Here is a 127,174-nt window from a genome sequence, read left to right as displayed (position 1 = left end):
ATGGCAAATCACAAACCATGTGCTTGAATTAGACACAAACACTCAGCCAATGAGCAAGCTCATAAACCGCGTGTTTACACAAGACAGCACGCAGCCAATAAAAATTAAGCTTATCACAAGACAAAAATAGAACAAGAAAGCACACAGCTGATAACTTGAGCTGTGTGCAACAATACAAGAAAACACATTGAGACCGCACAATACCACAATAAAACAAGTGTGCGAGTGTCCCTGTCCCCGACACGAAACCGAAACTCAGCAAAACATGAGTGCCGGGATCCGAACACCACGCTCCAACAAGAAACAGGAAACACAGACAAGAGTGCACGGCTCGAGCAGTCTCGAAGCCGCGCGCTCACATGAAAACAAAGACATGAGGAGAGTATCAGGGCTATGTCACAAAACCATGAGAGCATGTTTATTGAAAAAAGTGTTTTAAAGTTACTCACAAATTATGAAAAGAAAGGTAAGATTTGAGGACAAAATAGTTTTTTTTTTTCTTTATGGGGTTTCTTCTTTTTGCTCTTTTCATTATCCCAACTAAAATGATAACCTCATCTTCTACTGCTTCTATTTCAGATTAATGTGTCTTATGTTCTCTTTATGACCTTAATAGTATTTAAATGTGAAAATTAATACATTGTTACTTTTTTTTAAATAATTGATTTATTTGTGAAAATTATTATGTTTAGGTTTTGGTCTGATATGAAACTCAATAGTTGTAATCAAACCCAGGTGTGTTTGCAGTCATCTAACGTAATCGCAAACGCACACGGAAAATTTATTGAGAACACAACTCGACTGAGCGTACTTGTAATTTTTTGTTATTTTGGAGCTATTATGCACAGCATAGTGTATGACAACTGCGTTTATGTTGCCTAGTGCCGCATTCTGGAGGTGGAGGCCCAGCCCCACATCACACTTTAGCCAGACTGACCCAGCCCTTAGAGCCAATCCTTATCCGGAAGGGCTTCCGCACCACCGCCCTTGATATCCCTTGATACCTTTTTCTTGCTGTTGACAGCCGGATATAGGCATGACGCTCCAGTGCCATCCATTTTTAGGTGAGTTTTACACACTCCTTAGCGGATCCCAACTTCCATGGCCACCGACCTGCTGTCTATATCAACCAACACCTTTTCTGGGGTCTGATGAGGATCGGCATTGGGCTCCTTAACCGGTGGTCAGTTCATTCCCCAGTGCCAGTTCTGCTTACCAAAAGTGGCCCACTAGGTGTCTTGCATTCCACGCCCAGGCTCCAAGCCAGAGAGCTGGGCTTCTTACCCTTTTAAAGTTTGAGAATAGGTTGAGATCATTTTGGCCCCAAGGCCTCTAGTCATTCATTTTACCGGATAAAGCACCAGCTACCTTGAGGGAAATTTTGGAGGGAACCAGTTACTAGATGGTTTGATTAGTCTTTCGCCCCTATACCCAGGTCAGACAACCAATGTATACATCAGGACCGCTGCGGGCCTCCACCAGGGTTTTCCCATGGCTTTGCTCTGCCCATGCATAGATCACCATCTTATGGGTACCATCGCACATACTCTAGCTCCACCTGCCCAGCGGTGCGGATAAGACGGGCCGGTGGGTGCCATCCTTCAGCTTCATTGTGCTGTGTGGGCTCGGGGGTACCGAAGGCTCTGGACCCTTGGAGCCTTCACTCTCATCGAGAACCGGCATCACATTACTCTCATGCCAAGAGAGTGAGACCACCTTGACCAAGCATTGCTCTATCGTAATCGAATCGTAATCGTAGAAGGCAGAGAATCATACACAGATAGGCAGTCCAATCCCAACAAGACAGTGGGCAAATCCAAAGGCAGAGACGAGGAAACCAGGCAAAGATCATACACAATAAGGCAAACTATGGCAATGGGAAAAACACTTGGTAAGGCAGACAGGTTGGCAATACTTCGCAACGTGACAGTGGTTGAGGCCATGCTTATATATATATCACAAACAGGAAGTACAGGGGAAGCAGAGTGAGCGGAACACAGTCAGTACTCGGGAGAGGGCTCCCTCTGCTGGCGTGGCGTTACAGAATCCCCCCCCCCCACGAGCGCCTCCTGGCGCTCTACGAGGACGTCCCCGTGGTCGCGGTGCTGGACGATCGGGTCTGGCTCGATGAAATTCCTGAATTAACAAGGGATCCAGTATATCGTGGGCGGCCACCCAAGATCTCTCCTCTGGACTGTATCCCTCCCAGTCCACCAAGTATTGAAGCTGACCCCCTCTTCGTCTGGAGTCCAACAACTCCTTTACCGCATAAGCCGGAGTTCCATCAATGTCCAGCGGTGGAGGTGGCTCCCGGTTCTCAACATTGGGGTCAGTATTCGGGTGGAACGGTTTCAGGAGGGAAACATGAAAGGAGTGAGAGATACGGTAGTTAACAGGCAGCTCCAGTTCATAAGTGACTGCATTAATCTGTCTCAAGATTTTAAATGGGCCTACGTACCGTGGGCTGAGTTTCTTGCTATTCTTACTGCCAGGGCGGTAAGTCACTACGAATTGGAACCTGGCAAAGAACAGGGACCAGCAAGCCTGGTGAGGATTTAACCTTTTAGCACTTTTTATATATTCGAGGTTCTTATGATCAGTGATTACCTGGAAGGGGTGAGCGGAACCCTCCAACCAGTGCCTCCATTCTACAATGGCTGCCTTCATAGCCAGTAGTTCCTTGTTTCCGACATCATAGTTTCGCTTATCATCCGTGAGTTTCCTGGAAAAGTAAGCACAGGGGAAGAGCTTGCCTGGTTGTCCATGACGTTGAGAGAGTACTGCACCGATCCCACAATCGGAGGCATCGACCTCCAGTATAAATGGCAAACTGGGGTCAGGGTGTTTCAGGATAGGTGCAGTGGAAAAACTGTTCTTGAGGTTAGCGAATGCCTGCGTAGCTTGATCAGATCCATTTCAACTTGGATGGCTTACCCTTCAATTATGATGTCAAAGGTGTGGCTGTGATACTGTAGTTCCTTATGAAACGTTGGTAGAAATGTGCAAATCCTAGAAAGCGTTGCAGCTCTTTCACGGTGGTGGGTCGTGGCCATTCAGTGACTGCCTTGATCTTGGATTGATCCACTTCCACACCTTGATGGTTGACGTTGTAGCCTAGAAAAGAGGTTCTTGAGACATGGAACTCACATTTCTCTGCCTTGACATAGAGTTGATTCTCTAATAGCCTGGTGAGTACTGTTCTAACATGACCCTTGTGTTCCTCTTCGGATTTGGAATAGATCAGGATATCATCTATGTAGACTATCACAAATTTGTTCAAGAGGTCCTTGAAAATCTCATTCATAAAAGACTGGAATACCGCAGGTGCATTGGCTAGCCCATACGGCATAACATGGTACTCATAGTGCCCCCTAGTGGTCAGAAATGCAGTCTTCCATTCGTCACCCGCCCCGATCCTAATGAGGTTATAGGCACTTCTCAAGTCCAGTTTAGTGTAAATCTTTGCTTCTCTAAGTTGTTCAAGTGCTGCTGGAACTAGTGGCAGTGGATAACGGAACTTGACAGTAATATTGTTCAAACCTCTATAATCGATGCAGGGGCGTAGTCCTCCATCCTTTTTCTTCACGAAGAAGAATCCTGCTGCAGCTGGGCAACTGGATGGACAAATAAATCCAGAACTGATTTTAAACAGGGATATCCAAGGATAATTTTGTGGCATGGTGAGTCAATGACATAGAACATAATAGTCTCTTGGTGAAATAGGCCTATCTGCATCTTCATGGGTTGTGTTTATTGAGTTATTCCACTTCCAATGAGCTTGTTATTCACGGCTTTTACCTGGATAGGTGGGTCACATGGTAGTATGGGGATGGGATATGTTTTAGCAAGGTCCCGATGAATGAGGTTTAATGCTGAACCGGAGTCAATCAGCGCTGTGAACTCAAATGAATAGTTTTCAGTAGTCAACTGGATCATGGTAGTGAGATTGTTAATATTGCGCTTGGGATCACTCACACGACCGCTATCCGTGTAGTCCCTCCGGGCTTTGAGTGGACACATTGCGTTGTGATGTGCTGCACTACCATAGTAGAAACATAATTTATGGGTGACTCTTCTTGATCTCTCTTCTGATGACAGCCTGGTAACTCCTAGTTGCATGGGCTCAGAATTGGCATGAACATTGATATGACCTGATTCAGACATCTGTGTATTTAGAGAGATAGGCATGACTTTCATAGACTTCGATTGAGGGCGGTGAGTGCGGATGAGGTTATCGATCCTGATAGCCAACGTGACATAATCAGAAAAGGAATAGTCCTCACCTTTGCAAGCGAGCTCTGCCTGTAGCTCCAAACTTAAACTGTGACGAAACATGGCTTTAAGTGCTACGTCGTTCCACCCACTCTGAGCAGCAATCGTTCTGAACTCGGTAGCGTGGTCAGCGGCCGATTTACGGCCTTGATTGAGTTGCATTTGGCGAGTGGAAACATCCTTGCCCCCTGCTGGGTATTCAAACACATCTCTGAGTTGTTTAATGAAATATTGAAAAGATGTTTGTAATATGCGGTCGGTTTCCCAAACTGCTGCGGCCCACTCGATCGCTTTGCCCGTTAACAATGACATGAGGAACGCACACTTCTTTTCCTCAGAGTTAAAGCTCTCCTCTTGATACATGAAAAAGATCTCAACTTGCCGAATGAAACCTTTACATTGTTCTGCAGAACCGTTGAATTTATCAGGAAGAGCAAAATGTACCTTTATGGGCTTGGGTGGTAGTAGCGATCGCAGATACTGTATGAGATAGTCGTCAGCCACTTGAGCTTTAGCCAGTTGGTCGCGGTACTCCATGAGAACGTTGTTCTGAGAAGCCAACGCGGTCTGTAGATCTGTTACTTCTGCTGAATTCTTCGGAGGCAAAGTATTATGTAATGATGCGGAGGTGGCGTTAGAATCCATGTGCAGTTTAATAACATCCACAGCAGACAAATCCAAACAGTAGGCAGAGAATCGTAATCGTAGAAGGCAGAGAATCATACACAGATAGGCAGTCCAATCCAGACAAGACAGTGGGTAAATCCAAAGGCAGAGACGAGGAAACCAGGCAAAGATCATACACAATAAGGCAAACTATGGCAATGGGAAAAACACTCTGTAAGGCAGACAGGCTGGCAATACTTCGCAACGTGACAGTGGTTGCGGCCATGCTTATATATATCACAAACAGGAAGTACAGGTGAAGCAGAGGGAGCGGAACACAGTCAGTACTCGGGAGAGGGCTCCCTCTGCTGGCGTGGCATTACAGCTATATAAATAAACGTGACTTTACTTGACTGTATTAAAACAGCCCTTTCACAGACAAGTTACAGAGCAGTGTGGAATAAAGATAAATTATATGAAAAATAATGTTTTTTTTTTTTTAAATGAAGCACTAACACATATAAAAATGCACCCCATTGAAAGTAATTAAATTATTTCCATATGAAATTAAATATTTGTGAAGCCAACCATTCAGGAACTCTCGCAATCCAAATGCCATTCCACAAAACAAAGGGCTTTGATCTCTTTGTGAAGCCAAACTCTTGCTATATTTACTCTTTTTGGCCTCTTCACTCATCCTTCCCCCCCTGGGTACATGGTCCAGGTCACTAAGAAACTGAATTTGCTATGCTCACATAAATCATATCTTCAGGATTCATGATCATAAACTTTTCATGTTTGGTATCATTTTAAAGTTCTCTGTACGATTGGCGAAATGGTCTCAATTTAGCAGTAGTCTTTTATATTACGAGAAAGATCAAACACTTTTGTAGAATTGTGTTCACCCTTTTGGGGTCTTTAAGAATTTTTATCTCTAGCCAGGTTTGACCCTGATGTGATCACGGGAACCTAAGGAACCAAAAGGACTTGGCTTTAATATTTCTTTGTTGTCTGCTCTGAGTATAAAAGGGAAGTGAAAAGACATTGCGGGGTGGAGGGGATTCTGTAAACAGAAAAATCCCATGCCGTGTGTGAAACAGAGCTCTGCACCAGAACTCTCGCTGCTGTGTGTCTCTCTGCTGTCAGGTATGATTTAAAAATGTAACCGTTTAAAACACATTGTGCCCATATAACACACTGTATAGTTGTTTTTGCTACTACATGTGCACATTGGCTAGTTAAGTGTATTCTTATAAAACACCCGAGTGCTTTGCTATGAATTTTAGACCGTGTGTCTTAAATTATGATAACTGGTACATGTGTGACTATGTTACATTTTTCCGTCTCCTGCATGGAACTCTTGGCTGTTTCACTTTTTGGGCAGATGGGTGGATCCTTACACCATAAACTATTTAGCGACCAAAATCTGGAATAACCTACCTAACATTGTTTGTGAGGCAGACACACTCTTGCAGTTTAAATCTACATCAAAGACCCATCTCTTTAACCAGGCTTACAAATAACACATTAACACATTTCTAATATTCAAATCCATTAAAAGATTTTTAGGCTGCATTAATTATGTAAACCGGAACCAGGAACACTTCCCATAACACCCTATGTACATGCTACATCATTAGAAGAATGGCATCTACGCTAATATTAGTCTGTTTCTCTCTTATTCCGAGGTCACCGTAGCCACCAGATCCAGTCTGTATCCAGATCAGAGGGTCACTTCAGTCGCCCGGATCCAGTACATATCCAGACCAGATGGTGGATCAGCAACTAGAAAGGACCTCTACATCCCTGAGTGTCAGTGGAAGACCAGGACAACTAGATGAGCTCCAGAGACAGATCCACAGTCAAGAACTTGCCTCCTAGACAGCCACCAGGACAATACCACAGGAACCAGTTGTGTCCTTTGCCAAATGTGACTTTGCTGAAGCCTGGAATTGAACTGCTGCCCTTACGAAAAATAAGTTTATTCAAGTATGCTATTAGTATACTTCTTTTAAACAAAAAATAGGAAAGTATGCTTTGGTTATGTACTCCTCATAAATATACTTAAAATTACATTTAAGTATTGTTGACTTATACTAACAAAAATTCTAAATATATTTGAGCTATTCCTAGAATCTGTGTTTTCATTATTATATGGTAGATGGCGCTAAAACACATCTTCTGCACAAAAAAAAAAAAAAAAAAAAAACATAAGTGAAGAAAAAAAAGAGACACCAGTTACTAAAACGAACTACAAAGTATTTAATTAGTAAACTGTGAGTATACTGTACCTGTAAGTTCACTTTTAGTATAATTGCAGCACAAACTACAAACATAGAGGTAAACTACTTTGTGTACTTGTGTTCAAGTGGTGCCACTCACAACAATAACAACAAAAAATCCTAGCCTGTCCTCCAACAAAAGCGACCATATAGGTCGTTTGTGCAAGCATTTATCACGACGACCTATATTTAAGTTTTAAAGTTAAGCATGGGATCGAACCCATGATAGCATGATTACATATCAAGGTATAACGCAATAATCTACTAACTGGGGTACACGAAACGCAAACAAGAGGGCAAACAAAAGAGTACAAAACATTAATATGAAAATGACCTTTTGCCGATAGGGGCGCAATTGTAGGATACGCTCTGATGGTCCGTATTTCAGGGATTTGGACAAATGACCTATACAAGCGTATTGGTTGGAGGACAGGTTGAAAAATCCCCATTGAAAATGGTAAAAAAAAAAAAATCTATTTTTGTAAAATTAATTTTCATTTAATGCAGTATTTCAGATTAAAATATCCTCCCCTTTCTTTTTTCTCTGTCTTTTCTATTTCATTAGGGCTGGAGTTGTCATAAGCACTATTCATACATGATTAGTATTATCTTGGGACCTTTGAAATATAGTCTTGTGCGCTGTGTCATTTACATTTCACCAGGTTAAAATAATGTCAAGCTTTATGTTTGATTTATTTGTAACACATTAACCTCAAAACCTTTTCAGCTTTCTCTGTCTGCAAATCGTATGGTGTAGTGATATGACAGCACCCAAAATACTATCAAACAGTACAGCGCAGCTGCTTTCTTTGGGAAAGATGGATAAAAAGGTGCACAGGAAATAAAACCTTGAAAAATGATATACGACCTGCCAAATCCTGGCCAAATCACAGAGATGCCGATTCGCACGGGACTAATATTATCACAGAACCTCTGTGTTTGGTGAAAAATGGTAGGCCATTTGCGGGGGAATTTTTACTTTACAAATTTCAGACATGGCCGATTCGCATGGGATTAAAATCACAGACATCCTCCGCAATTATTACAAATGACTGGAGGTCACCAGGTAATACTAATCCCATGTGAATAGTGCTTAATTCTGTCAATCATCAAAGAAAATGCTAAATGACGACAACGCGCAGATTCACTAATGAGGGCATGCTATTTTATTAAAGACTGCACCTGACCCGGAAGCAGGAGTTCTCTCACATTTTAGAGCACTCATTCGGTTGCGACAGCATTTGTGTTCTTGGTTTGTTTTTGTCCTGTACTATCTGTTGTTTGGATACTACTTGTGTGGTAGTTTGGATACTACCGAATGGACAGAACATCTGAAACTCCTTTGAACAGTGTTCAAACATTTGGAGAAAGCTTTGTTAACTCCCAATCTATTTAAATATGTATTTGGTAAGGCAAGTGTAACTTGTCCAGGAAAAGAAGTGGGAGAAGGCTTGGTAAACCCTGTAGAAGCTAAAGTGGCTGCTATTGCATATTTTCCTTTGCCTACTTCTAGGTGAGAGTTGAGACGTTTTCTGGGTATGGCAGGCTACTACAATAGTTTTGGTTGCACTTTATTTTACAGTACGTGTACTAACATGTACTTGTATTGTACTTGCAGTGTATCTAAGAAAGTTCTGGTAATACAAGGTAACTACATGGGGTAGGGTTAGGTTTAGGGGTAGGTTCAGGGTTAGTACCTAGTTATTACATAGTTATTGTAATTACTATAATAAGTAAATAGTATGTACATGAGGAACAGGACTGTAAAATAAAGTGCTACCATAGTTTTTGTAAAAGCTTTTCCATGGTAGTTATCCCCTTGAAAAGTCTATGTAGCCCTGCTAATTCTTTTTTCTGGACTGAGGATTGCCAAAATGCATTTATGGAAGTAAAAGCTATGTTATATAGTGCTCCTATCTTGACTGCCCCAAATTTTGAATGGTCTTTAAACGGGGGGGTGAAATGCTTTTTACCCGGACATCGCATGTTGTTTACCTGATGTGCTTACGCGCCGATAGCTAAGTTAACAACACAGAGATATTTGAAGCAGTTTTACTCACCGCCTGCGGTTCCAACACACGATTGTGACCCTTTTTCGTTGGGACTGCATTATCCTTAAGAAATAAACTATGTGCAAATCCGGCGTCAAACTGGGCCTTATTTGTAAAACAAGCATCTTCGAAATGCAGGGAACAAACAAAAACACTTGCACAGCCCCGTTGATGCTCTGTAAAAATAAACTCCATCCACTGGTCACTTAATTTTTTTTTTTGGTAATCTTTGCAGGGTTGTCTTGCCCTGGCAACCAAAAACACACTTCTTTTGTGACATTTCGCTCTCGCTCTGATCAGTGATTGTCTCTGCTTTCAGTGCTCTGCTATACTGGAACGCACGCTCTTCTGGGAGAAATGCCCTTAGGACCCATATAAGGAAATTCCGCTCCATCTAACGTCACACAGACCCATACTCGGAAAAAAACTTTCCGAAACTTGTGACAAACCGGAAGAGGTATTTTTGGAACCAAAATACTCCTTCAAACGTACAACTTAATTTTTGAAACTTTGTCCATGTTTATCATGGGAATCCAACTCTTTAACAGTTTGAAAAACTCAGTATGCATGAAATAGCATTCCACCCCCCCCCCCTTTAAAATTGGAGATGAGGGATGTAGGAGCTGGTGCAATGCTTTTGCAACAGGATGATTTGGGAGTAGGTCATCCTGTTTGTTGCTATTTGAAGAAGTTTAATAAACATCAACAGAATTATTCTGTTATTGAAAAAGAGACTTTGGCTTTGTTCCTCGCTCTGCAGTTCTTTGAAGTGTATCTGGGTTCTTCAAGTGTCCCTATAGTTGTTTATATGGACCATAACCCTCTGGTTTTCCTAACATGAATGTATAATATGGATATATATGAATAATAATTATTCATGGATACAACCTTGAAATTAAGCATAAAAAAGGCTCTGAGAATGTGTTTGCTGATGCTCTGTTTAGAGTGTATCTTTGCTCATCGGGCCTATCTTAAACCCAGATTTACTTCATGTGCTTATTAAATTCCGCCTTCACAAAGTCGTCTTCATAGCTGATATTGCAAAAGCTTTTCTGCAGATAGGATTGAAAGAGAGGGATAGAGATGTTGTGAGGTTCTTATGGACTTATGATCCCTCATCACAGAATTCTGAAAATGAGTTTGGAGTTGCATCTAGCCCCTTTCTGTAAGCAGTGACCATTAGAACCCATCTCAACCAATATGAGTCTGAACAGCCTAAAACTGTAGTAGGGCTGCTCGATCATGGCAAAAATCATAATCACGATTATTTTGGTCAATATTGTATTCACGATTATTTAACACGATTATGACAGGGCCATATGACCAAAACTTTATATGAGTGATTTAAAGATAGTGATACATATCAAATATGTATTTCCTGTAAATAAGGTTGCTACAATCATTATATCTGTACTATCTGTTGACCTCACTGGTTTGCACTCTGTCTGCCATGTGCCTTGTGCTGCTTTACTTATCTTTCTTTTTACATGACCTATTTGTATATTTGTATAGTTGTACTTTATATTTTATTATCTGTATTTAATGTCCTATTGTTTAGTGTTATCTGCTAAACACTAGGACATTAAATACACCAAGGATCTGAGAGTAACGCAATTTCAATTATCTGTATGTATGTGCTGTACATGTGGAAGAATTGACAAAGCGGACTTGACTTGCCATGATATCTCCATTATAAAGACCAGCGGAATTTCAAACAAACAAAAAGTCCTCAAAATTATTGAAAATAATTTGTGGAGGCGGAGGCGTGGTTTAGCGAAGCCTGCAGCGGGAGAGAGAGTCGGGAGACGAATGGTAAGTGAGCGGGTTGAACGGAAATAATCAACACCTGTCTCTTGCCGATAGGCGCACACCTTGAGCTAAAAGATGTCCGTGTTCTGTTCATCTCTGAGTGCTTTTATCTTCCTGAGGAGCAGCAAGTTCTCTTTCATGCTTTTAAAAACATGAATAAATATACTTTGATAATGCAAGCACGTCCCATGTTGCAAATGTCACGTTACATGATTTTACTGATTTGCACGGGAAATTTGGCTTTTATAGAGGAACAAAAGTGCAGTGCTGCAAAAGGGAGGGAATGGGGCACAATAATTGTTTTATCTCGATTATTGGATATTCATAATCATTGGAGGCCAAAATCGAATAGTTTTTTTTTTATTATTAATTGCACAGCCCTAAACTGTAGCAGTACTCCGGGAATCACTATATGTGGATGATCTCATTGCAAGCTTGCCAGATGTGGATGAAGCTTGTTTTATTACATTCAAGTCAAGTCAAGTCACCTTTATTTATATAGCGCTTTAAACAAAATACATTGCGTCAAAGCAAATGAACAACATTCATTAGGAAAACACTGTGTCAATAATGCAAAATGATAGTTAAAGGCAGTTCATCATTGAATTCAGTGATGTCATCTCTGTTCAGTTAAATAGTGTCTTTGCATTTATTTGCAATCAAGTCAACGATATCGCTGTAGATGAAGTGACCCTAACTAAGCAAGCCAGAGGCGACAGCGGCAAGGAACCGAAACTCCATCGGTGACAGAATGGAGAAAAAAACCTTGGGAGAAACCAGGCTCAGTTGGGGGTCAGTTCTCCTCTGACCAGACGAAACCAGTAGTTCAATTCCAGGCTGCAGCAAAGTCAGATTGTGCAGAAGAATCATCTGTTTCCTGTGGTCTTGTCCTGGTGCTCCTCTGACACAAGGTCTTTACAGGGGATCTGTATCTGGGGCTCTAGTTGACCTGGTCTCCGTTGTCTTTCAGGGCAATAGAGGTCCTTTCTACGTGCTGATCCACCATGTGGTTTACAGCACAAGCAAAAGCTATCTTATCTGCTGCAGGAATGGACCTGCGTAAATTGACGATCAACTCCTCAGGTAGAGAGTACAGCAGATTCAGAGACACACAGCATTGCATTGAAAGTGTTGGGATTGATATGGAGGCAAGACCATGATGACTTTGAGTTTGACTTGCACAAGGTGCTAGATGTTTTGAAGAGAAAAGAGAGTACTAAGCGTGCTTCGGATTTCATCACATATCTTTGATCCAATAGGTTTTATAATACCCTATACCATCCATGCAAAATGCCTGTTCCAGGAAATGTGGGAGCGAGGTCTCAAGTGGGATGAGGAACTGCTCCCAGATTTAGCCCACAAACGGCGGAAGTGGTGTGATGAGTTGCCACAGTTACATGATTTAGCCATACCTAGATGGTATCAAATCTTGACAAATCAGCAAGGCGAGACTGTCAGACTCCATGTTTTTTTTCGATGCGAGTGAAAGAGCTTACTGTACAGTTGGATATCTGCAAGGCAGAGACTGCAGAAATGATCTCAGAGTTGATGGGAGCCTTTATAGGTGCCAGGCTAGGCCATAATCTATTAACGGCTCTTAAGATTGGAGAAAACCAGCTCAGCATTTGGACAGACTCAATGATCGTCTTGAGTTGGATGCACAGTTCAGCACAAAAATGGAAGCCCTTTGTGGCAAACCGAGTAACTGAGATTCAAAGCCTCACTAAATCAGAGTTGTGGTCACACTGTGACGGAAATCACAATCCGGCCAACCTTCCTTTAAGAGGACAATCTGTTGACAGTTTGATTGATAATCCATTGTGGTGGAATGGACCTGATTTTCTTCTGTCAATGAATCCAGTGGTCTCAGCTAATGTAGATTTTTCAGTGGAAGAGGTAAAGGTAGAGCTCAGATCTAAATTTGAAGTTGCAATGCAGTTAATCGGCACAGACAAAGGTGAGCTTCTGATCTAAGCAAATACAGCAAACTCAGTACTGTTCTCAGAGTAACAGCTTGGATACAGAGATTTCTCAACAATAGACACTCAAGTGTAAAGAAGCATGGAGAGCTTTCAGCTGAAGAGTTAGTGATAGCTGAAGTGTATTGGAACAGAATGAATCAGACATTTGGAAGAGAGATGAATTTGCTCAGGGAAGGACAGTGTGTACATAAAGACTCAAAGATCAATCAACTTAAACCATTCCTTGATGAGCAAGGCTTGATTCGTGTGGGAAGAAGACTCCAGCAATCTGATCTCACCTTAAGAGAGCAGCACCCATGGATATTACCTGATAAACACAGGTATTGTGAACTTTTGATTCAAAACTGTCATCAGAAGAGTTTGCACTCTGGTACAAGAGATACACTTATGCAAGTCGGAGACAGATTTTGGATTCAAAAGGGTAGACCGCTTGTTAAGCAGCAAGATGTTTTTAAAGCCAAGCCAGCACGGCAGGCTACTGCCCCTTTACCGAGGGATAGAGTCATTGAATCTCCTCCTTTTGAAAATACTGGTGTGGATTTTGCTGGGCCGCTCATGGTAAGACCAGTAATGGTACGAGGAAAGCCTACATAGCACTTTTCACTTGCGCTGTCAATAGGGCCATTAATTTGGAAACAGTCTCAAGTCAAAGCACAGGGAACTTCCTTTTAGTGCTAAAGTGGTTCATAGCCAGGAGGGGACTTTGTAAAGTCATATACTCAGATAATGTGAAGACCTTTGACCAAACAAGCTGATCGAGATCTGAAGGAGCTATGGAAGTCAATCAAAGAGCCTGAGCTCAGAATTTTCTTTGCTGAAAGGGGGATAACATGGAAGTACATAGCCTAGAGAGCAGCTTGGTGGGGCGATTTCTGGTAACGTCTTGTAAGGTCAACAAAGTCATGCCTTAAGAGGATCTTGGGTAAAGTCTCATTGAATTTTGAAGAGTTAACCATCATCTTAAATGAAGCAGGGGCTGTGTTAAACTCAAGACCCCTCACTTATGTTCACGATGAATTGAATGAACCTCAGCCACTGACACCTGCAAATTTTCTGGTCGGTAACCTACTTACATCTTTACCATGGCATGTAACACTCAGCCAGCTGCTCAGAGTCGAGAAACCTTGATAAAGAGATTACAGTCAGAGCCTGCTAAATTAAATTTCGACTTATTGGCACAGGGACTACTCAATGAATTTAAGATCCGCTCACCAATGTGTAAACATGAAAGCCAAGGAACTGAATGTGGGAGATGTCATCCTCATAGGAGAGGAGAGATGGATTAATACACGCATGTTACGTGCGCAATTCACCTCGAACGGTGTTGAGCAGACAGTACAGTTACTGTATCCTTTGGAAGTTAATGAGTAGTGATGAACTATGGTCAAGCAATTTATAAGTTGTTAATTATAACCAAGGTTAAATTATTATAATTGTTGATAGCCTTTACAATATATTCAAACAAACTAGCAGAGGTGCTGTTTTGATATGCTTTCAACATGATTTGTTTGTCATTAAAATTGCTTGTTTCAGTAATGTTTCCTGCAAGCTGAGATGATGCCTCTATTTCACAGTTTAAGCTTTGATCCCGAGTTCATGGAGCAAAACACAAGATATTGTAAGAGTTAAAAATTAAACAATTTTACTTTTGTGTTAGAAGTGCCCCATGTTGTTATGAGGACTTTTATTCTGATGGGGAGCAAGGCTGAAAAAGAGAAGAGAGGTAGTATGTCAATAGAGAATAAAGCACTCAAGCAAGCATTACAATATTGTATACCCTACCTTCACCTCTTCATTTTTAAGAATAAACCTGAATTCATTCTGCTGAGACACACAGACACGCTCAGTCAAAAAGTATTTTCTAAAGTAACTTCATATTTAAAATAAATACAATCTTTAAGCATAAGAGAGAAGCAGCCACATAATGATACAAAAATTCTCAAAACATACAAAATATATAATATGATACCCTTATTGACCCCTCACAAAATTAAACTGACAGAAATAAATTATGCCGTTACTGAATAACACAAAAGTACATTTTGAAACATTAAAAACAGCAGTTCTAACTCTAAGCCCTTAACCAAATACCACCTACAGGAATCACACTGATTTATCCACCTGGAGAAATACAGTCCATCTACACTTCACAGCACAATAATATGTTAATGAAAGATTGAATGAACTATTCATCTAACATAATCTGTAAAAAAAAAACCAAAAAAAAAACCATGTATTTAACCTTAACAACTGGAAACAGGAAAATAATAGAAATAAACATTCAGGCATTCACATGTTCTTTACTCTTCATAAGTTGTGCAGATGAAGTTGAGTTTGTGAGTCTCAGGAAGGCTGATCCAGCGGTGATCTCCTCCAGACTGAACTGCTCCAGATCTCACTGTGTGTTCACAGTCCTCCTCTGATGTGCCGTTCCCTGGAGCCCAGTTCTGATAGCACACCGTATCTCCACTCACCCAGTACCAGATGCCCAAAATGTGAGAGTAACGTAAACCCAACCACACCTCCGCAGTAGACGCACGTTTAACCACGTTCATCACACGACGCTGCATCTCTTCTGAATGAACCGAGACCAGATCCACATGATTCTGTCTGCAGTATCTCAGAGCTTCAGACCACGTCACATTCTCTCTGATCACAATCAGCTCAGGATCTGCAGATAAACCAAGCACAAGCAGAAACTAGAGAGTGACTGATCAAAAACAACATGCAGAACAAACACTGGGGATGAATTTGTCATGTCAGACATGTAGAATGAACTTTAAGAGATCTGGAGGTGATGGAGTGTGTGTGTTTAGTGAAAATCTACTCACCTTCATAACACACAAAAGGATATCGATTGGTGCAAGAGACGTCATGCCATTGTCCCTGAGCATTCAGTTCAACAGCTGTACAGTTTTCACCAGCACTCTGATCTGACCACTGCCATGAGCCTCTGAACAGACCGATCCAGATCCGTGATCCTGATAAATGATTATCACTAATGATCTGCTGAACCTGTTGATTCTCGCTCTGGTTCCTCACACTGACCAGATCAATGTGATTCTTTCTGCAGTAACTCTGAGCGTCTCTCCATTTCATCGCCTGATTGACTAAGACAAGTTCTGTGTTTGCTTTAAGAAAAACAGATGTTATTATTATTACTTGTTGCCAAGCCAACTTACTGTTATGCTATTTAAACTTATTTTTCTTCTGAGAATTATTCTTCTGAGAAAAATTCCAAACGCTACTCCTCCTAGGGCTTTAAAACCACAAGCCCCAAACTCGGCAGAAACCTGCGGGATAGAGCGGTGGTGTGTGCTATATCTTTTCAGACTGATCAGACTTAAAGTTTTTTTTTAATTAATTTTTTTATGTACAAATATATTACCCATAGACTTACATTGTCTGAGAAAAATTGCGCCCCCCTGTTGCAATACCCTGTTTACTTTCACTTTTAAATCGGTTAAAAATACAAGTAAATAATACAATTTCCTTCAAACTGACAAGCTAAACCAACATATCTGATTAGTACAGGGGTTAGGGCTCATTAATAATTGATTTCTGGGCAGAGAGCAGTCAGAAAGACGAGAGAAGAATCACAACTGGTTATGCAGGCATTGTCTACACGGAGCTCACAACGAGCAAATTTATTCTTATTTAAGACCTTTTCAAATTAAATTATATCGGCGATTGCATGCAATCTACCCGTTAGAACACACCAAGAGCTAAATTCAGATGTTTCTGAACTGTTTAAAGTAATAACATGATATATTCGCGGCAGCCAAATGTCCGCGAGCTCGCGATGTATTTCTCTGAACACTTGAAGTCAACATAGAGATTACAGCCTTTCACATTAAAACACTGCAGCGAAACGGCACAAAACAATTAGAAGAATATATTATACACATGAAAATGAGTGTTTATATGTGCTTGTGAGATTTTCTCTGTCAGGCTGAACGTCACATAGATTGATCAGCGCTGCACAGCATGGTAAAGTCATTTATATATATATATATATATATATATATATATTTAAGAGCTTCTTAAAATACAATATGACTCCAAATGCACACAATCCACCCATTAGAACACAACAAGAGCAAAATACAGGGTTTTTGAGCCGTGTATGTGTGCAAAATGCAATATTTGACATCGCGAAGGAGAAAAAAAGTCACTTGACAGCTGCGTTTCTGGGCGAGATCGGATAAATAAATACACATTTCATTCACACTGACAAGCTAAACCAACATATGTTATTATTACCGGGTCAGATCTCATTAATAAATTATATGTCTCTGACCAAAGAACAGAGAGAAAGACGAGAGAGAAATGAGCGCTTCATCAGCATTTTTTAAGAGCTTCTAAAAATAATGTCACAGTGAATGCACTAATCCACCCTTTAGAACACAACAAGAGCAGAATACAGGTGTTTTTGAGCTGTTTATGTGTGCAAAATGAAATATAATTTGACAGTGTGATACAGCTTATTATGAATAGCCTACAGGAAGGAAAAAAATTCACGACAGCCTTTTAACTCTGGAGTCCATTAACGCATATATGCGTTTTGAGTCATTTTCTCCTGATAACCCCGAAAAATACTTAAATCACACTTTCATTTTTAATCGTACAGATAAGAGCAATACATCAATCGAATCTGTAAAGGGTCTACTTTTTTTTGGATACAAACATAATAACAACAAAACTTTGTGCACTTATAAAATAAAGATAACAAACAAGGTGTGCTGTCTGCAGCCTTTGTGTGCGCTGATCGTCATGTACAAACACGTCATTAAAATGAAGTGTAACTCCATGAATACTCAACGAAGAGACATGAGAGAGATATCTATAGAAAGCTTGACATGTCTAATTTAAACTAAACAAGTGCTGCCGAACAAATATTCTGTGATAAAGTAATCCATATCAAAACAACACAATGTCCTTTTTCCACGTCTCCCTTCATTATATTTAATGTGTATGGAAGGCCAAAAGGGTCAAATACACGTGAATTTTAACACGTCAACAACACGTTAAATAAGTATATTTCACTCGTAGACAACACGTATTTATCTTGGGTCCTTTTTTCACGTCTAATGTGTATGGAAGGCCAAGAGGGTCAAATACATGTGAATTTTAACGTGTCTCTGTAAAGGGTCTACTTTTTTTGGATACAAACATAATAACAACAAAACTTTGGGCACTTATAAATTAATGATAACAAACAAGGTGTGCTGTCTGCAGCCTTGGTCTGCGGTGATCTTCATTTGCAAACATGTCATTAAAATGAACTGTAACTCCATGAATACTCAACGAAGAGACATCCCAGACAGCACATGTACGTCTGGCCGACGTCGGCCCAATATCAAAACGTCGGCCTCTATACCTAAAACATATATAAAACATTGGCCTGGCGGAGGCCGATATAATTTGGTCAGTGCTCTGTTCTCCAGCTCATCAATCGTCGGCCCTGAGTTGGTTCAGGACCGCGGGCCGATGCCGCGCTTATCTGTGTGCGCATGCCCAGTTATTCATCTCTTTCAGCCACCCAAAAAGAGAGAAGAGGATAATCCCAGCGACATCTGTGGCTCTCAGGTAACTTTACGATTTCACTTCAGCTCAATTAGACAAAAAATACTACTTTGTTAATTCTGTGACACTGAAAAGGTACTAGTAAGGCACACGGTGTGTTTTATACAGTCTATGGGCAGCTGAAGATACTGGCTAATTTTCAAATACTGTTACCGTTAACTAGCGATTTTTTTTTAAATTAATGTTAACGCCTTAATGCGTTTTCAGAAGTTTATCGGAGGGAAAATGTAAAAGCGGATTATTAAAGAGAAGTCCTGACTGCTTTTTCACCATGTTTTTCACTCTTTTACAGGCTTCCAGAAATAATCCGGTGAAATAATATGGTGAGCTATTGTTGCTGTTGCTTCTGAACTACAAAATGATTTTTAAATTAATTATTGAATGAGACTGTACATTATAAATGTAACGCTTTAACTCTAGATGTTTGTTTGTGTAAATGCTGTGTGTGCGTTGAGTCCTGCGCGAGCGGGGAGCAGAGTTGCCATGGAAACGGGGCGTCAACACAAAAACCGTTACAGGCAAACAGTAATCTCCGTCTCTCGCTGCAGTTTACACTGTTTTATGTAAGTTTAGTCGCTAAAATCACACAAATATTACATACAAATGTTCCTGACACGTTTCTTGCTTGTTATTGACATGTTTCAATTAACGGTTTAGCATCTTCGGAAAAGTCCGTTAGCATTTTAGCAGTTTTCAGGTAGGCTAGCTGTGTGTATGAGATATTTTGATGGCTCTGTGAATGTTTTGCTGGTGATTTGTCAGTATGTTATTGGAAAAGGCTGATTTACTGAATCGATGACGTCACTTACAGTGAGAATGTAATCGGCTGAAATCAAGTTCACATGAGTTTTGATATTTCATGATAAACAGATATTAATACAAATTGTTCTGTGATTTCAGGAGGACAACTCTACAGAACAGAAGTGAAGCTCCAAGATTTCAACATTTTTGAAGGGAGATACTGACTTAGAAATACAGGTGACCTGAAGAAGCTCATGAAATACATTAATATGCCTTTTTTCTGAATATATTTCACCAATTTTAAGAAGTCCCTGACATCATAACGTAAGTCACACTCAACCTAAAACTAAAAATATAGATTGTGTTATTTTAAGATTATACTATTAGTAGTAGAATATGTATATTACATATGTTATTATAATTGTTATATATTATTCTGTCTTTTATCTCCATTTCACCTCTACTCTAGCTTGTTTCCTTCTAATGAACCTGGAACTGCAGAGTAGATATTGTTGTCTCTGTGTCAGATGGCTTGTTTTGTTCCTGGATTCTTCAGTGATGACGATCAGAGTCTGAGTGAACCTGCTGTCAGACAGTGAGTACTGTTCAGTCAGGGCCTTCAGTAAACAACTGTTAGATACCTGTACACAGCTTACAAATCTCTGTTACAGCTAACGCAGCCGTATGTGTAATGCACTTATTATGCCCCACACAGTCTCTCAACAACAATGACGGCTGATCAACAACTTCAGCAGTAGGCTAGATTAGTGTGGGTTAAAGGGATAGTTCACCCCAAAATGAAAATTTGCTGTTAATTTACTTTCCCTCAGGTCTTCCAAGGTGTGGGTGACTTTTTGGTAACACTTTATAATAAAGTTCAGTTGTAAGTCACTTTTAAGTGATTAGTTAATGATGAACTAATCATTTACAAAACATTCATAAGCGCTTAATAAGTGATATACTAATAATTTGTGTACTTTTTGTAAATTAATTTTAAAAGTCATTTACAAGTAATTAGATTATGATTAACTAATTATTTACAAAACATGACTATGTGTTCATAGAAATAAATGATGTTAATATTTTTATCTATGTTCTGTAGATTAAGTTATAAATAATTTACAAGTGACATGAATATACATTCACTAATGATTAAGTAATATGCTATGATTTACACATCTTTCATAAGCAATCTTTAAAAAAATAACATAATGAAAAAAATCAAACAGATCCTTAATGGTTAATAGTTACTAGTGTATATATTATGAATCACTTATAAATCATTGAAATGTCAACATTGTACTATTATCTCAATAAACATTATAAATAATTTACAAAGCTTTCTGCACCCCCCAATCTAAAGTGTAAACTACTCATCAGTTGTAAATGTTTTACAAACTTTGTGGTTTCCAGTTGTGTGTGCGTATATATATATATATATATATATATATATATATATATATATACAGATATATATATATATATATATATATATATATATATATATATATATATATATATATATATATATATATAATATTATATATGTATATATGTAAATATATATATATATATATATATATATATATATATATATATATACACACACACATATATATATACACACATATATATATACACATATATACATACATATATATACATATGTCCAATGTCTGGACTCCTTTATTAATGGAGTAGGCTAAATAAACAGACGTTTCAATATACTGGTATTAAATGCATTTTCTGAGAATTTATATTTCACTTTTTTACTGCAAATGTTGAAATACGTGCTCTTTGGTCCATCAGTCACTGATCACATTAGAATAAAATATCTCATAATAAAATACAAAATTGACTGATTTATGAATGTATATGCATAGTTCTCATCAGTCGGAAATACAGATAAACGCTTTAATTTGTTGTATTTTTGATCCTGAAAGAAAACAGAACAACAATAGAGCGAATCATACCACCGTCTGAGGTTGTGCTTCAAGTCGAACGCACCCATTTATTAATCCTTCACAGCTGAGCATCGCGAGAGGCGGATCTGTGCCAGAGCACATATGTAAATGAGCTGCACAAAGTAAAAAAAAACAACAACCCTGGATAGCCTAGATTAGGCCCATATTCACAAATGTGTTAGCTATGGAATGTAATATCTGATATTCCGATTGTCAAATACATGCAAGTGGAAGTGTATTGTTGTTTAAACTCTTTTATAACGATCGCGTTATGCGCAATATAATTTTATGACACAAATTTTTAAATAGGCTTAAATCAAACACATTTTAATTCAGATTCTGTATATAGCTATATATATATGAACGGAAAACAAAAACAACAGAAAAAAAAAAAACAGCTGGCTGATCTTAACTTATCTTAGTGTCTGTTAACTATGACTCATGAAGCCGTTCGCGCCTTGGTGATAAAAAAAAAAAAAGTTGAACGTAGGCCTATTTTTTGACTGTTTTGAATCCGTGTTTAGACCCCTGTTTCCCTGTGTCCGACCCGACCCGCACCCGTATCCGACACAGTTGGATATTTTTCACCCGTTTCAGCCCGCGGGTACCCGAACCCGTGCAGGAATCTAGTCTGCGGTCGCGCTGTGGGTTCCCGGGTTTGTGTCCGTTTTCGAACCATTCCATTAGTGATGGCCGATTCGTGAACGAATCGTTCAATTTAACCGGTTCTTCTAAGTGAACTGGTTGAACCAGTTCACCAAATCGAACTGAATCGTTTGAAACGGTTCACGTCTCCAATAAGCATAAATCCACAAATTACTTAAACTCTTAACTTTTTTAACGTGACTGACACTCCCTCTTAGTCAGAATAAACCAATATCCCGGGGTAATCCATTTACTCAAACAGTACACTGAATGAAATGCTGTGAAGACCGAACTGAAGATGAACACCGAGCCGAGCCAGATGAACAAACACGCCCACTGCTGGAGCAGCTCTCGTTCTCGAGTCAAGAACCGGTTGCTTCGGTTTTCGGATCATCAGTACACTCAACCGAGAATCGTTTCTGTCAGACGCGTCCGAATTGAGAACCGATGAACTGATGATATTGCGCATGCGTGTTATTTTGTAAGTATTTTGTTAAACATCGGAAAGTGTGATAAAATAACTATATTTTATTTTGATTTTTTTTATTATTATTTTTTTAGATTAATGTTTCCAATCTGTATATTGTATATAATGTATAGGCCAAATGGGTTTTCAGGGAAGTTGGACAATAATTAAGACTCTAAAGACTCTTATGTTTAATAGGAATAAGGGATGATTTATGAGATATCTGTACTGTATTTATAGTTAATGATGACACATTCACAAATTGAGTTTGTAGTAAACAGAACATGAACACGAGTAGAGCAGCTGATGACACTGAACTGCAGCACATGCCGGTTAGAGCGATTCTCGTTCTCGAGTCAAGAACCGGTTGCATCGGTTTTCGGATCATCAGTACACTCAACCGAGAATCATTTCTGTCGGACGCGTCCGAATTGAGAACCGATGAACTGATGATACTGCGCATGCGCGATTCAGCGTGAAGCCAACTGACTCACAGCATGTCTGAACCGAAGGGATTCTTTTGGTGATTGATTCTGATTCTGTACTAGTAATGTTATGAGCGCGGGTATTTCGAGGGCTTGGATGAAGGGCAATCTGGCGAAACGTAAGTTCATTTAATAAAAAATACATCGCAATGGATTATGTTTAGTAAGTGGATCATGGTTTCTGCGCTGATGACACCTAATTTATTTACTTTATATCTTCAAGACTTTTTTTCAACCGGTTTATTGAATCGAACCGTCCGAAAGAACCGGTTCGTGGAAAAGAATCGAACTTCCCATCACTACATTCCATGTATTTCCACTGTAGAAAAGGTTATTCGTAGCCGAAACTGACTTCTTTCATATTTGTCGACCAATGTACAGAAAAATACATCAGTATGTCATCATAAACACAAACTTTTTTGTCTTACATGAATGTAAACAGTTGAACAGATGAGAAAGAAAACACACACATACAGTATTTTTGTTTAAAGAGACAACGGCCTAATAAACGTGCTGTCTGTCATTAATGTTAATCAAAGAACAAAAGAAAATCATTCACTGATCTCGACTGAATATATTTAATAACTTTAATTGATTAATCTTTATTTTATTTATAAAAAGAAAACTATGCAGTGTTTTTAAACTTTTAATTACAGTTTCTGTACCTGAAATTTTGTTTTGTTGTATTTATGATATTGCTAATTGATTTGTTTGTTCATATCTTACTATTGACTGGTTACTTGTCTTTAACACTTTAATATTTTTATTAATTAATTGTTTTTGCTATGGTATGTTTTTTTTTTTTAAGCACAGGCAAAATTCTTCTTGCAGTGTTTTGTAAGCTGCTGATTTTTGCTCATGTTATTCAGCTGCAACAGAATGCTTTGTAAAAAGACAGAAACATGTTTGACATCTAAATGTTTGACTTAATTTTTATATACTGGATTTTTTATCTTATTGGAATCGAAACTAGGAATCGATAAGCAGAATCGGAATTGGAATCGATAAAATTCAAACGATACCAAACCCTACACACCGGACGCATCATATTTTATTTGCTGCTATTTTAAAACACTGCATGATTATCTAATCATGCACAGTGTCTTTGAGAAGTCACAGTTATCACAGACACCGGATGCGTCATATTCAATTCAAGCAGCGGTCTAAAACTGTTTATTTAATCACCAAACGGACATAAGTTTGCTTCAGGAATGAACAATGTGGCATATGTGTTTAAAGTTCAGTGTTAAAAAAAAAAGAGCAAACGGAAAGAAAACGCGCAATCTGTATAACAACTTTCTATATGAGGCATACAGACTGTATTAGAGCCACAGAAAGACCAACGTTTTGCTGTAAAATGCACAATACATAATTTATAGCCTTGGGTGAAGTCATTATGTAAATTTACAATGATTTGAGATTAATATAATGTTATTTAATAGAAAACTATGTGAACGGCTGCATTTAAATTCGCATTTGAAGTTTCCCACTCTGTGCAGCGCACAGTGTCACAAGGCAAAACAAACACAACACGGAAAAATATCTCCATGGATTTTGGCGATAACTGATAGTTCTAAAAATCAACTATCGGTGCCGATTAACCAGCAAAACCAATGAATCGGTCGACCTCTGTTATAACAATGTGCATGATACAATACTCATCAAATAATAAAGAACTCATTTCATGTCCCTTGACTCAGATTAAAAAGTAATCACGGCCAACAAAATAACTTGTGCTTGGTGTTAACTGTTAGCCACTCATAGCACTCGTAGTTGCAATCTTTGAAATGGTGCATAAAAATGTTGCTGGCCTTCAATTTAGGTGTAGGTCTTCCTTTCTCAGTTGTAGGTCTTCATTTCTCAGTTATTCTCTTTTTTCTGCAAAAGAGCTCCTTAAAAAAGCATTTTAGTAGATTGGCAACCAGATCTATAGGCTGTATTTTCTTTTCATTGAATTTCACTTTCGTACTTTGGAAATCCCTGACTTAAACGCTGGGGGTAGCACTGGGCACGTCTCTAGACCCAGAGGGTGTGCTGTCATTGAATATCAAAATTTGATTGGCTGATGATTCTGTCACTAATGCTTGTAACAAATCAGATGTGACTTCTTTCATCAAAAGGGTAGCACAATCTGTAGTGCTGGCCATATACTTTTTAATGTAGGATATTCCTGGTCAACCTCAATTAAACTAATCGCAAGCAATTTGTGAACATTACACAAATGTAAATAACTAAATAGTCTGTAAAAGCATTTTTCACACAATTTTGTTTTTTATAGGGCCAGCAGAGGCCTGCTCACCCTGACGGCCCACTGCTGCTGTCAGACAACATCTCCAAGATGCTATAAACTAACTGCAGGACCAGTAAGTACAATCTTGAACATACACAACTGTTTCATAAGTTTGGGAAGGTATGTTTTTTTTTTTTTATGTTTTTGAAAGTATTTTATGCAACCTCAGTTTAATTTATGAAATTAATACAATTCACTACAATTTAAAATAATAGTTTTCTATTTGAATATATTTAGAGAAGTAATTTATTCCTGTGATGGTAAAGCTGTATTTTCAGCATCATTACTCCAGTCTTCAGTGTCACGTGATCTTCAGAAATCATTATTATATTCTGATTTGCTTCTGAAGAAACATTTCTGACTATTATCAGTGTTGAAAACCGCTGTCTTCCTTCACTTTTTCAGGATTCTTTGATGGATAAAGTTTTAAAACAATACTGTGTTTGAAACAGAAATGTCTGTTTTAACTTTTGATAATTGATAAGACAGTGATAATAATTGAAAATGTTTATTGAGCAGCAAATCAGAATGATTTCTGAAGGATCATGTGACACTGAAGACTGGAGTAATAAAAATTAGCTTAGATCACAGAAATAAATTACATTCACAATATATTCACGTAGAAAACTGTTGTGTTAAATTGTAATATTTCACAATATTACAGTTTTTTACTTGCTTTTGATCAAATAAAGGCAGCCTTGGTGAGCAGAAGAGACTTTTCTCCAAGACGTAAAAAGAAATCGTACTGACCCCAAACTTTTAACAGTAGTATAAATTACAAAAATGATGTTCCACCTACTGAAATGTGTATTCCATTCTAAAGAGATGCCTGTTCCACAAATATTACATTTACAGGGATCACGTGAAACACTTCATCAATAAACTGATTTTTGAGAGCATTAGTGGCAGTGTGTCGATTTTTGTTTATTGATTGGTGAATTGGAAGTGGATGTGCATTTATTAAACCTACTTGTGATTAAATCATATATATATAGCAAAATAAGCTCAAATTGATGCAGCAGCATCTATGGTGCATGGCCTGTAGTGAGGTCACTAAATTCTAATACCAAGAATTTATCAAAGTCCACTAAAGGAAGCAAAACCTATTGGTATTTTACTTTGAAATAGCCTTCCTAATAATATTTGGGGCTTGGACACACTTTTTTAGTTTAAATTAGATTAAAATACATAGTTTAGTATTCACACAACACATCTAATAACCATGCACTCCAGTTATATGTGATTAAATAATATTTTGTCTGAAATAATATGAACAGCAGCAGCTATGCTAAACTTTCTTTTCTTTTTATTTCCTGTTTCTATCTCAGGATGTCAATCCCAATGATTCTAGAGATTACACCAGCTCCAGACTGAATCCAAACTTACTTGTGAAGACTTCAGATGGCGCCAAAGCTCGCAAAGACTAAAGACAAAGACAACTGTACATGAACACATAAAACATTTGACACACAAAATAAAAATTATCCTTATTTTGCCTATAAGGGTAAATTTTATGATTTTCAACCTGCTTTATTGTAATGTCTCTTATATCTGTAAATGAACAATATTTACTCTCTGAGTTATGTGGACCTATATGTCCCCTTTTATTTGTAAGCAGCAATGACACAATGCAGAATCTAAATGAAAACATGCTGTTTTGTATCAGTTTTGCAAATAAACGGTATCTTGGAGAAAGAATAAACATTATTCTTTTACAAATGTTACCAACAATATAACAATACAAAATGGATTGAATTTGTTTTACTTACCCTTTAAAAATGTTGAAAGATAATGTTAATGTTAACTGAATACAAAACTAGAGACTTGTTTAGTAAGATTTTTTATCAGAAAATATTTTTGAATTTTTATCATGCAATTTAAAAAAATTTAATTGCTTAATTGTTGTTTTCCTGGTTTTATTTTGTGTTTATGTAACTCTTTTTAAAAAGTTATTGGTATAAAGTTAACCTGCGATGCTGACAGCACTGAACACATGCCATTTCATTATGAACTAGATAGGGCTGTGCAAAAAATCGAATGCGATTTTCATGCACCTCTCATCAGTAAAGACGCTCCTGCAGTGTTGGGCAAGCTACTTGGAAAATGTAGTGAGCTAAGCTACCAGTTACTCTACAGTAAATGAAGCTTCACTACACTGAAGCTACCCCCCTGGGAAATTCAGCAAGCTAAGCTACATCAACAGTAGCTTGCTACTTTTAAAATTACATTTTTATGTTGAACACGTTTTTATACAAGTCAATGCTATCTCAGTGCTTAAAACTGTCAGTCAAACAGATAGGCAGGTGTAATTGTTTAGTTTAATAGTTTTTTGTGTTCCTTTTCAATTTGGTAACAAAAACAATCAAAATACATGTAATTAACAATGTGTGCACAAGTAAGTGTATGCACATGTTGCATGGGCATGCTTAATATACTGTAGGACTTTGCAGAACAAAATGCAAGACCTCCAAACAGTACAAAAAAAAAAAAAAAATGGCCAGGCTGGCCCTTATGAAAAATAAAAATTGCAGAATATTGGAAAATATCATGTAATATATTATGCATATATTCTTATATTTATTTTTTCCAATATATTGCAATATATTGAAAGCGGCAATCATTTGTATATTTTGCAATATATTATATAATATATGTGTCATCAATATATTATTAAATGTATTTGTAAGGACAAAAGAACCTGAGATACTTTGATCTCCTGAGAAACAGACAATACAAACCTCAGACAAACAAGACCTCCTTCCCTTCTGGCCATTTGTTTCATTATAAATCCCTTCACCCATTCTTCCTTCTACTCAGTCTGCTCAAAATGATTACATGAAAATATCAATGCAAGTGATCTAACACTCTGTATAGTATCATTGGAAATGTCTCAGTGCAACTGGTACAATGGTCTCAATCTCATAAAAGTAGATTAGAAGATAATACAGATCTGAAGAGTCAAGAGATATCTTGATTACTGTGATGGGAGTGTCCTTTCCTTGGGACCTGAGTTAATGCAAATTCCAATTGTTAGTTTCTGTCTTCATCTCGAGGGATGTTTGTCTTGGTCTGAGGTATTTAAACGATTGCAGCAAGTTGATCAGGGCGATTTCTGTAGCCAGAAAGCCCGTAGTGTGTTGTGTGTCTCTTCACTTCATACTATGTATTTTCTAAGGTCAGGTATGCATATTTTACTTTTAGATTCATCTTTGAGAATTTGATGTTTTGTATTGATATGATTTGATGTGTTTCAATTGGATATGTAATTGGCAAAATACATATCTACCTGACTGTTAATAAATTGTTACATTTTGATTCTATTCTGTCTTACTCTGTAATTATTGACTAGTAGATTACGTTGTATCCTTGTTAGCAACATGAGCACCCGAATGAATGAGTTAATATAAAAATAGAGTTAACTAGAATAATCAAATGTCAGAAGAATATTAATTAAAAAGGCATACAACCAATTTGAGATCATAAGAAAATGGAGTCAGATTAAATAATAAAATGGAGTCAGATTTGAGTTTAACCTAAAATGAATAACTCTACGCGCTGAAAGACAGAACACGCAGGAAACCTTCATCCAGCACCAGATACCTTCCTTGGGCCGAGTGTCTGGAACTTACATATTCAAATATATAAAATATCAGAAATAAAAAGGAAAATAATATATTATAATACATCACAATATATTTTAAGAAATAAATTGGAAAAATATATTTTCCTTTCGTAAGGGGGACCCTGATAATTTTTACAAGCAGGATCTGAAACCATGTTTTCTCTCTGTTATCTCGGTCAGTGTCATGTACTTGTCGAGGTAAGGCCACGGCGACTCACTCCTCGGGATTAACTGTTCTCCGACCTCATCCTATGCCATCATTTCATCAAATAATTTTTTGCGTGACTGGCCAAGGTGTGTTACCATCCGGGGCAGAATGGGACGGTAATGCATCATAAAGATGCTTGGTTGCTATCCATCGTAAACACGAGCAAGATGAAGTAGCGCCGTCGCGTCACTACTGATCCAGGATCAGCGATTTAGCAGTTGTATTTCTCGTTTTAGTCTACCGACAACTAACTCAAAATCGCTTTCAAAATCGACAAAGAATCGCCTGCAAATTTTAACATCGATTTTGTGTAGATTGTCAGTGAATTACGGCTCGGTGTAGTAAATGCCTACCAGTGTTGCCAAGTCTGTGGTGGTTGTTTTTCATGTCCGCAGGTCACAGCGACCCCAATCAGAGTATGTGAGCGGAGTGGAGCGGCAACAATTTCCCCTCCGCGCTCAGAGCATTTAATAATCACTCCGCTCCAGCTCCACTCCGGGTTCACAATTTCCCGCTCCCGCTCCACTCCACGCTCAGTGATACCAGAAACACCGCTCCACCCTCGCTCCGTGGCTAAAGTATTTCAGTATGTTTGAAATCTTATGTTCATAACATAGCCTATATTAAAAATAAAAATAAAATAACAGGAGAGTTTCAAAGTGGCTTAGGCTATTGTGTGCAAACTTTTTTTTCCTACCACATGCCAAACTAATAGCTTGGATGTCAGCATTAATATAATTACTGTATTCTGCTGTGCAAATTTTGTTTGTGATGAAAAAACAGTAAATTTTTATTTTATCTACAGATCAATGCATTTCTTACAGATTTCTGCTCATTCAAAATCAGATACAGATGAAGTAACACTGTAAGATTACATTTGTTTGAATGCATTATTGCGAAAGCAATTGCGTGTGAATTTGCTGTAACTGTTTAAATCATGCTTCGACCCGAAAATATTCAGTAAAAGGAACAGACAAACTCCTTGACAACTAGCCTATAACTTCCCGCTCGGCTATTGTCGTCATTGTAACCTTCTGATTTGAGAGATCTATCTGTATCAAGCTATAGTTAAATATGTTTAATGTGAATACTTGCTAAATATGCAGTTATATTACGGGCCGTTGGCATGAATTGTACTCGTGATGGAGCGATGGTGGAGCGCTCATGGAGCGAGTGAAAACCACAACGCTCCGACTTTTTAAAAATCCGCTCCTCGCTCCTGTCAAAATCACACCGCTCCACTCCACGCTCCGCTCCCACTCTGCTCACATACTCTGACCCCAATACAAATAACGTGATATTTAGCCCCTAAAATGCGAATTTTACCAAGGCAACCCTGCTAAAAAACTTATATTTTAAACCCGGGAAGCAATGTTTTATCGGGGAACCTTCTAGAAGCGGGATTGGGCTACACTTACAGAAATATTTCACCCCAAATTTAAGATTTATGTAATTTTATTACATGACAAATTCCCATTTGAAGTGAAGTGACATTCAGCCAAGTATGGTGACCCACACTCAGAATTTGTGCTCTGCATTTAACCCATCCGAAATGCACACACACAGAGCAGTGAACACACACACACACACTGTGAGCACACACCCAGAGCAGTGGGCAGCCATTTATGCTGCGGCGCCCGGGGAGCAGTTGGGGGTTCGATGCCTTGCTATAGGGCACCCAAGTCATGGTATTGAAGGTGGAGAGAGAACTGTTCATGCACTACCCCCACCCACAATCCCGTCCGGCCCGAGACTCGAACTCACAACCCTTCGATTGGGAGCCCAACCCTCTAACCATTAGGCCATGACTTCCCAAAGGCCACGACTTCCACGATTTATATTTTTTTCATAACTTAGATGAAAACCAATCACATAAACTTTAAATAACAGAATCTTGTTTGTTTTATAACTCTTACAGAAGATCGTATTGAGAATGAACTAAGGTTTAGATGTTGATTTATTGTTTCATTTGAAGTAACCATGTTAGAGATCAGTGTTTGCTTTAGTTGGGCTCTTGACCCTTGACTTTTGTTTTAGTCTTTTTTTCTGGCTGTTATAATCGTGTGTTTCTAAAACACATTTGTTGTAACTCAAAAGCGCAGAAAAAGTGCCATCAGGTGTTAACCTGTATCTAGGTGTAGGTTGTTATACTTTATAATGGTGATGATAATCATCAATTATTGATCCATACAGTGTGTAATCTCTGATGAAATAAGTGTTGTGTAATTTGATTGATTATCATAAAAGTGATTCTAAGAAAAAGTGGTTCTGTGATAATAAGTTAATATGAATGACTTTTCAAACAGTGTGGTCTTCTACGGTGTCAAACAGTCACACAAAGACATCAATAATCAGAATATAAACCTCAACAATGGTGACCATTAAAAAAAATGCTGCAGAGCATGCTGGGAGCCATGGATGAGTTTTGTACTACAATAGTACACAGCATGCATTGCAGCATGTTTTTTTTCGTCACCATTGTAGAGGTTCATATTCTGATTATTAATGTCTGTGTTTGACCAACTACAGTCATAGAAGAAAAATCAATGTGTACAAAATGTTTGGAAAGTCACTTGTATATTAACTGATTATCACACAACCACTGGCTCTTAGTGTCATTTTTACTAGGTCCATTACTACTAATTACACATCTATTTCATCAGAGATTAGACTCCGTACGGATCAATAATTTTGTATTATCATCACCTATATAATGTATAACAACCTACACCTAGGTACAGGTAAACACCTGATGGCCTTTCTTCTGGGCTTTTGAGTTACAACAAATGTGTTTTAGAAACACATGGTTATAACAGCCAGAGAAAAAAACTAAGACAGAAATCAAGGGTCAAGAGCCCAACTAAAGCAAACACTGATCTCTAACATGGTTACTTCAAATGAAACAATAAATCAACATCTAAACCTTAGTTCATTCTCAATAAGATCTTCTGTAGACGTCTGACAGAAATAAAGTCAGTCTGGTTATTAATAAGCTGGAGAGACAAAGACAAAAAGATCACACAAGCACTCATTTTGATCTCTATAATATATTCTTCTAATTGTTTTGTGTTGATTCGCTGCACTGTTTTAATTTAAAAGGCTGTCGTAACTTTTTTTCCTTCCAGTAATCATAAGCTGTATTGAGCTGATATTTCATTTTGCACACATACACAGCTCAGAAACACCTGAATTACAAATTCCGATTTTTTTTCACACCAGAAAGCCGCGCGGCTGAATTGAGCTCTTTTGCTTTAGGCTCTTTTTTCTGTTTATTTAAACTGTGATTTGCATTTGTTCGTTCAGGTGCAGGTGAACAAGAGCTCGGTTCAGTGTTGCTGTCCCTGTTCGCGAGACACGTTTCTCTCTCGCACCGAACACAGCGCGAGTCACCAGCTGCTCAGTTCAACTGAAGCCAACTTGATGTGTTGAATGCTCGGGGCACGTTATAAAACGTATTCTTAAAATACACATTTCTGTTTTAATAAATGCTCATATTAAATCATAGCATAACACATAAGTAGGTACAACAATAATCAGTGATCAGTGAATGACCATTTTGGTCGCAGTGTTCCCTGCTTTACCATGTTATGCAGCGCCGAGCAATCGCTGTGACGTTCAGTCTGACAGAGAACATCTCACAAGCACATATAAACACTCATTTTCATGTGTATAATATATTATTTAAATTGTTTTGTGCCATTTCGCTGCAGTCTTTTAATGTGAAAAATATATAATGTTATTACTTTAAACAGTCCAGAAACATCTGAATTTAGCTATTGGTGTGTTCTAACGTGTGGATTGCGTGCAATTGCCGTTTTAAAAGGTCTTAAATAAGAATGAATTCGCTCGTTGTGAGCTCCGTGCAGACAATGCCTGCATGACCAGCAGCTGATTCTTATTGTTTCACTTTCACAGCACATTAAACATCACTCTTATAAGAGTATACTTTATCTAGACATACTTAGCCTACTTGATCTGGACAAACGGTGCATCAATTGAAAGTTTAAAGACTCAAGCTTCGATACTTGACGAATATTTTGATAAAACGTTGTTGCAGTGACAGTTATTTAGTAATTTATGTCAGGAGTGCAAAATAATAAATCCGTATTATGCCCCATTTTGAATAGAAATTCACCACTCATTCATATGCAGTCACGTCAGGAGCTGTTTATTTGTGTTCACATAGACTCACTGAACAGCGTCAGTAAGGATTTATAGACCAAAGATGCATATGTGCGGAGATATATGGATATTTTTACTTCATATTTCTTCAGACAGAATCCTCATTTCTATTCATTTCCACTGATTTACGCGATCTGATGATCAACAGCCTCTTCCAGCGATCTGTGTGTGTGTGTGGAGTGGTGTGAGCTCGTGCTGTGTGTCACTCATACTCCGATTGGTCCTTCGCCATGTCAGTCTTAGAGTGTCATGTCCGGACACCGCCACATCGTGTCACATGCTTCCTGTAAACTTCCTGGTTCATATTTTACCATAACACTGAAACACCTCTGTACACACGAAATATCCGAATAAGAAACCCGAGCATACGTTAGTAAAACTTGGTATGAGATTTTCTTGAGATCTGGGGCGTTTTTATAAAAAAAAAAAAAAAATCGAAATTGTACATGGGAAATGCTAACTTGTGCAGCGATGAAAAAAGCTACATATAGCATATTTTTACAATAGTAATCGACCAAATTCCACCCCTGATCGCTAAAGGAAGTTATTACAAACACTCGATCGGGGTTTAAAGTGAGTTTTTAGTAAAAATGTACTAATAATTGAATAAATTGTCTGATGTAGCTTGATGCTAACGTTAGCTCTAATGCTACTAATAGCAGGTGCATTTCTTCATAATTCATTTCTGTCACGATAATTTTTTATAGTAAGACTTTTGATAAATAAGTGCTAAATGCATACTGAGACTAAGTGAGATAGCAGTTTAGTGGACTGTAAAGCTTGAAATAACCACAACAAAGGCTGATAAAGGTGTAATAAAAGCAAAATAATGATAAAAGAATAATGCGGATAATGTTTCATACCTGGCGGAGGTTCACAAGACTCATTTGGTGAGAACAATATAATCATGAAACGGGGAGTTTTCAAAGCCAACACAGACAGACAGACAGCACAGGAATGTTTGCATGTGAGATTTTACAGAGATGACAAGTGCCATAAATCAATCTGATTAGCCTTCTCTAAAAACACACATGACATAGCCTTAGAAAAGATTTCATAAAATTCACAGTTTTATAGATTAGATTATGAAATTTTCATATGAAGCTTTGGTAGACTTGTGGCTTTAGCTACACTGTTGCTAAACTCATATCCTACATCAACATTTTTTTTTAAATACATTTAAAAAATATGTTTTTAATATTTTTATTTTTGTTTTTATGTTTGAGCTTATATATCTCTATTATCATAACAGTCTGAGTGATTCTGATTCCTGAACAGTAACCTTTGAAGTGTCAGCTTTGTGGACAAATGTTGATTATGTATCTAGTCAGAAAGAATCATGATCAAAAACATTTTTATTTTGGGTATGTCATTTCTGTCTCCATGCCAAATATGGGGGGTGACTGGTAAGGGGTTTTAAAAGAGACTGCATTTACCTGCTGCCTTTAGTAAATTAGATTTTAATGGGAAATGAAGGCCACATTGCTTATTTTGTCCACACGATGGCGCCACAGGATAAATACTAAATACTTCAAGCTATATTCAGGGACAAAGCAGTTGGTAAATGAAATCACTTTAATATTCAAATCGAGTATCATGATCAACTTCCATTTTATTTCTCAACAGTTTATGTTCAATAGCCATTTCTGTCGAAGCTATTGTCATAGCCTAGGCTTTTTATTAGAACAAAAGACAGCAAGGGTCCATAGAAAATTGCTTGGTGAATAGAAACAAAAACAGCCATGTGAACATAAACCTTTGATATATAAATTGGAAGTTGATCATGATACCGGATTTGAATATTAAAGTAACTTTATTTATCAGCGGAGCACAGGATTTTGCCTTAGTTTCACTTTTAAATCGGTTAAAAATACAAGTGAATACCTAAGTTGCCTCTTTTCAAGTAAATTATGAGTCCTTCTGTGAGTACTATTATATGCACAATATGAAAATAGATAACTAATATAGTGTCCTCTCTTTAATTTTTCAGTAATGTGTGATAACTTGAGAAATATGTTGTCAGTACTATTAAAATAAGATCAAATTGAATGGTATTTAGGAGATTATAGTTTTTGCATTATTACTATATTGGGCCTTATTGAAGTTTATTTTAAAAAAAATAATGAATGTTTATAATTTTTTTATTAGAGAAAAATATGCATGACTTATTTTGCATCCAGCTAGAAAACCCTGTCGTAGCTGTTATCATAGCCTAGGCTTTTTATTAGAAAAGAAAACAGCAAGGGACCATGGAAAAAAACTGTTACAGGTGTATTTTCTATTATTATTTATTTATTTTTTGTAGCGGGGCAGCTCAAGCATGTTGGGCGCACAAGTACTGTGGTTTTTTTGCCCCATGGCCAAGCCAAATTCAAAGTTAGTTCACTAACTTTTAATTCTAGTTATGTTGGCTTGGCAACAAGCCAACATACTGTTATGCTATTTAAACTTATTATGTTGGCTTGGCAACTTCTTCTTTTTCCTCTTTTTCTTATTATTATTTTTCTGACAGAAATTCTAAACGCTACTCCTCCTAGGGCTTTAAAGCCACAAGCCCCAAACTCGGCAGACACCTGCGGGATAGAGCGGTGCTGGTTGCTATATCTTTTCAGACTGATCAGACTTAAAGTTTTTTTTTTATTAATTTTTAAATGTCAAAATACATTACCCATAGACTTACATTGTCTGAGAAAAATTGCGCCCCTAGTTGCAATAACCGAGATTAAAGGGAGGAGTCGGGTTTTGTTTCACTTTTAAACCGGTTAAAAATACCAAGTAAATAATACAATTTCCCTCAAACTGACAAGCTAAACCAACATATCTGATTATTACAGGGGTTAGGGCTCATTAATAATTGATTTCTGGGCAGAGAGCAGTCGAGAGAAGAATCACGGCTGCTCATCTCAGGCTGTCTCCACGGAGCTCACAACGAGCGAATTCATTCTTATTTAAGACCTTTTAAAACGGCGATTGCACGCAATCCACACGTTAGAACACACCAAGAGCTAAATTCAGATGTTTCTGAACTGTTTAAAGTAATAACATGATATATTCGCGGCAGCCAAATGTCCGCGAGCTCGCGATGTATTTCTCTGAACACTTGAAGTCCACATGACAGCCGCGTTTCGGGGCGAGATCGGACAAATAATAATAGGCTACACATTTCATTCACACTGACAAGCTAAACCAACATTTGTTATTATTACCGGGTCAGATCTCATTTATAAATTATGTCTCTGGCCAAAGAACAGCGAGAAAGACGAGAGAGAAATGAGCGCGTCATCAGCATTTTTTAAGCGCTTCCAAAAATAATATCACAGCGAATTGCACTAATCCACCCATTAGAACACAACAATAGCAGAATTCAGGTGTTTTTTAACTGTTTATGTGGGCAAAATGAAATATAATTTGACAGCGTGATACAGCTTATGAATACTTGATGTCTGGGCAGAGAGAAGTCAGAAAGACGAGAGAAGAATCACGGCTGCTCAGCTCAGGCTGTCTCCACGGAGCTCACAACGAGCGAATTTATTCTTATTTAAGACCTTTTATAATTAAATTATATCGGCGATTGCACGCAATCCACACGTTAGAACACACCAATAGCTGAATTCAGATGTTTCTTAACTGTTTAAAGTAATAACATGATATATTCGCGGCAGCCAAATGTCCGCGAGCTCGCGATGTATTTCTCTGAACAAGTCTAAATAGAGAATTCACAGCCTTTCACATTAAAACCCTGCAGCGAAACGGCACAAAACAATTAGAAGAATATATTATACACATGAAAATGAGTGTTTATATGTGCTTGTGAGATTTTATCTGTCAGGCTGAAGTTCTGAACGTCACATCAATTGCTATCCATCGTCACAACATGATAAAGTCATTTATATATATTTTTAAGAGCTTCTTAAGATATTAATGCACACAATCCACTCATTAGAACAAAACAAGAGCAAAATCCAGGTGTTTGTTGAGCCGTGCAAAACGAAATATCATTTGACATAGAGGGGAAAAAAGTAACTGTAACTCCATGAATACTCAACGAAGAGACATGAGAGATATATCTATAGAAAGCTTGACATGTCTACTTTTAAACCAAACAAGTGCTGCCGAACAAATATTCTGTGATAAAGTAATCCATATCAAAACAACGCAATGTCCTTTTTTCACGTCTAATGTGTGGAAGGCCAAGAGGGTCAAATACACGTGAATTTTAACGTGTCTCTGTGAAGGGTCTACTTTTTTTGGATACAAACATAATAACAACAAAACTTTGGGCACTTATAAAATAAAGATAACAAACAAGGTGTGCTGTCTGCTGCCTTGGTCTGCGCTGATCTTCATTTACAAACACGTCATTAAAATGAACTATAACTCCATGAATACTCAACGAAGAGACATGAGAGATATATCTATAGAAAGCTTGACATGTCTACTTTTAAACTAAACAAGTGCTCCCGAACAAATATTCTGTGATAAAGTAATCCATATCAAAACAAAGCGATGTCCTTTTTTCACGTCTCCTTTCATTATATCTAATGTGTATGGAAGGCCAAGAGGGTCAAATACACGTGAATTTTAACGCGTCAACAACACGTTAAATACGTGTATTTCATGCGTAGACAACACGTATTTAATATTATTTATTTATCGGCGCTGCACAACATGGTAAAGTCATTTATAAAAAATTTTAAGAGCTACTTAAAATACTATATTACTCCAATGTTATATCCAATATTATTTAACGTGTTAAATAGTGTTGTTTACAAGTGAAAAATCAGCAGGTATTTAACATGTATTTCACGTGAAATACACTGAAGTACACCTTAAAAATCAGTTTGAAGAGGTCAATGTCATTGGCTGCTGAGGACTTGGGTCAAACCACTTCTGTGAGCTTAGTGGTTGGGGTGTACCATTCATAGACAGGCAACCACCATTTAACATGCTATAGATCAGCTTATTCAGCCTTATTATTATTTTTTTTTTCGTAACTGTTTTGTATAGCCTATATAAATAATATATTTAAGTTTCAGTTTTATGAAATATTTATTTTTTAATAAATATTAATTAAAATTTTGTGGTGATAGTATAACGTTTATAAAAGTTACAGTATTTTGTAATGAAACAGGACTTTTTGTTTAGCTCTTGACTCACCGAAGTATACTATATATAGTGTCCCTTCTTTAATTTTTCAGTAGTGTGATAACTTAAAATATGTTGTCAGTACTATTAAAATTGATTATGGTTTTTGCATGACTTATTTCGCATTCAGCTAGACAACCCTGTCGTAGCTGTTATCATAGCCTAGGCTTTTTATTAAAAAAGAAAACAGCAAGGGACCATGGAAAAAGTCTGTTGCAGGTGTATTTTTTATGGTATTATTATTTTTTATTTTTTGCAGTGGGGCAACTCAAGAATGTTGGGCATACAAGTACTGTGGCTCTTTTGCCCCATGGCCAAGATGGCCAAGCCAACATCAAAGTTAGTTCACTAACTTTTAATTCTAGTTTTTATTATTATTATTCTTCTGAGAAAAATTCTAAACGCTACTCCTCCTAGGGCTTTATAGCCACAAGCCCCAAACTCGGCAGACACCTGCGGGATAGAGCGGTGGTGTGTGCTATATCTTTTCAGACTGATCAGACTTAAAGTTTTTTTTTAATTAATTTTTAAATGTAAAAATTCATTACCCATAGACTTAAATTGTCTGAGAAAAATTGCGCCCCTACAGTTGCAATGAGATTAAGGAGAGGAGTCGGGTTTCGTTTCACTTTTAAACCGGTTAAAAATACAAGTACATAATACAATTTCCTTCAAACTGACAAGCTAAACCAACATATCTGATTAGTACAGGGGTTAGGGCTCATTAATAATTGATTTCTGGGCAGAGAGCAGTCAGAAAGATGAGAGAAGAATCACGGCTGATCAGCTCAGTCATTGTCTACACGGAGCTCACAAGGAGCGAATTAATTCTTATTTAAGACCTTTAAAATAGGCGATTGCACGCAATCCACACGTTAGAACACACCAAGAGCTAAATTCAGATGTTTCTGAACTGTTTATAGTAATAACATGATATATTCGCGGCAGCCAAATGTCCGCGAGCTCGCGATGTATTTCTCTGAACACTTAAAGTCCACATGACAGCCGCGTTTCGGGGCGAGATCGGACAAATAAATAGGCTACACATTTCATTCACACTGACAAGCTAAACCAACATATGTTATTATTACCTGGTCAGATCTCATTAATAAATTATGTCTCTGGCCAAAGAACAGAGAGAAAGAAGAGAGAGAAATGAGCGCTTAGCATTTTTTAAGCATTTTTTTGCGAATGCACTAATCCACCCATTAGAACACAACAAGAGCAGAATTCAGGTGTTTTTGAGTTGTATATGTGTGCAAAATGACAAATAATTTGACAGCGTGATACAGCTTATGAATACTGGAAGTAAAAAAAGTCACGACAGCCTTTTAACTCTGGAGTCGATTAACGCATAGGCTATACGCGTTTTGAGTCATTTTCTCCTGATAACCCCAAAAAATTACACTTTCAGTTTTAATCGTACAGATAAGAGCAATACATCAATCGAATCTGTAAAGGGTCTACTTTTTTTTGGGATACAAACATAATAACAACAAAACTTTGTGCACTTATAAAATAAAGATAACAAATAAGGTGTGCTGTCTGCAGCCTTTGTCTGCGCTGATCTTCTTTTACAAACACGTCATTCAAATGAACTGTAACTCCATGAATACTCAACGAAGAGACATGAGAGATATATCTATATAAAGCTTGACATGTCTACTTTTAAACCAAACAAGTGCTGCCGAACAAATATTCTGTGATAAAGTAATCCATATCAAAACAATGCGATGTCCTTTTTTCACGTCTCCCTTCATTATATCTAATGTGTATGGAATGCCAAGAGGGTCAAATACACGTGAATTTTAATGCCTCAACAACACGTTAAATACGTGTATTTCATACGTAGACAACACGTATTTAATATTATTTATTTATCGGTGCTGCACAACATGGTAAAGTCATTTATATATTTTTTAAAGAGCTTCTTAAAATACTATATGTCAGGAACACAACTGGACACAGATGCAGGTATGGTGTGAGAATTTATTCAAAAAAAGTCCAAAAGAAAAACTCCCTCCAACTAACAAAAACAGGCCGGGAAATAATAGAAAAATGTCCAGCAGGAAACATAAGAGGCTTGAATGTCCTTTCGTAAACACCCGGCAGGGGGCGCCCGATGGCGTGGCCGCGTAGGAAGTGGAGGAGGGAGGAGAACACGAGAGAGCCCGTCACGGAGCAAACCAAAAACACTTCTGAGGAATGTAGGGGTCCGGTCTAGTAAATGAGGGAGGGGAAAAAATAGAAAAAGCAAAACAAAACCAGTAGCAGCAGACAATGGCACGACAGAGCAGGACTAGACAGAATGACTACACATGGGCTGTAGTCGAACGACGATCTGGCACCGATTGGCGCGACAGACGGGAATAAATAGAGGAAGAGATGGACAAACATTGAATGCAGGTGAGTGGAGTCAAACAATTAGAAGCGGAAACTGTAGTAATGAGGGGAAGGGAGGAACGCCACAGATAGGTGCAAGACGAACGATCAAAACCAAAACAAAACACCATGTGCGCATGAAATGACGACATAAACAAAAACACACACCGAAAAACAGGGTGATCAGACAGCTGACATGACAGTACACCCCCTCTGACGGACGCCACCAGGCGCCGCAGGAAGGGGCTCACCTCGTCGCCGGTAGAAGTCCTCGACCAGTGTCCGATCCAAGATGTCCCGGGCCGGGACCCAGCTCCTCTCCTCTGGGCCATAGCCCTCCCAGTCCACAAGGTATTGAAAGCCCCGCCCCCTACGTCGGACATCTAGCAACTTCCTCACCGTATAGACCGGGGAGCCATCCACTAGACGGGGGGGAGGGGGGGTTGGGGCAGATGGAACAAGATGGGAATGGAACACAGGTTTAACCCTGGAAACATGGAAAACAGGGTGTACCCGACCAAGCGTGGTAGGGAGCTTGAGCTGCACCGCCGCCGGACTCAGGACCTTGGTGATCCGGTATGGGCCAATGAACCTGGGTGCCAACTTGCGTGAGGCTACCCTGAGAGGCAGGTCCTTGGTGGAAAGCCATACCCTTTGACCACACACATAGCGGGGGGCAGGAGTCCGGTGACGATCGGCCGCTGCTTTGGTCCGCCTACTAGCCTGGGCCAAGGCCGCCTTAGCTTTCTTCCAGGTGCGTCGACACCGTCGGACAAAAGCCAAAGCAGACGGGACCGCAGCTTCGGGTTCCTGTGTGGGAAACAAGGGAGGTTGATAACCAACAGAACACTGGAATGGGGACATACCTGTGGCAGAAGCCGGAAGGGAGTTATGGGCGTATTCTACCCAGGACAGCTGTTGACACCAGGAGTTGGGATTGTGGGATGCCAGGCAGCGAAGAGTGCGTTCCAAATCCTGGTTTGCCCACTCGGACTGCCCGTTGGTCTGGGGATGGAAACCTGATGACAGACTCGTAGAGGCCCCGATCTGCCGACAGAACTCCCTCCAAAACCGAGAGACAAACTGGGGACCCCTATCGGAGACCACATCGACCGGAAGACCATGAATCCGGAATATGTGATCAACCATCACCTGAGCAGTCTCTTTGGCAGAGGGAAGCTTGGGAAGGGGAATGAAATGGGCCGTCTTAGAGAAACGGTCCACCACCGTAAGAATGACGGTGTTACCCATGGATTCTGGGAGGCCAGTGACAAAATCAAGGGCCAAATGTGACCAGGGGCGGGAAGGGATGGGCAACGGGTGGAGCAGACCAACGGGGGGCGCATTGGAAGTCTTGTTCTGAGCGCACACAGAGCAGGCAGCCATGAACTGCCTGACATCCTTGGCCATGGATGGCCACCAAAATCGCTGACGGATGGCAGCCAGCGACCTCCGGACTCCTGGATGACAGACTAGCCTGGACGAGTGACCCCACTGGATCACTTCAGAGCGCAACTTGGTGGGAACAAACAGATTACCCGCTGGACCCCCCTTCGGCACAGGACCCTTAAGTAGAGCCTCCTCTACTCGTCTCTCGATGTCCCAAGAGAGGGATGCCACCACCACCCCTTTGGGCAAGATGGTGTCTGCAGACTCCCTCCCCTCAGGAGCCTCGAAAAGACGAGAGAGTGCATCGGGCTTGATATTCTTGGACCCGGGCCTGTATGACAGGGTGAAATTGAACCGACCAAAGAAGAGGGCCCAGCGAGCCTGTCGGGAGCTCAGCCTCCTGGCCGAACGGATGTACTCGAGGTTCTTATGATCCGTCCAGACCAGGAAGGGCTGAGCTGCGCCCTCCAACCAGTGACGCCACTCCCCCAAAGCCAGCCTGACTGCCAACAACTCCCGATTACCTATGTCGTAATTCCGTTCTGGGGGACTCAGGCGGTGGGAGAAGAAGGCACAGGGATGCACCTTACCATCTTCGTGTGACCGCTGAGATAGGACCGCGCCCACACCGACATCTGAGGCATCCACCTCAACAATGAATTGACGTTCAGGGTCTGGAATAGACAAGACAGGAGCAGAGATAAAACGGGACTTTAATTTATCAAAGGCCTCCTGTGCCCCAGTATTCCACTTGAACAGTACCTTGGGAGAGGTGAGTGCCGTTAAAGGTGCAGCAATCTGACCAAAGTTCCGGATGAACCGCCGATAGAAGTTGGCAAACCCCAGGAACCGCTGCAGAGCTTTACGAGAGTCAGGAGCTGGCCACTCGGCAACGGCCCTTACCTTACAGGGGTCGGCTTTGATCTCCCCTGCCGAAACAACGAACCCCAGGAACGGAACCGACTGGGCATGGAAAACGCACTTCTCCGCCTTAACATAGAGCTGGTTCTCCAGCAGCCGTTGTAACACCTGGCGAACATGCTGAGTGTGTACCTGCAGAGATGGGGAAAATATCAAGATATCATCAAGATACACGAAGACGAATTGATTCACCATGTCTCTCAACACGTCGTTAAACAGGGCCTGGAAGACAGCTGGGGCGTTGGTCAGACCAAATGGTAAGACCCGGTACTCAAAGTGTCCCGTGGGCGTGTTGAAAGCTGTCTTCCACTCATCCCCCTCACGTATACGAACCAGGTGGTAGGCATTTCGAAGGTCCAGCTTGGTGAAGACCTTGGCTCCCTGCAATAGCTCAAAGGCAGACGACATAAGAGGCAAGGGGTACCTGTTCTTAATAGTGATGTCATTCAGGCCTCGGTAATCTATACAAGGACGCAAGGAGCCATCCTTCTTCTTGACAAAGAAGAAGCCAGCACCTGCAGGAGATGAAGAGGGTCGGATGAGACCGGCTTTGAGGGATTCATTAATGTATTTGTCCATGGCCTCTCTTTCAGGGCCTGAAAGGGAAAACAAGTGACCCTTGGGCGGAGAAGTGCCTGGGAGGAGCTCAATGGCACAGTCATAAGGACGATGTGGAGGTAACGAGGTGGCCCGGGACTTACAAAACACCTGGCACAGGTCGTGGTACTCCACTGGGACCCCCTTCAAATCAGCAGCCTCCACCTGTAAGACAGTACACAGACACAGGAAAAGAGGCAGCACCCAAACAAGACGCATGACAAAACTTACTCCAAGACAAGACAGAGTTGCTCGACCAATCCACGTGAGGGCCATGTTGCACCAACCACGGGTGCCCCAGGACAATGGGAGCACTCGGGGATTCAAGAAGGTACAGCGTGGTTACCTCACGGTGATTGCCCGAGACTATTAGACTGACAGGAGAGGTAGCATAGGAGACAGTGGTGATCAAAGTGCCATTCAATGAACGGGCAGGAATAGGTTCAGGAAGAGGAATGACAGGAATCCCCCAACGGGTGGCTAGGGAGAGGTCCATAAAGTTGCCCTCAGCTCCCGAGTCAACCAGTGCTGCACAGGAGTTAGAAATAAAGGGGTAGCGCTCACCAGGATCCCCCTCTTTACTGGTGAGCCTTGACTTTTAACGGACAGCCTGCTGCGAAGTGACCGGACTTGCCACAATACAGACATAGCCCTTGGGTGAGTCTTTGCTGCTTCTGTTGCAGAGTGAGCCGAAGGCGCCCCACCTGCATAGGCTCCGGCTCAGAGGTTTTGGTGGGGGAAACAGGTGACGACTCCTCGGTCCTCCAGGGTGGACGAACTGCCAGGCGCTGACGGCGGCGGCGAAGGCGACCCTCGATCCGCAACGCCATATTAACGAGATTGTCAAAGTCCGGTGGCAAGTCCTGAGTGGCCAGCTCATCCTGGATGTCATCATCTAGCCCTGCTCGGAACATAGCTCGACAGGCCCCCTCATTCCAATCGCAGGTCGCTGCCAGAGTCTTAAAATGAATAGCGTAGTCCGTTACTGAGCGACTCGCCTGACGGAGCCGTGCTAGCTGGTCAGCCGCTTCCTGACCTCTGGCAGAGCGGTCAAATAGCCTCTCCATCTCCTGGCGGAAATCCTTAAAAGAGGCGCAACAAGGGGCTTGAGTCTCCCAGACGGAAGTACCCCAGTCTCTAGCTTTACCAGTTAGCAGAGTCAATACATAAGCCACTTTGGACATCTCAAGAGCGTATGTGCGTGGCTGCAAGGCAAACACCACCGAACACTGGGACAAGAAGGCCCGGCAGGAATTGGGGTCTCCATCGTAGGGTGGTGGGTTATTGCATCGGGGCTCAAGCTCATGGCGAGGAAGATGGTGAGCTGCACCACCCTTTGCAGCCTCTCGTTGCAGCTCTTGGATGCGGGTGGTCAGCTCAGCCACTTGGTTGGTTAAGAACTCCACCTCCCTTGTGGTGTTCGTCAATCTGGCTTCGTGCTGGCCTAAAAGAACACCCTGCTGGGTGACTGCGGTTCTGACAGGATCTGCGCCTGCTGTGTCCATCTTGGCCAGATCGTTCTGTCAGGAACACAACTGGACACAGATGCAGGTATGGTGTGAGAATTTATTCAAAAAAAGTCCAAAAGAAAAACTCCCTCCAACTAACAAAAACAGGCCGGGAAATAATAGAAAAATGTCCAGCAGGAAAAATAAGAGGCTTGAATGTCCTTTCGTAAACACCCGGCAGGGGGCGCCCGATGGCGCGGCCGCGTAGGAAGTGGAGGAGGGAGGAGAACACGAGAGAGCCCGTCACGGAGCAAACCAAAAACACTTCTGAGGAATGTAAGGGTCCGGTCTAGTAAATGAGGGAGGGGAAAAAATAGAAAAAGCAAAACAAAACCAGTAGCAGCAGACAATGGCACGACAGAGCAGGACTAGACAGAATGACTACACATGGGCTGTAGTCGAACGACGATCTGGCACCGATTGGCGCGACAGACGGGAATAAATAGAGGAAGAGATGGACAAACATTGAATGCAGGTGAGTGGAGTCAAACAATTAGAAGCGGAAACTGTAGTAATGAGGGGAAGGGAGGAACGCCACAGATAGGTGCAAGACGAACGATCAAAACCAAAACAAAACACCATGTGCGCATGAAATGACGACATAAACAAAAACACACACCGAAAAACAGGGTGATCAGACAGCTGACATGACACTATATTACTCCGATATTATATCCAATATTATTTAACGCGTTAAATACGTGTTGTTTACACGTGAAAAATCAGCGGGTATTTAACGTGTATTTCACGTGTTAAATACACGTGAAATACACGTGAAGTACACCTTAAAAATCAGTTTGAAGAAGTCAATGTGATTGGCTGCTGAGGACTTGGGTCAAACCACTTCTGTGAGCTTAGAGGGGTGTACCATTCATAGACAAGCAACCACCATTTAACATGCTATAGATCAGCTTATTCAGCCTTATTATTTAGTCTTTTTTCTTTTGTTTTGTATAGCCTATAGAAATAATATATTTAAGTTTCAGTTTTATGAAATATTTATTTTATAATAAATATTAATTAAAATTTTTGGTGATAGTATAAAGTTTATAAAAGTTACAGTATTTTGTAATGAAACAGGACTTTTTGTTTAGCTCTTGACTCGCCGAAGTATACTATATATAGTGTCCCTTCTTTAATTTTTCAGTAATGTGTGATAACTTAAAATATGTTGTCAGTACTATTAAATAAGATTAAATTGAATGGTATTTAGGAGATTATGGTTTTTGCATGACTTATTTCGCATTCAGCTAGACAACCCTGGAACCATGGAAAAAAAACTGTAGCAGGTGTATTTTTTTATGGTATTATTTATTTATTTTTTTGCAGCGGGGCAACTCAAGAATGCTGGGCACACAAGTACTGTGGCTCTTTTGCCCCATGGCCAAGATGGCCAAGCCAACATCAAAGTTAGTTCACTAACTTTTAATTCTAGTTATTATTATTCTTATGAGACTAAAATTTCTATATATCTATATATCATCTGACTGTTTCTATCTATCTATCTATCTATCTATCTATCTATCTATCTATGCATCAAACTAAGACTGATGTAAAGAAACAAAGCACTGCCATCAAGTTAGCACTTTTAAACATTCGCTCACTAAAAAATAAATCATTTCTAATCAATGACTTTATAACCACAAACAATCTGGATTTTATGTTTCTAAATGAAACATGGCTGGAAGACAGCTGCAGTGCAACAGACCTAAATGAAGCAGCCCCTCCTAACTTCACTTACATGAGTGTTTGCAGGACTGTTAGAAGAGGTGGGGGGTGTAGCTGCTCTATTTAAAGATGTCTATCAATGCAAGAAAGTGTCATTTGGTCAGTACTTGTCTTTCGAATATCTAGGGATTGTGCTGAAAGGTGCCCCACGTATTCCGTTTATTATTTATTTAAAGGCCTCCAAAATACTCTCCAGCCTTTGTTGAAGAGGTCACAGAAATGTTATCTATAATTTCCTCAGAGTTCGACTGTTTTGCTATTGCAGGGGATTTAAATATTCACATAGATAATGCAGAAAACAAAACTACAAAATAAATGATAACGGTTCTAAACACCTTTGACCTGATTCAGCATGTGCATGGACCCACACACAAAGGTGGACACACTCTGGATCTAATCATCAGTAGGGGTCTAAACATTTCATCCATTGTTACGAAGGACATAGCACTATCTGATCACTTCTGTATTTTCTTTAATATATTGATCTCTGCTACCACTGAATCTAGATCTGTCTCTGTCAGAAGGAGATGCATTAGCAAACACAAGTATACTATTGATGGAGGCTATATCTTTAACACCAAGCATTTCTGCAGACTCTGTTGATATTCTCCTTGATTCCTTCAACTCAAAAGTTAAGAATGTTATTGATGATATTTCACCAATAATAGTCAGTAAGAAAACAAACAGACAGAAATCAGTTTGGAGAAGATCAACAGAAGTTCAGACTATGAAAAGACATTGCAGAAAAGCAGAGCGGATGTGGAGGAAGACGAAACTTGAAATTCACTATAGCATCTATAAAGACAGCCTTCGGGTCAGACAGATTCGGCCAAAATATCAAAAAGATACTATGTCTATTTTTGAAACAATTGTTAGCAAAATTCTGTAAGACTAAAATCATCAACCTGTTGTCTTGACACACTTCCCATATCTTTTTTTCAAAAGTGTGCTTAACTGCTTAGAAGCAGATCTTTTAGAAGTAGTGAATGCATCACTTCTCTCTGGGACATTTCCAAACTCCCTAAAAACTGCAGTTGTTAAGCCCCTCCTGAAAAAGACCAATCTTGATAACAAAATTTTGAGCAATTTTAAACCAATATCTAATCTTCCTTTTATTGGCAAAATTATAGAAAAGGTAGTTTTTAATCAGCTGAATGAATACTTAAACTCAAATGGATACCTGGACAATTTTCAATCTGGTTTCCGACCGCATCACAGCACAGAGACAGCACACATTAAGATAATAAATGATATTCGCTTAAATTGTGACTCTGGCAAAATATCGGTGCTGGTATTGCTAGATCTCAGTGCTGCGTTTGACACGGTCGATCATAATATACTACTAGAGAGACTGGAAAACTGGGTCGGGCTTTCTGGGATTGTATTCAAATGGTTCAGATCATACTTAGAAGGGAGAGGCTATTATGTGAGTATAGGAGAGCATAAGTCTAAGTGGACGTCCATGACATGCGGAGTCCCACACGGCTCAATTCTTGCAACGCTCTTGTTTAGCCTGTATATGCTTCCACTAAGTCAAATAATGAGAAAGAACCAAATTGCCTACCACAGCTATGCTGATGATACCCAGATTTACCTAGCCTTATCTCCAACTGACTACAGCCCCAATGACTCCCTCTGCCAATGCATTGATGAAATTAATAGTTGGATGTGCCAGAACTATCTTCAGTTAAATAAGGAAAAAACTGAAGTCATTTGGAAACAATTTGGAAACAAAGATGAAGTGTTCAAGGTGAATGCATACCTTGACTCTAGGGGTCTAACAACTAAAAATCAAGTCAGGAATCTTGGTGTGATTCTAGAGACAGATCTTAGTTTCAGTAGTCATGTCAAAGCAGTAACTAAATCAGCATACTATCATTTAAAAAACATTGCAAGAATTAGATGTTTTGTTTCCAGTCAAGACTTGGAGAAACTTGTTCATGCCTTCATCACCAGCAGGGTGGACTATTGTAATGGGCTCCTCGCCGGCCTTCCCAAAAGGACCATTAGAGAGCTGCAGCTCATCCAGAACGCTGCTGCCAGGATTCTGACTAGAACCAGAAAATCTGAGCATATCACACCAGTCCTCAGGTCCTTACACTGGCTTCCAGTTACATTTAGGATTGATTTTAAAGTACTTTTACTCGTATATAAGTCACTAAATGACCAAGGACCGAAATATATTGCAGATATGTTCACTGAATATAAACCTAACAGAGCACTCAGATCACAAGGATCGAGTCAGTTAGAAATACCTAGGGTTCACACAAAACAAGGGGAGTCCGTCTTTAGTTACTATGCTGCCCGCAGTTGGAATCAGCTTCCAGAAGAGATCAGATGTGCTAAAACACTAGTCACATTTAAATCTAGACTCAAAACGCACCTTTTTAGCTGTGCATTTATTAAATGAGCACTGTGCAATGTCCGAACAGACTGCACTATATTTTCACTGTTTTATTTTATTTTTTATGTAAAATCATTTTCGAACTGTTTTTAAATGTTTTAATAATTTTAAAAGTTTTAAAATTGCTTGTTTTATTTTTGTTATTATTTTTCTTCATGATTATTTTACTTTATTTTATGTAAAGCACTTTGAATTACCATTGTGTATGAAATCTATCTATCTATCTATCTATCTATCTATCTATCTATCTATCTATCTATCTATCTATCTATCTATTATCTGACTGTTTCAATCTATCTATCTATCTATCTATCTATCTATCTATCTATCTATCTGTCATCTGACTGTTTCCATCAATCTATCTATCTATCTATCTATCTATCTATCTATCTATCTATCTATCTATCTATCTATCTATCTATCATCTGACTGTTTCTATCTATCTATCTATCTATAGATCTCTCCGGATCCCGGAACGGCTGCTGACCTCACTGAAGAAGGAGACTGACCTGATGCTGTCCCTGGGGATCATTGAGCCTTCTAGAAGTGAGTGGTGCCAAAGAAGGACCGAAGCATAAGGTTCTGCATCGACTTCAGGTACCTGAATTCTATTTCTCAGTTTGATTCATATCCCACCCCAAGAATTGATGAACTGTTGGAACGATTGGGGAAGGCAAAGTTCTTGACCACAATAGATCTGTGTAAGGGTTACTGGCAGGTTCCACTAACTGAGCGGTCCAGGGGGTTGACAGCCTTCAGGACTCCATGGGGTCTCTTCCAGTTTACAGTCATGCCATTTGGTTTACATGGGGCTCCAGCCACCTTCCAGAGGCTTATGGACCAGGTACTGGGTGGTTTTACTGATTTTGCAGCTACATATCTGGATGACATTGTCATTTATAGTACCACCTGGGAAGAACACTTGGAACATCTGCATGCTGTCTTGGAGCGTCTCCATTCTACCGGGCTGACCATAAATGCATCAAAGTGTGTCTTCGCTGCTGCAGAGACAGAGTACCTTGGTCACATTATTGGAAATGGGGTGATACGGCCACAGGTCAACAAGATTCAGGCCATAGAGTCCTCTCCGCTGCCACAGACAAGGAAGCAACTACGGTCTTTCTTGGGTATGGCAGGCTTGTATCACCGCTTCATCCCAAAGTTCTCCAATAGAGCAGATCTCCTCACAGACATGACAGGATCTAGGTCCCAACCAGATCCAGTGGACAGAAGAGGCAGTGGCAGCTTTCCACGACATCCAGCAATCACTAAGTAAGGAACCAGTTCTGTATAGTCCAAACTTTAATGATGATTTCATTCTGCAAACAGATGCTTCCGATAGAGGTCTAGGAGCAGTGCTTCTCCAGGGGCCACCAGAGGACTGCCATCCAGTTGCTTACATTAGCCGTAAAATGTTCTCCAGAGAGTTGAGGTATTCAACGGTGGAAAAGGAGGCACTGGCTATAAAGTGGGCTCTCGACTCCCTTCGTTACTACCTCCTGGGCAGAGAATTTACGCTTGAGACCGATCACAAACCTCTTCAGTGGCTGAAGCGAATGAAGGATAATAATGGCCGGATTACTCGCTGGTATCTGGCATTACAGCCTTTTCGCTTCATAATCCAGCACATCCCTGGCAAAGTAAACGTTACTGCAGACTACCTCTCTCGCATTACCAGCGAGAGTCCTGAAGAGGGGGGGGTGTGTGGTGGCCCAAGCCACACAGGATGACCAATTGGCAAGGAAGGGTAATACCAGCACCCAAGTTATGTTTTAGGTACATAGGTTAAGTAATTTTTTGCAATAGCCACACCCCAAACAATTCATGATTTAGAAACATTGATAATATAGTTTATTTCAGTTATCATATAATATCATTTGTCTTAGCAAAACACTGTTTAAATGGAGTGCACACATTTTCACATTGTAGGGCTATGTACATATTTTCTGTTTATTAATCATTGTTTCTTTGTTACCATGTTGGAGAGAGCTCTGTCCTGGGGGGGGGGGGGGGGGGGGGGAGAAAGGTGTGGCCAAGGGTGGAGGACTGTGATATCCTGTGACCTGCCAATTAAGCCATGCCATGTGCTGCCATGTTGGAGGGGGGTTTGGGTTTAGTTTGTTGGCTCTGTAATTGTTTGTACTTGTCTCCCATTTTTTATTTTCCCCTTTTTGTGTAAATTGGTTTTGTCAAGTCACTATATATGTTCCCTGGTGTTTCATTCTGTTAGGTGAGGTTGTTAAGTTCATATTCTGTTTTGTTGTATGCTGTTTTGAGTATAGTTATATTTTGTTGACCTCTTTTATAGGCCTAGTTGTTAATTTTTTGGTTTCTATTGTTCAGTATTTTTTTTGGGGTGTAATAAAATAACCCATTTTCTAAAGAAACTTCTGTTTTCCTCATGGCCGGACTGTTTGGACCGTGACAATCTATCTATCTATCTATCTATCTATCTATCTATCTATCTATCTATCTATCTATCTATCTATCTATCATCTGACTGTTTCTATCTATCTATCTATTTATCTATTTATCTATCTATCTATCATCTGACTTTTCTATCTATCTATCTATCTATCTATCTATCTATCTATCTATCTATCTATCTATCTATCTATCTATCTATCTATCCTAGCAACATGCTAATAATATTAGAAACATGCTAGTCACATGCTAATCATGCTAGAAACATGCTATTGACATGCAAGTAACTGGCTAATCATGCTAGCGACATGCTTGTCACATTCTGATCATGCTACTTAAATGTTAATCATGCTAGTAACATGCTAATAATGGTAGTAACATGTTAGCAACATGCTAGCAACTTAATAATCATCATAGCGACATTCTAGTCACCTGCCAATCATGCTACAAAAATGCTATCAACATGCCAGTAACCTGCTAATCATGCTAGAAACATGCTAGCTACATGCTAGTAACTTTGTAATCATGTTAGCGACATGCTAGCCACTTGCTAATCATGCTAAGAACATGCTAGTCACTTGCTGAATATACTAATGACATGCTAGTATCATGCTAGCAACATGCTAGTCACTTGCTAATCATGCTAGGAACATGCTAGTCACTTGCTAATCATGCTAGTGACATGCTAATCATTTGCTAAGCATGCTAGGTAAATGCTAGTACCTCACTAATCATGCTAGAAACATGCTAGTGACATGCTTGTAACTTGCCATCAAACTTAAAACTGTTTTAACTCTCTAGTCAGGCAACAACTGCTTAAAACTTTCACGCTAGACCTACTCAAGCCAACTTAGAGGTGCTGTAGGGAACTTTTGTAAAAAAATATTTTTTACAAATTTATTAAACCTGTCATTATGTCCTGACAGTAGAATATGATACAGATAATCTGTGAAAAAAATCAAGCTCCTCTGGCTCCTCCCAGTGGTCCTATTGCCATTTGCGGAAAGTCATGCGCTCCCGGTAAAAAACAACCAATCAGAGCTGCGGTCCGTAACTTTGTTTGTGTTCAAAATGTAGAAAAATGAACATAATAAACGAGTACACCATGAATCCATTTTCCAAACCGTGTTTTTAGCTTGTCCTGAGTCACTAGGGTACACCATAAGTGTTTATATTCGGACTATTTTAGATTGCTTCGGGGGTACCGCGGCGGAGTAACCCAGTACCTTTGTGATTCTTCATAGACATAAACAGAGAGAAGTAGTTCCGGCTACAATGTTCTTCCACAAGACGCAAGCAGTTCTGTTTATTAACCGCTAGAGCGTCAAAAGTTCCCTACTGCAGCTTTAAAGTTTGTCTTGACAAACATTTTTATCTAGTTAGTTATTAATGACCCTACATGTTTGATTAAACCATTAAAATTATATTATTATTTTTTTTTTTTTTCAAAATATAAAACCACATATACATATATATATGTGTGTGTGTGTGTGTGTGTGTTATAAAATATTTAACACAGTTTTAATAATACTTGAATAAAGGGTTATGTTGATTTCCTACACCAGACATCCCCATGAACCCTACTATATGATACTAAATTTATAAATTAAATAATTATTAATTATAAATAAATGTATAAATAAATTATGAATTATGATTAAGAAACACTTGCCAAAACAATTGTTTGACATTTTTGAATTCATCATTTATAAATATTGCTGAAAAATAAATACAAATAAAGTTATGCTCTAATCGCAGATTTTCATATTCCTCCCAAGTGACAAAAAAATCAATATGACGTGACGTGACATTCAGCCAAGTATGGTGACCCATACTCAGAATTCGTCCTCTGCATTTAACCCATCCAAATTGCACACACACAGCAGTGAACACACACACGCACACTGTGAACACACACCCAGAGCAGTGCGCAGACATTTATGCTGCGATGCCCGGGGAGAAGTTGGGGATTCGATGCCTTTGCTGAAGGGCACCCTAGTCATGGTATTGCCAGTAGGGCTGTGACGGTGGTTGATTTTTACCACCGCGGTAGTCATGGACCAACAACCGCAAATAAAATAAATAATAATAATATATATAATTAGTGTCATTAGTGTCAAAATTTGCTCGTTAACGAAGGCGATCATTTTTTTCCAGTTTAACGTATTCAAATTATTTTACGTAGGAGCAACTGCTGCTTCTGTCACTTTTTCTCATGACAAGAAGTGAATTTATTCAGTCGCAGAATGACTGAACAGGAGATGTTTCAGACCCGCGATCCACTTCACTTTATTATCAGGTGCAAGTTAAAGGGGGGGTGAAATGCTATTTCATGCATACTGAGTTTTTTTACACTGTTAAAGAGTTGGATTCCCATGATAAACATGGACAAAGTTTCAAAAATTAAGTTGTACGTTTGAAGGAGTATTTTTGTTCCAAAAAAAAAACCTCTTCCGGTTTGTCACAAGTTTCGGAAAGTTTTTTTCAAGTATGGGTCTGTGTGACGTTAAATGGAGCGGAATTTCCTTATATCGTTCCTAAGGCACTTCTGCCGGAAGAGCGCGTGCTCCCGTATAGCAGAGCGAGAGACATTCACTGATCAGAGCGAGAGCGTCGCGAAAAGTCACAAAAGAAGTGTGTTTTTGGTTGCGAGGGCAAGACAACCCTGCACAGATTACCAAAAGAGAAACAGCATTAAGGGACCAGTGGATGGAGTTTATTTTTACAGAGCATCACCGGAGTTGTGCAAGTGTTTTTGTTTGTTCCCTGCATTTCGAAGATGCTTGTTTTACAAACAAGGCCGAGTTTGACGTCTTATTTGCACATTGTTTATTTCTTAAGGATAATGCAGTCCCAACGAAAAAGGGTCACGATCGCGTGTTGGAACCGCATGCGGTGAGTAAAACTGCTTCAAATATCACTGTGTTGTTAACTTAGCTTTCATCGCGTAAGCACATCAAGTAAACAACATGCGATGTTGTCATCAAACTGCACTTTCCACATGTACAGCTTAAAAAAAAAAAAAAAAAAAAGACGACATAAAGTGGAACTTAGTCATTTTCCAAAACTGCTAAGCAAATATATACAGTTTCAGTTCATACCACATAGAGACGCCTTTGCTGATGCTGCTCTTGTTAAATTTCAGCCTCTGGATCTGTGTCACAGCTTCCAAACGCTCTCAACGCAAAAGCCTACTCGCGCTCGTGATTCTTTAGCTCCGCCCACACGTCACGCCTCTAGGCGCTCGTGTTTTTCTGGAAAAAACCGGTATAAACTATCTTTCTATTATAAATATAATAAAAATAAAGACTTTTTGGAGTTATGAATGATCTATACTCTATAGGTACTCAAGATTAACAGGATATTGAGTGAAAACGAGCATTTCACCCCCCCTTTAAGCGAGCGCGGACGGTCCTGCTGGTGCACGCTTCCTTTGTGCATATCCTTTCATATCAAACTGCGAAATTAATGCGAAGTTAATTCTTGGAATTACCAAAAAAGGTGATTTAAAGCTGACTTAAACTGTGCATGCACGTGATATATTTTATATATATTATACAGGATATATTTATATGTATGCACGTCTAGAAATCACTCATAACACATCCTATTTAACTCGTGAGTTCGTGTTTATTTGAGCACTTCTGTCAGTGAACGCCGCCTCCAAAACACTAAAATAAATGTCAAAGAAATAATGCTCAGGCTACAAGAAAGTAGTCTAAATAAGAAAGTTAAATACACCCTGTCTAACGGACACGAGCGACACAGCGCGACAAAATGCTCATTATAATCAGTGATGCTACACTGGAAGCAGCACAACACGACATGATAAATCCCCGTCCGGTCTGTGAGGTACTGACACAGAGTTCAAATTTCCTGTATAGACACTAGACAGACTAAACCGGTTGTGTTGCGTCCGGTTTACTGTTCCGCCACCAAGCTGCACCCGCGCTCTTTGAAATAGGAATCCATTGGCATATTTCTTGTTACCATCTTTTATTTATCGCTGTCTCATTTGTATTTGGCCAGTTTGGAGAAAGCCTCACGGGAACTTGTGCAAACGCTGATGGGTGACATGAATGCAGATGACTCCAGATCAGTGATGTGGTATTTGCTTTCCCAACAAGATCCATCGCCCAACACTAAATTAATTTGCTGAATGCATAAACTGTATCTTCCAGTCTAAAGGAAACGCTGTGTTTGAGGTAATTTGTTAATTACCATAGACTTAGATTTTGCAACTATTACAGTTATTACACTTTGAATTTTTGTATTATGCTTGTTATAGAGTTTGTGACGTAACGTGCACTTCCTGCCGGTGGCAGTAGACAACCGCGGTAGCAACCGACCACCCGGTGACACGGTTGTCACAGCAACCGTCACAGCCCTAATTGCCAGCCCAATATTCGAACCCACAACCCTAGGCTTAGGGGTCAAACTCTCTAACCACTAGGATACAGATATGTGTTCAATGAAATTCTCTCTCTCTCTCTGTCTCTCTCTCTCTCTCTCCAGGCCAACATTAGTTTGTCGCTACAGAAACTGACTTCAGGTTGTTTATATGTATGACCACATTTAAATGTAGAAGCGATTAGTATTGTGTCAGAACGGTGTACAGCAGTGGACAACATCTGTTCTGGAGAGTCACAGTCCTGCAGAGTTTCACTCCAACCCTAATCAAACACACCAGAACCAGCAAATCAAGCTCTTCAGGATCAGCTGATAATCACAAGCTGAAGCAGGTTGGAGAGAAACTTCACAGGGCAGTGGACCTCCAGGAGCAGGGTCAAAAACTCTGTGCTTCTTTTTATACATTAATGTTTTTTTCATTGTAGGGAGATGCACTTACTGTTATTGGAGAAATTGCAAATAAAACTTAGGGACGTTCTACATTCCACAGCATACCAATGTCCACCTGACATCATAACACATTCTTTTTCATCACTAAGATTTGGTTTTGCAGTAGCCCAATCCAGATAGAGCACAGGTTCACCTGAAGACCACTTCCATTCATCACGACCCGTCTTCTGCAGCCCAATCCAGATATTCTGAACACTTCCATCATTCACACTCTTCTTCAGCTCGTTTGTGTCGTTCATGTTGTCAGCGGTGGCCAGATCTGTGTAATTCTCTCTGCAGTATCGCTGAGCTTCAGTCCAGGTCTTGTTCTCATTTATAAAGTGATACTGACGCTGAACACATTCAGATACGGAGCAGAGAGCTGTGAAAGAGAGACGCTGCTTTAATGCTTTTCATAACAGGATCAAACCTAATGAAACTAGAAATCATGAATAAAACCACAAACACACTCACCAATGAGAAGAGGAGTGAAATACAGAGTTTGGTCCATTTCTGAGAAGGAAATGCATTAAAAACTCAAATACACTCTTTTTCATCTTAGACTAAAACATTATGAAAAAAAAAAAAAAAACATCTTAGCGGCATAACAGGATTCACAACAAATCAGATAATATTAACCTCTCAAAGTCTAATTCTAGTTAAAGAATGAACTTAAGAATTATTCTTACTTTAGAGGTTGTGTTTATGTCCTGAGTCTGATGTTTCTGTCCTCTGCTTCAAACTGTGTAATGATTATTAGATCTGCTCTCATCACTCATTTAGCATCATATTATTTGTTTACTAGTCTAAAAACCCTATTTCATATTCACTTCCTCTATATTTGTGTATATCTCTTTCCATTAATTTCCATACTTCTGACTTACGTCATTCAGTATCAGTCAATATGAAAATGAAGGTTATTAAACAGAATTACATACTTATAAACATTATTTAATTACCATTTTAATGCTTAAAACCTCAGTTTGAGGCACCATTGTGTGAGATGATAGAATACTTGTGATTATTGTGAGAAGAGTTTTAAAATAATAATAATAAAAAAGACAAGATGAAGACAAGATGAAGAGAGAAAGAGAGATTATTGTCCTTCTTTTTCCTCTTCAGAGCCGAGATCTCTGCTGGTGAAGATGAGACACAGCAGACATGAGCAACAGAGACCAGCCTCCATTAATCTGCTCATATTGTGTATTTATTACTCTGAGGTCCATTTATAATGTTAGAAAAGACTCTCATCATCCAAAATAAAATACCATCATCTACTGTTTCAGTTCTAGGTCTAGAAACTCAATCTAGATACTAGAATGTGATTTAATGGAATTCAAAGATTTAGAGTCATCTCTTTTATTCTCTTTTATTCCGTTTATTCTACTTTTTGTGTGTGTGTGTGTACGAAACATGAATATGTTTGCATATAAACACATCCTTATTCATTTGTTTATGTCCACAGCACATTTAGACGTTCAGGATGGACAGTATTAGCATCTCTGACATGAAACAGAAGCATAAACAAAGAGTGTATTATTTTAGTCACATTTTATTACGTCATTCATTCTTGTTACTTTGTTAGATTTACTGTAGAAACGTTAGACTGTAAATGTGTCTCAATTCAAAGGTCCAGTGCCTCGAAGTTCACAAAGATTGAACTTAATGTTGTTAAATCATGCTGTCTACTTCCTGTTTGCATCACCAGCTGTTCCCGCCATCCTCCTGTTGCCTAGCAACAGTGTGACAGCTGCCACAGCAGAGACATTTCCGACAGACTTAAACAACTATAAATAAATAAATAAAACACCATTACTGTATATAAACAAAAGTTTACTGTAGAACCTGCTTACACATTATCACTCCTAACTCACTGACACTTGATCAGGATCCTTTAGCAACACTATTTGGCACTCAAGATATCCCTTTAGCATCATTTTTCAATGCTCAGGGGTATCCTTTTAGCATCACTTTTTGACATGCAGGATCTTCAATTCTTTCCAGTTGTTTGTCTTGGTTTAATGGTTTGCATGTATTTAAAATTAATAATAATAATTTTATACAAATGTATACTTTTGACTGAAATACAACCCAAGCTTTACCCTAAACCTATAACTTCTGAACAATATAAAATATGACAGGAAAATAAAAATACAGTGGCAGGTATTTACAAAAACTGACGTAAATAAAACCATTGAGACTATTTACATAAAAAAATTACAGCTCAACATATATGCAATGATGGCAATATTATTACACAATATATATTACCCAAGTTAGTCATGACAATAAAATTCCCAGTGCCTTTCACATCGGCATATTGATGCCAAGGATTTTTATCTAAACTAATGGAGAACCTGCACATAAAAATGACCTAAAGGTGTACCCTGTGTGTCAGAAAGTGATGCCAAGGGGTCCTGACGAAGCGTCAATATGTGACGAGCTGGGAGTACAAGGGAACCACAGACAGACAGAGGGAGAGGTTGAAAATGTCTGTGAAAACACAGGCTAGTTGGACTGTGCATGCTCTGAGCACAAGGCTTAGGATGCCATGGGGACCCGCAGATATTTACCCGTCGGAAGGATCGGGTTACATCCGTGACAGAGACAGAGAGTGCACTAACATCTTCTGCAGCAGCCGCAGGAGCACTCTCTGTGTGGACTGGGTTGAGAGCCTCGAAACAAGCATAAAGTTATTTAGCTAATCCGGTAGAGAGGCGGTGATGTTCACAGAAGCTGGTTTATTCCCTTTAAAGTCTGTGATGTTGTTGATATAAAATCTATCTAAATTACGGCCTATGCTCTCAATGTCAAATGCAGAAATGTTAATCCATGCATTTATGACTTCAAGGTTAGATTATTGTAATGCTTTATTCGGTGGTTGTTCTGCTTGCTTAGTAAACAAACTACAGCTAGCTACAACTACAGCTAGTCCAAAATGCAGCAGCAAGAGTTCTTACTAGAACCAGGAAGTATGACCATATTAACCCGGTCCTGTCAACACTGCACTGGCTCCCTACCAAACATCGTATAGATTTTAAAATATTGTTTATTACTTATAAAGCCCTGAATGGTTTAGCACCTCAGTATTTGAATGAGCTCCTTCTACATTATACTCCTCTACGTCCGCTACGTTCTCAAAACTCAGGCAATTTGATAATACCTAGAATATCAAAATCAACTGCGGGCGGCAGGTCCTTTTGCTATCTGGCGCCTAAACTCTGGAATAACCTACCTAACATTGTTCGGGAGGCAGACACACTCTTGTAGTTTAAATCTAGATTAAAGACCCATCTCTTTTAACCTGGCTTACACATAACATACTGATATGCTTTTAATATCCAAATCCGTTAAAGGATTTTTAGGCTGCATTAATTAGCTAAACCGGAACCGGAAACACTTCACATAACATGTACCTTCTACATCATTAGAAGAATGGCATCTACGCTAATATTTGTCTGTTTCTCTCTTGTTCCGAGGTCACCGTGGCCACCAGATCCAGTCTGTATCCAGACCAGAGGGTCACTGCAGTCACCCGGATCCAGTACGTATCCAGACCAGATGGTGGATCAGCACCTAGAAAGGACCTCTACTGCCCTGAAAGACAGCGGAGACCAGGACAACTAGAGCCCCAGATACAGATCCCCTGTAAAGACCTTGTCTCAGAGGACCACCAGGACAAGACCACAGGAAACAGATGTTTCTTCTGCACAATCTGACTTTGCTGCAGCGTGGAATTGAACTACTGGTTTCGTCTGGTCAGAGGAGAACTGGTCCCCAACTGAGCCTGGTTTCTCCCAAGGTTTTTTTCTCCATTCTGTCACAGATGGAGTTTCGGTTCCTTGCCTCTGGCTTGCTTAGTTGGGGTCACTTCATCTACAGTGATATCATTGACTTGATTGCAAATAAATGCACAGACACTATTTAAACTGACCAGGGATGACATAACTGAATTCAATGATGAACTTGCCTTTAACTATCATTTTGCATTATTGACACACTGTTTTCCAAATGAATGTTGTTCATTGCTTTGACGCAATGTATTTTGTTTAAAGCACTATATAAATAAAGGTGATTGATTGATTGATTGATGCCCTGCCGCATGCTTCTTGCATCATTGCTGTTGAATTGTTCTTCAACTTTGTTTTTTTTATTGTCTTTTTGGGCTTTGATGGATTTCCTGAAATTGTAACTGGCTTTTTTGCGATCATCAGCATTCATGGATTGACAAGCGGATGTCCGCGCTGACAAGGCTGCTCAAACATTGCTATTAATCCACGTTTTTTTGGTTGGGGTAGATGAGGATTGTTTTTGTCGGCACCTCATCTTCTACACACTTCCTGATGAAACATGTTACAGTTTCCTACGCCTCTATGTAGTCATCAGATGCTGCTAGGAACATGTCCCAGTCCACCTGATCAAAACAGTCCTGTAGTGTAGCGTCTGATTGGTCCGACCCATAGTGCGAACTACGGGGGAGCTAGGGGGAGCTCGGCTCCCCTTAATAAGACATGGGCTCCCCTGAAAACGAGAAATCTGAAATTTTGGGGGGTCTCAAAAAATACTGACAATGTGAATATTTTTAAGTGCAATTTCAGTTTTGTAATGTGATTATGATGGCAAAAATATTATTCATTCATGCATGACGGCGATTAAAACCTAATTAACTTCAATAAAGATTAAAGACGTCACAGCATCAAGGTGTGGGGGTGCTGCGCTGCAAATTCCACATGTTAGTATGTCATAGGTTCGTAGAAAAAAATAAACGTTGGAGGCCATTTATCGTGCGCAAAGTCCTTCCATTATGCAGTTATAGCATCATAGCTAGGGCAAAAAGAAAACAAGGTAGTTCAATTAATTTTGGTATTATTAAGAAATTGTGTAGTGATAACGCACGACTGATTCACCTGCTGCAAGCACTGGTAAACCTCAAGCCAAGCCCACTGTGAAAACGCATGAAGCTGAAGAAAAGTAATCTCTGGGATCCTAACCCCTCTTGCTCCGAGTCCGCTCTCGCGTTAAACTGGAACAGCCAGCAGTGGAGAGACTGGAAGAGCCAATATGCATGGCTGTGTGTTAAGGATGGAAGCTTGGGGTGCATCACTTTGTAACGCGTTGTGTCAGGAGGGGGAAAAATATGGATAGCTCACAAAGTAATTAGGCCAGACAAAACTCACGGAGGCGATTGACATTTAACAACGACTCGTTTTATTTCTCCAATCGAACTCGGGCAATTGTCTGTCCCATTTTCCACCGTCCACAGCGTAACCAAAACAAAACAAACAAGATTAAAACAAAATGATTTCCAAACAGAGATTACCCGCATACATAGGGGATTCGAGTCGCGCTTGTATACATTATCATACAGAGTGCATATACCGTTTTACAGGGAGCGCGCAGCTCTTAAAGGGGCCACATTATTTTCCACTCGTTACAACTTGTAAGGACGCAAAAAACCTTCTTCTGTCTGAAAAGGTACCTGGCACGCACTTGTCTGAGGAGTGGATTAATGATTAATGCTCAGAACCAGTCGCGAAAAATTATATATAAATACAGGGACAGCATTGCACACAAGATGGCCATTGAAGTGGCATTGACTAAGCAAAAGGCGATTCTGGCAAATAAAGTAATTGAGGTGAATTCTAAATTAACGGAGGAGACCGCAACATCATTCAAGGCTGTCTTCCTGACCTATCAATTTGTGTCGATAAAGTATAATAGGGCATATTGTAGCTGTTATGTATCTTTGTAAGTCATTATATGTCCTTTTTTGAGGCACTCGTGTCGATAATGTATAATAGTGCATACACTTGTAGCTGTTGTAAGTCCTTATTTGAGGCATGCGCATGTGCACGACCTCCACCAGCCCCCCCCCAAAAAAAAGAGGTGGGCTCCCCCAAAGGACACGGTATAGTTCGAACACTGGTCCGACCACCACTGAACTGTCCTGAGGGCGGGTGCTTCCCATTTCAGTTTCTGCCTATAAGCAGGCAAGAGCAGAATGGAGGAGTGATCCGATTTGCCGAAAGGTGGGTGGGGGAGAGATTTTTAGGCACCCCAGAAAGGAGAGTAACAGTGGTCCAGTACACGATCACCACGCGTGTTGATGGTGATGTGTTAAAAATATTTTGGAGCAATTATTCTGAAGTTGGCTTTGTTTAGGTCCCCCGTAACTATAAATGCAACATCTGGGAGCGCGGTTTTATTGCTCACTTATATCCGATACAGTTCCCTGAGTGCCTGGTCTGTGTTGGCTTCAGGAGGAACGTAAACAGCTGTGATTATGACCGCTGTAAATTCCCTCGGCAGCCAGAATGGTCGACACAGAAGCATATGAAATTCCAGATCAGTGCAGGCTGGTACATCACCACAGTTTTCAGGATGCTAAAAGTCGAGCCAAAGTTGTTGCATGCAGTGAAGAACAGTTCCGGGGTGTCCTGTATGTCACAAGAACTTCACTTATTCAGAGCGGAGCCATCAACTAACATGATGTAATGTTAGGATAAAGACATATTCTGGCCACATGGACCTTGATCTTATCTACTTCATGCTGAACAGTGTGGGGGCAAACACACAGCTTTGCTTCTCTGCGTTTGTAGCTGTGAAAGCTACATCTCTATCATCAAGCACACAATGCTGGGCCAAACTGACGAATACATATTTAACAATGTTACATTATAACACAATAACATAAATCACAAAAGGAATCAGTATATCAAGAAACTCTGCATTAATATTGCCATTGTTACATGTATTAACCCTGAACATTAAAACCATGTACAGAGAACATGTAGCAAATCAGTAAAGTGCAAAATCCTTCAAATGGTAGGGCAATTGACGTGTCCTGGGAAATACATTTGGTGGACACTGAAGTATCAGGTGATGCAGAAACACCTGTTGACAGTGCAGCTTCAGGTGTGCCCAGTGTAGGAATCAACAGTCCAGAGTCTGAGCCCTGCACATTTTTCCACAGGGCAGGAAGGTTGTAGGATTCTGGGCGGCTGCAATTAGGGGTGAGGTTGCAACTGAGGCAACGGTGGTGGTTCTAAGAGAACCTGAGGTGTGGGGAGTCCCAGTGGCACAGGTGTTATGTGGGGTGGGAGGAGTCCAGACAAAATGTTCAGAGCAGTCGGCTGAACAGGAGGGTGGGGGGGTGGGGGGGTTAGTATATGGGTGATCTTTGGGTCAGTGATGTACGGTTTCATGCGATTGTAATGGATGATTTTTGCTTTCGCATGAGGTCTAGATACATCCCGAACTTAAAAATTAACAGGGGTGGAACTACCAAAGGGGCATACTGGTTGCAAAACCTCATATGGGCCCACCCAACGTGGATACAGTTTGTTGTGGCGGTGGGCAGGATCATCCACTAAAACCAAATCAACACGGTTATACGGAGTGTATTTCAAATGACGATCATAGTTCAGGCGTTGTTGGTCTTGGAAAGCAGTTGCAGAACGATAAGCACAGGCCAGTCTCTTGCGCAACTTGTTAGCATATGCTGCTGGTGTGCCCACTGTAGCTGAACTGGAAACATTATTGTCCTGGAGTAGTGTGTCCAAGGGAACGCGGGCTTCCCGACCATGAGCCAGAAAGAAGGGTGTCAGTCCTGTGCTAGTGTGCTTAATGGTGTTATGAGCCAATGCAACCTGTGGGAGGTGCTCATCCCACTCCGTACCTGAGTCAAAAAGTTGTTTGGAAAGTTCATCTTTTAGAGTGCGATTAAAACGCTCAACAGCTGAGCATGATAAGGGGACGTACGGAGCTTCTTGATTGACAACAAGTCACAAAGGTGCTTTATGAGGTCAGATTCAAACTCTCTGCCCTGATCCGAGTGTAGGGCCTCAGGGACACCGTGCTGTGGAATGTAGTGGTCAAATATACAACCTGCCACAGAGACAGCTGTCTGATCTTTTAATGGATAGAGATTGACAAACTTGGTGTACAGGTCCATCATTACAAGTACATATCGGTTACCATTGGTTGAAATAGGCAACTCAGTTATGTCTGTGGCTACTATTTGGAATGGATGGTCAGGAGAGATAGGAATGAGGGGTGCCTGTGGTCGGGGCACAGGAGAACGCCGCATAATTGGCGATGAAGTCAGCGCCTGTTTCAGTACATTGAAAGCTTCATTTGCTCCTGCTGACCAAGAAAATGATACCCCCTTGTGTGTAAGATGGTACAAGGGTTCGGCCGTGCGTGCAAAGTGTCTAATGAATCGACGATAATAGGAACACAGACCAAGAAAAGCCCTGACCTGTGTATGATGTTGGGATTGGCCATGTCTTAACTTTATCTATGCTAGACGGGTCTGGCTCAACACCGGAACTGGAAACACGGTGGCCCAGAAAAGTGACAGAGGAGCATGCTAGATGGCAATTTTTAGACCAGCTTTGCGAAATCGCTGGAAAACTTCACATAAGTGCTGTAGGTGTTGTGAGAAATCGGCACTGTAGACAATAATATCGCCTAAGTAGATCAAACAAATGCTCCAATGCAGACCCCGAAGCACAAGTTCCATTAAGCGTTGGAAACTGGGCAGTGCGTTAGAGATGCCCATTGGCATCATACGGAATTGATACAGCCCAGTACCAGTGGAGAAACAGCCCAGTACCAGTGGAGACTGCTGGTTATTTGCCAGTAACCAGCAGTCAAATCAATAGTGCTAAACAGTCTGGCTCCAGAAAGCCTGTCAAGGGTATCATCCACCCGAGGAAGAGGGTGTGAATCTTTAATTGTAACACCATTGAGGCGTCTGTGATCGACACAGTGTGCCATCCTTTTTCTGAACAAGCACAACCGGAGCTGACCATGGATTGTGAGACTCCTCAATGATGTTGTGATCCAAAAGCTTTGACACCTCTTGTTGCAGTACAGCCTGAGTAGGTGGTAATGTTTTATATGGGCGCAGTTTTATTGGAGCAGCGTCACCAGTATTGATGCTATGTGTAATCAAATTAGTTTTGCCATATTCATGCGAATGAGAGCTAAAAATGTCAGCAAACTCTGTCAGCAGACTCTTGAGCTGTGCCTGTTCTTCAGTATTTAACTGCGTATCCTCCAAATGCACTTCAGGCATTGGACGGACATCTTCTGTAGAAGTAGTCACGGCTGAGACTAACGCATACTCATCATATGTATTGCCGGTGACTGAAAAAAACTGACCTAATGGGCATCCAGCATCAATAGAGACTTGTTCATTAGTCGGGTTTACAACTCGAACCATGCCCCTCCCTTTTTGAACAGAGGTCAATGTTCGAGCGACACCTAAGGTCACAACTGGAGGAGGCTGTGGTTCCAGTATCCCCATGTATGTGTCAGTGAAAGGATTCACTATGCCATTATCTTTGACAGAAATTGGGATTACCATTTCTGACATAGTCGGGACAGTCACCTGAGCGACACTGACTGCAGAACTTTGTACTGGAATCAGTGACTGGGGTGGTGAAAGAGGCACTGAAGTGTTATATAGTTGCAAACATGCATGTGGTATGTCAACAGTAACGTTGTGCTCAATTAGGAAATCCCATCCTATGAGAACAGGATGAGTAGCGGTGCATTCTACATGGAATACATGGGAAAATGTGACATCTCCAATATGTACAGGAGCTGTCACGGAGCCAAGTATGTCCAATTGCTGTCCAGTAACTGATGACGCTAACACAAACAACTTGCTGATAGACTGAGTAGACAAAACTGGAATGGATCTACGACAGTCATCTGTAATTAGAGATAGACCTGACCCTTTATCCACCAAAGCATGCAGTTCAGTTCCAGCCAGTGCAATTTGAATAAAAGGTATGGGTTGAGTAGTGTGGACCATTATTCAGTGTGGAACATTATTGGGGATGAAGCTGGCATTTGGTCCCCAATGACAGCCTGGTTGATCAAGTTCAGAGTAGCCATGGTGGTATCGTTGAGAATAGCAGTCATCCCCGAGGGTGTTGTCTACCTCTCTGTGTTGTGCAATACAGCAGCAGTCTCGACGGCGATGATGATGATCGTCCAAGCTAGGCTGATGATGGCATGTTGCGATGTTGTAGTCCACGGCTGCACAGGACCGATGTGAAGAGTGTTTGGAAGATGTCACTTTGTCCTGAAGACTGGAAACCCGCTGCAAAAGCTGGTCCACACGTTCATCCATCGTAGATGAGACTGGCGTAAGGCCTGCCAGTCAGTTCGGAGTTCAGCTATGGCTGATACCAGCTCAGTAATGTGGGTTGCTGTCACTGTGTGACGGTCACGGTGGTTGTTGATTTGCCATCACAGACATAACAGCTAAAGGGTTAGCAACACTGATGGCCAACTGAGCTCGCTCACTTTGAGTGGCCACTCTCAAAGCATTGTCCAAAGTCACAGCTCCATGCTCATGGGTTTTCAATTGAAGCGATGGGTCTAAACCTTGCTTCGTTGCAAGGAGGATTGTGTGAACGGTATACTGTCCATGTCCAGAAAGGTAAGAAAAACATAAAAGTAGTCCATGTGACATCAGAGGGTCAGTTAGAATATTTTGAAGCATCAAAAAATACATTTTGGTCCAAAAATAGCAAAAACTACGACTTTATTCAGCATTGTATTCTCTTCCGTGTCTGTTGTGAGAGAGAGTTCAAATCAAAGCAGTCTGGATATCCGGTTCGCGAACGAATCATTCAGTTCACCAAATCGAACTGAATCGTTTTAAACGGTTTGCATCTCTAATACGCATTAATCTACAAATGACTTTTTTATTGTGGCTGACACGTCAGAGTTCAAACAAACCAATATCCCGGAGTAATTCATTTACTCAAACAGTACACTGACTGAACTGCTGTGAAGAGAGAACTGAAGATGAACACTGAGCCGAGCCAGATAACGAACAATAGACTGACTCGTTCACGAGTGTCTGAATGAAGTACAGAAAATACTTATTAGAGTTATATGAAAGCTGCCAGTATTCAAGGATCATTCAACAACAAGATATCGACATCCTGGTCTGTGGTTAAATGTTGACTTTATCTTATCTCTCCTCATTTGTGTTTTCCGTTGCTGCCCGCTCATGATGTCAATGAACAACAAAGTGTTTCTCTGTCAACCCTGAAACAGATATATGAACTTAACCATGAACTATTAAGTCATACATGTATATATATTTTTTTTTAATATTCAATGGTTCAGACACCAAAAGAACCTTTTTGTGTTTTTGATTCTGCCCTAAAAGTAAGATTAAAACAGATGTGGATGAGTTTTCAGACACCAGGCCCATAACCATGATGGGAGTTGAACAAATTTATGGTTATAGGATTAGTTTTGAGTTGACTAAACCAAACCAATCCAAGTAGACGTTGTTTGTATCATGATAGTGATCATCAGCTGTCAGATCAAGCTTTGATCCTGAGTTCATGGAGCTAAACACAATGTATTGTATACCCTACCTTTACCTCTTCCTTTCTAACAATAACCCTGAAATAATTCTGCTGAGAAACACAGAGTTCACACAATCTCAGTCAAAAAGTGTTTACTAAAGTTAATGTACATGTATTGTACATTACATGTACAAAATATTTAAACATAAGAGAGAAGTAGCCAAACCATCATACAACCCCCCCAAAAAAAAACAAATATATATATATATATATATATATATATATATATATATATATATATATATATATATATATATATATATATATATATATATTATACACACATTATAAAGATATTATACACTTCCACTCCCGTCACATTGATTCATTTATTTTTACTTTGATTATAGCACATTTTCTCATTATTAAGCTAAAAGAAAACAATACAAAAATTTATATAATGATATAAATATGATGTGCTTATGGACCCCTAATAAAATTAAACTGGCAGATGAATGTCTCAAAATTCTGCCGTTACTGAATAAAACACAAAAGTACATTTTGAAAGAGTTTGTAAAAGCAAACACATTAAAAACAGCAGTTCTAACTCTAAGCCCTTAACCAAACACCACCTACACAGATTCATCCACCTGGAGAAATACAGATCATCTACACTTCACAGCTCAGTAATATATTACTGAAAGATTGCATGAACTATGTATATAACATTATCTGTAGAAAAATAGTACACGAATTTAACCTTCACACCTGGAAAGAGGAAGATAAAGGAAGTAAACATGCAGGCATTCACATGTTCTTTAATCTTCATAAGTTGTGCAGATGAAGTTGAGTTTGTGAGTCTCAGGAAGACTGATCCAGCGCTGATCTCCTCCAGACTGAACTGCTCCAGATCTCACTGTGTGTTCACAGTCCTCCTCTGATGTGCCGTTCCCTGGAGCCCAGTTCTGATAGCACACGGTATCTCCACTCACCCAGAACCAGATGCCCACAGTGCAGGAGTGACGTAAACCCAACCACACCTCCGCAGTAGACGCACGTTTAACCACGTTCATCACACGACGCTGCATCTCTTCTGAATGAACCGAGACCAGATCCACATGATTCTGTCTGCAGTATCTCAGAGCTTCAGACCACGTCACATTCTCTCTGATCACAATCAGTTCAGGATCTGCAGATAAACCAAGCACAAGCAGAAACTAGAGAGAGACTGATCAAAAACAACATGCAGAACAAACACTGGGGATGAATTTGTCATGTCAGACATGTAGAGTGAACTTGAAGAGATCTGGAGGTGATGATGGAGTGTGTGTGTGTGTTTAGTGAAGATCTACTCACCTTCATAACACACAAAAGGATATTGACTGGTGCAAGAGACGTCAAACCATTTTCTCTGAGCATTAAGAGCTGTACAGTTTTCATTTCCTCCATTATTATCAGGTTCACCAGTGTCCCAGTCTCTGAATGAAGAGTCACTCTGATCTGACCACTGCCATGAGTCTCTGAACAGACCGATCCAGATCCATGATTCAGATGAATGATTATCAGTAATGAACTGTTCAACCTGTTGATTCTCGTTCTGGTTCCTCACACTGACCAGATCAATGTGATTCTGTCTGCAGTAACTCTGAGCGACTCTCCAATTCATCGCCTGATTGACAAAGACAAGTTCTGTGTTTGCTTTAAGAAAAACAGATGAAAACAGATTCATCAATCAGTTTGTTCATTATTCTTAAGTGCTTCATGGTTATCACCAGAAACACATCATTTAAAGACTGATTTTGTGTTGAGATCCTGAAAGCTGAATGTAACACACAGCTCACAGTGTTCAGGTGTTTATCACAGACTCTGAAGCTAGTGATCACAAATTTGTATTTGTTTTGAAACATCTACTTAAAAAATACTAATTTCTGACAATACAATATCTCCAAAACAAAATATTGTAATATGGGTAAAAGTGAACACAATAAAATTACATCAATGAGACAAGAACTGAACAAGAGTTTTGTTCGTAAACATCAAGAAGAGGCAGAATTCCATTCAGTAGTGTCCAAAACTGATGACCGGAGATGCTATTAGTTATTAATGACCCTACATGTTTGATTAAACCATTACAATTATATTATTATTTTATATTTTTCAAAATTCAAAACCATATACATATATATAAGTGGTGGGCCATTATAGGAATGTATAGGAATATTTGTGCTCTGCATTTAACCAATCCGAAATGCGCACACATACAGAGCAGTGAACACACACACACACTGTGAGCCCAGGGAGCAGTTGGGGGTTCAATGCCTTGCTCAAGGGCACGACTTCCCCATAACTATAATATATATATGTATGTGTGTGTTATAAAATATTTTACACAGTTTTAATAATACTTGAATAAAGGGTTATGTTGATTTACTATGTTACACATGCCCATTTATACATTTATAAATTAAATAATTATTAATTATAAATAAATTTATAAATAAATTATGAATTATGATTAAGAAACACTTGCCAATACAAATAAAGTTATGCTCCAATCGCAGATTTTCACATCTCTCTCTCTCTCTCTCTCTCTCTCTCTCTCTCTCTCTCTCTCTCTCTCTCTCTCTCGTTCTCTCTCTCTCTCTCTCTCTCTCCTCTATCACCCCCCCCCCCCCCCCCAACCCACAGGGCAGTGGAGTCCAGGAGCAGGGTCAAAAACTCTGTGCTTCTTTTTATACATTAATGTGTGTTGCCATTGTAGGGAGATGCACTTACTGTTATTGGAGGAATTGCAAATAAAAGTTAGGGGCGTGCTACATTCCACAGCATACCAATGTCCACCTGAGATCATAACACATTCTTTTTCATCACTAAGATTTGGTATTCCAGTAGCCCAATCCAGATAGAGCACAGGTTCACCTGAAGACCAGTGCCATTCATCACGACCCGTCTTCTGCAGCCCAATCCAGAAATACTGAACACTTGAATCATTCACACTCTTCTTCAGCTCGTTCGTGTCGTTCATGTTGTCAGCGGTGGCCAGATCTGTGTAATTCTCTCTGCAGTATCTCTGAGCTTCAGTCCAGGTCTTCTTCTCATTTATAAAGTGATACTGACGCTGAACACATTCAGATACGGAGCAGAGAGCTGTGAAAGAGAGACGCTGCTTTAATGATTTTCATAACAGGATCAAACCTAATGAAACTAGAAATCATGAATAAAACCACAAACACACTCACCAATGAGAAGAAGAATGAAATACAGAGTTCGGTCCATTTCTGAGGAAGAAATGCATTAAAAACTCAAATACACTCATTTTCATCTTAGAATAAAACCTCATGATTTTTTTTTTTTTAATAACATCTTAGCAGCATAACAAGATTCACACCAAATCAAATAATATTAACCTCTCAAAATCTAATTCTAGTTAAAGAATGAATTATGAGTTGTTCTTACTTTAAAGGTTGTGTTTCTGTCCTGAGTCTGATGTTTCTGTCCTCAGCTTCAAACTGTGTAATGATTATTAGATCTGCTCTCATCACATTATTTGTTTAATAGTCTAAAAACCCTATTTCATATTCACTTCCTCTATATTTCTGTATATATTTTTCCATTAATTTCCATACTTACATCTGACTTACGTCAGTACACACTTATAAACAGTCAGTACATACTTATAAACATTATTTAATTATCATTTTAACTCTTAAAACCTCAGTTTGAGGCACCATTGTGTGAGATGACAGAATACTTGTGATTATTGTGAGAAGAGTTTTAGAAATAATAATAAAAAAGACAAGATGAAGAGGAAAGAGAGATTATTGTCCTTCTTTTTCCTCTTCAGAGCAGAGGCCTCTGCTGGTGAAGATGAGACACAGCAGACATGAGCAACAGAGACCAGTCTCCATTAATCTGCTCATATTGTGTATTTATTACCCTGACGTCCATTTATAATGTTAGAAAAGACTCTCATCATCCAGAATAAAATACCATCATCTGCTTCTGTTTCAGGAGAAATGTGTCTGATGTTCTCTGTCTAGATACTCAATCTAGATACTAGACTGTGATTGAATGGAATCCAAAGATTTAGATTTCATCTCAAAATTCTAATAGTTTTGTTTCCTACTCCTGCAGTTTATTGTATTTTTTTCTTGTTTATGAAACATGAATATGTTTGCATGTAAACACATCCTCATTCATTTGTTTATGTCCACAGCACATTTGGATGTTCAGGATGGACAGTATTTACATCTCTGACGTGAAACAGAAGCATAAACAATGAGTGTTATTATTTTAGTCACATTTGATTACATGTCATTCAGTCTTATTCATTAGTTTGTTTTATTGCAGATAAATGACACTGTAAATGTGTTTCAATTCAAAGGTCCAGTGTCTCGAAGTCCACAAAGATTGAACTTAATGTTGTTAAATGAGGCTGTCTACTTCCTGTTCGCATCACCAGCTGTTCCCGCCATCCTCCTGTTGCCAAGCAACAGTGTGACAGCTGCCACAGCAGAGACGTTTCTGACAGACTTAAACAACTACAGATAAAAAATAAATAAAAATAAAATCACAAAAATCATCCTAAAACAACTCTATAACTAACTTATTTAGTTTACAAAACACTATTACTGTATATAAACAAATGTTTACTGTAGAACCTGCTTACACAACACTTTATCACTCCTAACTCACTGACACTTGATCAGGATCCTTTAGCATCGCTATTTGGCACTCAAGATATCCCTTTAGCATCATTTTCAATGCTTATGGGTATCCTTTTATCATCACTTTTTGACATGCAGGATCTTCAATTCTTTACAGTTGTTTGTCTTAGTTTAATGGTTTGCATGTATTTAAAATTAATAATAATATTTTTATATAAATTTATACTTTGACTGGAATACAACCTCAGCTTTACCCTAAACCTATAACTTCTGAACAATATAAAATATGACAGAAAATAAAAATACAGTCGCAGGTATTTGCAAAAACTGACGTAAGGCAAGGCAAGGCAAGTTTATTTATATAGCACATTTTGTACACAATGGTAATTCAAAGGGCTTTACATAAAAGAAAAGAAAATAATCATGAAGAAAATTTATAACAAAAATAAAACAAGCAATTTAAAAAAAATTAAATGGTTAAAACATTTAAAATGAATTTAATTGCTCATTCAATAAATGCACAGCTAAACAGATGGGTTTTGAGTCTAGATTTAAATGTGAATAGTGTTTTAGCACATCTGATCTCTTCTGGAAGCTGATTCCAACTGCGGGCAGCATAGTAACTAAAGGAGGACTCCCCTTGTTTTGTGTGAACCCTTGGTATTTTAACTGACTTGATCCTAGTGATCTGAGTGCTCTGTTAGGTTTATATTCAGTGAACATATCTGCAATATATTTCAGTCCTAGGTCATTTAGTGACTTATATACGAGTAAAAGTACTTTAAAATCAATCCTAAATGTAACTGCAAGCCAGTGTAAGGACCTGAGGACTGGTGTGATATGCTCAGATTTTCTGGTTCTAGTCAGAATCCTGGCAGCAGCGTTCTGGATGAGCTGCAGATGTCTAATGGTCTTTTTGGGAAGGCCGGCGAGGAGCCCATTACAATAGTCCACCCTGCTGGTGATAAAGGCATGAACAAGTTTCTCCAAGTCTTGGCTGGAAACAAACATCTAATTATTGCAATGTTTTTTAAATGATAGTACGCTGATTTAGTTACTGCTTTGACATGACTACTGAAACTAAGGTCTGTCTCCAGAATCACACCAAGATTCCTGAATTAAGGTAAGGTAAGGTAAACTTTTATTGTCCCCAGTAGGGAAATTTGTCTTGGGCCATCACCCATGCTGCAACCATACAATAGACACATTAGACAAATACAATTCTCAAAATACACAAAATATTAATTCATAAAATTACAGCTCCATACTTCCTCTATTTAACAACTTCACAGACACTGCTTTTAGTTTTTAAATCTATTTAATCTGCAGCGAGGAACCCTGAACCTCCTGCCCGAAGGCAACAACTCATACTCTGTATTCAAAACATGGGAAAAATCACAAACAATCCTCTCAGCGTGTCTTACAGTGGCATGTTCGTACATAGTTTGCAGTGGTGTCCATTCATTCACTCCTATAATTTTCCAAGCAGTATGTATCATTCGTATCAGCTTTGATCTCGATTGCACAGTTAGGTTCCCAAACCATACTGTGATACAGTCAGTATCTGATTAAACTCTCAATTACTGCCTGGTAAAAAAAAAAAAAAAAATACCATAACTTGATTTTTAGTTGTTTGACCCCTAGAGTAAAGGTATGCATTCACCTTGAGAACTTCATGTTTGTTTCCAAATGCCATAACTTGGCACATCCAACTATTAATTTCATCAATGCATTGGCAGAGGTATTCAATGGGACTGTATTGATTTGGAGATAAGGCTAGGTAAATCTGGGTATCATCAGCATAGCTGTGATAGGCCATTTGGTTCTTCCTCATTATTTGACTTAGTGGAAGCATATACATGCTTTGAATTGACCCTTGTGGGACTCCGCATGTCATGGACGTCCACTTAGACTTATGCTCTCCTAGACTCACACAATAGCCTCTCCCTTCTAAGTATGATCTGAACCATTTGAGTACCATCCCAGAAAGCACGACCCAGTTTTCCAGTCTCTCTAGTAGTATGTTATGATCGACAGTGTCAAACGCAGCACTGAGATCTAGCAATACCAGCACCGATATTTTGCCAGAGTCACAATTTAAGCGAATATCATTTATTATCTTAATGTGTGCTGTCTCTGTGCTGTGATGCGGTCGGAAACCAGATTGAAAATTGTCCAGGTATCCATTTGAGTTTAAGTATTTGTTCAGCTGATTAAAAACTACCTTTTCTATAATTTTGCCTATAAAAAGGAAGATTAGATATTGGTATAAAATTCCTCAAAATGGTGTTATCAAGATTGCTCTTTTTCAGGAGGGGCTTAACAACTGCAGTTTTTTAGGAGTTTGGAAACGTCCCAGAAAGAAGTGAGGCATTCACCACTTCTAAGAGATCTGCTTTGAAGCAGTCAAGCACACTTTTGAAAAAAGATGTGGGAAGTGTGTCAAGACAACAGGTTGACGATTTTAGTTGCTGCACTAGGTCTTCCAGAATTTTGCTATCAATTGTTTCAAAAATAGACAAAGTATCATTTTGATATTTTGGCGAATCTGTCTGACCTCTGCATTACTTGAGGATGTGCTAATCACCTTCCTGATATTGATGATCTTCTCAGAAAAGAAGGAAGCAAACTCATTGCATTCGCTGTCTGATAATAACAATGGATGAAATGTTTAGACCCCTACTGATGATTAGATCCAGAGTGTGTCCACCTTTGTGTGTGGGTCCATGCACATGCTGAATCAGGTCAAAAGTGTTTAGAACCGTTATCATTTATTTTCTAGTTTTGTTTTCTGCATTATCTATGTGAATATTAAAATCCAACTCTGAGGAAATTATTGATAACATTTCTGTGACCTCTTCAACAAATGCTGAAGAGTATTTTGGAGGCCTGTAAATAATAATAAACAGAATGCGTGGAGCACCTTTCAGCACAATCCCTAGATATCCAAAAGACAAGTACTAACCAAATGACACTTGCTTGCATTGATAGAGATCTTTAAATAGAGCAGCTACACCCCCACCTCTCCTAACAGTCCTGCAGACACTCATGTAAGTGAAGTTAGGAGGGGCTGCTTCATTTAGGACTGTTGCACTGCAGCTGTCTTCTAGCCATGTTTTATTTAGAAAAAATAAAATCCAGATTGTTTGTGGTTATAAAGTCATTGATTAGAAATGATTACATTTTTTAGTGAGCGAGTGTTTAAAAGTGCTAACTTGATGGCAGTGCTTTGTGTCTTTAGGTCAATCTTAGTTTGATGCATAATAGGCCGCAGATTAGATGAGTTTGCCCTTCAGCTTGAGAAGGCCTTAGACTTTCTATCACGTGATAAAACTGAAATAGAGAAAGCTACAGGCACACTGTACACATATAGGGACCTGACACATATCACTAAGAGCTGCTATCAGTTGTTTTGGTACACCTTCAGCAGACGTTGTGGCACCGGTCGGAGATTTCTCATAGGAGCAGGGCCCACAGGCTTTGGTGATTTGGGGGCCCGCCGTTTTTTTTGTTGATATGTGAGGGCTAGCAGCGAATGAGTGAGAGAAGTAAATAAAACAGTAAATAAAACAGTTGAGACTATTTACATGAAAATTTACATCTAAACATGCATTGATGGCAATATTATTACACAATATATATTACCCAAGTTAGTCATGACAATAAAATTCCCAGTGCCTTTCACGTCAGAATATAGATGCAAAGGATTTTTATCTAAACTAATGGAGAACCTGCACATAAAAAATGACCTAAAGGTGTACCCTGTGTGTCAGAAAGTGACGTCAAGGGGTCCTGACGAAGTGTAAATATGTGACGAGCTGGGAGTGAGAATGTTTTTTGAAGCGCGAGGGAACCACAGACAGACAGAGGGAGAGGTTGAAAATGTCTGTGAAAACACCGGCTAGTTGGACTGTGCTTAGGATGCCATCGGGACCCGCAGCCTTACGGATATTTACCCGTCGGAAGGATCGGGTTTCATCCTCGACAGAGATGGAGAGTGACCGCACATCTTCTGCAGCAGCCGCAGGAACGCTCTCTGTGTGCCGTTCTGTCAGTCTCGAAACGAGTATAAAAGTTATTAAGCTCATCCGGTAGAGAGGCGGCTATGTTCACAGAAGCTGGTTTATTCCCTTTAAAGTCTGTGATGTTGTTGATGCCCAGCGACATGCTTCTTGCATCGTTGGTGTTGAATTGTTCTTCAACTTTGTTTTTGTATTGTCTTTTTGTGGCTTTGATGGATTTTCTGGGATCGTAACTGGCTTGTTTGTGATCATCAGCATTCCTGGAATTAAAAGCAGACGTCCGTGCTTACAAGGCTGCTCGAACTTCGCTATTAACCACGGTTTTTGGTTGGGGTAGATGCGGATTGTTTTTGTCGGCACTACATCTTCTACACACTTCCTGATGAAACACGTTACAGTTTCTGAGTACACCTCTATGTCATCATCAGACGCTGTCCGGAACATGTCACAACTGAGTGCCTGGTCTGTGTTAGCTTGAGGAGGAAAGTAAACAGCTGTGATTATTACCGCTGTAAATTCCCTCGGCAGCCAGAATGATTGACACAGAAGCATATGAAATTCCAGATCAGTGCAGGCTGGTACATCACCACAGTTTTCAGGGCGGAGTCATCAGCAAACATGACGTAATGTTAGGATAAAGACAAAGTCTGGCCACATGGACCTTGATCTTATCTACTTATCTGTCAGCATTGCAGGAAACATCATGCTGAACAGTGTGGGGGCAAAAACACAGCTTTGCTTCTCTCCATTTGTAACTGTGAAAGCTAGATCTCTATCATCAAGCACACAATGCCGGTGTGGAATTGGCATGTTATGCAAATGAATCTTTCAGGGCAACCAAATATACTCATGATCTTCAAAAGCCCCTCACAACTTAAGGTATTGAATGCCTTGGTTGAGTCTATGATTGCAGTGTTAAGGTCAACAGTTTGTTCCTGGCACTTCTCTTGAGGTTGTTAGGCAGCAGATATCATGTTTACTGTTCCTCGTTGTGTCCTGAAGTCACATTGACTCTCGGGGAGTAAACCCTGCTCTAAGTGCACAGTGAGACGTTCAGGAGGATTCTTGCAAGGATTTTTCCTGAAATTCCTTGGTGGTTGTCACACATCTGTCTGTTTCCTTTGGGTTTGTAAACGTGCACTTTGGTGTCCTTGAGGTTTTGAGGAGAGTAGCGTGTGTCCACAGTGTTTGGAATATAGTTCTTTCTGCTAATTTTGCAGGCATGGTCCAGAGGCTTAGAGCTCAGATAAAAGATGCTTATGTTTGCATATAAACAAATCCTCATTCATTTGTTTACATCCACACCACGTTTAGACATTCAGGCTGGACAATTTGCATCTCTGATGTGAAACATTGAGATAAACAGTGAGTGTTATTGTATATATTTGTATATATTTACATTTCATTCAGTCTAATTTATCGGTTTTATTTGCAAAAACAGGAATGTTACAGTGTAACTGCGTCCCAATTCGGAGGCTGCATCCTTCAAAGTCCACAAAGTTGAAAGTGGCCGTTGTTAAATGAGATTATGGTCTATGAAGATGTCCTGATTGTATCACCAGCTGTTCCCGCCCACCACTCCTGTCGCCTAGCAACTGTGTGTGACAGCTGCCATCAGGTACACAGCAGATATTTCTGACAGACTTTACACACAAAAATGTCAGAATTGTATTTATTCCAGGTAAAATAAGTTTGGTTAAACTGTTCATTAATTTGATCTAATTAGCAATCATTAGTCAACAGTTAATTTCTCATTTTTTTAACAGTGCTAATTTTATGTAATTATTTTGCTCTGCAATGGAGTCACCATTCCAATCAAACATATTAATGAATTATGATTAAAACCAAGTTGGATTCTATAATTCTGGTGTTGGGAAAAAGTCTAAGAAGGAGATTAGATTGCTGGTTGTACAGGAGTTTATTTGAGCTGATGTTTTTGACACATTCTTTAATATTTTGTGCAAAATACTTCTAGAGATTTTATACCCAACCTTCAGTCCTCAAATAATAAACATTAGTTAATTTAGCATACAATGTTGGTGCACACTGATTCATATTCAACAAGTCATTTCTAATCTTGATACATGAAACTCAGTGTAAGAGAGAGAAGTAGTTGCGGTAACATACACAGATCTTTAAAACACTAAAAAAATCTAATATCACACACTTCAGTTATATTATTTATATCACGATAGAATAGAAACTAGTATACATGTATATCTAATTGAGAGTCTATGATGTTCTTTGACTATCACAAAACTCAATGAAGTTAGTAAATGACACACACACACACACACACACACGCTGAGTGTGCAGAACGTTTTTGTATTTTTAACCCTTAGATGCGACTGCCTGTTGAGACAAATATTATTCAAATTATTCCTTTACAAAGTGGTGAATGAAAATGTAGTTAAAGGGAATAAACACACAAGCTTTTCTTATTTTATATAAAGTTCTGTGTTTCCTCTCACTCTGAATATCTGCTGCAGATAAAGTTGAGTTTGTGAGTCTCAGGAAGACTGATCCAGCGCTGATCTCCTCCAGACTGAACTGCTCCAGATCTCACTGTGTGTTCACAGTCCTCCTCTGATGTGCCGTTCCCTGGAGCCCAGTTCTGATAGCACACGGTATCTCCACTCACCCAGAACCAGATGCCCACAGTACAGGAGTGACGTAAACCCAACCACACCTCCGCAGTAGACGCACGTTTAACCACGTTCATCACACGACGCTGCATCTCTTCTGAATGAACCGAGACCAGATCCACATGATTCTGTCTGTAGTATCTCAGAGCTTCAGACCACGTCACATTCTCTCGGATCACAATCAGTTCAGGATCTGCAGATAAACCAAGCACAAGCAGAAACTAGAGAGAGACTGATCAAAAACAACATGCAGAACAAACACTGGGGATGAATTTGTCATGTCAGACATGTAGAGTGAACTTGAAGAGATCTGGAGGTGATGATGGAGTGTGTGTGTGTTTCACGAGTTCACACTTACATATAATTAACTGAATATTATAATGCGTATTTGGCGTGCTGTCCGGGGAAGGGGCTCCGAGCTCGGGAATGGCCCGAACCTAGAGTACCCCCCCGTATATGAAAGTGTAAAGTGAACTCTAGTGGAGGAGAAGGGGTGGAGGGGGGATGCTGATAAACCGTCAATAGAGACAGGTAGGCTGATTCAGCTGTATTTATACCCTAAGGTTGATTATCTTGAGTGGTTCCACCTGTGCTAATTAGGTTAAGTATCTGACGTGCTTCTCCCGAACCTTGTTATGAAACTACATTTCACGAGTTCACACTTACATATAATTAACTGAATATTATAATGCGTATTTGGCGTGCTGTCCGGGGAAGGGGCTCCGAGCTCGGGAATGGCCCGAACCTAGAGTACCCCCCAAAAAGCTAAAGAGCAGGAGGACAGCCGGCCGAACTAAAGACCCCCCCAAATGAGTGCCACGTTTGGCGGGCTGGCATCTCGAGAAAGGGTCTGAATGTTTGTCCAGTGGGCCTGTGATGGCGGCTCACTGTACCTGGACTGACGGGCCCTGCTGGCCTGCAACGGGGAGCAATTGTAATTTGGAGCGACTGATCAGGCGAGTTTGTGCCTTTCTCCGCTGTGAGACCATTGCTCGCTGGACCGAAAGAGAAAACAGGAAAGAGAGAAAATGAAAGCTTGACCGGGAGATTTTCTCAGACTGCGTCCGTTGTGAGACCAAATGCTCGCTGGACGAAAGAGAAAACGTAAGTGCTCTACCGGGAAAGTTCTCACTGCGTCCGCTGTGAGACCAAATGCTCGCTGGACAGAAAGAGAAAACAGGAAAGAGGAAAATGAGAGCTTGACCGGGAGATTTTCTCACACTGCGTCCGTTGTGAGACCCAATGCTCGCTGGACGAAAGAGAAAACGTAAGTGCTCTACCGGGAAAGTTCTCGCTGCGTCCGCTGTGAGACCAAATGCTCGCTGGACAGAAAGAGAAAACAGGAAAGAGGGAAAATGAGAGCTTGACCGGGAGATTTTCTCACACTGCGTCCGTTGTGAGACCAAATGCTCGCTGGACGAAAGAGAAAACGTAAGTGCTCTACCGGGAAAGTTCTCACTGCGTCCGCTGTGAGACCAAATGCTCGCTGGACAGAAAGAGAAAACAGGAAAGAGGGAAAATGAGAGCTTGACCGGGAGATTTTCTCACACTGCGTCCGTTGTGAGACCCAATGCTCGCTGGACGAAAGAGAAAACGTAAGTGCTCTACCGGGAAAGTTCTCGCTGCGTCCGCTGTGAGACCAAATGCTCGCTGGACAGAAAGAGAAAACAGGAAAGAGGGAAAATGAGAGCTTGACCGGGAGATTTTCTCACACTGCGTCCGTTGTGAGACCAAATGCTCGCTGGACGAAAGAGAAAACGTAAGTGCTCTACCGGGAAAGTTCTCACTGCGTCCGCTGTGAGACCAAATGCTCGCTGGACAGAAAGAGAAAACAGGAAAGAGGGAAAATGAGAGCTTGACCGGGAGATTTTCTCACACTGCGTCCGCTGTGAGACCCAATGCTCGCTGGACGAAAGAGAAAACGTAAGTGCTCTACCGGGAAAGTTCTCGGTGCGTCCGCTGTGAGACCAAATGCTCGCTGGACAGAAAGAGAAAACAGGAAAGAGGGAAATGAGAGCTTGACCGGGAGATTTTCTCACACTGCGTCCGCTGTGAGACCCAATGCTCGCTGGACGAAAGAGAAAACGTAAGTGCTCTACCGGGAAAGTTCTCACTGCGTCCGCTGTGAGACCAAATGCTCGCTGGACAGAAAGAGAAAACAGGAAAGAGGAAAATGAGAGCTTGACCGGGAGATTTTCTCACACTGCGTCCGTTGTGAGACCCAATGCTCGCTGGACGAAAGAGAAAACGTAAGTGCTCTACCGGGAAAGTTCTCGCTGCGTCCGCTGTGAGACCAAATGCTCGCTGGACAGAAAGAGAAAACAGGAAAGAGGGAAAATGAGAGCTTGACCGGGAGATTTTCTCACACTGCGTCCGCTGTGAGACCCAATACTCACTGGACGAAAGAGAAAACGTAAGTGCTCTACCGGAAAAGTTCTCGCTGCGTCCGCTGTGAGACCAAATGCTCGCTGGACAGAAAGAGAAAACAGGAAAGAGGGAAAATGAGAGCTTGACCGGGAGATTTTCTCACACTGCGTCCGCTGTGAGACCCAATACTCACTGGACGGAAGAGAAAACGTAAGTGCTCTACCGGGAAAGTTCTCACTGCGTCTGCTGTGAGACCAAATGCTCGCTGGACAGAAAGAGAAAACAGGAAAGAGGGAAATGAGAGCTTGACCGGGAGATTTTCTCACACTGCGTCCGTTGTGAGACCCAATGCTCGCTGGACGAAAGAGAAAACGTAAGTGCTCTACCGGGAAAGTTCTCGCTGCGTCCGCTGTGAGACCAAATGCTCGCTGGACAGAAAGAGAAAACAGGAAAGAGGGAAATGAGAGCTTGACCGGGAGATTTTCTCACACTGCGTCCGCTGTGAGACCCAATGCTCGCTGGACGAAAGAGAAAACGTAAGTGCTCTACCGGGAAAGTTCTCGCTGAGTCTGCTGTGAGACCAAATGCTCGCTGGACAGAAAGAGAAAACAGGAAAAGAGATAATGAGAGCTTGACCGGGAGATTTTCTCACACTGCGTCCGCTGTGAGACCCAATACTCACTGGACGGAAGAGAAAAGGTAAGTGCTCTACCGGGAAAGTTCTCACTGCGTCCGCTGTGAGACCAAATGCTCGCTGGACAGAAAGAGAAAATGGGAAAGAGGGAAATGAAAGCTTGACCGGGAGATTTCTCACACTGTGTCCGCTGAGAGACCCAATGCTCACTGGACAAAAGAGAAAACGTAAGAGCTCTACTAGAACAGTTCTCGCTGCAAGACCAAATGCGGGAGATGCAGACAAGGCTCATGCAGGAGTGGACACTGTTGCGGCAGCGGGGAGATACAAAAAAGGCTCCTGCGGGAGCAGACACTGCTGCGGCAGTGGGGAGATCTGTGGCAGTGAGGAGGTACGGGAAAGGCTCCTGCGGGAGCAGACGCTGCTGTGGCAGTGGAGAGATACGGAAAAAGCTCCTGCGTGAGCAGATACTGCAGTGAGGAGGTACAGGAAAGGCTCCTGCGGGAGCAGACACTGCTGCGGCAGTGGGGAGATACGGGAAAGGCTTCTGCGGGAGCTGCGGCAGTGAGGAGGTACAGGAAAGGCTACTTGCTTTCGGCTGCTGTAGATATTGGCTGCGGGAAGAGTAAAAAGGGTTAGTAACATTTGATGGGGCAAGCAAAAAATGAATGGGTAGCCTACTGTGTTACCAGCTTAGCAATTGGTTGCCTGATTTGACAATTCCTCAAGCATTGTCCACATTATTATGTTACTGTTGGAAAAGCATCTTTTCCTCTCATTTGGCCTCCGGGCTCTTAGGCGGTCTCCCGGGCGGATACGTTTGGAAGGCTGTTTTCATGTTGTTGTATGGACTGTGGAAAAAAAAAAGGGTTTTGGAAACGATGAAGCATGTTTAGTCTTGCAAGACATTGTACCCGAGGACATGATTATAGCAGTAACGTACCAGTCACCCCCCATTTTGCATGGAGACGGAAATTACATACCCAAAATAAAAATGTTTCTGCTCATGATTCTTTCTGACTAGATACATTATCGACGTTTGTCCATGAGCTGACACTTCAACGTTTTACCGTTCAGGAATAGGAATCGTATTCCTGATATAATTTACTAAATAACTGTCACTGAAAATATGTTTTATCGAAATATTGGTCAAATATCGAAGCCAGAGTCTTTAGACTTTCAATTGATGCACGGTTTATCCATATCAAGTCAGAGTGAAGTTTAACGTGCTGTGGAAGTGAAACAATAATAAACTGGGGCCGTCGGCGATGCTTGCAAGCAAATGGGTTAATAGCAGTTATGTGCTATTCGCTTCTAAGTGGTTTCTAAAGATATTTACTTGCCTGTTTTTCATATTACGGTCCTGAAAAGGCGACCGTACGACCGACCGAAAACACGAGGGCAGATGCGTTTTACATGAATTTTGAGTGATCACTAAATAAGTCCCTAAATAATTTGGTCCTGCCAGAAAAATTGCATGGAGATAATTTTTTTTTTTTTTTTTTTTTTTTTTTTTATTTTAACTTATCATGGAACATTATTGTATCATTTCAGTGAGGTTTAAACGTGCTCGGTAAGGCAAATGTAATGTCTTGGACATTTCAGTGTGGATGAAGACTGGAAATAATGCCTTTGTTCGTGGTTAAATGTGGCATTATCATCTGACGGATCTACGTTTGTATCTGTAGTCCAAATCTATGCGCACTCCACACTCCAGATCAGCAGGTGGCGGTAATGCATCTTTACGCTGGTTTGCCAAAACCACCACAAAACACTAGTAGAAGATGGAACTGCGTCATGACGTCATTTAACAAACTTTAGCCGCGAACCTGCTTTTAGATGCAACACTTTGGATGCCAACTGCCGTAAAATCCAATGAACCTGCTTTTAGAGTTTTCGCCTGAAAATGTGTTGGTTAACATCGCGCGGTCAAACTGCAACTCGGCCGGAACGCCGGTGTGAAAGGCTGAGTCGCAACGGGAAGTGAGAGCCTTGTTGCCGTGAGAACTTGGGTGCGGCCCAGGCTGGTTGGATTCCAGCTCGAGGAGAGCTCGGTCTCGGGCGGCATGATCATTGTGTCGAGCGAGCGAGCTCGGAGCTTGCACGGTCTATTGGCCACGACTTGTGGCTTGACGAGGAGAGCAGCTGTCGCGATGACGCTTAATGCTGCTCAATGGTCGTGTTTGACTGGGTAGGAAAGATTGCGGGTCCGGCAAAAGCAGCAGGTCTTATAAATCCCCGGTGAAGCTCTCTTCGTTGGTACGAAAAATGGGTCCGTGGTAAGGTGACAGACGAAGCGAACCGGCATGCTGATAAACCGTCAATAGAGACAGGTAGGCTGATTCAGCTGTATTTATACCCTAAGGTTGATTATCTTGAGTGGTTCCACCTGTGCTAATTAGGTTAAGTATCTGACGTGCTTCTCCCGAACCTTGTTATGAAACTACATTTAGTGAAGATCTACTCACCTTCATAACACACAAAAGGATATTGATTGGTGCAAGAGACGTCAAACCATTTTCTCTGAGCATTAAGAGCTGCACAGTTTTCATTTCCTCCATTATTATCAGGTTCACCAGTGTCCCAGTCTCTGAATGAAGAGTCACTCTGATCTGACCACTGCCATGAGTCTCTGAACAGACCGATCCAGATCCATGATTCAGATGAATGATTATCAGTAATGAACTGTTCAACCTGTTGATTCTCGTTCTGGTTCCTCACACTGACCAGATCAATGTGATTCTGTCTGCAGTAACTCTGAGCGGCTCTCCAACTCTTCAGCTGATCGACTAAGACAAGTCCTGTGTTTGCTTTAAGAACAACACATGAGAAGATTGATGAATAATTTTGTTTATTATTCTTATGTTGATTTATGGTTTGTATCTGAACAGAAGCAGCGATGGAAAGATCAGAAACATGTCATTCAGCTTGAGCTGCTTCTAATGCTAGTGACATATTGAATATTCACAATATATTCAGGATTATTTTAAAGATGAAACATATTTAACATAAAGTAACATCTGGGAACATCATGATTATTATAAAGCTCTTATATGTCTCTCTATAACACTGGATTCAGACACAAAGACTTGGATGAGAGAATTATCAAACAGATGACATTGTTACACTGCAGCTAAAATGTTGACCCGTCCCAGAAACATTTACTTGGACAGTAAATTAGTTCATTAGAAATTAATGAAAATTACAATAAATTATAATAAAATCTTTAAATGTACATCTATAAATGAAGTGTTGTTGTGATTTTAAGTATCTATACTCACTGTTGTTGCAGATAAAATGTTTGGTATTACTACATGGCAAATCCTCAAATTTTCCCTTTGTCATCATAGCACAATAATCTCTGCCTTCTGGTTGCCCAGTAGCCCAGTTCAGATAGAGCGCAGGTTCACCTGAAGACCACTTCCATTCATCACGACCCGTCTTCTGCAGCCCAATCCAGATATTCTGAACACTTGAATCATTCACACTCTTCTTCAGCTCGTTCGTGTCGTTCATGTTGTCAGCGGTGGCCAGATCTGTGTAATTCTCTCTGCAGTATCTCTGAGCTTCAGTCCAGGTCTTCTTCTCATTTATAAAGTGATATTGATGCTGAACACATTCAGATACGGAGCAGAGAGCTGTGAAAGAGAGATGCTGCTTTAATGATTTTCATAACAGGATCAAACCTAATGAAACTAGAAATCATGAATAAAACCACAAACACACTCACCAATGAGAAGAAGAATGAAATACAGAGTTTGGTCCATTTCTGAAGATAAAAGATATCGAAAGACTCAGATGTTAAATATTCACTGATTCATTTTGGTGTTAAACAATTTCAGTGACAATTACAAATGAGCTTACAAGTTATTCTTACTTTAGAGGTTGTGTGTTTCTGTCCTGAGTCTGATGTTTCTTAAACGATGTGATGATTGTATCTACTCTCGTCACTCACTCAGCATCACATTATTTGTTTATTAGGCTACTCTTAAAAAAAAATCTTCCACATTCACGATTTTCCTTTTTTTTTTTTTTTTTTTTTTTATGTGTTGGTGTTTGTATGTGCAATTCTCTGGAAGAGTGTTCATTTGAATGTGTTAGAGAGTGGTGTCTGTTCTGTCCACCTCAACATTTGCATTTCTGTTTTCCATTTTCTTTCAGCTATGATACTGTCAGTGACCAACAGCATGTTTCTGCATCCCAAACTAAACAATATTTTCACAAACTTTGAACATATTCTGTATCACCATTAGTATCTGTTATAAGTGTTTTGCACATAAATGTGGTTTTATTAACAAAGTTCGGGAGAAGCACGATCAGATAATCATCCAATTTGGCACAGGTGCATCTCGTTTAGCTAATCATCTTAAATAGCACGCAAGCGTGTATATATATCCAGTCTTCCTACCTCCTGTCCCACGACAGTTTTTCGGCAACCCTCCTCCACCCCAACTCCTCACTTCTAATCTATTTATCCCAAATTAGGGATAGGGGGAGTTATTTGGGTTCGGGCTATGCTCCGGGCCCGGACCCCTCCCCCAGGACAGCACGCCAAAATATGCCTACTATTTGCCTTCAGATTAGATGTAAGGGTGAACTCGTGAATGTAATGACACATACAAATAAAAGACAACAGCAACACACAACTGTAACGACTGGGAGTGGCAGGAAAGAACTGCGAGATTAATGAGATTTAATGAAAACAATGAGACAATACAAAACTGAGACACAAATAACGTTGGGAGGAATAAACAGTCCAAGATGTTGGTGAGGAATGACGAATCCGGAAGTCGGAGGTGAGTTGTCAGCAGGAGAGGGAGACACAGGAACTGCGGGGAAGCGAGCTGAAGGTAAGTGGTGTTGCTTGGTGGTGGGTTGCGTAGAGTGGACGGGGTTCCGGGGAGACACGGATATCCAACACAGAAAAACACAAGAAAGCAAGGCATAAGTTACAAACATGAAACAACGCTCTCACGAACACAAGACGCTAGACAAGCCAATATATAGGGATAAGTAATGAGTTACAGCTGTTGCTGATGACAATTAACGGAGACGTCCACAAACGAATCAGTGCTGACGCGTAACACACAGACTTCACCCACAAAGTGCAAAACCCAGAGATCACGGTTTACCAATCGTGACAACAACTCTTAGGCTACATCCACACAAAGCCAGAGCTTTCCCTATCCGATCTTTTTTTTTCCCCTCATCTCAAGAAATATCAGTCTACACGAAACCATGACTTGGCCTTGAACAGCTAAACGCATCTCTGTGTGGACAGTTTATGGAAATCAGATACACAGAGTATATCAGTGTACTATTGCTCTCTTCATATAATTTAAACTTATATAACAGTACTTTTCATTCACTGGTGTTACAAATAATGCTTGCATTTGTCTCTCATTTTCCTTATTCCCTTTAATCTTTTTCTCGTTTTTCTTTCTTTTTGTTTTTATTAACATGTATATGAGGACATCAAGGCCTGCAATGATTTGACCAGACAAGGGGTCAAACCAGATTAAAGCCCTGCATTTCAGCCCGACTTATTTATGCCCCTCGGGCCGGGCTTCGGGCCAATTTTCACGTTATAGCTGACATACGGGCCGGGCCTCGGGCCTTTTTGGGTTATCCTTCTATTTATATTTTTAAATAAATAAACATTTATTAAACTAACTGTATGTGTGATATGCTTGAAGTGTTTTATATTTATGGATTTTATTGTAGCCCAGTAAAGTATTAGCAGAGGCTTAATTGATTAAATATGTTTTAGGCTACTTGCTGTCGGCTCGGCTGTTTAACGCTAATCGTCATTTTTTTTTTAAATGCTTCAAACATTTTTCTAAACTAACTTGATAAAGAAATGAAGAAAGAAATGAAAAGAAACATAACACATAACTGACCAATTTTTTAATTGCTGCAAATAGGGCAGGCTTCCGCTGTGTAATAAAATAAATAAATAAATAAATAAATAAAAACACGGGCTCGGGCTGGACTTGGGCTGATAATTCTGATGAGCTGTCGGACACGGGTCAGGCTAGGGCCTGAGCGTCTCGGGCCAGGGCCGGGCTCGGGTCTAGATTTGAGGCCCGTGCAGGGCTCTAAACCAGATACCAGTTCCTATTTAATACTAAAATTCATGTTCACATAAACTCAAGCCATTTTTAACAGCAGAAGCTACATAATATAGCACAAAGGGTGCATATTGTGTAAATGTATTTACATATGAGTTCCAAGAGCAGGAAACTAGTTGAAAGATCTCTTATACAGTTGCATTTAGATCAGCTAATCAGTCAAGTCAAGTCAAGTCTGCTTTATTGTCAATTCTTCCACATGTACAGTACATACATACAGAGAATCAAAATTCTATTACTCTCAGACCCTGGTGCATACAGATTACACTAACAGTAGAGCCTAAAACTCTAGATCAAATATAAAATGTAGATACAACTATACAATAAGGGAATGTAAAAAAAGACATAAAATTAAATTAAAGCTAAGTAAAAAAAGCAGTACAAGGCACATGGCAGATAGAGTGCAAAATGGTTTCATAGTTCAGTGGTGCCTGGGGCAGAAGAGGGATGGGGGGCAAGTTCGGGAACGAGTTCAGTTTCCTGACAGCCTGGTGGATGAAGCTGTCCTTCAGTCTGCTGGTCCTGGCCTGGAGACTCCGCAGTCTCTTCCCTGATGGAAGCAGACTGAAGAAGCTGTGAGACGGGTGGGTGGGATCACCTGTGATGCAGAGGGCTTTACGGGTGAGACGGGTTCCGAAAATGTGACCCGTCATGGAAACCAGTGACACAAGTCGGCAGCACAACTTTCGAGCAAAATGAGAAAGAGGTGTTTTTTTTTTGTTCAAAATTGGTTTATATCACAAAGAAGCCTCTCTGTGTTTGAGATAGCAGTATTGGTATATTTAAAAGTGTACATTTTGAGGTTGAAATCAGCTTGTTTGTCTGAGATTCTAGCATGCAGTAGGGGCGTTTCATTGTCTGTCTGTATTTCCATACTGGATAAAGCCGGCTTTTGTTTCTTTTGTTATTGCCCCCGCCCTCCGAGGGAAGCGTGGCTACTTAGTATGCAGCGCTCTGGCCGGCTCTAGCGAACAAGCGCTCACTGATTCTGAAGATGGTCTGAGTGAAGATAAAGTGGCATAATAAGACTGTATAATATCCCTAACCTACAACTGAGCGAATATGACTACGGCTATATCGATAGTAACATTTGATGGGGATAAAGACAGAAAAATGGGGAAAAACCATAACATTTAGAGGCAAACAGACGCACAGTGCAGACTTCGGATCTGCAAGAATACTTTTTCTGTTTCTTATGTTGTGAGTTTCCATAAACATCAAAGTTTGTTGTTTTGTGTTCATTCTAAGAACACGTACATGTTAGAACTGACTTGTGACCCTTCTTTCAGTGATTGAAATTTAGATAATTATTTAATTTGTTTCATGTCTGTGTTTATTGTAGATATTTGTTACTAATATAATGTAGAGGATAAATGTTGAAAGTTTCAGAAATTATGTATACTGTTGTGGGCGCTGTGAGAAGAAAAGAGTAGTGGGAAAAGAAGGAGAAAGAAGAAGGAGAGTTAACACCTTTTGTTCATGTTAAAACTTTCAGCCCCAGAATCTGTCACAGAAAACAAAAGAGAAAAACAACCGGGGCAAATAAATCTACTAGAAAAGAAAAGCTGTCGTTGTTATTGTCCAAGGGGGCAACACTGACACTCCCTCTAAGTTCAAACAAACCAATGTTCCGGAGTAATTCATGTACTCAAACAGTATACTGACTGAACTGCTGTGAAGAGAGAACTGAAGATGAACACCGAGCCGAGCCAGATAATGAACGAAAGATTGACTTGTTCTTGAGTCATCTTGATAATGTCAGATAACTTTGATAGAATGGTATGAAATGGATTACAATCAACAAAAAAAATATTCAGACAGCTGTTAGAATGACAGTATCAATATCAGGACTGATTTAGCTGGGTATATTTAATGTAACATTGTTGGGGAATTATGCCATTTTAAATGAAAAATATAGGTTAACATTATTTATTTGTTCACAATGTGAGAGAACCAACATTATGAAGCAGTTTTCGACATGATAAAGAGTGTGACTCTTTCAAAATAAAACATAAAAATTGTTTGCAAATAGATCAAAACTGTTGATTTACAATAAATTCTAGTTTTTTAGTCTTTTTATTTTTTGTTCTTCCTATTTATGAAATCTAATTAAATTATTAATGTTACAGAGGTAAGTGAGGACCCAAATGCTGTTCAACAGAAAATAGAGACTTTAATGAAAACTTAAATGTTCTTCTGAGAGAATAAGGCAAATGAGCAACCCGCAGAGAGGGCGATAAAAAACAAAACAGAAATATCAGCAGATAACTTGAAAAAAGGTATCTTTGGCAACAGTCTGGGGCTGGAGATATAGCGGCGACTGGCCGCGGGTCTCTCAGAGCTCTCTCAGACCAATTTGGGAAATGAGGGGTGTTACTAGGGATGGGTATCATTAAGGTTTAAATGGTATTACTACTCTTACCGATACTGCTTAACGGTCTGGTACTTTAACGGTATTCTTATTGGTACTTTGTGTTGTGTTAGGCAGTCGAAAACTTTGCATTTCTCTGTCTGCACATAATGCACTTTTGAAAGATGCTTTGACAGATTGCTTGTGTTTCCGCCCTGACATGCAAAAATTATGTTGCACTTATGACAACCAGCGTTGTCTGCATCAACTCTAGTGAAGAATAACCACACTTTGGAACGTTTTGCTGTCTCCGCCATAGTCACTCTTTGTATTAAGCAGGAGTTTTCGTACTGTACGGGGCTGTTCACATATCACGTCTTAAAACGCGTGGAAAACGCTAGGAACGCGCTCCTGAGGAGTCTGCCATTGCTAAGCAACCATGACCTGCTCTCTCCAATGAAGACGCGGAAATTTCAGCAATGGATAAATGGATTTGCAGCATTAAAAACTGCTTGCAGTAGCTCTGCTACTAAAGTAATTTAAAAATCCACATACGGCTATCAGCTGTTCCTTCATCTTGGCTGAGCTTTCAAAGTTGTTACGGAAAAGATGAGGAAGTTACATGACCTGCGGTGCGCTTGCTGCATTCTGAAAAGTTGAGATGTTTTTAACTCTATGCTGTGCAGACGCACCCAGGAAAAACGAGCGCGTCATACCGCGTGTGCGTCGCGATCGTTTCAATACCTGTATTGATTTAATTTGAAGATAAGGTTTATTGGGTGAAATATTTGAAGTGTAAGAATTTTTATTTATTTATTTTTTTTATTTTTTTTGCCGAATAGTCTTTGAATATCACATTCAAATTTAAAGCTAAAGAGTACTCAAACAATTGAAATAGGCTAGCGTAGCTCCAGTTAAATAATCTAAAATCTATAACGATTTAAATAAATGATCAAAAAGATCTAAAAGATAATTAGGTAAAAATAAAATTAAACTAGCAAACTTGTATACACTAAACTAGAAGTAATATACTACAAGTCTTGATTTCAAAAAGATTTAAAAGGAATAAGTCCTAAAAGAAAAAATAAAATAAAGGATAAATAACAGATCATTTTAATAAGAAAACAAACCCATAGCTCAGTTTATTTATTTTCCTTGCATTTATTATCAATCAGTAATTTCATTGTTATTTTGTTGATCATCAGTATTTTCCATTTTTGCTGCCTTTACCTGAAAGAGAAATCATTTGTTAATTATTTTCATTTATCATTTGCCTTGATATAAATCTTTCAATATAATTTGAACTTACCTTTGTTGGTTGTCTGTTGTTTTTTCCAATCTCTCACTACTGCTCCTTATGAACCTAGAGGTACTGGTCCACGTTTCCTCTTGTTTAACTCACCTGGGTGTCCATTCAGCCGTGGTGCCCTGGTGACCTGTAGGAGGCGCTACATAAGCAAATCTCTTCGTCATCGTCACTCTTTCTTATTAAGCGGGAGTTTTCATACTGTTATGTCGGTGCATGCGCCGCGCTCTTTGTTGTGTGTGTGTGTTACTGAAAGACAGCCTCCGGGCCGCGCATGAGAGATCTCGTAGATCTCACAGACAAACGTCTTAATATAATCGCACATTTGAAATATTTGGTGAGATAAAATGTGCATGATAACATTATAAAGCAAAAATACATAGTAGCCTACATAAATTTTTTCCCCTCCAGTTCCGAAAGCAGAACCAATATCATCAGATCTTACTGATACTAAGGTCTTTCATAATTTAGCCCCGGGGACAGTATGTGAAACGGCAGTATGTGATGAATAGGGGTGAGACTGTGTTGTCAAAACATCCAACATTAGGGCAGATCCAGGAACATGGTTGAAAAGCACTGATTTTTTTCAATCAAATTCATGCATTTATAACTACAAAAAACTTTTTGGATCCCTCATTTGGAAAACACATCTTCTTTATATTCAACGAAACTCCTGTATTTTTTTCTGTAATGGTATGCGCTGTGAGCATGTGTATAGACTATGTAGTGGACAGCAATAGACAGTCTTTACCTCCAGGGGTTGTCCTCAGGTGTATAATGTATGTATAAACTTCCTCCTTCTTTCCAAAGTGCTCGGGTAGTTGCGCTCCTGAGGCATCTTTTGTTGCTAAGCAACCATGACCTGCTCTCTCCATGAAGATGCGGAAATTTCAGCAATGGGTAAATGGATTTATTGGTCAAATGGATTGACCAGCTCTTGGCTGAGCTTTCAACGTTGTTACAGGAAAGGATGAAGCTGTTTGGTTAGTTGTCACATGACCCGAGGGGCGCTCGTGGCATTCTGAAAAGTTGAGATGTTTTTCACTCGATGTGGTGCGGTTGCACCTGGAATAAAGGAGTGTGTGCATCGCGACTGTGTCGCTTCCATTATGAGCGTGCATACTGCGCTTACATTGGAAATAACGAACTTGAGTGTGCAAAAGATGCGATATGTGAATGACCCCTAACACTCCACTGAGTCCAGACAGTTCACATCATCACAGTTTCCGCACAGAACAAACATCTTCCCTCTGTGACACACAGCAGTGAAGAATTAATCCCTGGGTCTGGACACGTCAGGAAAACCTGCCCTGAGCAGGATCAAATCTGCACAAGGACACACAGACTATATAATTTCTGCTTCTTTCGATTAAGCAATCATCTGCAATATTTAACTAACATTTGCCTTGTCATGCATTGGCAGGAAGTTTTGGAGCTTGTGACCCTCAGATGTCAAGAGTTTAACCCCTCCCCCACCCCAAGTCAAAGTTTTTACTTAGTATTGCCATCTGGCAATCACAAGCTTGAACTCTCTCCGTTCTGAGGAAAAAAAGTGCAGATGATCAGAAAAAAAGAAAGACACTCCAAGGAGTGTCAGCCTGACCATTTAGTTTGCCTTTATTTACAATTTTAACAAACATTTTACTTATAGATTTTCCTCCCATGTCATCAAATCATTTCTGAGAGTCTCTCTGTACTCAACAGTTGACCAGTGCAGTCTTTAAAGTCAGGAAATAGAGTCAATTCTGGAAAAGAATCATCAACAACTGGTTGACATTGTCCATTACAGTAGTGTTTTAGCAAGTATAATTCAGTCTTTGTGAGTTCACACTTCCAAGTGCTGAGCATTTGATTTATCATCCTGATCGATCTAACTCCAACATGAGAGGCCGTCTCCGTCGTTCCTCCATCCCAGTCTGGGTTTTCACAAACTTTTGCGATTGAGAGGGTGTGACATCACCAGGTGTTTCCCAACTGTGTTGTCTAGGCTCCGCCTTGCCTGCATTCTCCACCAGTGTGGTGGGAGAAGCAAACGACAGACATTGTAACATAATTTGTTGAGATGCTTTAATGTTCAACAACACATTATTTTTCAAATACTGTACATTATTGTAGAACCTCTATGCCCCGCCTCTCTCAAAAGAGAAATTTTCTACAAAGTCCCTCCTTCTAACAAGCACAGTCTGCTCTGATTGGCCAACTGACCCAGGGCATTGCGATTGGCCGAACACCACAAGCACTAGTTGGAAATGTAACGTAATGTAGCTTCATCTTTCAAAATAAATGTAAAGACAGTTAATAATGTCCTTAGTTTTACCATCAGTTCAGGCCCGAACAGACACAGTGATGAAGATCCTATGTGTTAGCAGTACACAAGCCATGGACCATTAAGACAGCTGACGCCACTGCGTGACCCTTTCAAAACTATGCATTTGAACATTCAGTAGCAAATACTTACACTAATATCAAAACATACTTACAGTAGAGGATTCAGAAGCGCCTGATTGTCGTAGCAAAGTCAGAATAACCTCCTCTCCTAGTTTCACAATACAGTCATCCATTACATGCATTGGTGTTCTGTTGTAAGTAATCTTAAAGATTCCTAAATGCATCTACTTTTAGAAGGTCAAATAAAGTGCTTTTGCTTTTGTCTAGGTACACACAGCATCTCCCTGACATGACTGCTTCAACACTAACGGTGTTACTGAAGAGACGCCTTTTTTCTTTGTGTGAACATTCAGGTGGCATTATGCAAATATATCCACATAATGATGTAGACATGTGGGGCATGTTTGAAAGAGGTGTTTTAGGGGAGGCGTGGCAGTCTTCACTTTGATAAAGAATATCTCTTTGGATTTGAGACTTTAGTCTTTGCACATTTACAGATCTTCTTTATGCACCAAAGGAAAAATTTTAATTGCATCATATGACACCTTTAATAGAAGGGTTTGGTTTTTATTATTGCACTTTAAACTGTGTGCACATTTTAATTGTTATTCATATCTGTAAAGGCTATTTTCTTGCTAGTTTTATTCTTGCTTACATTCTGAAGGATTTTACAGAGATATCATTCATCTGATTTTACAGAACCTTTTATTCCTTAATTTTTTTTAATCAATAATATCTGTAAAATTATAAAGCTCAAAGTTCAATGCCAAGGGAGATATTTTATTGAACAGAATTCGCTTACGAAAAATGACCCGTTTAGACTACATCCCTCTAGTTCCTGCAGTAATGACGTCATTAAAACAGTTTTTTTCACTAACCTCCACCCACATGAATTCACAAAAAGGGGGCGTGGCCTTGTTGCGCTCCGACGGAGAAGAGAAAGAGCTGCGTTTGTGTTTGTCGCCATGTCGTCGAAACGCTGTTATTTTCATCTCGGAGTCCAATCATCTTTGTTTGGGCTTCCCAGGGACGCTGTACTTTGAGATTAATGGTTCCAATTCATGTTTAACTCGGTTCCCGAAAATTATAATCAACATGTTAAACTATGTGCAGCACATTTTGCTGAGGACAGCTTCCTCGATCTCAATCAGTTTAATGCCGGATTCGTACAAAGATTTTTCCTGAAAGATGGAGCAGTTCCCTCTTTGTCTGGAGAAGGCGTTGTTTATGGACCACAACCGGTAATTGTATTTTATTAATTAAGTTGCTGCGTTTAAAAGTTTCTGTAACTTATTATACAGAGGGCAACGCTGTTTAGCTTTGTTAACTAGATGTTAGGGCTGTAAAAAAAAAAAAAAAATGTGATTTTAATGCGCATCTCATTAGTAAAACGCTCCTGTGATTATAAGTACATCTCCAGAATATGCTCCTGCACACTTGCTTCTTAAAACTAGCCCAATTGTTTTCCAGGAGGACAGCCTGCGCTCAGTTACTGTCGAATCACAACACAGGACCGTTGGCACAATCAAAAATTGTTACATATTTCTGAAGGAAGGACTTTATGAAACAAGGAAGTTATCAGTCTATTTTTATGACATTGAAAACAGCGGTATACAGATAGTGTGAATAGTGTGAAAAATACTGTGTTTTTTTACACGCGCAACATGAACACATGTTATATTGCACACTGTAAACACAATCAAAGCTTCAAAAAAAGCACGAAAAACAGGACCTTTAAAGCAATCATCAACTGGAAAAGTATGGATATATCTATTAGTTATTTTTCCTGCGATCTGCCCAGGCTGTGTTGCTTTACATAATGTTTGTTGTGTTGTGGTAGACTCATGTCTGTTATAGTCTTGTAAGGTGAAAGGAAAGTTGCAGGAAGTTTTTTATGTTAATGAGTTTTAAATATGCTTGAGCATTGTGAAGGTACACCTGCATAGAGAAATATGCAAACAATGAAGTCTGTTTATTTAAGCTGAAATATATATGTTGTGATGCTTAATTGTTTCTTTTCATGGGATTGAATAACTTTTGTAACGTTTTTATACTTGGTATAATGAGACAATGAAAGCTGAGAGGTCCGTTGTTGTGCTAAATTGTATTTTTCAGATTGAAAAGCAGATCAAAACATGCATGCAATTCATAATAATTAGTATTTCTATTCAGTCAAAATGTAATATACCTAATTATTGGTTATAATGTTTTGGTCAATGAAATGTAATTTTGCAAAGCATGAACAAATAAGTTTAATTTTTATAATATAATAATTGTCTTGTTGCATTAAATTGCATTTAACTTCTACCCTCAAATGACGAGAGGGCTCAGAGACAAAGTGCTTTCCCATTTCTATTCAATCTTTTCTAGCTGAATCATTAACCTGCATCATTAAAGATAGATTAAACAGACATAAGAACATGTGAAATAAGCATACAGCCACAGTCACTGAACAAGAGAATTAAACAGCTCATTTCAGACCAATATATTCAACCACTTTACATGACTGGAACTGACAGCAGCTGAGCTCTCCATGCAGATGTGATTACTGATGAAAAGTCACATTTACTGACAGTAGAAGGTCATGACGTTCTCCTGGTTTCCTCGTATGAGCAGGGCAGGACAGTGGATACCGTAGCTCAGAGCGTCCAGCCAGGCCATATAGAGAGAACTAGGACAGGTGACATCAGGGACTGGAAGAGAACTGAAGCACATAGACATGTGTTATAATGAACAGACTTGTTACACACACACACACACAAACACACTATCAGTCACTCGTTTGCTTAAATGATTGAAATTAGTTAAAAAAATGACAATGTTTGTTCTTACATGAAAACTTCGAACATACAAAACAACTCAGAAATGTTTTCACTTGACCTTTTTAAGAATTTACTGTTTTATTTAGTTCAGCTTTCCTGTTGACTAAAGTACTCATGTTATTTTTAAGATGCTTTAATGCGTTCTTCTTCAAAAATACGCCACAAATATGCATTTAGCAGACGCTTTTATCCCAAGCGACTTACAGTACATTCAGGTTAACAATTTTTACCTATCATGTGTTCCCTAGGAATCGAACCCCCAACCTTGCACCAACACTTTAAATTTTTTTTAAGTAACGTTTTTAATGGTTTTAATTAACAGCAATAACCATGATCTGTACTCACATTACAACCAGAGCAGCATGAATTGAGTTCTTCTTGATGATCTCGTTTAGTCTCACTGTCCTCTCCACCTGAAAACAAAAGACAGTTTGATAGAGGGACTGATTATCAGACTCGAGTTGAATGTATTTGTTAATTCACACATCATATCAAAGCAGCTTCACAATAACAAACTGTTGTCTATTTTGCATTATTGCTTTAACACTGAGAAGTTTTATTAAGAATCAAAACGCCACATGCTTCCAAACACACACCTTTGGTTTTATGGCCTCCAGGTCTTTGTCAGACACTTTCCATGGACTCAGTCTCTTGAGCTCCTGTACGTCTCCTATGGCCTGTTCTTCACTCAGCCTGAAGGGGGCGATGGATTCCTCGTACCGCTGCAAGCTACAGGAACAGAGAGGAAGAAAAGCACAACAGTTACTTAAAAGATGCATTTTACAATAAAAGTATCTACTGTATGAGGATGTTTGCACATGTTTCTCACTTTTTCGCTAGAGGAGGTTTATCCACATCTGTTATCACGACAATGTCCTCAATCTCCAGCCGGAATCTCTTTAACAGCATCTTCATGCTGCAAAGACAAACATTAGAAATGCATTAGAAAACTAGAAATGTAGTTACAAAAATGTTGATCAACTTACTCTTTGCGGTCTTCTTCCATGGTTTCTCTGCCTCCTAAGATAAACACTCTGAGTTTGCTCTTTTTCCAGCGGTTCCTTCTGGTCAGCAAATACGGCACTAAAAGAGTCAGACCTGAAAGAGAGCAATAGCATTTGACAAGGAGAAAACTAATATGGAAATTACGATCTTTTTAAGCATATTGAAGCAGCTGTGTCTCACCTCCATCATCAGAGATCCAGTAGATGTCGATGCTCTTCCTGCCCTGTTTGGTCTGAAACACCGATCTGACCTGCTCGTCCGAGCCATCATCAGAAATATCTGGATGAGGAGACAATAAAGGAGCTTTATTTAGCCAGTCGTCAGATCATCTCTTCTAATGAAGCTCGAGTGGAATGACACAGCTTTGTTAATATAATGGAATCGTTCTGATTGGCTGACTGAGTGATCACATCAGGACTTGAAATGCTGAACATACCATTTTATTATTTAAATTTCTATTCACATATGATGATTTAATGTCAAATGAAATTCATGTGCACAGAAAATACCGTTTGTGTTAGTTTCACCTGAATTCTGGTCAGTCTCGTCTTTTTCACATTGTGGGACTTCATCTGCGTCGAATGCTTGGTTATCGATAGCAAATGATCTGCCTTCAAACACAACAAACCTGTTGATTTTATTGCTGAAAATGCAATGCTGAGCAAATTTCAATCCATCATATGGCATAAAACACACCTGCCCTGTGAAAATCAGCCATTACGTCCAATCCATCCATCATTCTCAGAATTGCAATGCCGTAGCTGGAGTCGAATGCATCGCTTAATGAGGAACATCATACAACGTCAAAATTCTAACATCAAAAGGTAACATATTCACTGATTAATGTAAACAGAGACAGTAGCTCACCTGACGGTGTTGATGTAGTCCTGTAAGCTCTCCGGTTTACATTCCTGCCAGTTCATCTTGTATCCCAAAACCAGAGTGTTGGGCCTCAGTTTACCGAGACCTGAAGCCTAGACAGACCATTGAGAAGAAGAGCAAAGACTGTGTGAGAAGAACAAGATGACAAGAAGAAAGCTAGCAGATCTGAAGCTAGCGATGGTGGTACCTGCATGAGATTATGTGCGCCCTCTTTCAGACTGTCAGCGGTGAAGGACGTGTAGAAAGAACGAACTTTCCTCTGATTGAGCCAGTCCACCAACATATCAGTGCTGTGCTGCGGGAAACTGGACTTCTCATCCTCCTGAGAGAAAGAGAGCAAGAAAACACCATCTCAAGTTTTGAAATAAATAATTTAATGTAGCAAGGATGCATTAACTATCCGTTTATCTGTATAAGATGAATGTCATATACCATGATAATGTTCCCACATATCATCAGGCTGGTGTTTTTGGTAAAAGTAGCCACAAAGTCCACGAGAGCGGGACGATTGTTAGGAGGACCGGTCAGAACGAGACACTGAGGCCTAAGAGAAAGTGTTTATATGTGAGCGGCTGGTGTATCGTGAGCTGAAAAGGACAGTTTGCTGATAATCTTAACCTGAAGTTTTTGACGTGGTCTTCAACACCAGTCAGAGACATCGAGAAGGACAAAGCCATGTTGTAGAAACCCGCCTGATAAGACGTGCCCCAGTTCACCCCTAGACACACGATCAGACAACAGTTACTGTGTTCACATATCATGCTAATGGAAAACAGACTTAGTGGTGCAGCAATAACAATATTTATGAACCTCAGATGCATATTATAATTGGAAAGTATTAGTTCTAATCTACATCATTTACTCACGAGGTTTTTTATAGGTGACGTAGCCTAAGAGGCAGAGCACAATAGCAAAAGTGATGAGAGCGGCCCACCAGGTGAACAGAAACATGAGGACAAAAGACAAGACCGCAGCAAACAGAGACGTCCAAGGAGAAAAGTAATGATACTGTGGCCGCCAACCTACGAGACACGACAAACTATTTCACATGTATTTATTTATGTTTGTTTATAACATATTTGTCCATTTATCCAGTTTGTTGTTTACACAGTGCAAAACTGATGACAAGGATGCTGATAATCAGGTTCTCACCAGGTGATTGGGTGATTGACGCATGGAAGGTGCTGAAGTTGATCAGGCCGTAAGAGCAGAGGAAGAAGTTGGAGATCAGAGGAGCGATTGTGTTCAGGTCACCTGAAAACATCAACATGAGACCAAACATTAAAGTGTCCTCAGAGAGAGACACTTCTGATCCTCTAATCTGGAGGAGATCCAGGACTCACCGATGAGGATGAAAGCCAAAGCGATGATGAACATGAGTATGTAGCCTCGTAGAGGTTCGTTGTTTTTCCCGTAACCTTTTCCGAAGAAGCCGATATAGGGGTAGATGTTATCCTTACACAAACACTGTGACAATAACAACAACAAAATACACATAAAATGTTATAGTCATATGTTGAATAAAAAACGCTATGCTCAGAACAGCCACACGGTCTACCTGGAATATTTTGGGAGCAGACACCAGGAATCCCAGCGCTGACGACAAGGTGGCAGCAAAGATCCCGATGGTGATCAAATGCCCAGTTCCTGAAACTATGGCAAGAATCTGGAGACAAAAGCCATAATATCGATCATCCATCTTCCATTATTTAAAATACTGGGTAAGTAATAAATAATCAAGATTATGCCGAATGCATTGATATGAATGTAAAATCTACTCCTCTTTCCAGCAGTCAGAACTCACCAAATATACAAATCGTGTTTTTGTCAACTGATGCACTCACCTGGAAATGGTTTGCCAGTCCAAAGCTGCATGTGTTGTTCTGCTCACACTGGTCAAAATTCCAGCCTAATTTACAGCCGAAACCACTGCAGTGGATCGAAGTATTGAGTGCTAAACTATCGTTCAGACTACCAGAAGCATCTCTTACAACAGTTGCAGCTGAGGGAGAAGAAAGGGAAGTGTCTTACTGAGGGGTTCATTAATAAAATACACATTTCATTGTAAAAGAAATATGTCTTATAACAGTATTGTTCTTTATAGTTTAATTATCAGCTTTGGTCGCTAATCTGTTTGGCTGATGGTGTCAGAATAGTGGCTAATACTTACGTGCCACCTAACATTCCCATTGAATTCCCAATTGGTTGTTTTTTTGAAGAAACATTATTTATTTTTTAACTAAATCTAACATTCCCAAAAATGTTTTGGGAACCAAAAATTGCTAGCTGGATACTAACCAGTTTATGTTTTAGCTGATTCTAATTATGTAATGCACTATTATTTTTTAAAAAGTGGGATATTATTTCAGTCGCACTCTAATATATCAATAGAACTGGCCATAAAAAATCAATCCTTCAATCGATCAATCATATCAGTTGACCACTGATGTCTAATCTCACCAACTGTGATTGAGATCAGTAAATAGCTCAAGGTGGTCCAGAATATGGCCAGCAGGGTCCCTTTAGGAATCCCACCCGATGGATCCTGGAATAAAACAGACATACACGTCATTTCTATAACATTTCAAAGACACATCAACTGAAGCACAAAAACTGAATGAAAACCTTGAGATCTCCACAGATGTTGACTCCAGATAGAATTCCTGTGGCAGAAGGGAAGAAGATGGCAAACATCCTGAAGAAAGATCCATCTTTGCCTCGGAAGGAAGGCAGCAGATTCTCCACGAAAATGTCAGCTGGGAGAATAAAAGCTGGTTAGCTTTGTCTGTTACTTCACCAAATACTCTAGCTGGTGAACCACAATCACTTGGTGATGTAAGTCATAATTATGGAATAAAACATCAAAATCGTGAGATAAAATGTAGATTTTATGACATACCTAAACATAATCAAGATAAAGTCGATTATGGGAGAAACAAGTCTAAATTATTACATATTAAGTCAATTATGATCTATAAAAGTCATACTAAGGAATAATTAAGAAATACAACATGCTTATTTATAATTATTATATATAATTATTTATTAGATAAAAAGTCAAAATTGTGAGATAAAGTAGAAATTAATTGAGATTTATATAAAATATTTTCAAAAATTAAAAAAATATGGCAAAATGGCAATTAAGATAAAAAGACTAAGTCATTTAGTTTAGAGCAAGTTAATTATGGGATAAATTATGAATTGTGACACAAGTCAGTTTGAAATTCAATTAGTAAATTGGCCTAAAATGTCATAATTAAGAGAGAAAAACCTCACATACTATTATAAAAAAATATATATTGTCCTTATTTTCACTTATGTCATAATTATAATGTATCGGGGTCTGTGTTTCTTTCTTATGGATGAACTGGTCTTCCATATTAGTTTGGTTTGTTGAAGCAGGAAAACATTTTATATTTACATTTAATCATTTAGCAGACTCTTACCAAAGCGACTTACAAATGAGAACAATAGAAGCAATCAGACAAACAAGAGAATAACAACAGTATACAAGTGCCATGACAAGCCTCAGTTAGTCTAGTACAGAACACCTAGCCAGGTTTTATTTTTTTTATTTTTTTTCAAGAATATGATAGACAAGAAAAGGTAAGTGCTAGTGTCAGCTGGTTAAGTGCTGGTTAATATTGACTCCGTAACTTATAAACAGGAGTTTATTGGATGCATTAGAAGTTTGCATTCAATCAGGTTCTTGTGTACTCACCGCGGTAGCCAAAAAATCCCATGGCCTGCTTCTCCGTCCCGGGGGGAATGAATGTCCCCACAAAATAATTAACTAAGGAGAGCAAGAGTGCGATGAAGAACAGGATCTGAGCCTGTGGAGGAGTGAAAACCAAGAAGAGCAATGGCAGCGATGCTGTCAAAAGAGACAGTACTGAGAAATGAGCAAAAACCAAAGCAAAGGACATTACCTTTGCCTCCCAAGCCATGCCAGCAAATGTGATACAGAGGAGGATGATGACAGTAATCGTCCCAATGATCCTCACATCATTGACATCGTCCACCATCTGAGCGCTATTGTCCTGAAAATAGAGAAAATGATTGTGTGTGAGATATAAACAACTGTTCTTTCTAAAACAGACAAATACAACCATTAGAGCCCCCTTCGAGCAGCTCTCTGAAATTCCCACAACCTTACAATAAATACATTTATTTGTGAGTGTGTCTCACTTTAAGCACATCTCTGACGGTCTCGGCGAACCCCACTGTGTTGAGCGAACAGGCGAGAGCGTTGGCGAACGCAAAGAGCAAACCGATGGGTGCTCCGAGCTCCGGGCCCAGACTCCGAGAGATCATGAAGTACGTGCCACCTGGAGGAAAGATATTTTTTGTTATAACTTTTTTTGTCATCCCAACATGAAATCCAATAAAACATGTTCTTGTGGTAAACAATTAATTTCTCTCACCAGAGTAGACTTTCCCATTGGTGGAGATCGCAGACACTGAGGTTGCTGTGATTGTAGTGATGGTGATAGACATGAAGATAATGACGTAGGTCAGAACTGCAAGCAAAAATGAAGAATTTAAGATAGATATGTAGATGTAGATGTAGATATGGCCTAAAGAAAATTGGCTGAGAAACGTTGTTTGAGAATGAACAGATTTGAGCTGAATTAAAAAAAAAAAAAAAAAAAAAAAACAGCTGGAGGACTGACTCACTGATTCCAGCTTGAGATGTGATCCACGGCAGTCTCAGGTACATAATCACCCCCCAGATGTTCAACATACAACGGATCTGAAATGAAAACACCAAACTAAACTCTGATTAAATAATTCAATCAAATATATACAGATTTGTATTATGAAGTATTCTTAAGTAAATTAAATGTGGATAACATCAAATAAAAATTGATCAATGCTTCTTTCTCACCATGACTCCCAGAACCCATCCAAAGCGAACAAGCTTGACTTTGGGCCGTCCATCGTCCTCTGGTGGTGGAGGAAGATCATCAGGGTCCGGCTGTTGACAGGAATATACAGAGAATCAATAATGAACGCGTACAATATTAATTAGACTCACAAACTTAACAAATGACCACTTCTGAAGTTTTACTTACTGGTTTGCGCAGAACATCCAGTGACGGTCTGGTGTTCTTTATACGTCCCGACCAAGTGTCTTTGGCATAAAAATCATGTTTTGGCACAGGGTCCAGCGGATTGTAGAATGACATTTTTATCTTGTCCTTCCCGTAATCAACCTCCGCCATATCCACTGTAACTCTTTGAGACGAGATGTTGCTGTCCGCATGCCGAGCTCCTGGGATGAAGTTTCTGATCCGAGCAACATATCTGGCCATGGTGGATTCTGGGGGACTTTTGCCTGTGAATTTCTTTCCCTTACTGTTTTAATCTCTCAGATCCACAGAAATCACATCGGACAATCACAGCATATTCCAGCGAGCTGTGTGGACTTGACCTGGCCTTCCTCTGCTATCAGGAAATTAGATGCATTTTCTTTTATACCTTAAGTGAGCCTGATCACATACACCCACAAATACATCATTATACAGACACAGACATTGTTGCAGAACCATGATTGGAGGTTATTTGTAAGGTGTTCTCATGCTATCTTTGAAATCTTGTTTGGAAACATCATTAAACTGGTTTCACATACATCTGTCAAACAGAGACTTAGTATGCCAAAAGCTAAAGCTCTTAGTCATGTACAAAAAAGAGAGAAAGAGATTAATATCAAACTAGTCAACATTACAAGAAAGCAAAGAAAAACAAATACTGGAGTTTGGAGATCTTAAGAACAGATCTCCTTTGCCCAAAGCCACAATTATTACTGACATTATTACAGATCATGTTGACGATGAGTGGACAGACTCTGAGGCTCTGAGATCTGGGCTGCTTTTCCAAAAAAAAACAATGTGAGCCTAAGATGATTGTAGCTCCATTGGTTTCAATAGTTCTACAGTATACTTAATCTTACGAAAAAAGAAGTTTATTCAAGTGTGCTATTAGTATACTTCTTGTAAACTAAAAATAGGAAAGTATGCTTTTAGTTTACTTTTCATCTACTAGGAAATGGGCTTCATGTACTCCTCAGAAATATACATAAAATTACATTTAAGTATACGTGACTTATACTAACAAAAAGTCTAAATATATTTGAACTATACTTGTGCTCCTACAATCTGTGTTTTCATTGTTATGCAGTAGAGGGTGCTAGTACACATCTTCTGTACAGAATTTCCGAAAAAACACAAGTGAAGAAGCAAAAGAAACAACAGATAGTAACAAGAGGCAAACTCTCACTCTCTCTTGTGAAGCCCATATGGAAGTGACTTAAACTGTAATTCGTCAACGGGCCGCTTGAGGCTGGCTGCAAAAGGGAGTCAGTCCCATAGACTCCCCATGTTAGAATGGCCAACTTTACAGCAGAAAAAAAAAATGTTTTCAGCTTGGTTCAAAAAAAGATTTTGCTCTATATAGCTAATTTTGCCATTCATGACTGTGAGGGAAGTGTTTTTTCTTTTGTTTTTATGTAACTCTAATCCATTTAAATTATATTAAGCCTTCAAGTTTTGAATAATTAAGGGCGTGGCCACTTGAGTGACAGATGGATTGTTGGTGCCGTCACCTCCGTCGAGCTCATTGGGCGTGGTCTCAGCAAAAAGCTCCCACCTTTTTGCCCATTTTCGATTATTTGACGCCCAGCCAAGATGGCGACAGCTTCTCTGCCTACATTTGGCTTCATAAACACTCTTTGAAAAATCTATGGGTGATGTCACGGACACAACGTCCATGTTTTTATACATTCTATGATACTAACACGTAATCTAACACGATCATCTAAAATTAAACAGCATCAAAACTGCAACGTTATGGAATAAAATGTGTACCGATGAAGAGGTAATAATTACAGTCAAGCTTTGGGGTGTTGATCAACTCCATCTACATTTTGATTATCATGATTCAAATTCATAGTCTTTGTTCAGCTTTTTGTTCTAAATGTTATTTCTTTATTTTTTATGAAACTTACCCACAATAAAGTGTTAAAAAAATCCATGATGCTGTTTTCTTTCTTTGCATGTTTTGTATGTTCAGATATTCATACAACAAAATATATACAAATGAATACCTAAATAGGGACATAGTAGTATACATAAAGTATGATGTAAAGTTCACTTAAAGAAAACTTATGAGAATACATGCAGTATAAAACTACTAAACTAGTAGTTTACAGAGACTACACTTCAAAGTGTACAAAGTATTTAATTAGTAAACTGTCAGTATATCTATAAGTTCACTTTTAGTATAATTGCAGAACAAACTACAAACATAGAGGTGAACTAGTTGTGTTCTCAAAGTTTGCAACTGTTATACTAAATAGTATACTTTTATAAACTAGAAAGTGGGCCATGTTAGTCCCAAGGAGTATTGAAACAATACACTTACAAGTATAATATTAGAACACTAATATTTGTATACTTGCTGCATAAAGTGTACTTAATAAAATAAACTTGAAGTATACTATTTTTGGTAAGGTTAAGCTTACTATGCTTTTGGGAAAGGAAGCTCTGATTGTTTTTCATGAACACATGTTTGGTTGTATAGGTCTGGAAACTTGTGATAAATCTGGGATTTTCCATGCCTTGAAGCAAGTTTAAAGTTTTTCCAGCTGTTATCAGAGCAGCATGCAACATATCAAACCTGCTCACACACCGTAAAGCATACAGGAAAGAAAAATACATAAATGAGATATTTTTTAATACATCAACTGACAATGACCATGGAAAGACTTCAGCTCAGGCACTACTCTTTCACAGATCATCAACTTTGCCTCAGATGTTTCTCCTGAAATTCTGTAGTAGGAGAGATACATACCTAAATGGGTCAATAATTGTCCATCACATTTGATATAATTGTCAATAATTGTCCAAACATTGTTGAGATCTCTTCTAAAAGAGGAGACGTGAAATTACTGGAGTGCATTTGTCAGATCTGAGAAGCAGGAAACTCTAAGGCTTTGAAAGTTTTGAACACACTGTCATGTCAGACATACAGCACATTCAGCAGGGTTCAACTGTATTTGAAGGACAAGAGGTCAAAATTGAGACACGCTGACATACACATATTATGTGTTAAATATTATGCATTCATTACTGTATTGCTAAATCAGTAGTTTGTTATGTTTTACAATTTGTGTTATTACTTTTGCAAACAATTAATATACAAAACAATCTAATGAGCTGATTGAGGAGGGTTTAGTTCATTAGTGCAAACAGGTGATACTGGTTACTGAGAGCCACTCCAGCCCCTTCAGTTAAAGAGAAATAACTGTGTGTATGGTGATGGAATGAGTCTGACTATTGAGAGAAGGTTTGGAGGATAACACAAAGATAAGATAAATATATTTCTGTTTAGTTGTTTTGGAGGAAAAGAGATACACTCTTCTGGGATTTATTGTTCTCTCCTGAAGATCTATGTTGGACTTTTTATGTGTTTTTGAGATGGATTAATTTCCAAACACCCAAAATAAATACTGGATATCAAACTAAATAACTTTCACACCTCTCTTCTTAAATGAGATGACACAGCTGAGGGGGTCCTGAAACTTTCTTTTGAATTTTTGATCACATAAGCCATGCATTCATTTTTAATATTTTATTTTTATACTAAAAATAACATTTAGGAGGGGGTTTTTGTGCAGAAGTGAAAAGCATTGAACATAAATGTTTATGAAATTCATTACAGTGTTCTCTAAAGCCATTAGTAGCAAATATGCAAGTTTATCAACTTAAAAATAGCAATGTTACCACCTCCGTACCACCTCCAAATCTCATTTGAAGTCTGTGAGTCTCTACTGTATGTGTGTGCATTTGTGTATGAGATATTGGGAGAGAAAAGTGATTAGTTAAAACTTAATTTCATTGGAAAAACATGACAATAGTTTGCCACCCTAATATTTGTTAATTGCTTGCTGAATGTCTTTTTGGTTTTTGTTCTTTGGTTATTGTAGGTAACCCATAGAATAAAAAGCAATTTATTTCTTCTTATTGTAATTGTGGCCCTTAGAAGTGTGACCATAGGTCACAGGGCTAGAATACCTTTGTGCAAATATCTGGTCCTGGTTCCAATGATGGACGGTGAACCACCACCATTTGCTAAAAATCACATGAAACCTTTCCTTTTTTCGGACCCTGCAGCATTGGCTGCCCACTGCTCCGGTTGTGTTTTTTCACTACTCACTTTTATTTGTGAGCACTTAGATGGCTTAAATGCAGAGCACAGTTTCAAGGAATGGGACACCATACATCTCCACATGTCCTTTCCTTAACCCTAAACAATTTTGAGGCCACTGAGAAGCAAAATTCATATATTAAGTCTTTAGAGATATGGTGCTAATTTTTATTTTTCACATTCATAAGCAGATAGAAAGCATACTTGCGATTCATAATAATAACGTAATAATATTACACATAATATAACACATGTGTTGACTCAAACTGCATGAAAGTTCTACCCTGAAATGAAGATCCTGAGAGCAGAAAAAGCACTTCCCTCCACCAGCCTAACTCTACTGCGTTTCTACTGTATCTCTATTCTATCTTTTCTACCGAATCTGTTTGACCTGTATCATCCTCAAAGATACAAGCATGTGAGATAAATATGCATTCGTAGTAATACAGTCAATGCTCGAGAGGATTAAGCAGCTTATTTCAGTACAACAAGGTTCAGCATCCTTAAATTGCAAGTAATATGCAGTAATAAATATGTTTAAGGATGATCAGGCACATTAATGCGAGTGTTTTACTGGCAGTAGAAGGTCATGCAGTTCTCCTGGTTTCCTCGTATGAGCAGGGCAGGACAGTGGATACCGTAGCTCAGAGCGTCCAGCCAGGCCATATAGAGAGAACTAGGACAGGTGACATCAGGGACTGGAAGAGAACTGAAGCACACACACGCACACACACACACATTATCTACCATCCAAAAGTTTGGACACACTTGACTGAATTTGTTTTGATCTCGAGGCCCTTTTATCTAAAGTTTTCTGTTTGAATGCTCAAGCATTCTTGTATGTTTTCTTTTGTCTTTGCTGTTTGTCTGATTTTATTTTATTCATTTCCTAACTTATTTTGTTTAGAACTAGTATCAGGTGCTAATTGGTTAGTAAAGATGGCCATCCATCTCTCTGGGTTACCAAAGTACTCGTATTGGTTAAGCATGCTCTCAAAATCCTGAACATGTTGAAAATGATGATCAGTTTTTGTGATGTCACTCATTTGAACTCACTTTGAGACACTTTCAAGTCAGCTAGTCTAAGTACTCACATTGCAACCAGAGCCGCGTTGACAGAGTTCTTCTTGATGATCTCGTTTAGTCGCAGCGTCCTCTCGATCTGAGCATGAATACAGGGTCATTCTGTTTAACTGATGCATTGCATTTGTTCAAAACCCCCCATCCTTGCAAACACACACACACCTTTGGTTTTATGGCCTCCAGGTCTTTGTCAGACACTTTCCATGGACTCAGTCTCTTGAGCTCCTGTACGTCTCCTATGGCCTGTTCTTCACTCAGCCTGAAGGGGGCGATGGATTCCTCGTACCGCTGCAAACTACAGGAACAGAGAGGAAGAAAAGCACTACAGTTACTTATGGTACGTTCAAGTCATATCGGATGCATCGTATTTACGAGTTAAATGCACACAAAGTCATAACTACGAGTGGGAAACTCTGAATTTTCTTTATGCTCAGAGTTTCCGAGTTTGGGGCGGGTCAATGAGGAACATGACAGAAGCAATGAATCGATGGATGCAACGTCTGTTGTTGACAGTAATTTTTTTTTGTTCAAATTGATAGACAGGATTGCAGTATAATAATTGATACATTTTTTAGGCTATACAGATTAAAGTGGCTTCATAAATTATTTTAAACAATTAAAAATTAAAAAAAAAAACACCTGATGCAAATTATTTGCTTTTCATTTTCTATAAGCAGAGTTAACAAACCCTTTTGTTTTTTATTGTAATTAATTTGAAGAAAGTACACTGCCATCTTCTTACGACTAAACTTTAACGCACTCAACATTGTAATTATAACTTTTCAAGTTGTAAGTACGAACTTCCCAGGAGGACTTGAACGCAGCACAACAACATGTATGTTTTTTTTTAAATTTTTTTATTCATGTTCATGAGCATGTTTGTGCCCATTTCTTACTTTTTCGCTAGAGGAGGTTTATCCACGTCTGTTATTATGACGACGTCCTCGATCTCTAGCCGGAATCTCTTAAGCAGCATCTTCATGCTGAAATGAGAAACACGCTGACTTGTCTGCAGATCAAAACAACAGAATAGTTACAAAAATGATGATGACAATGATCAACTCACTCTTTACGGTCTTCCTTTACGCTCTCGGGGTCTCCTAAGATAAACACTCTGAGTTTGGTCTTTTTCCAGCGGTTTCTTCTGGTCAACAAATAAGGCACTAAAAGAGTCAGACCTGAAAGAGAGCAATGATGCTTCACGGTGAGACATTTTTAGAGATATCAAAACCAGTCCCAGCCCAGACCATTAAGAACCAATGGGTGCAAGGAGTTTAAATATAATTCTCACCTCCATCATCAGAGATCCAGTAGATGTCGATGCTCTTCCTGCCTTGTTTCGTCTGAAACACCGATCTGACCTGCTCGTCCGAGCCATCATCAGAAATATCTGGATGGGGAATGAAAAAGGAAAAGTTTCAAAAAAGGAGTTTTTGAGGTCCATGGTCAAATCGAACCAAATGAAGCTTGGTTGGAAAAATAATTCTATGTACAGTTCACATTCCATGTGCAGCTTTGCTGATTATAATAAATTAATTCTGCCTGATTAAATATTTAAATGATTTTTATTCTTCCAACTTCTTTAGAAAATTGCATTACCGTTTTGAGGGTAACTAATAAAGCTTTTTTCTGTTGGCATATCCATTCAGGGTTTTTAATTTGGTATCAAATCACTTCACTAACAGTGTCAAAGAAGTAAAAGTGCACAATAAATAAGAGCTCAGATGCATGATTCACCTGAATTCCGGTCGCTCTCATCCTTTTCGTATTGGGCTTCCTCTGCGTCGAATGCCGGATTGTCAATTGCAGATGATTCGACTTCAACAAAAAAACAAACCCATATAAGACTTGGTTTAATGACTCTAATGTCAATCAATTTTCTGGGCATCATACTGTATAAAGCACACACCTGCACTATGCAAATTATCTGTTATATCCAATCCATCCATCATTCTCAGAATCGCAATGCCGTAGCTGGAGTCGAATGCATTGCTGTAAGAAAAACATTTATCAAAATACAAAGAAAAAAGTGCAACCAAAAAAACATTCCGTATTTCACCTGAACAATACACAACATCTCAGGACTACTTGCGTACATAACTTCTCAAAAGTGTTAATCTAATAAGTATCATTTTCTATCATGACAACTCTCAGAATATTTTAGCATGTTAATGGAAATGACAGTTTTAATGTATTTGGTCTTGGTGGAATAGGTCTGCTACCCTGCTGTTAATGTTTGTTATTTCAGTCGTTGTAGATTATTGCTGCTACATGAATTTGCGACTGCCAATGCTAGCGGAGATACGGTGCAGTGAGTATTTAAAACATGCTGCTATAAAATAACCCGTAGCAGATCTACACAGGTGGAGCTGGGGAAGGTGGAGGGTTTCAGAGAAACTCTGCAAGTGGATGTTAACCAGCCATTTAAATGTAAAGCAGGAAGCTTATTGGCTGCATATGCGACATGAACCAATCAGTTTCTACCAAGTCGTTGAACTGCAGTCATGTTAAGACCCATCATCCTGCGCCATCTAGAGTTTTATAAAAGAACTAGGCTTTTTTTCTATTAAACCTAACTTCTCAAAAAATGATTATCGGTAAAATAGCACATTTGCACATCAATGTTCATAATTCTATTTTCTTTATATTTGTATTACCACATAGCTAGTATTGCATTCATGTATTGTATATTCTATTTATTAATACTGCTATATTTCTTTCTTTTCATTTCCTTAAATTATATGTATCTCTGTATCTTCTGCACTTGAAGCTCCTGACACCAAGACAAATTTGTGTGTAAAAACACTTGGCAATAAAGCTCTTTCTGATTCTGATTCTGATAAATGTGAACGGAGACAGCAGCTCACCTGACGGTGTTGACGTAGTCCTGTAAGCTCTCCAGTTTACATTCCTGCCAGTTCATCTTGTATCCTAAAACCAGAGTGTTGGGCCTCAGTTTACCGAGACCTGAAGCCTAGACAGACCATTGATAAGAAGAGCAAAGACTGTGTGAGAAGAACAAGATGACAAGAAGAAAGCTAGCAGATCTGAAGCTAGCGATGGTGGTACCTGCATGAGATTATGTGCGCCCTCTTTCAGACTGTCAGCGTTGAAGGACGTGTAGAAAGAACGAACTTTCCTCTGATTGAGCCAGTCCACCAACATATCAGTGCTGTGCTGCGGGAAACTGGACTTCTCATCCTCCTGAGAGAAAAAGAGCAAGAAAACACCATCTCAAGTTTTGAAATAAATGATTTTATGTAGCAAGGATGCTGTCAAGTTTATCTGTATAAGATGAATGTCATATACCATGATAATGTTCCCACAGATCATCAGGCTGGTGTTTTTGGTGAAAGTAGCCACAAAGTCCACGAGAGCGGGACGAGTGTTAGGAGGACCGGTCAGAACAAGACACTGAGGCCTAAGAGAAATTGTTTATATGTGAGCGGCTGCTGTATATCGTGAGCTGAAAAGGACAGTTTGCTGATAATCTTAACCTGAAGTTTTTGACATGGTCTTCAACACCAGTCAGAGCCATCGAGAAGGACAAAGCCATGTTGTAGAAACCCGCCTGATAAGACGTGCCCCAGTTTATCTCTGAATACACAATCAGACAAGATGGAAAACAAGGGTGTCAGACGAGGGTGTTTTATAAATATATTAAAAATCCATTTGATAAAAAATAGTTGTATTTATTTTGTTACTGAAATAGATCATTAAAAATGCTGAGCTAGTAAAGCGTGACACTCACTAGGTTTTGTATAACTAACGTAGCCAAGGAGGAAGAGCATGATACAGAAAGTGACGAGAGCGGCCCACCATGTGAACAGAAACATGAGGACGAATGACAAGATTGACCCAAACAGAGATGTCCATGGAGAATAGAAATGATACTCCGGCCTCCAACCTACAAGATAAAACAGCTATTACTTCATCACCCCCTCAAAAACTGATTGCTTCCTTTCTTTTTTCCTATTCTTCTTAGGACATCATACATTACATTAATCAATAATAAGGCTGCATCTATTACAGTATAGCAAGCTTATTTTATGTCCCCTTTTCAGAAACTTGAGCTTGAAGGACCTCAAAGGTAGCCCATTTTTTGTTTTTGTTTTCTCCTAACACTTTATTTTAAGGTGCCCTTGTTATACATGTTATATACTTACTATTAGAATAACAAATACATTATGCATAATTATACATGCAATCACTCTAAGCCAAACCCTTATCCTAACCCTAACCATGTAGTAAGTACAGTACATGTAGTTAATTATTATTACTGAGTACTTCAATCTATAATTACACTTACAAGGACAGCTTAAAATAAAGTGTAACACTTTCAATTGTAGTTACTTTGTTTATTTACAGAAACTGAGAGTGCCCATAGATTAAGTGTGAGGAAGCCATGACATAAATGGAATAAAGCATATTTTACAACCAATTGTCAAACCCTCAATGAAGACTTTTAGATCTTTATTTGCATCCATTTATTACTAATCAAATTACAGTGCAAGCATAATTCAGGTATCATAAGCAGGTCGATATTTTATCATTGTTTTTCCAAGCACATTTTAACAAATCCAAACCACATTTTGTATAAACACCTTACATTCAGATGTGCATAATTATGATCAGAATATCAATTTGCCTAATAATTATGCTTACACTTCCTTTGGATACCTATCATTAGCACATTGTGACAAGGATGATGCTGATAATCAGGTTCTCACCTGGTGATTGAGTGATTGATGCATGGAAGGTGCTGAAGTTGATGAGGCCATAAGAGCAGAGGAAGAAGTTGGAGATCAGAGGAGCGATTGTGTTCAGGTCACCTGAAAACATCAACATGAGACCAAACATTAAAGTGTCCTCAGAGAGAGACACTTCTGATCCTCTGATCTGGAGGAGATCCAGGACTCACCGATGAGGATGAAAGCCATAGCGATGCTAAACATGAGACAGTAGCCTCGTAGAGGTTCGTTGTTTTTCCCGTAGCCTTTTCCGAAGAAGCCGATGAAGGGGTAGATGTTATCCTTACACAAACACTGGAACAAAAAACACTCTATATTTTTATAACCTGTTATATTTCACTGCATGTTGGATGAACAATAATAAAATTTAAATAAAACTCTTTTACCTGAAAAATTTTGGGAGCAGACACCAGGAAACCCAGCGCCGATGACAAGGTGGCAGCAAAGACACCAATGGTGATCAAAATCCCCCATCCTGAAACAGTGGTAAGAATCTGGAGGAAAAACAGAAATCATTCTTCTATCATCATCCCTTATATCCATCCACATATACATCCACATCACTTCACAGTCATAAGTGTTCAACAAACTTACGTAAAAAGCACACAGTAAAATATTCATATTTTCACTTGGGTCTGTGCTTTGAGATATGAATCAAGTAACAATTATTACAAGTTGAAAAAAAGGCAGACAAAAACTAATTTAAAATATTAATAAAAGCTATAATATATATATATAAGTTTTACTAAAATAACATTGTTTGGGTATAAAATTAAGAGTGAGTGCATGCATATTGTGATTAAATTAAAGAGATGTGGTTATATGGCTTTCAATTAAATATCACCCACAAAGTTAAAATGCAATAATTATCGATGCATTCCGATGTCCTAGTGAAACAGGAGTGAAAAAGGGAGTTTCATTGATTAATCAACAGGGCCGATGCACTCACCCTCAAGTTGTTTGCCAGTCCATGGCTACATGTGCGGTTCTGTTCACACCGGTCAAAATTCCAGCCTAATTTACAGCCCAGGCCACTGCACTGGGTGGTGAAATTTTTGAGGGCCAAACTATCGTTCACATTCCCAGAGGCGTCTCTTACAACAGTTGCAGCTGAGAAAGAAGAGAGGAAATTGCTTTGGTGAGCCTTTCGCCAAACAAGACATATTTTCTTTAATTTCATAAGTGTTTCTAATGCAACACAATACAACAGAATGTCTAGTCTCACCACATGTGATTGAGATCAGTAAATAGCTCAAGGTGGTCCAGAGTATGGCCAGCAGGGTCCCTTTAGGAATCCCACCAGTCGGATCCTGGAATAACATGCAAATACCCACATCGCTTAGAGCTTTAAAGTCGCTTTGAATTACATTCTTTAAATGCTTCATCTGCAAAAAATAAAATAACCTTGAGATCTCCACAGATGTTGACTCCAGACAGAATTCCTGTGGCGGCTGGAAAGAAGATGGCGAACAACCTGAAGAAATATCCATTTGGGCCTCGGTAAGAAGGCAGCAGATTCTCCACGAAAATGTCACCTGGAAGAAGAAAACTGTGGGTTTTGCTGCTCCTTCCCCAAGCCCTTGCTATTGTTTCTAATCTATATCTAAATCAGATCACATATGAGTGATTCTATCGCTGCAGGTACATTTAGTGTCCGAAGTTGTTGTTGTTGTTTTTTTTTTATATGGTTATATTTCTCATTATTTTAATACTGTGTTACTCATTGTTATGAATTACAAGGTGGGGGGGGGGTGCAAAAAATGTCTTAAATAGCTGAAAAATCATGATTTCTTGTTGTCTGAATTAGACAGTGCATTTTTTCCATCATGTATCACTCTGTAATCAAAATAGTGTATTGTACTTTTCTTTTGGAAATACTTAATTCATTTTATTTATAAAAGCCCTAAAGAGTAATTTACCATTAATGTAACATTATATATTACCACAGTTTTAAAAGGATTTTTTTTTTTTTTCATTGATCACACTTTGTGTTGTTTAAACATCTTTTAATCATAATTTCAGTAGTGCCATGTGCTCTTAGCATTTATGCTAGCAAGTGGAGTTTTTGGCAAAAAAATTAAGAAAATTGTCAATTCTGTTACCGTCAAACTCTGTTACCAAGGTAGAGTAACCAGGCTGACATTGCAGTAACAGAACTGAGAGTCCATTGGACAATTCTGTTACTTTACAACTCTTTTACTTAAAGAGTAAGCTCTGTTTATGAAATATTTTCACACAAACACAAACAAATAGCTGTTTAAAATTGAATAAGCATTACTGATTTAATTTCCACCCTTATAATATTTTGATAACGTTTCTTTTTTAAAAACTGGATATTGTTTATAGACAGTTATGTGCAGACATGGGTATTTTTATTTAATTTTTAAGGTATGCATAGGTGAAATATTATCTCAGTTTCAAGTGATGGAATGATTGTCTAATAAAACAAGAATAATTTTTCCTGTTATGATTTATTGTTTTTTCTACACATTGGACAATTTGTCTGTAACAGAGTTGACAAACAATACCATAAAGCCATCTGCTTTTTTCTTTTTTCATAAATAGAAAAAAAAAAGGAAGTAACTTGTGTTTGGCAAGCATTGAATTGTTAAAATTAAAATATGTTTTCAGTAATAATAATAATAATAATAATAAAAAATCCTAACTTTCTGCAATGCTAAATGTTTCACCAATTATAGAATCACTCAAATATGTGCACTCATAGTCTTATTAGATCAGGATCTCGTGTACTCACCACGGTATCCGAAAAATCCCACAGACTCCTTTTCTGTGTTGGTAGGAATGACTGTCCCCACAAAATAATTAATTAAGGACAGCATGATGGCGATGAAGAACAGGATCTGAGCCTGTGGTGGAGTGAAAACCAAGCAAACAGTTGTGTTAAAAGAAGCAATATTGGGAAATTTGCGAAAGCAGGAAAAGAGGAACATACCTTCGCCTCCCAAGCCATTCCAGCAAATGTAATGCAGAGGAGAACAACGACAGTAACTGCCCCAATGATCCTCACATCATTGACATCGTCCACCATCTGAGATTTAAAGTCCTGAGAAGATTTTGTCGTCAGTTCACTTGGAGCTCAACTGTAGTTACTATAATTTACTTTTATTTATTTTTCCACATTTAAATGGATCATGAACTGAGAAACCAAAATTCCCTTGATCTTTTGACATATAAGAGGTCATTGTCTTATAAAACATCTGGTAAGTTTCAGAGCTCAACAGTTTCTCATTGGTCAAAAACAGCTTATACTGAAGGCATTCTTATCAAATGAATGTTCTGATCTATGATGTAATAGTGTTGATAAGCTCCGCCTCCACAGAAGATCAATGCCTGTCTACATCACTGCCTGTTTAGCCCCGCCCCCAAATTTGCTCATGTAGTGTAATTAAAGAGAGGGACGAAAGCAGGTCTATGTTTTATATTTTGCTTGATAAATCTTAAGAATTTTGAATCTAAATCACAGCAGTTTCCATCTTTGTTGAATGTATGCTCTTAGACATAATATTAGCCAATCATAGCAGTGGTCATTTTCTTCTGTGTTTACAATCATCCACGCTTATTCAAACAGAGCGTTCTGATGAGGGCAGGGGTTTTAAAACAGGACAGAAAATAGCCTATTACATCTAAATTATTATGTTTTTTTTATGTAAAAACCTTGATTACATTATAAATAGACCACGCAAGAACAGAACAAACAAAAACAAAGGCAGTTCATGACCCCTTTAACTTTGGTCTTTGCTTTTTGGGAAAACTGACCAAAAATATTGGCGCCCCTGAAAGGACATGTAAATTGTATTTCAGTACTTTTGTGTTCTTCTTAGAAACTTTGCATTAAAAAGTCTGAGAACACACCTGATCTTTGTATATACTTGTTCAAGCAACCAAATCAAATTTATAAAGAATGAGGAGTCACTCTTAATCTCCATCATCATGCTGTCAAATGATGTAACTATTTTAATGGATTTCGTGTTTTAAAAGTGTAGTGTTGTTGTGTGTGTGTTTTGCTTTCTGAATTTCCCACAAGCCCAACAATGTGTTCATGTCTCACTTTGAGAAGATCTCTGACGGTCTCTGCAAACCCCACGGTGTGGAGCGCACAGGCAATAGCGTTGGCGAACGCAAAGAGCAAACCGATGGGTGCTCCGAGCTCCGGACCCAGACTCCGAGAGATCATGAAGTACGTGCCACCTGGAGGAAAGATCACAGATGAACCTCCCAGTGCTGGTTTAACTTAACAAATTGGCTTTGCTTGTTGAAATGATACACTTCACTAAATGTGTTTAAGAAAAATTACCAACATGAAGCTAAATGTCTTATTTACTTAAAATTTGTTGCAGTTTTTAAGGTGAATAATTAGTTAAACTCACCAGAGTAGATCTTCCCGTTGGTGGAGATAGCTGACACAGACGTTGCTGTGATTGTTGTAACGACGATGGACATGAAGATGATGACGTAGGTCAGAACTGCAAGTAGAAATGAAAGAATGGCATGTCAGATTTCTTTAGATTAGGCCTTGATACTTTTAATTCTCAGAAGGTGGAAATATTTCACTGTTAGTTGATTTAATGAAGTGTCTTGAACTGAATTAAACCAGCTGGAGGACTGACTCACTGAGTCCGGCTTGAGACGTGATCCACGGCAGTCTCAGGTACATAATGACTCCCCAGATGTTCAACATAGCGCGAATCTGAAACCCAGTCATAGCAAAAGCATGAGTGGTGCATGGACGTATTTCCTTAATATTCCTTAAAGAACAAGCCAAGTTCGTATTTCACTGCACATTTAAAATAGAGGAAACAGGCATTCCATTCCAAGCAAATTATTTCGGTTAATAATAATAATAATAATAATAAAATAAATTTTAGGTACAATCTTTGATTATATCATATAATGCTTTTCATTAAATATGATTGTAATAAATTACAATTAATGCAGAGACACATATTTGGAAGGTATACTGATATGTATAATAATGGCTAACTAAGAATGGTTTCATGCCACAACTGAAACCAAACAAAAACTCAACAGACCTGAACAAATCACATAGATGACTGATTTTGCTTTTACAAAAGGCAAATTTCACTGATAAGTAAGAAACATGTATCCTAATTAGCTACGCAAGAGATGATTAAAATCCCTCAGAGGACCTCAGATGATGCTAACCCTGGAACAATACACAACACTACCAAACTTTGCTATAACTTCGATTGCAACATAAAATAAATGCTGTTAATAGTGTTTATCCTATCTATGACTTCGTCTTTTATTGATTTTTCTGTACATTTCTGCCATACAGTATGTACATAAAGTGACAGTAACCACTGATACGCTACCACTAAATACAGTAGAAACTTAATTTCTGTAAAGTTGCTTTGCAATGATTTGTATCGTGAACTTAAATTTAATTTATCCCTGTTAAGCACTTTTTTTGCAGTATTTTTACTGTACTTATGACTATTTAAAACAAAGAATGATATTGTATTTACATTCAGTCATTTAGCAGACACTTTTATCCAAAGTGATATATGGTATTTTACGTTATTTTATTGTACGGCCCAAAAACGAGATTGATTTTTAATTAAGAAAAAAAAAATGCATTATGATAATAACAATTTTGTGGGAAATATACATGTACATGACATTCCCACTCAATAAGTCTGTAATGTTTGTTCACTGAGAAAGACATCTGGCAGTTTTCTTGGAAATCTTATTGCAGACTTTACTGTAGCATTACTGTAGCTCACCATTTAACATATTGGAGAAACAACTAGAAATGTTAATAAATCACATAAATGATTGTTGATTTCTCACCATGACTCCCAGAACCCATCCAAAGCGAACAAGCTTGACTTTGGGCCGTCCATCTTCCTCTGGTGGTGGAGGAAGATCATCAGGCTCCGGCTGTTGACAGCAACATCCAGAGAATCAACGACAAAATCAAAACCATATAAATGCAATCTTTGTGCGTATTAAACACTTGTGTTAAGAAGCTTACTTAGACATGCAACTTCTTTCAAATGACCACTTCTGGAGTTTACTTACTGGTTTGCGCAGAACATCCAGTGAAGGTCTGGTTTTTTTTATACGTCCAGCCCAAGTATCTTTGGCATAGAAGTCATATTTTGGCACGGGATCGAGTGGATTGAAGAATGACACTTTTTTCATATCCTTCTCCTTCCCATAATCAATCTCCCCCATATCCACGGTAACGACTCCTTGAGGTGGGCCATTGTTTTCCGGACGGCGCAGACCCGGGATTCGGTTCCTAATGCGTTCAATAAAGTTGGACATTGTGGACTTTCTAGGACTTTAAACTACAAGAAATCGACCTTTCCTGTTTCAGTTTCAGTGGAGGACACAGATTGATCCAACGAATCCACGGATCCGACACATCTACGGAGTGTAGATGAACAGACCTTCTTCTGTCAGAAAATGAGTTGCGTTTTCTTTTATACCTTAACTGAGCCTACTTACACACACCCATTATTAGACATACACAAACAAAATTGCTCCAAAACCATGACTGGCAGTTCTTTGTATTGTGTTCGCTTGAAGTCTTCTTCAGAAACATCAACAGACTGGTTTCTCAACACTTCACATCTGTCAAATATAGTTTGTTTTCCAACAGTTCAGACGTGTTAATTTGGGATATCTTTCATTCAAAGTAAGCATCACAAACTACATTGTTACAGATTATTATCACTAGTCTAAAAAAAAACTTGCATGACCGTACATGACTGATTTGGATAGCTGGATAAGCCTTAAGCAAGCTTAAAGTTTATCTGGCTGTATCAGAGAAGTGTGTCCAAAAGAAAAGACATGAATGAGTTAGTTTTTAATGTATTCTCCTAGACAAAAATTCCATTCAAATAAGACACTTGCTCCTTCCATATATCACCAACTTTGACTGAAATGACATCAAGATGTCTCAAATCATTCGATGATTGTCATCCGGTAAGACAGGGGTCTGAAATGTTTTTCAGGACAAGGACATGGAGCAGGGACCCCCAATACAAAATGTGTCAAACAGAGTGACATATTAAGCATATAAACTTTGATATTAATAGAAACTAACCATTTTATGATTAAGAAAATTCACATTTTAACCTTACTGTAAGTGGACAAATGAAACATATACTTGAACTTGAGCTTCAAGTTTACAAAAACTTCACAATTTATTTTTAGATTCATTCAAGTTCAGAATCAAATCAAGTCACTTAAACTGAGGGTTCTCTAGTAAAGTTAAAATGTAATACATAAGCACCTGTTCCATGTACAAGAACAGCAATGTACAGTGAGACATTTAAAATTGTTTAGAATAAGTCTTTTTTTTCCTAACATATATATATATATACATAACTGGAAAGTAATTGTAAAAAAAAAGTCTGTATTGACATCTTGCACATCTATGTTGACATGCCATATTTTTTTCCCGTGCTAGTATCACTGTCAATTACAGTTTCGGGAGTGAATCACGCATTTATTGGCGGATGTCATTTCCACAACTTTGCAGCATGCAACTGGCCATCTGCACTCTTGGAAGCATGAAACCCTCTGGAGTTTCGAGTGGTGACTCAATGCTAACTTAAACTCATCTGATTGGTCATTGCGTTCTAGAGATCAACACAAATGTGAGTGAGTGGATACATTTCTCACCGCTGCAGAAACACGCTGTAAAAAGATACATTTCATGTTCACCGGAGCAGAGTCTTGAAATAACAGCGGAACATTTGCTAAAACTGTTTTACAGATAATATTATATTATATTATCTTTTGGGGGGGTTCTTGATTTAGTTTCAGGGTGCTTATATTTATATTTGATTTTGATGTTTTGTTTGTTTGTTTGTTTTTACCAATGTTTTGACTTTTTTAGTTTTGTTTTTATGTTGGCTGACCCCCTGCAGTAACGCTGTGGACCCCTGGTTGAAGAGTTTAGAGCTATATAATGAATGTGAAGAGCATACTTACTTATTCTTATCACTTGATAAGAAATGTCTGAGTTTATATTAAGACTTCTGATGGTAAGGCAAGGCAAGTTTATTTATATAGCACATTTCTTACACAATAGTAATTTAAAAGTGCTTAACATAAAATAAAGTAAAATAGTCATGAAGAAATAATAAAACAAAAATAAAAACAAGCAATTTTAAAACTTTGGAAATTATTTAAAATGGACTTATTTAAAATGAATTTAAAAACGGTAAGAAATAGAAAATGATTTAACTTAAAATACAGTGAAATTGGTTTGGACATTGCACAGTGCTCATTCAATAAATGCACCGCTATACAGATGGGTTTTGAGTCTAGATTTAAATGTGACTAGTGTTTTAGCACATCTGATCTCTTCTGGAAGCTGATTCCAACTGCGGGCAGCATAGTAACTAAAGGCGGACTCCCCTTGTTTTGTGTGAACCCTTGGTATTTCTAACTGACTCGATCCTAATGATCTGAGTGCTCTGTTAGGTTTATATTCAGTGAGCATATCTGCAATATATTTCGGTCCTAGGTCATTTAGTGACTTATATACGAGTAAAAGTACTTTCAAATGAACCCTAAATGTAACTGGAAGCCAGTGTAAGGACCTAAGGACTGGTGTGATATGCTCAGATTCTCTGGTACTAGTCAGAATCCTGGCAGCAGCGTTCTGGATGAGCTGCAGCTGTCTAATGGTCTTTTTGGGAAGGCCAGTGAGGAGCCCATTACAATAGTCCACCCTGCTGGTGATAAAGGCATAAACAAGTTTCTCCAAGTCTTGACTGGAAACAAACATATAATTCTTGCAATGTTTTTTAAATGATAGTATGCTGATTTAGTTACTGCTTTGACATGACTACTGAAACTAAGGTCTGTCTCCAGAATAACACCAAGATTCCTGAATGGATTTTTAGTTGTTTGACCCCTAGAGTAAAGGTATGCATTCACCTTGAACACTTCAACTTTGTTTCCAAATGCAATGACTTCAGTTTTTTCCTTGTTTAACTGAAGATAGTTCTGGCACATCCAACTATTCATTTCATCAATGCATTGGCAGAGGGAGTCAATGGGGCTGTAGTCATTTGGAGATAAGGCTAGGTAAATCTGGGTAGACTTTGGTATCCTGGTGAACCTGCGTACAATCTGAGATATTACGTTTTCTTCTTAAACTCTACGTGACACACGTCTTTTCTTGGCAGAAACACCTTAGGAAAACTTCTCCGATGTTTAGACTTCCCTGACCAAAAAGTCTCAATCTGCCTTTTAAAGTCACTGCCTAAGAATAATTATTAACATATAAAAATAAAAATAAAAACATGACTACATGTATTTAATTTCATTTTGGCCAGCGTTATACAAGCTTAATGTTAATATGTTAAAAATAGTTTCTTCCTCCTCAAAAAAAAAAGAAAGAAAAGAAAATAGAAACACTGAAGGGAGTTTTTTAAATCACTTACATTTCCCTCTATAAAACCTGTTTGCACTGCATTATATATATATATATATATATATATATATATATATATATATATATATATATATATATATATTGAAACTAAACTGAATTGAAACTGTACATCAAAGATGATATTGCTCATTATGACAACACGTAAAACAACGTAACAGTGAGATAATGGACGTTATGAAACTGTGCTGAGATCAGTTCCATAATGTTCTTATTTTTCTCATACTGAAATAATGCAAAACAGCTTCATTGTTTTCATGTGAAGAGCAGTGATTTGAACCAGCAGTACCAGCACGTTGTCTAATATCTGCTACTTTCGTTTAGTGGTCCCATTCATGTGTTGTGAGTAGTAACATGAAATGTTTTGTTGACATATGTTTTCTTTGAGAACATCAACCTGCTTCATCACGATTGTTCCAACTATCTATACAGCCGTATTTAGTAAACACGCCCACATCTTCAGCTAGCCAATCAGAATGTGGGCATGCAGGTCTCGTTTACTGGAACCATCGTGCTTTTCATGAGGGCAAAATATGGATGGCCAAAGGATATGTAATTTATACATCAGCCAATCAGTTCCATTCCTAGAATTTAGATTTCAAAGAGCACTTGAGTCAACAATCAGAATGGGCCGAAAGAACACAAACTGTTTCAAGGAATCGTGTGCCATAAAAAGTGCTTTTTTTATGAACAGTAAAAGTTGTTATTATTCTAATATTGGAGCACACAGCTCATTTGGGTGGGCTTGTCAACCGTGTGTACATTACTCAGAACTCTTGTGTAAGTGACCTTGGGTTCAAAGCGTCTTCTCTGTTAACAAGAACAAAGAAAGTACAACCAAGGATTGATGTGCTGCATGCACAGAACGTTTCCTGAAACGAGTGTTTGGTAACTTATTACTGCTGGACACTATTAACAAGCATACAGACATTTGTGCAAACACAGTTAATGCTCATCATCTGTCTTGATGCAAACAGATCGGGTTGATGCATGATGATTTTTCTTAATTTTATGATAATTTTAATGTTACTTGAATAAATAAAATGACTTTTCGCATGCTCGTTGGTGTACAGCAGCGGTTCACTTCGGTCAAACTTCTGTTTGTGTTTGATTCTGTTGTATTTTTCAATAGCATGTTCCTCCTAAATGTAACCCCAAACAGAAACACTGTGACTGTACTAAATAAGAACCAGCTTTCTGAAAACTACACGTCAGCTTTGTGGGTTACTGGTATTATGTTGTTTTCTGAAAGTCCTGATGAAAACCTGTTTCTGTGCCTTAAATTAGATTCTGAGCAATACGGTTCTTCTAAATATAGCTAAATCTTTTTTATTTTTATGTTTTCATCACATGTAGTTTATAACAACATTATTTATAATATTTATTAGCATTCTTTCATAATTATACATGCAGTTTGTGTGAACTTAATGTTTAAGAAGAACTGATGTTATTTGATTTGTTATCTATGCGATACTCTCAGTTAGGTCAGTGAAACAAATACATCTCTCTCAGAGCTTAATGTGTATTTCATAGTCATGAGAAGCCCAAGAACTGCTCTGTTTTTCTGTAAAATGTGAAATGACACACCAGACAGTATCTGCAAACAGTGATATTGGGTAATTGGAGTTAAGAAATAAAGAAGGACACCTACACAAAACATCAGAGAACAGCACAAATGTACAGCACCTGCTTTCACTTGGGAAGGTACGGTATGTACTGAGAGAAACCTTTAAATGTGCTCTTATTATTGTTTATTGTTTAATAATCCCCCAATTAACTGCTGTTTCTTCAATATTTTGTTTGTATATATATAATGTGTGTGTATATATATATATATATATATATATATATATATATATATATATATATATATATATATATATATATATATATATATATATATATATATATATATATAGGGTAAGAAAGGAGCACCAACAAGAGTGAGTGCTGCAAACAGAGAATTACAATATGAATTATTTTAACATTTGAAATTTGAATATAAACAGAAAAAAAAGATGACCAAATTTCCTTCCTTGACTTCACAAACCTTTTAATTCCATTACATTGTTTCCACACAAACATTATTGAAATCTGGATGCATTGAAACTCTTTTCTGTTGCATCCATTATTTAACATTTGAATGTTTTGAAATATATATTTTTTGTTTTAAATACCATTTTCCCTCCATTTTGTCTTGAATTTGATCAAGCTGTACAAAAAGATATCACTAGCTAAATAAAAGAGAAGACAAAAAGCCTTCACAAACGTTTTAATTACTCTCCATTCATTATTCAAATCTGAAATCTAAATCTGAACATAGGGAAATTACAATTTCCCCCCCCATTTTGTCAACTGCTAGGCTTTACTGAAAAAGATAACAATAGTTTAAAAGTGAACAACAGAGACAAAAAGAAAAAGAAAAAGAAAAGGATGATCACTTATTTCATTCCATTTTGTCATGTGCTGTATACAAAACAATGTTTAAAAGTGAAACACATGTAGAATAAAAATATCAGTTACACAAACCTTTGAATTCCATTCCATTCCGTGCATTATTTGAATTTGAATGATCTGAACAGATGAAAATGACAAACCCCACATCCCCATTTTATCAACAGCTTGGATTTACTGAGTTTTATAGAGCTTTAGAAGAGACAACAGTAGTTTAAAAGTGAAGAAACAAAGACTGTTATTTATTATCTACATGGTACATTCACACATTGTTTATAAGGTTTACTGTCTGGTTATGACTGAAAATAATCTTTGATTTGCTGATGTTATTTTAATATCAGATTAGAGTGTTGACTAGTGTTTTGAATTAATTGTAGTTTTAGGGAACGTTTTAGTAATTTGATATTTTTATTAGTGTCTCCGTATGTCTGTGGTTGTGGTTGTTTTTTTTTACTTATTTTTTTGACCTGTGGAAAAGGCTGGCGGATCTCCATGTAACTTTACACCCGTGGTGAGTGGAGACGGCCTGTGTGCTGTCAGAGGAGACAAAGATATCAACACAAATCTTCAAATACAATACATGTTCATTGGGAAAATGTAAAAGCAATGCAAAGACAGGACAAACTGGCTGACACCTAATGGCTCTTAGAAGTACAACAACATACCTTTAAATAAATGATGCTCTTCAGAAAATCATCTGATTTGTCTGTTTGGAGAAAAATGTTGCTCTTCCACCTTCATCTCATTACTTTCTCCTGAAATATAGTTCCTCCCCATTCCCCATGTTGGCATGCCGTCTGCTGTCCTGGAGGAGAGGCTGTATATTCATAATTTTTAAACTCTGTTACTGTTTTTAATAGGCCTACAGCATTTTTTTTTAAAAAATAAGGGTGCTGGGTGTTAGTTGACAGCCCTGTGCACCAGTATATTAACTTTGTTTACTTCTGTTCATAGATCCCTAGCATGGCTATCCTGTGTTGCTGTATGTGTTGTCAATGTGTTTGTTTTCAGAAGTATCCACAAGTGCCAAACTATGTGTCTTCAATATCATTTTGTTTTAAAAATAACAACGTATAATGACACTTATGTATGAAGCTAGTGTGAAGTCTTCTTAATTTGTTTGTGCA

At 39.1% G+C, this 127,174-nt stretch overlaps 5 protein-coding genes across 6 annotated transcripts; all 5 read right to left on the bottom strand.

The window, feature by feature from the left end:
- Nucleotides 1–15,278: 15,278 nt before the first annotated feature.
- On the bottom strand, nucleotides 15,279–57,039 carry LOC127961742 (C-type mannose receptor 2-like). 2 transcript variants are annotated; one of them, XM_052560985.1, is made up of 5 exons: nucleotides 57,003–57,039; nucleotides 56,588–56,910; nucleotides 44,538–44,554; nucleotides 18,977–18,996; nucleotides 15,279–15,673 (listed from the first exon to the last, which is right to left on the bottom strand). In XM_052560985.1, the coding sequence occupies exons 1-5, from the start codon at nucleotides 57,037–57,039 to the stop codon at nucleotides 15,303–15,305; spliced, it is 768 nt and encodes a 255-aa protein (XP_052416945.1). In that variant the 3' UTR covers nucleotides 15,279–15,302. The 2 variants fall into 2 exon arrangements, with proteins under 2 accessions (XP_052416945.1, XP_052416944.1); XM_052560984.1 differs by lacking the exons at nucleotides 18,977–18,996; nucleotides 44,538–44,554 and adding an exon at nucleotides 15,834–16,124 and having other exon boundaries at nucleotides 56,539–56,910.
- Nucleotides 57,040–68,329: 11,290 nt separating this feature from the next.
- Nucleotides 68,330–71,157, bottom strand: LOC127961737 (C-type mannose receptor 2-like). Its single transcript, XM_052560981.1, has 4 exons — nucleotides 71,113–71,157; nucleotides 70,649–71,020; nucleotides 69,230–69,562; nucleotides 68,330–69,062 (listed from the first exon to the last, which is right to left on the bottom strand). The coding sequence occupies exons 1-4, from the start codon at nucleotides 71,147–71,149 to the stop codon at nucleotides 68,692–68,694; spliced, it is 1,113 nt and encodes a 370-aa protein (XP_052416941.1). The 5' UTR covers nucleotides 71,150–71,157; the 3' UTR covers nucleotides 68,330–68,691.
- A 7,701-nt stretch (nucleotides 71,158–78,858) lies between these two features.
- On the bottom strand, nucleotides 78,859–85,724 carry LOC127961280 (C-type mannose receptor 2-like). Its single transcript, XM_052560324.1, has 3 exons — nucleotides 85,619–85,724; nucleotides 84,677–85,018; nucleotides 78,859–79,400 (listed from the first exon to the last, which is right to left on the bottom strand). The coding sequence occupies exons 1-3, from the start codon at nucleotides 85,722–85,724 to the stop codon at nucleotides 79,030–79,032; spliced, it is 819 nt and encodes a 272-aa protein (XP_052416284.1). The 3' UTR covers nucleotides 78,859–79,029.
- Nucleotides 85,725–96,471: 10,747 nt separating this feature from the next.
- On the bottom strand, nucleotides 96,472–104,581 carry LOC127962632 (solute carrier family 12 member 3-like). The gene is made up of 26 exons (XM_052562252.1): nucleotides 104,168–104,581; nucleotides 103,981–104,070; nucleotides 103,770–103,845; nucleotides 103,517–103,612; nucleotides 103,281–103,420; nucleotides 103,022–103,132; nucleotides 102,814–102,925; nucleotides 101,718–101,848; nucleotides 101,553–101,637; nucleotides 100,937–101,094; nucleotides 100,651–100,758; nucleotides 100,436–100,559; nucleotides 100,245–100,346; nucleotides 99,959–100,114; nucleotides 99,711–99,810; nucleotides 99,525–99,636; nucleotides 99,280–99,414; nucleotides 99,078–99,184; nucleotides 98,907–98,989; nucleotides 98,738–98,821; nucleotides 98,391–98,489; nucleotides 98,192–98,303; nucleotides 98,035–98,121; nucleotides 97,802–97,934; nucleotides 97,551–97,618; nucleotides 96,472–97,087 (listed from the first exon to the last, which is right to left on the bottom strand). The coding sequence occupies exons 1-26, from the start codon at nucleotides 104,405–104,407 to the stop codon at nucleotides 96,949–96,951; spliced, it is 2,988 nt and encodes a 995-aa protein (XP_052418212.1). The 5' UTR covers nucleotides 104,408–104,581; the 3' UTR covers nucleotides 96,472–96,948.
- A 3,027-nt stretch (nucleotides 104,582–107,608) lies between these two features.
- On the bottom strand, nucleotides 107,609–120,560 carry LOC127962633 (solute carrier family 12 member 3-like). The gene is made up of 26 exons (XM_052562253.1): nucleotides 120,197–120,560; nucleotides 119,966–120,055; nucleotides 118,766–118,841; nucleotides 118,522–118,617; nucleotides 118,203–118,342; nucleotides 117,087–117,197; nucleotides 116,889–117,000; nucleotides 115,538–115,668; nucleotides 115,359–115,443; nucleotides 115,083–115,243; nucleotides 114,520–114,627; nucleotides 114,304–114,427; nucleotides 114,113–114,214; nucleotides 113,134–113,289; nucleotides 112,880–112,979; nucleotides 112,692–112,803; nucleotides 112,452–112,586; nucleotides 112,250–112,356; nucleotides 111,292–111,374; nucleotides 111,120–111,200; nucleotides 110,674–110,772; nucleotides 110,449–110,560; nucleotides 110,279–110,365; nucleotides 109,545–109,677; nucleotides 109,394–109,461; nucleotides 107,609–109,008 (listed from the first exon to the last, which is right to left on the bottom strand). The coding sequence occupies exons 1-26, from the start codon at nucleotides 120,443–120,445 to the stop codon at nucleotides 108,870–108,872; spliced, it is 2,997 nt and encodes a 998-aa protein (XP_052418213.1). The 5' UTR covers nucleotides 120,446–120,560; the 3' UTR covers nucleotides 107,609–108,869.
- Between the last annotated feature and the right edge of the window lie 6,614 nt (nucleotides 120,561–127,174).

Source organism: Carassius gibelio, chromosome B7 (assembly GCF_023724105.1).
Source record: "Carassius gibelio isolate Cgi1373 ecotype wild population from Czech Republic chromosome B7, carGib1.2-hapl.c, whole genome shotgun sequence".
Classification (NCBI taxonomy): domain Eukaryota; kingdom Metazoa; phylum Chordata; class Actinopteri; order Cypriniformes; family Cyprinidae; genus Carassius; species Carassius gibelio.
This window is presented reverse-complemented; position numbering and strand designations above follow the sequence as displayed.

Coding starts and splice junctions, on each gene's coding strand:
- LOC127961742 (XM_052560984.1), bottom strand. CDS start 57,039: ATGGACCAAACTCTGTATTTCACTCCTCTTCTCATTG. Junction 56,911..57,002: donor TTTCACTCCTCTTCTCATTG/GTGAGTGTGTTT, acceptor TCTCTTTCACAG/CTCTCTGCTCCGTATCTGAA. Junction 16,125..56,538: donor TTGCAATTTCTCCAATAACA/GTAAGTGCATCT, acceptor AAGCAAACACAG/AACTTGTCTTAGTCAATCAG.
- LOC127962633 (XM_052562253.1), bottom strand. CDS start 120,445: ATGTCCAACTTTATTGAACGCATTAGGAACCGAATCCCGGGTCTGCGC. Junction 112,804..112,879: donor GACCATGTCAAAAACTTCAG/GTTAAGATTATC, acceptor AATTTCTCTTAG/GCCTCAGTGTCTTGTTCTGA. Junction 112,587..112,691: donor TCTGTGGGAACATTATCATG/GTATATGACATT, acceptor TTTTTCTCTCAG/GAGGATGAGAAGTCCAGTTT.
- LOC127962632 (XM_052562252.1), bottom strand. CDS start 104,407: ATGGCCAGATATGTTGCTCGGATCAGAAACTTCATCCCAGGAGCTCGG. Junction 103,613..103,769: donor CACATCTCAAGCTGGAATCA/GTGAGTCAGTCC, acceptor TTTTGCTTGCAG/TTCTGACCTACGTCATTATC. Junction 102,926..103,021: donor GCATGGCTTGGGAGGCAAAG/GTAATGTCCTTT, acceptor ACTCCTCCACAG/GCTCAGATCCTGTTCTTCAT.
- LOC127961737 (XM_052560981.1), bottom strand. CDS start 71,149: ATGGACCGAACTCTGTATTTCATTCTTCTTCTCATTG. Junction 69,563..70,648: donor TTGCAATTCCTCCAATAACA/GTAAGTGCATCT, acceptor AAGCAAACACAG/AACTTGTCTTTGTCAATCAG. Junction 69,063..69,229: donor TCCTTTTGTGTGTTATGAAG/GTGAGTAGATCT, acceptor GTTTATCTGCAG/ATCCTGAACTGATTGTGATC.
- LOC127961280 (XM_052560324.1), bottom strand. CDS start 85,724: ATGAACGACACGAACGAGCTGAAGAAGAGTGTGAATGATTCAAGTGTT. Junction 85,019..85,618: donor TGAATGGAAGTGGTCTTCAG/GTGAACCTGCGC, acceptor TTGTTCTTAAAG/CAAACACAGGACTTGTCTTA. Junction 79,401..84,676: donor TCCTTTTGTGTGTTATGAAG/GTGAGTAGATCT, acceptor GTTTATCTGCAG/ATCCTGAACTGATTGTGATC.